Raw genomic sequence first — 144,179 nt, forward strand, 5'->3', positions numbered from 1 at the left:
TTGTGATGTTGAAACTATGACAGAGATATTCTGGCAAAGTATTGGAATGAAAGAAACTGTACTTTATCTGCAGTATCTGTAGATAACCATACCAAGCAAATCAGATATTCATTTTTATTTATTTAATACAACATCTTTTGATAACAAGCCACAGATAGAGAACAACTGGGCAATAGAACAATTTAATATTTTAAAAAAATAGATCAATAAACTATATTCTCTACAGTACATGTTATGTGTTACCTGTTTAACGGATAGAACTTACCAAGATATGCACGAAACTTTCCAAAATACTGTGAATAGACTTTTAAAAACCTCTTTATAACTCTAATTAAACAAGGTATTTAATTAGAATGCCATGGTAACACAACTTGTCATAAGCTAATGAAGAGGCAGCTGCTTCTTAGCTGTTTTATAACTTTTAAATAACTGGATAGCTCTAACATTTTGAATTAAGTGGTAAACATGTTTAACAACTAGCTTTCAGTGTACATTAAATATTCTGCAAGGGTCTATTTTGAGGGGACGATGAAATCTAAATGTGTGCACCTTAGCTAACCGAGATATGACAACATAACAGTGTTGCTCAATTGCTTGTTTATTAAAGCAAAGGTTTAAGGTTCTGCTCAACGGCTTTTACATACAATATACAATGGGCACAATACCACACTGTAATACACAAAACACTGTTACAGAGTATAAATAACAAAAAGCAGCTTCGCAGAACACACATGACACAGTTATTTATATCCTGAATGGGGGTATGGATGGTCAACAGTATGATGTTTACTCAGTATGCAGCTCTTTGAAAGAAGTTTTATTGGTAGCTCAGTAAATTTACTGGAAGTATATTTGCATGTGGTTCAAAAAGTCCCTGAGTAATAGTGTATGTAAATAAACTTGACATGTGCGTTTAACCTAAACCTAGTTGTGAGGTGATCTACTCCAGTCTCTCCTTTGACCTGAAGACCTAGAAATTTATTGTGTGTGATTTTACACATTTTTCAATAGAAAAAAAAAAAAAGTGTGCATCTATTCAACAACTGTCAAGAGATAGCAGAATGGACAGGATAGTGGGTGCCCATGTAACTGGCTCACCCCTCAAACCACAGTGTCTGCACTGACCAATATTTTGTTCAAATCCATCTCCCAGCTGTTTCTGGTATAGAACCGTTTGCATAAAACCACCACCAGAAAACACAATTCCTGTTTCAAGCACTCATAACAAGCAGTGCAACATATTATAATATGCAATAGATGTGCTACAGTGACCCAAAGAGCATCTTCAACACTGGACACTGGCACACTGTTTCAACTTGAAAAATGTGCCAAAGCATGGTGAGTTGTTATGGCCATTCTCTATTTATTTTTTATTTTTATTTTTTTTCTGGCCAATTAGAATTCCAAAATTCAATGTATCTCAATGTATCTTTATGCCTCAAAATAATACTATGTATTTTTTTTCCAGTTTCGTGTGTCTTTAATGACTTGTTTATTAACATGCTATGCAGAGATAGATTGCAGGAATATGGGAAACTGTTGTAAATAAAACATTGTACTATGCACATAACTGTTTAACAAGGCTTACAACACTATATCATGTTTCAAAAACAGTGCTTGAGCATCACCTTGTGGTTTTGTGAGGAATAACAGACTAATGTGTGTGTGTGTGTGTGTGTGTGTGTGTGTGTGTGTGTGTGTGTGTGTGTGTGTATATATATATATATATATATATATATATATATATATATATATATATATATATATATATATCCCCATAGGTAATATTATAAAATCATTACTCTTATTTAAGCTGTATATTTGCCAAATGACTGCTGTTCATTTTACTGTATACTTTATTCAGTGGAGGCAGGTTCTACCTAATGTGTGTTATGCAAATGTTTTGTTATTTGGAACACTTACCACTTATTATCACTAGTTACAAATTTCTTTGGCAAAGCATAACAAGTTTTAAAGCATTCATGCCAGGTCGCTAACTGTATAAACATTTCACTGGGCTCACTGGGAAGTAGCTTCAAATTACAATGTTCCCTTACCTTGTCATGATAATTTCAAATTGTTCTTAGTGGTTTAAGGTGCTTTGACTATGAGTTCAGGAACTGCTTTTGAGTTCTGTGTTACTCATTTTCAAACATTGCTGACGTGCAACTCCTCCAATTAAAGGATGTGCGGTTTTTGTGACCCCCCCCATAAAATAATGAACACTCTTTCAATTTAAAGTCTAGGATAGGGGTCTGTGACGTTTTTGTAAAAAAAATAGAGTGATGCTACACTAAAGAAAGCACTAGAGTAAAAAAAAATATTCACAAACAGAGTTACCCTGCACAATAACTTTGTGATTCAGAGGAACGGTCACTGAGGCATTTTGTGGCCAGCTGGACCACCACATAGTCATACAACTGTGTAATATTACTTCTGCCCAGATAAGAAAACAGTACAGACAACACCGGCCCCACACCATGCTCTTCTTCAAAGCAACTACCCCACCTTTATTGTGCAAGATTATACAGGTCACTTCGAACCTTGCAATTCACAAGCTAATGATGACACACATGGCCTTACCCTTTCGAACAAACCCTTTGAAATTGTAGCAGCAAGTCACAGATCATGTTGCACAGCAGCATCAATAGGCTAAAGGGCAGCTACTGAACTCCACACATCTACTGAATGTTGGAGGGAGGCAATGCAAATCCATCTAACTTCCATAAAAAGGAGGGTGAGGGAGTGCCAAGAGGTAGAGAGTAGCAGCAAATAATGTTTGCTGTGCTTGTTTGTGAAATGGTTAATTCAAAGCTACATACAGATTAGCAGTAGATTAGCAGTAGACTGTTTGCTATTTGCATAACATAAGCAGATTGAGCTCTAGAAATTTGCCCTGATGCTAGTAATCTTCCTGCTGTGTTGGAGACATTGTTAGTCTAAGTAATATTTGTAGTATTGTCTTACTGCTTAGAGTGTGTGGGGATAATTAATTTGAATAATTACAATAGTTCAAATTAATGTGCGTTAATCAACTTGAATGAACATTATCATTATCATATTAGATCACTGACTAAACATAGACAATCTATTAGTTAACTCTAGTGTTCCATGTTTTCGGTTTTAATCTTTAAAAAAAAAATCTGTATATTTTTTGGAATTTATTTTACATATATTATGTATTAAAATAGGAATAAAATCGGTACAAAATAGTTTTTCATTGAAACATCGGGAAAAATCTCAGAAAAAAAAAAAAAAAAAAAAAAAAAAACGCTTTACATGTGGAATATGATGTGTAGCAGTTCTGGTTAGTGATAATGTCCCTGGCATGTATGAGGAAGCAAAATCTGTGCAAGTCAAAGCCACATTTTCCCAAGTTAACTTACTTTGCAAATGTTTGGGCAAATCGCTGTGCTGACAGAAATAGTATCTACAGAAGGTATGAACCACCTCCCCCCACCACCCCCCACCGCCATCGCCACCTCCACTACCCTCTCCACCCTACCTCACAGCCTGCAGTCCTCGTTTCCCCATACACTCAACAGAACCACAGTTTATCACTTGTAGTTACTGTATTTAAAAGGGCTAACAAGTGTACCAACTGATTACAAATTCAGACAATCTGGTATTGAGGTGTTATTGTAAAACAACTAGACTTACAGCTATTTATATCAAAGATAAATAAATAAACAAATACTGTACATATTTTCACAACCAGTTTAATACACACATGATTAAACACAGTGATTATTATTATTAATATTATGCTTAACACTCCCCCAATCCCCCTTCTTATAAATTGAATGGTTTGGTCCAGAATCAGCTTGTCTTACAGCCCTGTTGCAGCCTCTAAGAGTTAATAAGACTGAGGTTTTGAAACAAAAGTGCACCCATTTGAAAAAAAAAAAAAAAAAAAAAAAAAAAAAAAGATGTGTATGGTCACAGCACAGGTACCCTTTATTTCTTTTATCTTTTAAATAAATATTTAGCTTATTTTATCTATATTATTTCTTTATATATGGGTCTAAAAATAAGAACTGTTCCAATTATCACATCTAATTGTAAAATTCTAATTGACACCTCAGCACAGCGTTAATACAGGTTCCCTTCACCTCTCTATATTATTCAAACCTGTTGTTCCAGACAAGAAGCATTGTATATTCAAACTTTTTTTCATTATTTATCTGTCAAGGGTTTCTTACGGTTATTGTATTCTTTGCTTATTTGTAAGGCTTATACACATGTATATCTCCATATATTAAAAGGATCAAAACAGTTCAATATTCTACATGTGAAGTACGGAAGCAGTTCTCTGCCTACCCAAGAGAAGTGGGAGAGCAGTGCTCCCCGCACAACACCCCTGCTATCTGCAATAAACAGTGGCTGTCCAGCAAAGCTGTGCTCTCTGACAAACTCATTAACCCAGTCATTCTGTGCTCTTTTTAGTAAAGCACATGTACAAGCAGGATACATTGATTGCTTGTCTCTCTGTTCACTTTCTTGTTTTAGTTTAATGTGTCGTGTATTTTTCAGTATGTTCTTTTATTGGCAGTGTGAACATGTATCTCAATGCAGCAGTATTGAGATACATGTGCCTCAATACAATACATATTGCCCAGTTGTTCTCTATCTGTGGCTTGTTATCAAAAGATGTTGTATTAAATAAATAAAAATGAATATCTGATTTGCTTGGTATGGTTATCTACAGATACTGCAAATAAAGTACAGTTTCTTTCATTCCTCTACCTCATCTGGCCCACTTCTGCTATTTTTTGCTTTTTGCATACTTCCAAACATTTGTTTTCTTTTGAATATTCTCATCCACTAAAAATAATATATTTTCATGTAAGTATTTCAATTTCATTTTTGATCAAGAAAATAGTTACTACGCCCAGCAATTGCTACAATAGTCAGAGGTGATTGGCCAACATAATCAGGCGATGTGTTTGTGAAGGGATAGCGAACCACATTTGAATATTATTTGATCATCTGTCATCTAAACATCTGCTGTATCCTAGGATATATACAGTGTAGAGCTGCTTATTACAATGTCGGAGTCAAAATAAAACAGCATTTTAATCAAAAAGTTGTGAATTTCCTAGAAAATAGTACCAGTAAGCTGGAAATGTGCAACACTAGTTATCTGTTAAATAATCAGAATATTCTGCAACCGCCCTCCCCTTATTAATTAAATAATTAAGGTGGGTGCAAAACTGGATCAGAATTACAATACCATGTTGCTGCTATGTGAACTAACCAGAGAGGTCCGGTACAAATAGAGACCTTAGATGAGGACACACAAGACAAGGCAAAGACACAGAGGTTCAAAGTCAAACAAAAGGCTAAAAAGAGCATATAAGCACACAAGTTAATAAAGGTATAGCGTCTGAATAAATGTGAGGATGCTGGTCCTAACAAAAACACCCAAATAAATAAAATACACAATAATAACCAAGAGCACAAGTAAAATAATAATGTGTACATACACCACTCAAATAAACTATCCAGTCAGGTCACCCCCACCGGTATTCAGGTACTCTCATGATTGAGCTTTGAATTTCAAAGCGCAATAACACTATTTAAAAATGTACAGAATACAGCATAACATGCAATGATTAAAACAACAAACAACAAAGACCTTTATAAATACACAGATTTGGCCAATCTAATGAAACTAAAAGAGAGAGGGGAGGTCTAGAAATGAGAAGTGGACAGGAGCTTATTTTTGTTTCCTTATTGGAGGGTTGTTCTCAGGAGAAAGTCTCAGGCACACCGACGTCTCGCACAGCCCAGGAGTCCAGTTTAATCCTTGCGTCTACACACCGTCCAAGCTAGTATTCCACAGTCGGCTTTCTCAGCAACTCTATAACTGGCACTCCAGTCTCACGATCTTCTCCAGTCCCCACTGTTCTCAACTTGCATTCAAAACAAGCGATCGCCGTTTGCTTGTTGTTCTGGCTTTCTTTCTCTCCTTTGCAATCATAACCCCCTCTCATTTATACACACCTCCCCAATCAATCAATCAACACAAATTGGTGCGCATTCAGCAGGGTGAATATATTCACAACAATACCCCCCTCTTAAGAAAAGACATGTCCTAATGCCCTACATAAAACAGTTAATAGCGAAAAAAGTCCTGATGCCAATTGGTTGGCCATCGCTCTCGCTGAGCTTGTCTAGGGTTCGCCATGGGGGAGAACTAAGTCCACAGAAGGGGGCGCAATGCTCCCATTGGCCTCCCTCAAGAGAAGGGCGTGGAACTACTGCAGGTCCAGGAATGGCAGGTGCACTTTGGGCTGCTGATATACCCACAAGTCCACAGGATAGGAAGTATCTTGGGGAAGATCCACTGATTGTCGAACTCATGGACGCACTCTCCGATCTGGTCCTGTGGTTACAGCAGGTCCATCGTTCACACCTGGAAAACATTCACTCATACAGGGTTTTAGTCTATTCTAATGGACCACTGTGGTTTGGTCTTGGGCCAACTGCAGTCTCTACATACATCTGAGACTCTCTCCAATACAAGATAGAGGCCTCTAAAGTGTCTCTGCAGATTAGCCGACCACCTCTTCCTCTTAGCAGTGTCCTGAATCCAGACCTTCTCCCACCCATTATAACTCTAGAGATTGGCTTTCAAATTATAAAATTCTGTTTGTTTCTGAGAGGGTTCCCCTTGATGCCTCTGCACTGCTTCATGCACTGAGCTTAAAGTACCTGCAACATCAGAGACATACTCACTTGCAAACCGGTAATCTGCTTCAGATTTCAAATTCAGTAACACATCAACAGGGAGTATAATATCTTGTCCAAACATCACTTTATAGGGTGTGAACTTAGTACTAGCCTGTATACTACTCCTACAGGCTAGCATCACATAAGGCGATAAAGTGTCCCAATTAGTTTGGTTAGCATCAACATAGGAGGCAAGCATGGTGACCAAAATTCATTAAAACTTTCTGTCAAACCATCAGACTGGATAGTTAGGCGATGTCCTAGTTTTATTAATTTCTAGTAGTCTGCAAATTTCTTTATAAGTAAGGACTCAAAATTCCTACTTTATCTGTATGTATTGTCCTAGGTGTTCCAAATCGGCATATAAACTTTTCGACCGCCACCCATGGTGATGGCTTCCTGATTAGGGAGAGGGAAGCCTTCTGCCCATTTAGTAAAACAGTCTATAAAAACTAAAATATAGAGATTACCAGCAGTTTTAAGAGGCAGTGTACCAAGTATATCCACGGCTACTTTTTCCAAAGGCCCACCTACTTGATTGCGGATCATAGGTGCTCTTGGTTGTGACCCAGTTATTCTCTGTGCTGCACATATCTGACATTGGCAACAATAATTCTTAACATCTTTAGCCCAGCCGGGCCAAAAGAACCTCTCTTTAATTTTTCCCCTCAGTTTTTCTTCTCCCAGATGCCCTCCACCGGTATTAAAATGTAACATTTTTAGAACAGGACCACATGAACCACCCCAGTGAAATCATCCTTTCACTCTATGGACCTCACAGAACTTCTTCAGCACTGGGTGTTCATCTAGTTCTTCAGGGATATCCTCAGCATTTCTCTTCCACTGAACCAGTTTTACCACACTGGGGTCCAATTCTGAAACGTACAGGCGCATGCCCAATGGAGCGTTTTATAAGCTATATTACCTGTGTGGTAACACACTAGTCTGTGTGTTACAAACATGGTCCATCTAATTTTCCATAAGGAACTTTTACCAACATGTTTCCTTCGCCTGTTGTATTTTGATGATTAATTTTGTATTCAGTTAAAAAAAAAAAAAATCTGTGCTGTGTACATACAAAGTCTTAGATATAGCGCCAGCTGATTTGGAATGTTTGCAGAATGGACACGTGTCAAATAAACTAGCAAAAGAGAATTGGAAACAATGTTTTGATGATTTGACCTAAAAAAATAAATATTGTATTTTTTCATCCTTCATATTTGGTTTTCATTTGCATTTCCTGACACAACACATGCACAATCGTCTACACAGCATTGAGTAGGAAAGTCGAACTCGGCCACAAATTCCATCTCCCTGTCAGTTTCTGAACAATCTGATGTATGGCATTATTTCAGATGTTCCCTGTTTACAGTCACACTGTGTTGCTGAGGAAGATTTGAATTTAAACTGTTAATGACACAACTTCTATATTTAACAACGAAAGCACATGATGATGCATAATTTACTATCCGGCGTAAGGTTCCATTATAATAACTTTGCTTAGGTTGGTCAAGTAATTGGTAATGACTTGACAGAGGGATGGAGGTTGCATGTTGACCTTCAGTCCTCCTGATCAATATGTGATCAGCAGTGAGGCAATACGAGTCGTGCTGTTACTCATTATAATGATATACTATAAGATAACACACCTAATCCAGAGTGGTAGTAGTGTTGAAACAAATCAATATGAGGTGTTGCTTTATGACAACAGCTAATACATCATGCTTTAAAATCATGCTTGTAATTACTAAATCCACGTTGTTCTCCTTATTGATTATGATACCACTTATTTGCTTTGCACTCGGTTTTATGGATGCTGTTGATATCACCCCAGATCCTGAGCAGATGGTACAATTTTCCCACATGATGTGAACAGCCAAAGCATTTTAATATATACTTTAGTCACAGTGGGTTTTTCAAGTTTCATAGCATAACCCAAAATTAAATAATAATAATAATAATAATAATAATAATAATAATAATAATAATAATAATAATAATAATAAAAGATTAATGATAAAGATTCAACTACTGTAGAAACTTTTTTCTGTCATGTTAAAATTAGATTTGGTTCACATTATTATTCCATGGGTGGTGTGGTCTCCACCACACATTTATGAAGTGTGTGTTATGTATTAATGGTCCAATTACGGGAAATGTGTCTATTGTGATTTTGCATATACTAGACTATTAATCTTGCTTAGGTGTAGCTAGGTACAGTTGGCCACATATGCAAGGGGGGGGGGGGGGGGGGGCACTACAATAAAATGTAAATTGTGTAGGCGATAGGAGAAAAGTAAATTGAAAGTGACAAAAACAGCAGAAGAAAAATAAGGAAATAAAGAAAGAATGAGAGGTGCGTAGATTTGGAGATTTTAAGTCTCGTATAATGGTTATTGTCTAGTATAATGGTTATTTTATGTTAGCCTTGGGGTGTGGTTCTCGGTGCTCAAGATAGGGCTCTACTTAACCTTTCACCCCTTCAATCACTATCCTTTTCCTATTTAAAACACCATGTCACACTCTTGCTCTTGAGTATCCATGTCACACTCTTGCTCTTGAGTATTTTCAGTTTTTTGACCGTAAGAACAAGTGTACATACAGCCATGGCTGAACTATCTCTGTCGTCCGACTCCGGCAGCAACCTCATTTTGTTTCCTTACCTGTCTCGATCAAGATTCAGGCCCTTCTACTGCTCCATTTGCAGTTTATCAGGACTTTCTATGCTCTGCTTATCCATACCGCCTCCAGGAGCTAAGTCAAAACACGGTTTATATTGTGGAATTGTCAGTCAGATACGACGGCACAATGTTTTACGATTATCATAAACAATTTTCTGCCAAAGCATTTTCAATCCTGGCTTCTGATAACTTCATTACAGACAGGTCTCATCCTGACCCTGATCTTTTCAACCAAATCTTCAGCGCCTCCATCACCAATGCCACTCACCTGTGTCCAAGCTGCTTCCAATAGATTTCCTGTAGGTCAGAGCAATATTCCCCCTCTTCTCAGCACCCGCTTTTCAGCGCGAAACTTTATTCACTCATCTGCTCCTCCTGAGCATTCTACTATTCGGGGTAGACATGGTTACTCCATCAGATTCTCTGGTTCCAGGCAGGTTTGCAGCAATTTTAATTCAAACATCTGCTCATCCAAATTTCGCAGGAACCTACATATCTACAGTTTCTCCCACGACGCCCACTCCAAAATCATCTGTCCAGTGGCTTCCAAATGACATTCAATGCTCTCAGTATCTATTCCAATAAACTTACCAGCTCTGGCCCATGCCCTCTAGCATCAGCCCGACCAATACTTCACATCCCATCTCATCGGTCTTTCTAAAATACCTTCATCCTGTTTCATATGCAAAAACCTCCATTCTGCCATCACCGATCCCTAGTTCATCAGCTCTCTAAGCTGAAGTGTCAAAGACTTCATGGTAGGCCCATTTTCAGCACTTCCTTTCAAGGCTTAATTGTATCAATCCGATAGACATCGCAACCCAAACAATTTCAGGCAAGACGTGATTAATTATCAATCTCTGAGCACCTCGCTGATCCTCTACTAGCAGCATTAATTCACTCATGTCTCAAGATCAATACTCTCTTCATTATATCAAACTATCAGATACCATTAAATTCATCAAGATCACCAGCCACGGCTCCTGGCTAGCTAAAGCCGATATTTCTAATGCTTTCAAAGTCATGCCCATTCATACTTCCATCCGTCATCTCTTTGGAATCAGCTGGAAAGGCAACTTCTGCTTTGCCACACAACTCAACTTTGGCTGTCGCAGCAACCCAAAGATATTCGACTCCCTGTCCAAAGCCTTATGCTGGATCCTCCTTAACTGCTATCGCGTTCCATTCCTGCTCACCTCATGGATGACTTCTAATATCTCCTCCTTCGGATCCTCCATCTCAAGCAATTAATACATTTAAATCCCTCTTTTCTTCAGTTGGTGTTCCTCTATCACAAGATAAAACAATCAGCCCATCCAACTCCTTGGAATTCCTAGGAATTACCTTGGATACACTGAAGTTTGAAGCAAGGTCACCTCCCTTCAAACTGGGCTGAATTTGTTCTCTCATTAACAACTTCCAGATTTCCACCTCCATTAAGAAATGTAATTTGCTGTCTCTCCTTGGTCACTTTAATTATGCCATTTGCATTATCTCCCAGTGCACGACTTTAATTTCTCGTCTCCTGGCTCTATCAACTACAGCCAGAAACCTTAATGCTTACATCAATATATCTCCTGAACCCAGGAAAGATATGAAGATGTGGGCCACACTAATCACCCATTGGAACAGTCTTTCCCTATTTTTTGAAAATTTAATCTTGGTTCCCCATGATCTCGTCCTCTTTACAGATGCCTCGCTCGTAGGATAGCTATCCATGACAAGGCTGCTGATGCTCTTTCTCGCCTACAGGTGCCCCAATTCCTCCAAGTTGTTCCTTTAGTCTCGCCAACACCACTTCAGACCCCGCAGCTTCAACACCTTCTCTTTGATTGAATGCAACCCTCTCCAATTTCCTTCAATCAGCTCAGAGCTACATGGCCGTAGCATTAGCCCAATCAACAAAAGCCACCTACTCATCAGGATGGGCTTCAATTCTATCTTTCTGTGCTCAAAACCATATTCAACCTATTCCATGAAGACTGGATTCTAGCATTGATAGTTCAGACCCGGGACTCTTCACCCCAGCCACCATTAAGTCCTACATCTCTGGACTTTAATACCATTACTGCCTCTGGTCAGTGCCTTCACCGACAATAAGCTACACCAGCAGTTCACCTGACACTTCACGGAATCATGAGAATCTCCTCTCCTCCCTCCCCATCTTGGCTAACCATATCAACAGCTCTATTATTTTCATTGATATCAATTCTCTGCAATGGTTGTTTTTCTCCCTTCAATGACCTCATCATGGAAGTATTGTGCCTTACTGCATTTTTCAGTCTTCCTTAGATGCTCCGAGTTTACAGTATCAATTGCCAGCTTTCCCTCCTCAGGCATACGTTCCTGCAACCTCTCCCTCGTCCCCAACTATCATTTATCCGTCCTCCTACGTACCTTCAAAACTGGTCAACTTCATCAAGGACGATTCATCCAACTATCAAAAATCAAATCTCCACTATGCCCCTACTCTTCCATGGTCAAGTACATCTCCGGGAGTAGGTCTGGAGACCAAGTGTTCAGAATCATGTTGTTTAAATCTATTGGCCGCTGATTTGCTAGTTTCACCAAGATATTGAGTTGTATATTTGTTATAATAAATTATATAAACTCAATGAAGGTTGGAAGTCAAACTTACCTGTTGGTTTGTAGTAAAGGCCTGTGTAATTTATGACAGCTATTCATCCATTTGAAGATTTTATTCTTTTTACCAGTGGGTGTGTAATTATATTTATTGCTTTATCTTGAATTTAGGACTGATCGTGGATGTTTGGTGTCTGCACCTGACATTGGTTTCTTTGCTGGTTCTGAGTCATTATCATTTTCTTAGTAGACCCCAAGTTTAGTTTCCAAAGGACCCTGCATTATTGTTTTGGGAAAACGTTGAGGTAATATTTGAATATTTTTATCATGTATTTATTTATTTTCTTTTTTTGTACAAAAAAAAAAGGGAATTTCTACTTAAGATCAAATAACGTAATGAAGAAATTGCCAAAACCACAGGGAGGATCTACAGAGGTCATATTTATTCCACATGGCACACTATAAAAATATTAAAAACAGTTTATCAAATATTGTTGGAGGCTACCTGTGGTCTGCCACCAATATATGCCAAAACATTTCCTTTTCCCATTCCTGGATAAGCTGATGTTTTCCTTTACCTGGACAACCTGCATGTTCCTAATCTTAGAGAAATCTTTCCTATTATGTGGGTAACCTGCAAGTTGCCATTATCTGGATGACCTGCACTTTATCCTTGCCTAGGTAATGTCTTCCATTACTTAGACAACCTGCAAACATTCCCAAAGCATAGAACATATTGCCCTTTATCAAGGTACTGTACAATAAAATTATAGACTAGTCACTAATGAGTATAATGAGTAAACACAAATTTTATTTTCTAATGCCAAATTGTAAAAAAAATGCCAGGTCACACCTTCTTAGCAAACTTGTAAAATCTATAAAAATCTGTTATAAATCCTTAGCATTTACTGTTTAATGTCATACAACAATGTTTAGTAAATAAATGGGGGAAAAAATGAATTATTTTTGTAGATGACATCTAAAAATAATTAATTAATACATCTGTTCTTAAACTCAAATTCTGTTATCTTAACTAAGTTCAGCAATTATGCTAGCTATAGCATTGTTATGGTGATAATTAATTAAACTTAACCTCTTTATATCTAAATAGAAACCCAGACTCTGGAATATATGATTGCACTTTATTTTAACTATTCTGAGGCCATATGTTGCTTTGTTTTTTGTTAGCATTCAGCAGCTTTAGTGTAAACATGTGATGTTTAAATAAATTATTAAAGTACGTTGTGGGAATGATTCAATTTATTTTGGAAGCGGGTGGTAAACTATGTTTGCTAGATAATGAACACATCTGGTGTAGCTTTGGAAAATTCTTAAATGTTAAATGTATAAAAAAAAAAACTAATTGAAAAAATGTGTTATAATGTGCTATTGAATGCCATATTGTTACCACAAGTTTATGTAGAAACAACTTTTTTTTTTTTTTTTACCATCAGAAATCTCTCCATCTTTATTGCTAAAATCCAGTTCTTCATTAAATAACTCCCCATGTGTGCTTAATGGAACATTCACAAAATAATTGGATCACAGAATTTGGAACCCTGGTCAGATTTAAAACTAGTTATAGGTGATTTATAAAAGGTATTGTGACAAGGCCACTTTTATGTTTGAAGATAACGAATTCCAAAGATTAGGTGCCTGATATACAACGAGGAAATGCCTGATATACAAAGAGGGGATTTTAAAAGTAGGCACATTATTTGATCTGTGTATTGGTAGAGCTACATGTCTCTAACAGAGATGTAAAAATAACTTGGAGCATTTCCAGTGTATACCTTATAAACTAAACACAAAAAATGAGAGAGCCTTCTACTATCTAGACTGAGCCCCCTATAGTTTCATAGAGAGTAGTGGTGCTGACTGTTATTAGCATTCAGTATAAATCTAGCAGCACTATTTTGGATGGGAACCAACTTTGTTAGAACTGTATAGGATGTGTTCATTTATACCAGATCAGCATAGTCATAGTAATATTGTCTGAGTTACCAATTGAGAACAACTTTCATGAGAAACATTGTCTGCTACTGTATACGTGCCAGATGTTCAATATTGTTTTAAAACATGTCGTCTTGAATCAAGCTATAAACCATGGTATTTATATTCCTGTGTTACTTTAACATTGCACAATTTAGGTGCAGATCAAATTGCATGTTTTATTAGTAATTAAAACTAACCTGTTATTTACTAGTTCATTTTGTAAGGCATTGTTGTATTTTACTCAGTCAATGTCCACTGACATACAGGCTTGTATCACCCACATATAAATGACGTGTTTTCTGTATCATCACACTTCACACCATGTATAACAAACTATTTTGCGAATTCAATTTTCAGCAGTAAGGATTAGGTTTTTTGTATTCAGTCCTGTTAGTTGAACAACTCGGTTAGTTTGCTATGATTAGTGGACTGGATGTTTACACCATCTGCAATGTTCTGTTTTTTGTCAGCATGTGTTTCAATTGTTTACATTTCTTCTGGATTTTGGTGTCTGTCTAACCACATTTCTAAAAAAGTGTTCTGTGACAAAGTGCTTGTTTGTCAACTTGAAATACACCAGACTGTATGCAATTTCATTGTTAGCCACCAGGTGTGTTTATTATTTAAAGGACCCACAAAAGGTCCGTCATTAGGTTAGACATATGACGTGCCTTGATCAGCAAGGATTTCCCTCGGAATGCCTGCCCGAGTGAACATGGTTATTAACTCTTTGACTATTGATTTGGAAGCTGTAGTATGTAGAGGGAACGCTTCAGGATATCTGGTGGCATAATCTAGTACTATAAGTATATATTCATGCCCCTAGTGAACTTGTTAAAACGACCCACTATGTCCATGGCAATGTGGTCAAAGGGCACCTCAATAATGGGGATGCGGGTCATTGTGACCAATTTTGCACTTCAAATGTTAATTACTCTTCTGTTGTAAGTTGTATGTGTATGTCTGTTTTTGGCTTTTCCTAAATATCCTGACAGTGTTTGATAGCCAGAATCGCAAAAAATGATAAAGTTATAACAATTCTACCTAGAAGCGCCACGTGGGTCAGTGTGACCCATGCATTACAATACATGTCTTTTTTAAAATATAACATGATATTCTTATTTTTGTAAATGCAGGAAACGAGACACAGAAATTTTTAATCTTGAAAGTAGTCATTTGGAATATGACAAGCTGCACTCAGATATATACAGCAAACTGAAATGACAGATAAGATGACAACTTATTTGCCTTATGTGAAATGTATTTTATATATATTTTTTTATATTACTTAAAAAAAAAAAAAAACACATTTCGGTTTTACAGGTTTGTATTTACCAGTTTACATGTTTATACAATAGTGTTCAATGGAACTGCATCTGTGTTTACAACACAGCTCCTGTTTGCAGGCAGTCCTCTGGCAGACGCGTTCGCTCCTCCATAGAGTACAATGCAGCCGTCATACCGGAAGTAGTGCTATATTTTATTTTTATGTAGTATTAGAAACAATGATTTTAGTTTTATAGTTTTGTGTGTACATATACCCGTTTAAACCTGTACACGGGTATATGTACATACCCGTTTCTTTTGAAATGTATATTTTCAGTTTGTAGTTGTGCTGTATATGCGCTCATTATAAAAATAAAGCATTTTATGTTTAATTTTCCATTTAAATACAGTGTTTCTGCTTATGGGCAAATGTTAGATATGATGTTCATGAATACAACTTTTCAGTTGTATTCGATAGTATGTCTTTCATTTTCATAATGAAGCAGTTTAAAAATGTATTTGTCAAAGTGATCCACGTGGCGGTTCTAGGTAGTTCAAAAATTCAGAGGTTCTAGTGTTAAGTGTGGCTGGGCACTAGCATTTTGACAATTTGGACAGGAACTACAAAACTGTTCTACATCTTTACGAGCCCCCACCCAATAGAATCGCCTAAAGAGGTGGTGCTTGGTTTTGTCTCTTCCAAGATGTGCCCCAAACAAATAGTTATGTGCTAGGTGTAATAATGGATTCCTGGACGCTTAAGTGGGACCAAATGCTATGGTATCTGATCCCCATTTTTGTCTATTACTCGATATAATAAATCATTTCACCACAAAGTACTCTCCGGGATTTTTGTAGAGTGCCCTCAATAGCAGTCCCATCTATTTCAACTACAGCTTCCTGAACATGCACAAGGGTGGGGTCATTAGCCTGTTCTCCCCTGAAGGCTGATACAATGCCTGTCTCAAAGATTGGATTTCTCCTGTTTCCTCTCTAATGTTGTGCTCAGTGGGTAATCACAGCCCTGTAAATACCAGAACACACATGTGTGTTAAGGTAGGCTTGCAGCACAATAAAGAAACAAACGTGGTTTTAAAATTAATAATAATAAGCAATCATTTATTTATTGTTCACCCTCAAAACGTGTACATTAGAAAGCATGGACAAAGGATGAAAATTTAACCAGCAACGGATTTTCAATTCAAAACAACCACATGAAATACTATGTTAATACAACAAATAGGTTCATACTGTTGGCCCACAACACACTAAAAATTCTTCAAACTGTTTAAATATTAACAATAATATTAATACAAGTATCAGTTTTATCACAAAATCAAAGCAAAAGTGACTAATTTGTTTTTATAACGTGTACATTGATAAATAAGAACGCTGGAAAGGGAGCAAAATACAAATATTTATTGCAAGACACAAATGCACTACATACTGTTCATACAAAAAAACAACAAACAAATACACTAAAAGGCACTAAGACAACCCTGTTAATATCAGAAAACAAGTTTGTATTTTACTTTCAGCACGCTCAAAAAAACTTGAATAATGAATAACGTCATTAAAAAAAACCTGATACATGTACCTTTTAAAATAAATTACATTCGGTTTTCTTATCATTCATCTTGAGCCTCAGGCTCTCTTTGTCGCTGCTGAAAAACAAATTGGTAAGTTTATAACCACGTGTGTGTGTTGGCTGGAACATTCAGTATGACAAGCATTATATTATTATTCATAACCCTGTGTTTAAAAGAGACTCGGCACCTATTTACCATATTTCCCAACAGCCCCAATGCTTATTAGAGACCCAGAGAGTATTGGAGACCAGGAATTATTTTAAGTTTTGTATATATATATATATATATATATATATATATATATATATATATATATATATATATATATATATATATATATATATATATATATATATCAGGGTTCTCGCCAGCGCAGTTGAGCATACAGGCCGTTATGTTGTTACCTGGAAAAATGCCGCTGTATTCAGGCCTCTACGCTGTTTTTTCAGATTGGGTAACGGCCAACAATAATAATAATCCTGTGAAACATTATTGATTATGCTTTCATGTGAGAAATTGGTTTGCTTAAAATACTTGCTTAAAAAACACACAAAAGTATAGTACTGTAGATGCGAGCCTCTCATGGCACTGCTTCTAAAATGCCTTAAAATCATGTAATAAAATATTGCAGCGTTTGTAAAGAATAGTATTATTAATAAAAAGGCCACCCTCGTATAATCAGATGAATCTTTTTTGTTATTTTGACCAGTTGTCATTTTCTGCAAATAAATGCTCTAAATGACAATATTTTTATTTGGAATTTGGGAGAAATGTTGTCAGTAGTTTATAGAATAAAACAAAAATGTTCATTTTACCCAAACACATACCTATAAATAATAAAACCAGAGAAACTGATAATTTTGCAGTGGTCTCTTAATTTTTTCCAGAGCTGTATGTGTATATATATATATATATATATATAATATATATATATATATATATATATATATATATATATATATATATATATATACACACACACACACACACAATCAAGACCCAGCCATGGCAGGGATGGAATTAACCAAACTTAAATTCAGTAAGCAAAATTCATGTACACAAAACACATGCAGGGCCTCTGTCCTGCCACACTCAGTAAAACATTTTTTAATAGTATTAAAATGTGATGAAATTTAGCGATAGTTGTTTATTTACTTGAGATGACTCACAGTCTCAATTATTCTATTATTAGTAACTGCAAGGTTTAACATCACTGTTGTGGCCTCTTACTTGTCTGTACCATGTCTGTTCCTTGTCACCCTACCAATCCACTTAGCCATATTTTAGATCTTGATGTCTCTGTCAGTGCAGCTTCTCCTGGCAAGTTGACGTTATTGAGATTTAACCTTTCTTCTTATCTACCTTGTGTCTTGCTACAGCTGAAACTCTGAAAGTCCCCCTGATCATTATGTTTAAAAGAGATAACAATTAAACATACATTCCATTGTCTGCATCAGTATAATTATTTAAGGTCATCTCCATGTACTGGTGCTTAAGATCGACACTAAGTATAAATTGCTTTTGATAAAAGGTGAGATATGTCAACAAAATACCTGCTCCTGTTTTACACATATATCGATTTTGTAATATTTATTCATACCATTTTGGAAAGCCCTTTTCGTTTGCTTTCCTGTTAGTGGATTTCATATTAAAGTGAGCTCCTGTCATGAAGTGACACAACCGGTACAAGAAAGAAAAGATCTTGCAGCACAGTAGGTCAGTTTTGTCTTCATAGGAGCAGTAGCCAGAAATCCAATTACTGTCAATCAATGACAGTTTCCTTTGCTTTACATTTCAAGTGAGGAAACATTTGAACAGTTCTGCAGAGCTAAAAAAAATATTTGGTTATTTTGTACTTAATCAATTATTGTGAAACAACAGTTAATGAAAAATTAAAAAATAAAAAAAAAACTGAAATGTCTTGGTTAGATAAGTATACACCCCATGAGTCAATACTTGGTAGAACCACCTTTGGCAGCAATTACAGCTGTGAGTCTTTTAGGGTAAGTCTCTACCAGGTTTGCACATCTGGATCATGCAATATTCATACATTCTTCTTGGCACAATTGTCCAAGCTCTGTCAAGTTGAATGGGGATTGTTGGTCGACAGCAATCTTCAAGTCTTGCCACAGATTCTCAATCGGATTCAAGTCCGGTCTTTGACTAGGCCACTGTAGGACATTCACTTTCTTGTTTATAAGCCACTTTATTTACATAACGCTTTGCATTTAGGTCAAATGTTACATTTTTGTTTCATCGAACCACAGAATCTTTTGCCACATCTTTTCAGAGTCTCCCACATGCTTTTTTGCAAATTCTAAGAGGGATTTTACATGGGCATATTTCAAAAATGGCTTCCTTTTTGTCACTCTTCGATACTGGCCAGATTTGTGGAGTACCTGAGCTATTGTTGACACATAGGCAGTTTCAGCTATGGAACGCTGTAGGTTTTTCAGAGTTGTATTGGCTTCTTGGTGGCTTCTCTGACCCATGCCCTTCTTACCCGGCTGCTCAGTTTGGGAGGAAGGTCTACTCTAAGCTGATTCTGGGGGGTGCCGTATACCTTCCACTTCTTAATGATCAACTTGACTGTGACCCATGGGATATTCAATGCCTTTGAAATCTTTTTATACCCCTTCCCTGATCTGTACCTTTCCACAACTTTATCCTGGAGTTCTTTTGAAAACTTTTTGGTCTTCATGGTAGTATCTTTGCTTTGAATTCACTACCCAACTGTGGGTCAGAGACAGGTATATTTAATCTGAAATCATGTGAACCAATTTTATTGCACAAAGATGGACTCCATTTAGCTTATTGTGTGAATTCTGAAGACAATTGGTTGCACCTGAGCTTGTTTAGGAGCGTCATAGCAAAGGGGCTGAATACTTATATAAAGAAGACTTTTCCTGTTTTTATTTTTAACTGATTTGTTTTTTCACCCCCCCTCCCCCTGCTGGTGGAGGTGGCGGAGGCAGAGGAAGCTCCTGCTGCTCTGCTCCTGGTGGTGGAGGTGGCAGAGGCAGCTCTGCTCTGGGCGGTGGAGGTGGGAGCACCGTGTAGCCTCCTGGCGACGGAGGTGGGAGTGTCGTGTAGTCTCCTGGTGATGGAGGTGGGAACGATATGTAGTATCCCATTGTTACAGGGGACTGGGGCGGCTCGCCCTCACTTGCAGGGGGCTGGGGCGGCTCTCCCTCACTTGCAGGGGGCTGGGGCAGCTCTCCCTCACTTGCAGGGGGCTGGAGTCTCGGTACAACTGCGCGTGAATTAATAAAGTGCAATTCCCCATGCTCTCATATTATTACATTTTACCTACACATGAAGTGCTGTGCAATCCTCATGCCTAAATACAATTATACATTTTAAACAACTCTTGTTCCACAGACCTATTTATATCCTGTGTACCAATGACCAACAGTAACACACAACACGTAACATGCAACACAAAATACACACAGGGGCAACATTGTCACAGGCACATAAATAATGTTACTTACATTTTAAATAGTGAGCAGAGATTGTTTGAGTAGTATTGTTCCTTTGGATAACAAAATACTTAACTCAAGTTTTCATAAAAATGCCAGATGCTCAGTGTTTTTGTATTTGAGTTGAGTTAAAATTGCTAAAACTAGTTGATTTAGCAATCTGTATAAATAGCCATTAAAAAAAAGACTTGACTTTAATTAACACAATGACAGCAAAAGATACTCCCATGCCCTGCTTGAGTAATGAAGATCACATGGTTGCTATTAGCATGACTGAAGATGGCCTGTCTGTGAGAGCAGTTGCCTGGAGAATGAGATGTTCTGCTTCAAGAGAAATTCCAGGAAGAAATAACCTGTGCATCAGCAGAATGACTGTAGCTAACCAACTGCATGAAAATGATTTGCATGCTTGGAGTCATTTCAGGGGTAACATGTTAATGTTTTTAAAATCGCTGTCTTCTGTGGGCCAGAGAACATCTGAGGTGGTGACAGAGAGAGTGGTGGAGTGTTTTACTCACTGATGAATGCCGTTTTGCCCTTGACAGCCCTGATGGAAGACAGAGTGTGTGGAGAAGTCGTGGTGGTTGATTGTTGCATTATTCAAGCCAACCAGCTGTACAGGAAGTGTGGCAGAACATCCCAAAGCAGTCTATCCAGAGGCAGATCAGGTCTATGCGTCAACGCTGCCAGGATTGTGTTAATGCTCAAGGAGGTCATACCGATACTAACTTTGTAATGTTTTCATTTTGACAGTGTGTCATGTTTCATACTTATTTGATTAAATCCATTAGACCTGATTATTGCGTTTCTTTTGTGCATCACTGTATATTTCTTGAGCATGAATATTTAATGAAAAACAAAAGACCTGCTAGATAATTGACCGCTGAATCAGTTTAAGTGTCTACAGACAAATGCACTGAAAAAAACACTGAAGCTTGGAATGTGTGTGACAATCCCCCTCTCCCTGCTGAAAGTTACTAAGAATTTAATTGAATACTGCCAACATTAATCCAGCACTTTATTTTACAAATTAAAAACAAAAAAAACGTTATTTTTCATTTTATGCATGTTATGTAATAATTTGCTGTTTTATTATAAAGGTGAATCTGTACTTTAATTTATATATTTTAATAGAACAATTAGAAATGATAGAAATCACTTTCTTTGTGTTTTTTCAATTTTTTTTTAACTGCCCAAATACTTCTGTGACTGTGTGTGTTTATATATGAGTATATAATATATCACATCCTTGTTTTGATCTCATCACTTTTATCCTCTTCTGCTCTTGCATAAAGAGCTGTTTGCTACAGTTGATAGCAAGCACTAAGCTTTTCTTTTGGTCTGATCTTTTGGAAACACTTGAAAAATATGTTATTAATAGTGTATAAGGCTTCTATAAATGTGTTTTAAATTGGATTTATTTGGGTTAACTTGGGTATTGCTGGATATAGCAGTACAGTGTTACCACACTAAGGTACTATTCTTTGTTAATACAAACATGTTTATAAATATTTAATACATTGATCCCTGTACTAAAGTCTCCAAATTGGCCCGCTTTTAAAAGGTCTTCTCAACTAATATCATAAAGCTGATTTTCCTCAACACGCTCAAAGTTCCCTGTGTGTCTGCTTAAAAAACATTATTACATGCTTAGGGTTATTATCCTATACCCCCATGTTGAAAAACTTGAAGATTTGCCCAGCTAAAAGTAGCAGTAGAAGATCCATTTGTATAACATAGTGGGTTTCAAGAGAGAAACAAGATTGTATCCTGATATCTGAGAAATTAAAACAAAGTCAACCACCAAGACAATATACACATTTTGTTAAACACCCCAGACAGTGCCTAGTTTTTTTCCTTACTGGCAATTTCAAGTTACAATAGCTGTGCAGAAATTCAATTTGAATTTAAATGCCTCGACTCTGAAGCACAAACAGTAATTACCACTGAATCAACCTCTGCAACGTAACATTTGTAGCAGCATATGCCATGCATATGTGGTTTATTTTATGATGGAGATAATGAACTATTTGCTAAATACATAGTGCCTACTACAACATAGTGTTGTCATAACCTGAGGAATCAAATGTTATTGATGTGGGCTACAAAGTAATAGCAATTTTAAGATTTAGGATTTGGGAAACATTTAATGTCAATGCTATGAGACAAAAGGTAAAATATAATGTGCTGATTTCCATTTTTGGTATCAATACTGACCATCTATTAGAAAATATCACCGTTCTCTTAAAAAAGTGCAATGGGAATCAGAGGACTACTGGAGAAAAGGATCATATGATATACTGGCAAAAAGCGTTCCAATACATTTAAAACAAATAGCAAGAATATAGGAATGTGCCTTAGTCCATCTATTTTAATGTTCTGACTAGCTGCTCTAGAGGTGCCACAATGAATCAATTATTTATCTAATTTTATTTTGCCAGTCTCAACTAAACATGTATTGATCTATTAATCATCCACTGTTTTGTGATCAGAAATGACAGACTAATAGAAAATATGATGATTTCTTGCTTTTCATAATGCATTTTCAATGCCTATATTATTCATGTGTATAATAATATGCACATTCATGTTTTCAATTGTATTTGAAGGCTTTTATAAAAGCTTTGTATTGTTGATTATTGCCTGTCCAGTATTCGATTAAGAAACTGTTTGCTGATTGCACCTCTAGAGGGTCTTGTATTGCCAGGTGTTTGATCTGATTATGTGCACATTGAAGGGGTGGTTTCCTTGAATCACATCAAACTGCAGCTTTATACCAACCCTTTAATCCATGTACTTTGAAGCCTCATGTTGGCAAGTACTTGAACAGATGGCTTCAATATACATAATCCTTATGCTGTTTACTAAAATAGAACTTTGAGTTTATCAGCTTCTACCCAGAGAAGCTAATTGTTATAAATGTGTGAGCTATGTCAGCAGTAGAGTTGGTTTTCCTAATGCATTTTTCCTTTGAACATCTTTCTTCATGCTAAAGGCCTTGTTTACCACATTTACTGTATGTAATAACATACTTATATTACAATGTATAATATATTACAAAATATTTATTGTTTAAATTACTGTAAATATGATATAAATTTCTCTTCAACCAAAAAATAGTTCTTATAAATTTGGTCTTATAAGTCTGGGTATTTATTAGAGAGTCAAGCCAAAAACAGTGGTAAGGGAAAATTACATAAACCAATGTTAAATTGCTTATTCAGAATATTCCTGGTAAAGCCTTTATGATGTTCCCTTCACGTGCTCCGCTGAGCTGCAGTTCCAAAATTATGAATTCACTCGACCACTAGATGTCCTCAGAGATCCTTATACCACATATTTTATCACACTCCTTGAATCTACTGTTTGATTTTAATTGGGGAATAGTGGGTTCAATCTAAGCGAATGTGCATGAGAATAAAAGTATGAAAATCACAATTACTTATTTCCTGCCAACTGGGTAAATCACAATTGTGGCATAATTGTAGCAACCACATTTTTAGATCCACCTTCCCTTTAACACAGGGGGAGCTTTATGAGTGCCTTGTAGTTCAATTGCAGTAAATATAACTCTTTAAGGTTGACAATGGTCTGAAATCTATTGCTGGCAATACCTGCTTCAGTTTGCTGATAACATGCTTAAATGGGGGGCTTCAAAATGCTCTAAAAGATATATTATTCATGCCAGTGAGTTAACTTTCTGTAAAAATATTGTCAGAGGCATATACATTTTAAGATGTTATATAATGTTTCAAGATCCCTTTACTGTACAAATAGCTGTAAAGTGTTGAGTTTATCAACATTAGTCATCCCAGCTCAAGCAAAGGTTTTTTGTTTTTTTTTCACCTGAGAATCAGCTTGGGGAGTTCATAGCATAAAGATTCTATTGCAGTGAGGGTTAAATCTGATTTTCCCCTTCACACTGTATGCCTATTTGCTAATTAATGCACTGTACAAATTGTCCATGTTTATGAATTATAAATTAACAATGTGTTAAATGATTAATGAAAGACAACACACTTTGGCTGAATTTAACAAAAAAAAAACAAAAAAAAACATCTATTTAATTAATGCAAATAGTATTTAGGTCTGTCACTGTTTAGTTCAATTGAAAATGTTTGTTGTCAACTGTGTAATCCTTAATTAAACACATTTTATGTTTATTTTAATCCTCCTTTTAAAAATGTGAAAGAAAATATTATTATAGAATGTATCAATCTTAATAACTCTGTGTACATGTAATTAAACCCAGCTCTTTTGCAAATTGCATTCCACTTTATTGTTATTGTCTCTAGTCATGTTAATCTCTGGTGGGGAAAAAAAATCTAAAGGATTAATTCAGTTTAAGTGTCATGTTGATCAGCTGCTGTAAGTCTCCAGCAGATTGAAACTTGAATAAAGATAGATTTGAGGTCCAGGTTATTTATAATATTTAAAGCGGTACGTTGCATAATCTGCCTTCTGCTAATATTTAACTCTTTAAATGCCTAACATCCCAACCTCTGTTATGTGGGCTCCTGAACAATTCATAGTGACATATGAGGTTTGGTAATAATACAGACCGACACAGGTTTATAAACTATTACAAGAAAGATTGCTTTTGAAACGGCTGTTTGTGAGGAAGAGAGGTGGAGAGCATATTAGCACAAGATATCTATCGAATTATTTATTGTTGTTCACTAAACCACATTAAGGTTGACATGTATTTAATATGACATAAGCTACATTGTTGGTTCTGGAAATGGAGTCAAAACACACAAACATTAATAAAGAAGCTCAATGTTGACACAGAGATCAAACATTCAACCTGTAATGTTTAGAACCCCTGGAAACTCCAAGTGCTACAGAGCTTGCATATCAAAGGCTTTTCCTGAGTTATTTTTAAGGATAAAAATCACAGGAACAATATATTCATCTACAGGGTAACCTGCTCTCTTTCACATTTGAATGTAGTTTTTTTTTTTTTTTTGAAGAAAGGAATTAGTGATGTGATAAATTACTGTAATCAGCCCTACACATGAGTATACTACACTGAGCTCCTATACAGATGTGAGAGACAGACTTTCTAGCAACCATTTAATCATGTGGTAATGATAATTATTTAAGTCATAAATCATGTTGTAACTTTATAGGGCAATTACATAGATTTCAAAGACGATGGATGATACAGCAATTTGCAAAAGAACATTGTTTTGCAGGTTTAATAGTTTATTGATCTGATATATTTAAGTTTTTTGTCTCTTTTTAAAAAAACAAAACAATTTAGTATTCTATGTTAATTAAGTGTATTATGGTCTAAACATAATACCAGTGTTGTTGTATTTTATAATTGGCATATTAAAAGTTATACTAGGTAACATTCCAATGGAGATGTATAATTGTGGAGTTTTAAAGCAATGCTCATAGTGCAAAAATTTTTGATTTTAAAGCATTTTGGAAGAAGTAGGAGGACAGTTATTCCAGTATGAAACTCCTCACTATATTACATCAGTATTGTAATCCATTGTAATCCAGTATTGTAATTCAAAATGATAAATGCATTGATGATGCAGTTGGATAACCTTGGAAAAAAAACTAGTGGTAAAATTATTATTACCAATAGGATGTAAGGCTTTTGTTGTCCACATGTTGCTTTCAAATATCTTTTATTTTGTTTTTTTTAAATCCAGGTTTCAAAGCAAATGACACAGCATTATAACACAATTTCATGTTATCACAGTGATTCCATTGAATGGTATTCATATCCATAGTTTTATTTTATTATAGTAAGGTTACATTCTGTAAAAAGAAAAGCCACAAAAAAAAAAAAAAAAAAAATACAATTTGAAAATGGCTTTAAGTACTTCTGACAGTTTAGGTGGGGTATAAACCAATGTAAAATAGGACAACTTGTGCTAATTAAACTAATTAGTGTGAATTTAATAATCTGCCAAGCTATTAGGGCAAGTTTCAGGGTGTAGTGGTAATGGCCAAGTAAAAAATAATGCATGCTGCCCCAAAACAGGCTTGAGACAGGAGAGTACCTCTTTTTTAAACAATTGAACTTAGCTATAATACTTCATAAATTATGTATATTAAAATGTAAGGCAACTTTAAGTAATCTTGTTGCCTCGTTAATGTGCAATATGCCACCTATTTACACAAAAGTACGTGCTACAGATGGAAGGCTTTTGTTTCTATCAAGTATGAAAGCCAACCAGAGAGCCATTTGATGTTTTTCTGCCAAACACCCTCTGACATGTGTGCATTGCTGTCTTTTCTTGACTTCATTAAAGGCTTTCCTTCTTTTTTTGGTACTTTTTTTTTTTAATTTGTCAGCAAAACAATTTTTTGTAGAAAAAAAGAGTATGTCCACACATGACCAATTCTACAGCGGACAACTCGGCAGTTCTTTAAATTGAAAGGATTACAGCAGACTAATAGATTAAAATGGATCCAATGCATCTGTAAAGTGTGGATACTTTGAATAACACCTGGCATGATACATTTGAAATCGTCAGAAATGTCAAATTTTGCACCAGAACTCCAAAAAATGTAAAATGAAATGCATTCGGGAATAGTACCATTTCTCAGTATTTGCTACTTTTAAAATGTATACAGTAACATGTCAAAAAACAAAAAAAACAAAACAAAGTTTGCACAAAAAACTAGAAGCAAACGACAAAAAAATAAAATAAAACATTGATATTCAGCTCACAGTACAGTATTTTATATAGCATGTAAAGTGCACGGTATCTGACAAAGTAGCTGACTGTTATGACTCTGTTTCTGTGTCTGCGCTTGTTGATTGGTTGACGCTGTGATTGTATGCAAATTATCTCGGGACGCAGCCAGCTGGTGAGGTTAGAGCTGGGAGTCATTCAGTGGTGCCTCAGACCCGAGAGAGGTGAGCTTTGCTGTCAAAACTGGAGCTGTCCAGCGAGCTGTTGGTGCTGAAGTTAGGATTGGGACCGACGTTTTGCCTCTAGAAAGATTTCGTTATCTTAAAAGGAATTAACAACCCGATTTACTTCACTCACAGTCACACCGTTTCTATCAGATGTAAAAGACTGGATTGGATCAATCTCACATTGATAAATTGCTGCTTTAAAACTGTGCTTTTCAACTCCCTGGAGAAAGTCTTTTGTTGGAATACTTTGTGACGGACTATCAGGTAATGTTAATGTAGGGTTCACATTATGCACAATGTTATCATCTTTATAAATTTAATTAATGACGGTTAGATTGGTATTGTACAGGAATGAGTAATGTTTCAGCAATAAGACACGGTTTAAACTAAATTAATTATGTGTATAAAAACAGAAAGGGAAAAAAGAACTGACGCAGTATTGTAATTGAAATGTATTTGTGTAAGGGACTAACTTGAGTTTTTACAAAGGTATGGTATTTTACGATTAATTGCGTTAAACATTTATTAGTATATATCCCATCATAGAGATATATATATATAATATTATATATATCTCTAGATATATATATATCTATATCATATATATCTATATATATATATATCAGCCCCATTTATAATGTTATTATAATAAAAATATTGTTTTATTCACAAATAAGACAAATGTATTTTATTTGAGGAAACAGGAACAGGTTTCGTTTTCGACGGCAAAAGTTTTTTTTTTTTTTTTTTTTTTTTTTTTTTTTTTTTTTGTAGTGTTATTCAAATGACACGTGTTGAGCTCCTCCTAGATTTCGAATGGACAGAAATGTTCGGCACAGATTAAATAATGCATCCTTGTAATTACAGTGCTGCAGCTTTGAGTGGGGAATGGCAGTGGGAATTACAAGCCAAAAATGGTAGTTGTTTCAAATTCCTCTTCCAACACGTTGTATAAGTTTGATATATAAAACTAAATATTGAACACAATATGAACACAACGACATGTTTGTGTCATGACTACGAGGGGTATTGCAAATTGTACATTTCAGAACATTTTAATACTCACATATCATATTTAAATATAATTCAACCAACACTACCTCAGTAATTACATTTTTCAGTGGATAACACCTAGTCCAAACTGGGTTATTATTTATAATGTTAGTGCACTGCTTACTGTGAAAGTAATTTAATTCAAAAAACGTCATTTTGATGTCGATCTACTGTGACATCAAAACTAATCCCTAAGTAATCCCGTTGTTATTGCAGAAATCATAATTTCCTAGATATTGTGGCCTTGTTTCATTAGGCTGTTTTTTATGATTTCTACTTTTTAAAAATGTATTAGAAAGGTTACTTAAACATTGAAATCGTGTTAATTATTGTATTGTTTATTTGGGGTTAAAACTAGATCTGATGCAGTTTTGTATTGTCAAACAGACTAAATTAATCTCTTGACTAAAGATAGCATGGGTGGGGCGGTGGTGGAGGTGGTGATGGGTAGGGGGGGGGCGAGGATCAGTATGTGTTAAATGGATTATTAAGTTGGCTCATCAAATGTCACATAAAAACATAAAAAAAACAAGGTAAAGCCTAGTGTGAATCTTTCAATGATTGTCAGACCAGAGTACTGTGATAACCTAAGGGGTGGTGAAAGTATAATGTTATTAGGAGGATAAATAATCACAACAGTCACACACATTTTCAGGTAATTTGTGTATCCCTAACAACAAATCAATGTCTTGATAGTTTTATGTTACAATGACATTCCTTTTAGTTGTTTTAATAGATGACCCAAAGTCTATGTACACATTCTCTGGGATCAGTTAAACACACACAAATGAATTCCAAACCCTATATAAAAACGATTTTCTGATGACTGTCTCGCATATTTTTAAGAAATTTGTTCATGTCTGGAGATAACACTGCTGATAAAGGTTATTGTTTTAATGTGCCTGCCTGTAGCGAGCCATTTACTCTGTTGTCCAACAACCATTTAGAGTAATGTCTTCACTTTCAGTACTTGACATTTTATTGTCTACTGCTAAATAGAGGAATGTTGATTTTGTGCATGTCCTCTTTGTTCAACTGTATTTTTGTAAGTTTCTGTATTCCAAGAACACACATCTTTACATTTGTTTGTTTGTCAACCTACCCTATAATACATATGTTTTTGTATGTATGAATGTATGTGTGTGTGTGTGTGTGTATATGTGTGTATGTGTGTGTGTATGTGTGTATGTGTGTGTGTGTGTGTGTGTGTGTATACACCTAGCCTGTATAAATGGCTGGTCTCACTGTCATGTATTCCGTAATGTATAATGGCTGCATATCCCTATGGATTATTTATGCAAATGTGATGTTATACAAAGAACATTATCAAAACTGGGGGGTCTTTATAGGTCATGCTGTCCTTTTTATTAATCAGTGAGGAATGGCCACATATATCTCCAGAACAATATGAACCGTTAAAGCTTGTGAAGCTAAATAAGGACTATAAATGGGTGGAATATTTGTTTTTCATTTTCCCCACAAAAAATAGTTTCTTCAGTGATGACTGCCAAGACTGGTGTAGTATTCAGTGTCATACCGGTGTTGGCAGTCCCCATTGCAGAAACCCATTTTTGAAGTTAAAGGAAGGATAAACATCATACCCTGCTGTTCTGTAAATAGGTAACACTGAGGGTGCCACTGCAATAGTGTATGGGGCATCTTGCCTGAAGAGAGGATTGTCTATTTAGTAAAACCAAGAATTGCAGTAAGTACTTTAAATGGTGTACATTGAGAGATAAAAAAGAAATCCTTTTGTTTCAATGCTAGTCTCCCAGGAGTATTTTTAGAAGGGCAGTAATATATTTGTCAGTTTGAGATGTTCAAACTAAATTATACAAACTTTAAACAAACCTTTACATCAGTGTAACAGCTGTATCTGAATACAAGGGTTTAATATCATTCAGAGCATATACATTACCTACTTTAAAAAACAAGATGAGGGATGAAGGTCACACTTTAAAAGACCTGAACAATTTTATATCAAGCTTTCCCTGCCTGCCCTAGATACAAAGTCGAGCTCTGAAGTTATACTTTCGCACTGTGTGTTGGACACTACAGCATTGTACATGATTCAAAACTTGCTGTGCCTAGCAAAATAAAAAAAAAGGCTACAAAGAGTTAATACTGTACATAGCAGCAGTTGGAGGCATTGTCATTAATCCCTTGAAGTGGGTTAAAGTTCAGGCTGAATTTGCATTTCAATAAACTAAGACTGGAGTCCAACAGGGCCTTAGAACCAGCCTTCTGAAAAAAAAAAAAAAAAAAAAAAAAACTTTATGCATAATAGGGAATTTTATACTTTAACCTCTTAACTAGAGATATTTTTAAAGACCCATTTTATTTCTCAATCCATTAAAACATTTTAACAACAGGTATGTGCTTCTAGTATTTTGCATAACAGGGATATTTGTTTTGAGCCTCTATTGCACTGATGCTGGTTTACAAGAGACTTTTCCGTTAGTCTGATTGAAAAGTAGATTGCAGATGATGCTTATTACAGTTATTTTCAATTGCTAAAGCACAGTTACTGATACTAGTAGCAGAATTCTCAAAAAGGGCAACACAAATATCAAAACACTTGTGCAATTTGCAAAACATCAAATACAATTGCAAAATGAAGTAAACATGTCAAATGTATTCATACATCTTACAAAACCTAATATTTACATCAATTCAAACTTTTAGGTTCATATTGTTTAATACTTCGACCAAAATAAAATACAACTTTCAATTGTAAATAGATCTAGCAATTCAAAGGATTGTATTATCAAACAGAAAACCAGTATACACATAACTGTTAATGTTTTTTGTCATTTAATGGGCACTATATTTAGTCATTACAGTTTTTCTCGATTGCTTGAGCACATTTGTCCAAAGCAATTAACACACAACAGCAAACTGAAACACGTTGGCTAAAATGACACATTTTATTTGCAAAATGCACTAAGACTCTCAAAACATTAAATAGATGACACAAAATTAACTACCTCCATCAAAACATACAACTTGTTATCTAATGAAAAGTTATTTCAATCAATTGTTACAGAATGGCCCAATAAATACTAACTACAGCTATCAATATACCCTTACATGGTTAACCCTCTTTTATATGTCTGTGCCATTTGTTGATACTATAATTATAGTACGTACAATAAAAGGCAAATAAACATATTATCACAGCATGGGCTGTATTCTTTTTTCTTAAAATGATTTTACCAAAGATGACCAATGCAGAAAGAATGTCACACAAGCGCATGAATATCCAGAAACAAAAAGCTTTATTTTACCTTTTTCCATTTTGTCCTTTACAAATTCAATGATGCTGTATATACAGAGAATAAAATTAAAATACACCAAGCTAACAAATCACTGCAAAAGCAAAGCAATGTCAAAAAAGGCAACACAAATACAGTATACACCACATTCAGTCCATTCATTCTTGTCAATCAGGCCACATGTTTTCATCAACATCACACTGGATGTTTTCACTCGCAATGCAGTGAGGAAAAATTCTCCTTGCATGGCGCATCCACGCTTGGCAGTCCTCTGCAGTGATTGCCAGACAACCGGCATTCATTGTATCTAGGAGGGACATCTGGTCATATGGTCGGTAATCATAAACTTTCCACCTCCAGAAGAATTCCTCGATTGGATTGAGAAAAGGAGAGTATGGAGGGAGAAATTGCATCATCATGCGTGGGTGGGCTGCAAACCATTCAGTAACAAGACAGGAGTGGTGGAAAGCAACACTGTCCCGTGTGATGAGGAAGCGGGACATGTCAGGCCTCACCAGCCCTCTCTTTCCTGGTAGTACCACTCTGTGCTGCAATGCATCAAGAAATGTGAGGAGACGTTCTGTATTGTATGGGCCAATTGTAGGGATGTGACAAAGAACACCATCGCTGGAGATAGCGGCACATATGGTAATGTTTGCACCCTTTTGCCCTGGCACATTTACGGTGGCCCTCTTACCAATGAGGTTCCTCCCTCATCTCCTTACTTTTGAAATGTTGAAGCTGGCTTCATCCACATAAATGAATGTATGGGGTGTTGCATTTGCTTCAAGCTCCATTATTCTCTAAGATGAAAATACAATAGAAACACAGTATTTATGTATACAGAGAATCGTGAGGGTCTGGAATCAACTCCCCAGTAATGTTGTTGAAGCTGACACCCTCGGATCCTTCAAGAAGCTGCTTGATGAGATTCTGGGATCAATAAGCTACTAACAACCAAACGAGCAAGATGGGATGAATGGCCTCCTCTCGTTTGTAAACTTTCTTATGTTCTTATGTTCTTATAAAGTAAATAGATTGTAAAATATTCCCGCTGCATGCAATGCAATATTTTACTGTAAGAAAAGGCATCACAGTGACAAACCATTACCTGTACATACGGGAGTCTAGTCTCCTTCACGCTGTCCTGTTTCTTTGGAATGGGACCTTGTAATGTTGTTTCATTCTCACTTTGTGTCTTTTAAAGACCCAATCAATAGTGTCCAAACTCACACTGTTCACATTTCTGAACATGTTGTGATCTTGAATGACTGCTGTCTGGATCTCTCGTCATCTTATGGAATTGCTGGCAACAACCATATCCACTATGACAGCCTCTTGTGCTCCAGTGAAGACTTTACCTCTGCCGTCAGCGTCTGGTTGTCTTTGAATTCTATAAATATAGTAAATATGTACAAACTGTGACATTTTGGTGGTCACATGAAGGGCAATGACAGAACAACTGTTTTACAGATATATTGTAAAGTATACAGTGCAGTAATACTGAAATACAGTGTGGTATAGCACTGTAACTTACCTAGTCTCATTCTTGAATATTCTTACTATTGATGCCACAGTTGATTGGGCTGGACCCGCTGCTCAGCCTCACTCATGGAAAGGCCATGATTGACAACATAATAATTGTGGCATGAATTTAATCTGAAACATTAGCTCTTTGTATTCCCTTTGAGCTACTCCACCACCACGCATCTGTACCCCTCTATGGGCCCCTCTACCTCTCCTTTGTCCTTGCCCTCGCCCTCGGCCTCTTACTTGGTCCATTCAAACAAACAGCAACTCAGAGGTGACCACTTTTATGCATGAATAAGGACTGATTGCTGATTGAACAATTGTGCAAAGAGGTTTTGCACACATGCAGATGAGGTTCACATTCATGGGAGTAATTTGTATCAGTTGTGACCAAATGTTTTAATTTTGTTTAACATGATTTACTCAACTGTGTTTTGCGTCTTTTGTAGAGAGTTGTGTTTACTGTTTTGTATAAAAGAATACTGTTGTGCTCATTAGGTTATGATGGAGATCAAATGGACCCCAGTTTCATTAGAAGTGTCTTAGCAATCAAGAAAAACTATAATTTATAATTAAAAAATAATAAACTTGAATGATCAATGTTTCATTTTACAATAATATTTTCATTCTGCATCACTAAGCTGTTCTGGCCACATAAGTTCATCTACATCACAGCGGATGATCTCCTTAGATGTCATGGGCAGCTCTCCTTTCAGTCTTAAAAAAAGAATAAATGGAATATTGATATAATAATGTACAATCCAGATACATATTTACTGTATAAAACAAATTAGGGAGCTGCATCAGCATCCAAGCTGCAAACTCTGTACATTCATATAATAGGTTACATAAAATACTGCTGTTCACATTTACTCATTCTCAGTTTGAAATGTACGAATTATAGATACAACTGTTGATCGCCACAAATTTGGTTGCACTGCCAGCCCTGCTTGTCTCATTGTCATACCTCAGTTGATGACATGGTTCACAACCACTGCCTGGATTTAATTTGTTACAGTAATCCACTGTCTCAGTACCACATGTGTTGAATGCCATGACCATGACAATGATCACCCCTCTATTCACGTCCACGTTCACGACCACATCCACCAACTTGCCCACCTTCTCTATGTTTCAGCACAAATTATAACATCAACCTTGTATGAATGAGTGATATTTGATTACAGATTGAAACATTGTGAAATTTGCATTTTCGTGCATGGAATTAGTATTTAAAGTAATGAACATTAATTTTGAGCAACAGCATGGAGATATATGTGTTTTGAAAACAAGACACTTGCATATGAAACTTGTATTAAAGTGATGGAATTGCATTAAGTGAACCTCACAGGTGGTTTAAAGTGTAGCATTGTGTGTGTTAACTAGAGAAATGTGTTAGTAGTTTTGCAAATGAGGAGTCAGTTTTGGTGTTTGTGTTAACTGTTTTTGAAAATCATGATAATAGTTTCAGGAATTTTGCTTTAGCAATTAAGAAAAACTATAATATGTAATAACCATTCTTTGTCTTGGACAACTATTAAAATGTTTTTGTAAGGGGGAGGAACAATTGGGGACACAAAACAAAAGCAATCCAAGTGCAAGTATGTTTTTCAAAGTGATTTTAAAAAGGTAAATTGAAAAACCCCCAGCAATTGTTTTAACAGAAGTCCCAATTTTACATATTGTACAAAATGATGGTGTGTCATTGTCTATATAATTTTGTAATATGGATCAATATGGACTTTTGAGTACTGGTAGCAAACTCCACTCAAAGTAAAGACTGTTCGAGTGCTTTGTATGTTACTTTTGTTGATATTTTTCACTTCAGAATCACTGGAGAGTCGCAGTCTTTAAGATATTGCTGCAAGTTAAGATTCTTCTGCAGCAGATGTTTGCTACTCAGCTGAAAGAGCCATACACTTCTAATATGAGCCATATGCTTCTAATATGAGCTATACCCTTCTAATACGAGCCATACGTTTCTAATATGAGCCATACACTTCTAATACGAGCCATACGTTTCTCATACAAGCCATGTGTTTCTTTGTACACAGAGATGTTAAGGGTGGGCGCTTCTGAATGCAAGCTCAATTGATCAATAGTTGAATTGGGTACTGTGTAGACACAAGAGACGTATTTAAATGCAGCTCATAACTGGATTTAGTTTGGCTAAAGAAGCAAAGAACATGATGAGGCTATCCGTGAAAGAAGCAGGCAGAGATAATTATAATCCGGTTTCGAAATGTTTTATTAACTTTGCAGGTCTGGCGACCAAACAATAATCCCAGTCTAATAATAATGGGTTGCAGTCCCAAATAATAAACACCGTTAGTACATCCACAATATACAAACACGGTCACCAGTCCTGGGTGAGTGCATGAGTGCTCGTATTGGGTGATACAGTTTATATTTGTGACAAAGTTGCAGTTTTGTCCGGTTTCGTACTGGCCCCTGGCAAATACAAACAAACAAAACACAACACTTATAATTTCTGGCAACAATACACTTTTACTGTCCTTCTGGCTTTTACTCACTACAAGCCAAATGCGAAGGAGCAGATTACAATTCTCCATCCCCCTATATGCTGTCACGCATGACCCCTTGGTAAACGAATGCAGCTGCCTTTACAATCTGCAGCCGCTACATTGTTTCCCTTCCAGGTCAATACGTTCTTGCAATGGAGTCTCGCCTTTATCCAGAATGACCAACTTCCCAAGATTTAAAACCAAGGTTCATTGTATTTCTGTCACAGTACTACACAGTAATATGATGTTCAGAAGTCAAAATTAATGTTTTTCTAAAGACAGGTTGAGTGGTGGCACAAAATTGTTTTGGTAAGACCCTCAAGTTAAATATTTACCTAGGATTTGGTGACACAAAAATAAACTGATTTTTAAGTAACTACTTTAGGATCTGCTGGCATGATACATCAATTCTACATGGTTTGTGTTGAATATATATGCATTCACTTCATAGTCATCTGTCAATATTGGTGTGAAATAGAAAAGCTTTCCTTGATTGATGGAATGGTATACTGTTAAAAGACTAAACCGCAGGGTTTTTAAATCCCTGACCTATCCCCTAGAGAGATAAAGGTCAGTGCTTGCTGGTTAAAAGGATGGAAAGGTTAACTTTAATGGTCATAAGTTTAACAACCGACATAATTTTGTGTATGACACCTCCGGAGAAGTGAGAAAGCAGTATATAAAAAAAAAATAATAAAATAAAAACCTTTACCCAGAGAAGAGGGGGGTAGAATGATTTTTTATGGTTTGTAGCTGCATGTGGAAGATCAGCACACTGACATTGACTTTGCTAAATGGTCTAGTGAAGTATAGTGTTTTCATGGTTACAGGTTGTAAATGACAAAAGGAACTCTATAAAACATAACTGCATCAACCAAATGCCAAAACACTTAGTCTGATAGTTCAGATAGATTAAGCAACATTTTACAAGTATCGGTGGATTCAATTTTGGAATTGCCAAATGTGATTACATTTTTCCAATTTACAATTCAGTTAAAATGAAATGGCAACATCTTCAACTGGTTTCACAGACCCTGATTAGCACTAATAACAACCTGCCTCACCAAAGGTAACATTATGTAGTCAAAGATTCATACTTAGCTGTAATTATGATTCATAGCTTTGGATTTCTGTTGACATGTGTCCTAGTTTCAGAGTCTTGTGTTTAAATGTTAGCCTGGTAGTTCAGGGGGCGCGCAGAAAGGGGTTGCCAATTTCCTGTCAATTAGTACCTATTCTCTATTTAAGCCCTGATCACTTGCACCTTCGCTGTGTAGCGTTTCATTTTCCTCCTCCTCCCCTCCTCCACCTTCTCATACATGCCTTTGCATCGGTTGTCTCTGGGGGGCAAGTGAGTCTCACTTCCCTGACCTCAGGGCTAGGCATCAGCCTCCCTTTACCTTCAGGGGAGTTCTCACCATGTGAGTCAGAGCGGACCCCCAGCCACACTCTGTTCTTTCACAGCTCCTGCGCTTATCTTGCCTCACTCAAGGCTCTGTTGCATACTCTGCCTCAATTCAGGATGTGGCTACTCCATGCTCAAGTCCCATACTAACCTCTATGCCTTGTTCTTATTTCAGGTCCCAGGCAGTGTGAAGTCTCGGGTGATTGGGGGTCTAACAAGTGCCCCTTTACGGAAGTCTCAGACGTTGGGTACCTCTCCCTCTCTATCTCCTTTCATGTCCCGGTCTTCAGGGACCATCTTCTTCCCGAGGGGTGGCTCCCCGAATCATAACCATTGTATGTGTTTTCGGTTGCTGGGTCCTTTGCCCCTGGGTTTTGTCAGCATCGCCGCCATTAGTCAGTGACCACTTTCTGTATCCTGTCTTCGGTTGCTGGGTCCTTCACCCCTGCGTTGTGTCGGCATCGCCGCCCTCAGTCAGTGACCCTCTTTCTATCAGGTTTCGGTTGCTGGGTCCTTCGCCCCTGGGTTTTGACGGTATTGCCACCCTTTGTCAGTGACCACCTTCTATACTAGCTTCCATGTCCAGCTTCGCTGGTCTGCTACTAGAGTGGTCTGCTTCTTCTGCCCTATCCTTACACCCCCAGCTCACACCCGGGGAATATATAAAAAAGTGACAGACACACCACCACTGTTTTTGTTAAAAACTCATCAAACAAAAGTCATTGTGTTAAGCAACAATTAACAGCAGAGCTTAGCAGAAACCAACATAACTTGTAACACATTTCAGACAGACACCTGTCAAGGACACTCCACAGAACTGTTGCAAGACCCTTTTTACACAAGCAATTTTCAGTCTTACTGCAATCTATTGAAACTCTTGATTCTCTTCTGTCTGTAGCAACATACTATATATATATATATATATATATATATATATATATATATATATATATATATATATATATATATATATAGTGCCTTGCAAAAGTATTCTGACCCCTGACCAATTCTCTAATATTACCGAATTACAAATGGTACATTGAAATTTCATTCTGTTTGATATTTTGTTTTTAAACACTGAAACTCAAGAATCAATTATTGTAACGTGACATTGGTTTTATGTTGGAAATATTTTTAAGAAAAATAAAAAACCGAAATATCTTGCTTGCATAAGTATTCAACCCCTGTGCTGTGGAAGCTCCCAGTTTGCACTGATGAAAGAAATTGCCCTAACGAGGACACAATTACCTTACCATTGGCCTCCACCTGTGAACCATTAAAGTTGCTGTCACATTTTCTGGATAAAAACCCCACTGTTGAAGGATCATTGGTAAGGCTGTGATTCTGAAGGAAAATGAAGACCAAAGAACATTCTACAGAAGTTAGAGATAAAGTAATACAAATACATATATTAGGGAAAGGCTACAAAATAATATCCAAATGTTTGGATATCCCAGTGAGCACAGTTGGATCAATAATCAGGAAGAGGAAGCTGCATCACACCACCCAGGCACTGCCAAGAAAATGCCATCTCTCAAAACTCAGCGCTCAAACAAGAAGCGGCTTGTGAGAGAAGCCACAGAGAGGCAATCACTTTGAAGGAGCTACAGAGTTCAGTGGCTGGGAGTGGAGTAATGGTGCACCAGTCAACCATATCAAGAGCTCTGCATAACACTGGCCCTTATGGGAGGGTGGCAAGAAAGAAGCCGTTACTCAAAAAGTACCATTTGAAAGCACATCTGGAGTTTGCCAGAAAGCATGAGAGTGACCCAGCTGCAATGAGGGAAAAGGTTTTGTGGTCAGATGAGACCAAGATAGAGCTTTTTGGCCAAAACTCAAAGCGCTATGTGTGGTGCAAACCTAACACTGCCCATGCCTCAAGACACACCATCCCTACAGTGAAGTATGGTGGTGGCAGCATCATGCTGTGGGGATGCTTCTCATCAGCAGGGACTGGGCATCTTGTTACAATTGAAGGAAGAATGGATGGAGCAAAATACAGGAAAATACTGCAAGAGAATCTGCTTCAGTCCGCTAAAAAACTGAAGCTTGGGAGGAAATTTACCTTTCAGCAGGACAATGATCCCAAGCACAAGGCCAAAGCAACATTGGAGTGGCTCAAGAACAAAAAGGTAAATGTCCTACAGTGGCCCAGTCAAAGTCCTGATCTCATTCCCATTGAGAATATGTAGCACTATTTGAAAATTGCGGTCCACAAGCGTTGTCCAACCAACTTGAACAACCTGGAGCAAATCTGCCAAGAAGAATGGGCCAAAATCACTCTGACACTGTGTGCAAAGCTGGTACATACTTACCCCAAAAGACTTAAAGCTGTTATTGCAGCAAAAGGTGGCTCTACCAAATATTAATGTGTGGGGGTTGAATACTTATGCAAGCAAGATATTTCAGTTTTTTATTTTTCTTAAAAATATTTCCCAACATAAAACCAATGTCACCTTACAATAATTGATTTTGAGTTTAAGTGTTTTAAAATAAAATATTGAACAGAACGAAATTTCAATGTACCATTTGTAATTCAGTAATATGAGAGAATTGGTCAGGGGTCTGAATACTTTTGCAAGGCACTATATATATATATATATATATATATATATATATATATATATATATATATATATATATATATATATATGATTTCCAATACATGAGAGTAGATGTTAAACTTCCTGCTGATTTGAACTTGGCTCTCGCCAAGATAAACACCAACTAAGGCGTAGCTTTACAATAAACTAATGTGATCTATCTGCATCTCCATCCATTTGCATTTCTTTCCATCTGATGATGTAGATATCCTTCTCCCTGGTGTTGATGGCTGGAGTGTAATGCTGTCTCCAGGGATCAGCATATTTTGCCTCCCCAGCGCATCAACCCACACAACGGCTGAGATGCTGGCTCCAGGGATCAACCCACAGCTGTCTGGATTGAGCTAAGTAGGGTACATCTCAGTGGGGTCTTCAGATGGGCACCTTCCATCCTCTGTGTTTTGTCGACTAGCCCATGACACCTCAAGAGGGCTCGACAGTGATTCTGGCGCCCCAGCATCATCCCCCTCTGTCCCCCGCTCAACTCTGCCCAGCTTACTTACCTGTACATCAGTGTTGCTTTCTTTCTATTGTGCTTGAGATTCCCAGCCAGAATCTTTCTGTCTCAACCACAGTCAATTGCTGCTCCTTTCTGCTGCTTCAGATATGTTCTTCACTGTGTGACGCAACTCTTGGCCACTGAACCCGACATCTCTGAGAAACCGGGTTGTAGATTGTGCCACAAATTCTGGACAAGCTGCCTCCACTGGGTAAACCCTGACTCTCCATCTTTGCTGTTCCGCTTCAGCAGCTAGTTGAGCATACCAAAGTTTCTTCCTCTCATACGCCTCATCCACAGCATCCTCCCATGGCACTGTGAACTCTACCAGATGAACAAGTCGTGCTGATCCAGACCAGAAGACAATGTCTGGTCGAAGGTTAGTGGTGGTAATCTTAGGTGGAGGAAAATAAGCCATAGACCAACATCTGCAAGCATTGTTCAGTCTCTAGCAGCTTCCAGTTGTCCTGGGTGAGGCTTGGTTTTAATACCTTTTCTTTGTGGTTGCTCTCCTGGACAGAGGAATATTGGAACTGGTGGCAACTTGTTGGTCATGTTACGCTTGTCTTCCAATGCTAAGGCCAAACATCACATCACCTGGTTGTGGCACCAAGGAAACTGTCCTTGGCTAATATTCACCTTACATCCTGTCAAAATGTGCCATAATGTTGCAGGTAATGACCACAAAGGACACAAGGGATCCTCACCCACCCAGAGGTTTAGGTTATGTGGTGATGGGAGAACATCATACGTTGATTTGATGAGGAAATTGATCCTACTCTGTTCCATTGTCCATAGGTTCTGCCAGTCAATCTTGTGTTCTAAACTTTCTCATCTCATCCATTCTCCCAACTTGGCCTGGGAAACAGCCTTTACACACCTCATCCTTTCTTCCTGCTTTTGCACCTCATTGACTACCAGCTTCCTCTCTTGAGCTGGGGTTGCCCTGTGCCATGTAGGAGGAGCTGAACTGAGACCAAGACCCTCTCTTCCATGCTGAACTTGCCCCATAATATCACCAATTCGAAGGGCAGACTTAGCATCTTCCATGACTTTCTTTGCAGCACACTTTCTTCCAGTTTTCAACACAGGTGCTGCCTTCCTTACGCATTTGTCCCATAAATCTACTAATGTCATTTCCAGTCAGACCTTGGCGTACTTAAACTTGTCAGCTAGAGCAGAGACTGGTAGCTGTAGTACTCCTTTACCATAAAGTCCCACTCTGCTGAGGCAGCATGGAACTCCCAACCATTTCCTGACGTATGAACTGATTAAAGCATCTAGCTTCTCAACTGCTGTCAAGGAAACCTCCTACCTCGTCAGTGGCCAAAGCAACCATGGCAGTAGACCAAACTGAAAGCCATAGAGTTTCAGCTTGCCTGGTAACGCACTGATGTCTATGCTCTTCAATTGTTCCACTGCTTGTTGTCTAACTTCACCCACAGGAACTGTGTCCTTTAGATCCCTGTCGTACCATCTCCCTAGACTTTTCAATAGTTTCTTAGACACTGTTGGTATTTCCTCACCATTAATGTAGGACCTTTTATCTATTGCTTTGCCTTTAAATATAGAGAAGCTCCTTGATTTAGTGGGCTTGAATTACATTTGTGCCAATTCGATGTTATTGGTTAATTTGCCCAATAGCCGATTAGTGCAGGCTAATGTTGTAGTCATTGTTGTCATGCCATCTATGTATGCTCGAATTGGTGGTAATTGCATTCAAGAAGTCAAGCGCTCTTCTCCCACTACCCATTTTGATGCCCTAATAATTACTTCCATTGCCATGGTAAAAGCCAGTGGAGAAATGGTGCATCCTGCCATTATTTCAAATTCTAGGCATTGCCATGTAGTGTTGAATTCTGAAGTTGAAAAACTAAATTGCAAATCTCCAAAGCAGGCTTTCACTAAATTTGTTATTGTCATCAGCACACTGAAAAATGCTGCCCAAAGAAGTTAATGTGGCACTGAACCGTATGCATTAGCCAAATCCAGGAATGTCAAATGGAGCTCCTTCCAGTGCTTGTAGAATCTTTTTCTTTTGGTATAAAGACTCCACCTGCTCGACGCCATGCTCTTGGTACAACTTGTTTTTCCCATGCCAATTTCATCAGTTTCCACAGGATTCATAGAACTCCCGAAGAACTCTTGTATACTCTATATGGAACTCAATTAGGCCCTGGAGATGATAACACCCTTGCTTGTGTTGGCTAATGTGAGTGTTCATGACTCAACTATCAGAAAAAAGACTGAACAAGAATTGTGTTCATGGAAGGATAGCCAGGAGGAAACCACTGCTCTCTAGAAAGAACATTGCTGTCCGTCTGAAGTTCGCCAAAGACCACACAGATGATTCACAAGACTTCTGGAAAAATGTTCTCTGGACAGATGAGCCAAAGGTAGAAAATTTTGGCCTTAATGAGAATTGTTATGTTTGGTGAAAACCAAACACTGCGTTTCAACAGAAGAACCACATCCCTACTGTCAAACATGGTGGTGGGATTGTGATGGTTTGGGCTGCTTTGCTGCCTCAGGACCTGGACGGCTTGCCAACATTGACACAACCATGAATTCTGCATTGTATCAGAAGATTCTAGAGGAGATGTCAGGCCATCCGTCCCTGAGCTGAAGCTGAACCGAAAACAACGATCCTAAACATACAAGCAGATCTACAAAAGAATGGCTGCAAAGAAGAAATTCTGCGTTTTAGAATGGCCTCATCAAAGTCCGGACCTAAACCCCATCGAAATGTTGTGGCAGGACCTGAAGCGGACATGTCCATGCAAGGAAGCCCTCAAAAGTCACAGAGCTGAAGAAGTTCTGTAAGAAGGAATGGGCCAAAATTCCTCAAAAGCGATGTGAGAGACTGACCAACAGTTACAGGAAATGCTTAGTTGAAGTCATTGCTGCTGAAGGGGGGGGGGGGGGGGGGTTGGGCACCAGTTACTGAATCTAAGGGTTCACATACCTTTTCACACATGGATATTGAATGTTGAATCATTTGTGGATAAATAAATGTTGAAAAAGTATCATGTTTTTGTGTCATTTGTTTAATCAGGACTGTGAAAGTGTAACATCTAATTTAACAAGACATCCTACAATTTAGAAATACAAAACAGAATTATCATGTTGTTGCAATAACTAAAATTGCTGGGCCTAATCAAAAACATTTCAAAAACATTTTAAGATTTTACATTTGTATCAGCCACCGTAAGTCTTGCTACCAGAGTATAGTGCGACTGTATATCAGAGTGTTTATTATTATGTGCTTGTGAAGCATCATTTTAACTGGAAATAGCATCACATGACCAGTGTGATCTGTGTGAACTCTCTAATGTCATAGGGTACAATGGGATGGTGTACAGAAAATGCAGGTACAGATATACTGTGAGAAATGCAACACTGATGTGTATTTCTCCGAGGACAGCCAGATAGTTTGACATAAATGTGAATACAAATCGTGCTACAATATTCTTAAAGGAAATACATTATTGATATTAATAATATGACTACAGGCACATTTTTTTTTGTTTTCATTTAGTTTTAAATTAACTTTATTATGAAATAAAACATTAATAAGGCAGATTCAATGTTCAAATTATTAATTATGAATAAATTGCTTTTTTTATTCCCTGAGGTAGAAAATAAAAGGTTTCAACAAAATTTAATTTACTTCTATCCCTTAGTGAGTTTATGTGTTGTTTATGTACATTTTCCCAGAAAAGATTACCCTGAATCCGGAATATTACAATCCTAATGATAGAAACCACATATTTGTTCCTCCAAACTGACTATATATATATATATATATATATATATATATATATATATATATATATATATATATACACACACACACACACACACACACACACACACACACACACACATACACACACACACAGTATCTATACAGTATATATACATACCCTGCTTTTATTTCTAGTAAAAACATATTCACTTTTACATTTTGCTTACAGAATATATTTTTGCTTGTTTTTTTTTTGACATTAGTACATTTACGTTATGCATTTTTAAATGCAATGCTATAGGTTAAATGTTTGAGCTACTGCTTCCTGTTTTCTAATCATTTCCAGTGCTATAGTATTGTAATTTAGTTGCAGTCAGACCATTTAACTTCACATAGGAAGTGTTATCAAATACCACATATCATTGTATTTGAACAATTGTGTTAAGAAAAGATAAAACCATGAGCACAACTTTTTGCTAATGGTGAAAAGAGTTAAGAAAATAAGTTTTTAGTCTTGGTTACCACTCTTATCATGTCATTATGTCCTTGGATAACCATGGGTTATAGGAACATTTTAACTCTGTTGTAGCTGTCTAACAGCATTGTAACTTCCACAGGCCCTTAGTACAGAACCAATGTCTTGTCACTGTAATTGTATTGCATTTCCTTTGGAATGAAAGGAAGCCACAAGACACTAATGATAAAACAGCAGACTCAGGTGTGGCTTACACTCAAGTTACACTTCAGAAATAACCAAAACAAAAGTCACAATCAATGTTTCTTTGGAGGTCTAGGAAAAGCTGCCCCGACTACATAATTCAGGGACATGTTCAACTTTATCTAACACACAAAATACATTACATGAGGTCTAGTTAACCTCTTTCTTTTACATTTGAAATAAATAAAGGAAAGAAGCTGTGTGGATAGTATGATAATATATTCCCTTGGAAGTTCAACAAAATAATATTAACTCAATTAACTTGGTGCAAAACCCCAGCACAAAATAATATATGTGAGCGAAATGTTAACGTAATTATCATCCAGCAAGCCACATGCACGTGACCTAGGGCATGTAACTTGATGTTGATGTTTCACCCGACTGTAAAATGAGGCAGAAAAGCAGCAAATGAGATGTTACAATTTATTTCTTCAGCAGATTTACCGCAGTGTGTAAGCAGACACAATACAGTCGACAAAATACGTTTTTCAAAACAAATTTCCATCAAAATGACTTGAAAATTAAAAAGATGAAAGCACTGCTTATGTAAGAAGTTCTCATTAAGATCACCACAAAAAAAAAGTAAACTAAACATCTACAGCATTCTGTACTTTATGTTCGTATTTGGTACAGTACAGTATTTTCAAAAATAGGGCAATAACGGCAGTAATAGTTTATATTTTTTTTTATTTTATAACACAGTTGCCAAAGCTTTTCTCAAATAATAATAATAATAATAATAATAATAATAATAATAATAATAATAATAATAACCTGTTTGTATATACCATCCTTTATTCATAATCAGACTGCTTTTGGAATAGATTTGTAGAGACATTTAATGTGGCTTGCATAGGTATGCTGCAAACATGAAACAGAAAACACACTGTGTGGTGCTTTGTTTTGTTTTATCTTTTTTTTCTTAAGAGGATTCCAAACAGATCGTCTCCTTTCATGCCACGTGAAGCAATTATTGACAATATTAGTTCAAACATTAGTCAGGTCTGAAGTGTTAGGTGTCTGCTTTAATTACACTGGGTTTGATGCATTTGCCCAAGAGAAATGTGATATTGAATTGATAGTGAGGAGTGCTATAATAAGACCAGTCACTGACCATTTACTGTTTTATTTTGACAGGAAATACCAATGAGGACACTTAAGTGGTGGTCAGCAATTTTATTGCTTGGAGTTGCCTTACTGGTAATAGATGGAAGGCCAAGCAAGGATGGATTTGACCCGAAACCCTATCAGCCTCTAGTGAGATTACGACACAAGGTATTGATTTAATTCTGGTTGTATTATCTTCTTAGGCAGCAAGTGTATGAGTCTGCAGATGACACAGGAAAGAAGATCAATGTAACCCATACACAGCTAAATCTTTACTCAAATAGTACAGTTTAAGCTAATACAGCCATTTATTTGTTTATTTGGTATTGATTTTTCCAGGCAGTCCAAAAGAATGTAAACGTTATTTTTGTCATTTGTTATTGACTAAAACCTTTTATGTTTGTACCATGGAGGCCATTCTTATTTAAAAGTGATTGTTTTAAAGTTCCTGTTGTGTTAATATTTAATTGAAAGTGGTTTCCAACTCTGGTACCACAGTATTCTTCATAGACAGTTCTATCTTCTGCTATTGTTATTCTCTTGTTTTCCCATGTTAAATAAACCCACCTGTTTTTTATTTTTATTTTAAATAAATAAATAAACAATTACAAATACTTTAAGTCAAAGTGTCTGTGGGAAGTAACTTGTTTTGTGGAAAGACTGGTGGAGTTCAAAAGTATCAGCAAAAGCTAAGTGGAAACTTAAGAAATAACTTAATTTTTGAATTAATTCAAATACTAAAACCTTGTGGAAGAGAATGACATTGGTCCTCTATGTTCTATAATGGTAATTCACAAATCGTTTCTACAGCACTTAGAAATAAAAATGCGCAGATCATTTTGTATACGCCAGAAATTGAATTTTTATTATTACTATTTCAACAAAACAATTATAATATATATATTCTATATATATATATATATATATATATATATATATATATATATATATATATATATGTATATATATATATAGTATTTGATATTATTTATCGTTAATAATTATTTAAAAGAAATAGAAAACTATAATAAAATAGCAATTGTTTGCAAGTGCAAATGCAAGTCATTCTGCGCACTACTACAGGTGACACCTGCAGAATGCAGCTGAAGACTGCCTGCACAGTTACCCTCAAGTGAAAATAAATTAGTGAAGTTAGGTGCACCTTTTTGCTACCTGAGCAGATGAAAAGATGATAGTAGATTGCAGCCAAGTAAACACAGCCACCAAGCTTGGGGGTAGATCGGCAATTCCATAAAGCTGTTAAAATCTTGAAAAATTATTTTAGGTCAAGACAACAGCAAGGTGTAATACATTTCACAGGTATTGTTTAAGCATTAATGGCCAATGTGGAGATCCTTAATTTGCAAGTAATGACCTGCTGGGGTGACTGGACCCAAAGCCTAAAGGACTGAGGACTCTCAACAACCTGTAGTTCTATCAGCTAGTGATAGTTAACCCCCACAGTCATGTTTTAACATCTTCTATAATTAGTCTGAAACACTCATCAAGTCAGCTGTTTGAAGAAACCATTGCTCAAGTAGCCTTGGCAACTGACTGGTGCTTCATATTGAGGATCATTTTGTATGTTATCCATACAGCCATGACCTTGTTAGTTTATAGCTCACTACTGGATTGTACTACAGTTTCACAAATTGAATGATTTGTAAATTCCACTTCCATATTTATTTTGGCCATCATCATCTTCCCAAAGACATTTCCCCTCAAAGGCCTGTTTTCAAATGACAAGAGTTCAAATATCACGTATCAATCAGATAGGTGTGCAGGAGGGATTTGGGGTTTTAGTTAAAAACAGGCAGAGGCTTTAGGCAATTTATTTTTCTTGGCCTGTAACAGTGCAATCTTGTTACTGGTTTGTAGAAAAATATACCAGTAAATACATTTTAATCTTCAACTGTTGTTAGTTTTCATAAACTCGGAGGCTTGTTTTAATGATTTCAGCAGCAGTGATTTTTAGAATCAGATCTGATGCCTCTTCAGACCCAAGGCCTGAACACAGTGCTGTGATGTTATACTGGAAACTGTATTTGTTATGCTATGCACGTTGTTGTCAATGTAGCTTATGTTCTATTTACAAACTTTTCAGCAGAATTAAACTAGAAACTGCAGCCTTATGCACTAAGTTGTTTAATATATCATTTTAACAGGGAGTGTGATGGGGGTGTGAGTTACAGGCACAGAGGCTGTTTAACACTAGGACCACCGGATTATCAAACTACTGAGAACCGCCATACGGGTCACTTTGACTCATACATTTTTAAACTGCTTCGTTATAAAAATGAAAGACATACTATCGGATAAACTGAAAAGTTTTATCCTATTTAACATTTGCATCACAGAAACACTGTATTTTAATGGAAAATTAAACATAAAATGCTTTATTTTTATAATGAGCTCATGTACAGTAAGACTACAAACAGTGAAAAAATATAATAAACTACACATTTCAAAAGAAACGCTATGTACATATACCTGTGTACAGGTTTAAACGGGTATATGTACACACAAAATTATAAATCCGAAATTATTGTTTCTAATACTACATAAAAATAAAATATAGCACTATTTCCATTATGACAGCTGCATTGTTATACTGGAGGGTATGCTGACTGCTTGCTCTTTGCCTGTATCCAGGAGCTGTGCTGTAAACACCGACGCAGTTCCGTTAAACATGCCTTCTCCTCCTCTAAGCACACATGTTGTTTTTTTTTTTTTTCCAAGCCTTTGTTTGTAGACTGACTATATAAGTAAGATTTTGCTATGATTGTGGATTTGTCAATTGCACCAAGATGCCAACTCATTGAAAGCCTAGTTGCTTGTTTTTCAATGTACCTGGGAGACCCGTTCTGTTCCATAAATGCAACTGGGAATATATCAGAAAGAAATATTTAATACTGCAAGTAGTAATATTGATTGGAATACGGCAAGCTGCACTCTGATGCATACAGCAAACTGAAATGACAGGTATGATAACAACGTATGTGCCTAATATGAAACGTATGTTATATATTCTTTTTTTTATATTACTTTTAGAAAAAAAAATATATTGTGGTCTTACAGGTTTGTATGTACCAATTTACAGAATAATGTTTGTGTCTTATTTGCTACATTTCACCCCCCCCCCCCCAAAAAAAATAGAATATCTTGTAATGCATGAGTCAAATTGACCCACGTGGCAGTTCTAAGTACAACTGTTTATAACTATATAATTTTTGAGATTCTGGCTATCAAACGTCTTCAGGATATTTAATTCACATATTTAGGAAAAGTCAAAAACGAACATACTTACAATTACAATTTTAAATAAAAAATAGGTCAAACTTACTTGAATGGTGTAACAGGGGATGTGGGTTATAGACTCAGAGGTTATTTAATATATAATTGTAACATAATTTATTATGAATTTGTTATGAATTAAGAGTATTTTATAAATGAGTTAAAAGGGAATTGACTAATGTTTATCTTTATGGATTGTGGTAAGTGTATCAAGGAAGTGCTGGTTGCTATACAGAAAACATTCAGTAACAACTTTTTATTGTATCATTATGCAACACCTTCTAATAGCAGAAAAAGTTTAGCATAGTTAGTGTTGAAAACTCCAGTTTCACTGTTTCAGAAATGTCTCTGGAGCCTAATCAAAATAATATGGGTCAGTTTGGAGAATACTGCTGATTGCCCTGAAACCACCTTGCAATAATGTTTTCATTGCAGTGCTACTTAATATGCAATACAACTGTCAGGAGGTTAGTGGTGTGGGTAAGGAAGTGAACGTCCAGACAAAAGTCTCAAATATCAAAAATGTCCATATTTATTTCTCAAACAAAAATAATAAATTCGCAACTCTACCAGCAATTGTATTGGGAGGTATAAAGCAGGTTTCAGTTTCAAACAGAAAACAAACAACAATTATTTACAATCCCCACGGTGCACGGAAATGTGCTCTGTAAAGGGAATGGTGGTGTTCTGTGCAGAGATAGTGGTGTTCTAGGGTTTGCGCTGGCTCTGTGGCTCCGTGGCTGCAGCTCCAGCATGTTAGTAACTCCAGCATGTTAGTAACTTTAGCATAAGGGCCCATACTCATGTAGCTGCGTCCCCTTTGTACTGCTAAACTCCTGCCTGTGATCAGCCCGGCGCCACGGTCTATCCAGTTGTTGCATGCCCCGCAGCTGATCACAATGGATTTATTTGGTAATCTACTGTCGAGTGGATTCGTCTATGGGAAAGCGTACCACCAACCTTACACAGCGCCTTTTCTAGTTGAGAGGGAGACTTGCAGCTCAGATTCCTTCTCTTCCTGTCACAACAACCTAATAAAGGTTGTATAATATAAAATGAATACCATTTATCAGCAAAGTACTCATACAGTAAGACCAGAGGCAGACAGCTTGCAGATAATGTTATTAAAACAATACAAGTACTTTTTATTCAGGGGCCCTTTATCAAATCTATAAAAAAAAAAAAAAAATTGAATTTTAATCATATTAAACAATAAATATCAAAAGGGGATGATTAAACTCAACATCCTTACTTGTATCCTTACTAAGTGATCTGTGATGGCAATGCAGAGGCACTACAATAGCAATGAAGTATGAGGGCAGCTAACTTGTGTGGAATATGCCAGAAATGGCCTTTTCTGTTGTTGCATGTCAGTTTAGCAGAAAAAAGTAACCTGTTGTTGCGTACATTTAGGCTTACATTTCGCTGCAGTTAAAAGTGTGCTTTTTATATTTGTTGGTTGTATGTTAAGAACATAAGATAGTAGAAATTCCAGAATGACAAAAGACCATTCGTTCCACCTATGTTCGCTTGTTTTGGTGCCAGCGTGGTCCGTTAGCACTCAGGAGAGGAAAAACAAAACCCTCCTAACCAGGTTAGTAGGGGAAATGAAACCTTTGGGAATCTCTGGCTAGACTGACCGCGTTTAGAACTCATTAGGTACCAGCCCTGCATCTTTCTGTTTCCCTGCAAGTGTAATGCAAGGGGTGCTTTTACAGTTACAATACATTTTTTTGTCATTTAGCCAAAACAAAGTGTATCATTCAATAAAGGTAAGAACGTGTTTATTTTCACAGTAGTGGCAGTATAAACACAATTGGTTATTATCTGTATCTCAGCAGCAAACAAATATGTGCAAGAAATTCCACTGTTCCAGGTGATGACATCTGGAAATGGCTGTAATAATTAAAACATAAAGAAAATGAATTGAAAATGACAACAGACAGTAATCTAAAATAAAAGCTAACAACAGTTCATGCAAAAGTTTTGGGTCTTAACATCCTACACATTTTATTACAAGAAACTTTGTAAAAAAGCCACACTAGTTTGCCACTCCAGTGCAGTAACGAGCTGCAGTAAATGTAAGAATAGACATGTACAGTAGATTTATACAATGTCTATGGCTGTTAGCAACAAAAAAAGGGGTAGCATGCTATTATAGATGTGCTATTATTCCTGAAATTATTTGGCTGAACAAGTGTTTTCAACAAACATTTAAGTGATGAGCCAGTGGGTGTCACTTTATGGTTATTTAACAGGGGCTATGCTAATATTTTGAATGTCATGCATCACAAGAACCGTACCATCAGTTAAATGCACATTACATTAAAAAGGCTGTTTACATCATCTTTTTAGAATAATATTAGAGCAATGTTCCATCCGGGTTTACAGCAGACTACAGTAACTGGAGCAGGGGTCTCCAGCTCTGGTCCTGGAGAGCTGCTGAGGCTTCTAGTTTTTGTTTGCATCAATCTCTCAGTTAGTTAATTGAACCAATAATTGGCTTAATTAGTCAAGATTAGCATGTGTTCCAGATCCTTAGCCACTGATGATGTAAAGACACCTATAAAATCTGCTGGATAGAGGCTCTTCAGGACCAGGGTTGGCCATCTCTGCTTTTTCTTTAATCTCTGAGAATGGTTAAGTATTTGTTAAATGTTTCCATTAAGATTCCCTCATTGCACAAAATAAATTTGTTGTGTCAATAGGCTATCTCTACTGTTAATTCAATTGAAGTTCTATTTTTTAACTACTTATTATTAATATGCACTTTGTTTAACCTATTGGTGCACAACTCGGTCCTGGAGCGTCGGTGTCCTTACAGGTTTTTATTCCAACTGCAAACTTAAGTACTTTATTGGAGCTTATTAGAAGCTTAATTGGTCCAATTAACTAATTTAAGGTATGGTTAGTACAAAAACCAGGAGGGACACTGACCCTCCCTGACCTGAGTTGTGCACCACTGATTTAATGATTACCCCTCTTTACTCAGCAACGCAACCATCAAAATAGCTACCACATGAATAATGTGCAATATGAACGTCATGCAAGGGAAGACAAAATATGTCTACTAAAAAAAGATACGATTCTATTAAGTCAAAATAAATTTGTTTTCAAAGAAAGCCTATAACTACTACTGTTATAAGACAACTGTTTTGTATTTAAAATACCTTCCAGCTGGATTTGATGTTTTGACCTTACCGACCGCAAGCTTAGGCTTTATTGATGGAGCGGCATGAAAAGTTTGGCTTGCTGCTGATATTTCAGTGGTTTTATCATATCCGTTTGGATGTGTCTATATCTTTATAATGCGTTTGTAATAAATATATATTTTTAAAAAATGTACAGTTAAAGAACATGTTTTATACTAATCAGAGAAATCTGTTGTGAAATTCATAAGCACTGATGTAGCCTTTACCTGTTAATTTATGTTTTATACTGAGTTTCAATGGCCCTGCCTTATTTGTTCTGAAGATGTGTGATAAGCATTTCTTAACACGAGACTTGCAATGGATTACAGGAGATAATGAAATGTACCTCTGTCTCAGTAAGCACATTACGATGATGATTCTTCAATTTGTCCCTTGATCTATGAAAGCACACTTTTCCAAAATCTAGGAAAGTATAGTACGATAATGGTATGATGACATCAAATCTACCAATTCTGGGTGCCAAAAGTCGTTCTACATAGTATTCAAAAAGAATATTACTGAAAGCAGGTATTTTCTTTCTGCACAGAGGATGAATTAAAATGTAAAAACTGGGTTCGTGTCACTTCTCTATAAGGGAAAAAAAAAAATTGATCAAGCCAAAGCAGATCAATAATAGCTGAACCAGGACCCTTCACAACTAAAATGTGTCTCTGCTTTATGAGAACAAGATGAAGATAAATTAGGGTCTGCAGCACACTGCAGTGACTGTGTAGTCAACTACTGCCCAAAAACGTAACACAAAGATATGAATGTTTAAAGCACTGGATACACTGTTAATATTTATTAATTTTATTAAATAGTATTGAATTCCATGTTCATCCAACCAGAATTTTTTTCTGCAGGTTAGCACAAAAAAAAAACGTTGGATGATCCACTCAGTATTCAATGTTCTGTTTTAATCTATTCAAGATTCACTCGTACTTAATCGCATATTAATTCTTATGTTGGCATCATAAAAAAATGTAACCTTATCATCTTGAGATATTTTCTTAAATAAATATATTAGTTCAACAAAACACTGAACAGTTCCATCTTGAGCTGTTTTGTCTTTTAATGTGACAGTCCCACATTCACAGTTAGTTCATTTTGATTGGATTTACATGTAAACAAATTTGTTTGACAAACTGTGTGGTGAATATAGTGGGTCTCCAGAATAAATATTAGGTCAGGAATTGGTACTTTATATGCAAGGGGGAGCGTTAAGCCATTTACTCCAATGTGTGTAAAGTTGTTATGCTGTTTATTATGTGTCATTTATAGGTGTTTTTACCTATTTAGAAAAAAATATACCAATGACTGAAGTAAAAGACTTTGTGAATTCCTCCCATAGAGTTTTAGTCTGTGTTTTGAAAGTAAATACTTTGACTAAACACTGCCAAATCATGCATCTTTTTTTTTGTTTGTTTTTTTTAATGGCTGGCAAAGCTATTTACTCCTAATTGTCATTAGCACAAATTTGTCTGAAAGGAAAAAAAAAAAAACACAGGCTCCCTTGAGAAAGATATGTACAACATATCGAAACGTTGGGCAGCTGGCTCTTTGAGTATATATATATATATATATATATATATATATATATATATATATATATATATATATATATAAAATAAACAGTTAATTTGTCAATATCTGATGAGTGTTGATTTATTGTATTATTTATAGAAAGACGAACTTTAAGAACAACTACACGCACCTATTTCACCGTTTATAGGGTGAATTTCACCACGACATATGTTACAAAGAATTTCACCAGCGACCGTTTATCAAACGTATTTACACATAGGTTGTATCATAGGTTGATCAAGAAATCTCTGCAAGACATGCTTTTAGCCATTCTTTTACCCATGGTTTGGCTGCCATATTAGATTGAAAAAAAAACATTTTGACTAAATGTAAAAAATCATCTTTCGAAAACCACTTATTGCAGAGTGCTGAAAGTTGGTATAGCTGTTGAGGGATAGTCCAACATTAACTGGTGTTCATAAGAAGCTGATAGGTTGTGTGATATGGCAGCCATGCTGCATAATGTATAACTACGTGAAAAGTATTGTCAGTCGGTGCCCCAACTGAGAGCTTGATTTATTTTGTTTCTTTTGTTTGGTGTATTGGCAGTTGTTTCCCCACTGCAATGTAAGAATCTGACCTTCATGTAACATCTGCATATTGGATTGTAGACCTCTGATCCTGGTTTGATATTGGGCCTGCAGTGCTATACTTTTTCCAACATTCAGCTTCCAAATGGCCTTGGAGTAACATTCATTGATGTGTTTAGTAATTCTTATTAATACATATTTAAAACATGTGGATCGAGGGCCGGGGTCATCAGATTTACAATAAATAACCATTTGTTAATGCAATACTTAGAAATATTTACATTAATTAAACAATGTTGGCATATGTGACTGAAGGGTTTTGTTAAATTCATGAACATTCATTGTTTTTATACTCACAGCCTTTGCAATATAGAGCTTATTTAAGATTGACAGTATGGGAAATGTAGCTTTATTAATTAGTGTTGCTGTGAAAAAGAAATAATTATATGAAACATTTAAAAAAAAAAAAACATGGGACTGAACCTCATACTTCATAATATCGGGAAGTAATTTAGTCCAGCATGTTTTAAATTTGAATATGCACTTATTATTTTGCTTTCGGTCTTCTGAATTTCCGTATATATGTTTGTGATGGAAAGAAGAGTTCTGGTGATGAATCTTCCTCCCGACCTGTGAGGGCGCTAAAGAACGGGAGGAGAAGTATCTGGAAGGGCTGGCCTGACAGTTCGTTTCCGGGTCAGGGAAGTGGGTCAGCCTGGAGAGGAGAGCAACTCTGTTGTAAGACCGTATTGATTTGAAAGGTTAACGAGAGGCAGCTGCAAGTAATAAGGCAGCTGCAACCGTTTATCTCGATATCATGCGGGATTACATATAGGGGCCAGGGTAACGCTGATCTTCTCCTTCGTTTGGGTTAACGTTAGAAGAGAAGGACTGAGAGAGGAGCTCTCAGAGTATTTGTGAAGAGTGTTGTAGGTGCTGTGTGTTATTTTCTGTCTGTCTGTAATTGTCTGTCTTTGTCGCACTAATAGACAGTTAACACACACCTCCGGAGCTGTCGAAAGGAGAGCACTATCCGGAGCACCACTGCACTGAGCACCTGCATGTTTTCGATCACCCAGGACTGGTGACCGTACCGTTGTTTGTTCGGGACTGTGCCCTTGTTTTCATTATCCCCGTGCTTTACACATTGTTGTGTATTGCCGGGGATTTATTATTTTTGACAGTCGCCAGACCTGGAAAAGAGCAATAAAGCACTTATTCACTGAATCACTGTTGTCTGTTCATCACTCCTGCACCGCATCACCGCGACATCTGTTCCCCTTACCAACCACTTTGCCACAATGTTTCAAACCCAACATACAAAGAAAAGGTGCACCTAAAAATATAAAATGATCTGGAATAAATTACTAAATTTAGGCTTTATATTACAATTACTTAGTGCTTCTGATTTTCAGTTTAAACTGATAAAACCCGATAAAACACCCCTTATACAAAAAAAATTAAATCGGTATATATCGACTATAAACACTGGAACAACTGTGGAAATGGTTAATCAATTAACGTAGACTTTACCCTTTTTCCATTAAAACCTATTATAAAAATAATAATAAATACATTTCCTAGTGCTGCTGAGCAATGTCCCTTCTTCCTTCCTTCCGACTTGTATCTATCATTGATTTATTTGGAATACTTTAAACCCGTCCCAACTGTTGAGTGACAGCACATTCCTACACTTCTTTTTTTTTTTAAATAAATTTAGTCATCGCCAATTTTTTTACCCCTGTTTTTCTCCCTAATTTAGTGTGCCCAATTATTGCCTATATCCTTCGCTCACCACTTGCAACCCCCCCCCCCCCCCCCCCCCCCCCCCCCCCCCCCCCCCCCCCCCCCCCCCCCCCCCCCCCCCCCCCCCCCCCCCCCCCCTGAGAGAACGGAGGCTAGAGCATGCGTCCTCCAGAAACGTGCTCCTGCCAATCCATCATTTTACACACTGCGGGTCCACAGCGAGGCCTCCAGACCTATAGCGCCGAAGCACAACACAGATCTGAATGGCTCCACTGCAGACCCGCAGGCCACAGGGGTCGCTGGTGTGCGGTGAGCCGCGGATTCCCCTGGTGACCTACGCACTCCCTACCTGGGCAGTACTTGGCCAATTGTGCGCTGCCCCCTAGGAACTACCGGTCACGGTCGCCTGTGACGTAGCCTGGACTCCTGCGATCCCCAGGCTATAGGGCAGATCCGCGTGGAGCACCTTAGCTGGATGCGCCACTCAGGAGCCACAATCCTGCATTTCTATTGGAGATTCTGCCTGTGAGATTTAAAAAGAGATTACAATGAGGATGGAGGCTTGTTAGCGGGATTTAAAACTGTATTACAGTTAAGATACAGAGGATTTAAAACAGAATTGTGGCAAAATGTACAACACACAAAAACCCCAGAAGAATGTGCCATAGGAATTTCTTTGTGGAAAGAAGGTACAACTTAAGTGTGCAAGTATTGTTGAGTTACTTCTGTACATATTTTGACAGAAAAAAAAAAAATATGCTCAAGTATTTTGGAAAGTAACCGAAAACATTAATTTCATACATTATATAAAAAACAATAGCCCCCAAAAAAACGATTTACATAAAATTCAAAAATAGCTAAAAATAAGCACTGAAAAATATAATTAATAAAACCCGAAATACAGAAGCCCTATATATATATATATATATATATATATATATATATATATATATATATATATATATATATATATATATATATATATATATACAGCTCTGGAAAAAATTAAGAGACCACTGCAATTTTTTCTTAAATCAGCATTTCTACATGTATGGCAGCCATTCCATTACAGTGTCTGTTGAATTCCAACACAGGCACATCTGATTCTATTGATTCAGGTACTGATTAGGGGATCACCTGAACCAAATCTTATTTAATGAGGAAAAGTATAAAAAACACTCCTGTGGTCATCACTATCCTCTCGCAATAGGTCCAGCTGGATGGAAAACAGTGCTAGTAGTACCTCAAAAGTAATTGGAATAAAAAAATAACTATTGACCATGCCCAAAGAGTTGAAAAGGAAAGTTTTGAGTGAGGAAAAGAAGGGTTCAATTCTGGCTTTACTGGCAGAGGGATACAGTGAGCGTCGGGTTGCTTCCATCCTTAAAATTTCAAAGACGGCGGTTCATAAGAACAAGGTCAAGCAGCACACTTTGGGGACAACAAAGCTACAGACCGGCAGAGGGCAAAAACGACTCTCCACTGACCGGGATGACCGCCAACTCATTCGAATGTCACTCAGCAACCGTAGGATGACATCGAGTGACCTACAAAAAGAATGGCAAACGGCAGCTGGGGTGAAGTGCACGGCGAGGACAGTTCGAAACAGGCTCCTAGGGGCAGGGCAAAGCTAGAAAAAAGCCCTTCATCAATGAGAAGCAAAGAAGAGCCAGGCTGAGGTTTGCAAAAGACCATAAGGATTGGACTGTAGAGGACTGGAGTAAGGTCATCTTCTCTGATGAGTCCAATTTTCAGCTTTGCCCAACACCTGGTCGTCTAATGGTTACACGGAGACCTGGAGAGGCCTACATGCCACAGTGTCTCGCACCCACTGTGAAATGTGGAGGAGCATCGGTGATGATCTGGGGGTGCTTCAGCAAGGCTGGAATCAGGCAGATTTGTCTTTGTGAAGGACGCATGAATCAAGCCAAGTACAAGGTTGTCCTGGAAGAAAACTTGCTTCCTTCTGCTCTGACAATGTTCCCCAACTCTGAGGATTGGTTTTTCCAGCAGGATAATGCTCCATGCCACACAGCCAGGTCAATCAAGGTGTGGATGGAGGACCACCAGATCAAGACCCTGTCATGGCCAGCCCAATCTCCAGACCTGAACCCCATGGAAAACCTCTGGAATGTGATCAAGAGGAAGATGGATGGTCACAAGCCATCAAACAAAGCCGAGCTGCTTGAATATTTGCGCCAGGAGTGACATAAAGTCACCCAACATCAATGCGAAAGACTGGTGGAGAGCATGCCAAGACGCATGAAAGCTGTGCTTGAAAATCAGGGTTATTCCACCAAATATTGATTTTTGAACTCTTCCTAAGTTAAAACATTAGTATTGTGTTGTTTAAAAATGAATATGAACTTATTTTCTTTGCATTATTCAAGGTCTGACAACACTGCATCTTTTTTGTTATTTTGACCAGTTGTCATTTTCTGCAAATAAATGCTCTGAATGACAATATTTTTATTTGGAATTTGGGAGAAATGCTGTCAGTAGTTCATAAAATAAAACAAAAATGTTCATTTTACCCAAACACATACCTAAAAACCAGAGAAACTGATAATTTTGCAGTGGTCTCTTAATTTTTTCCAGAGCTGTATATATATATATATATATATATATATATATATATATATATATATAGAGATAGAGAGAGAGAGAGAGAGAGAGAGAGAGAGAGAGAGAGAGAGAGAGAGAGAGAGAGAGAGAATGCTTTAATATTTCAGATCAACACTGAAGTTTTTGAAGCCAGTAGCAGGGGTGTAGTAGTAAAATAATGTACTGGAGATGTCCTAAAAAACAATAATGGTACATTATAAACAGGTAACCTTTACAAAATGTTACATCTAATTAAATGAAGTACCAATTGAGTCATAATACACATGCTAAGTAATGTTTACTAGCACACAGAGTATATTAAAAAAAAAAAAAAAAAAAAGTATACTAACTCAGGTAGCACAGTTAAATCAGTTACTTCAATTATAATAATAATACATTTACCATTGTTTTGCACTTTTCCTCATGAGAAATCCAAAAATCCAACGTGTGCCCAAAAGCAAACTGCACCCTCTTTTTGAAGACTTCTTCCCGGTCATATTGTAATATACAAATGCCCTCATTGAAGTGTATCCAGAAAATAAGTGCTTGTGAAAGTCAGTGTTAGCACAGTACCAGTAGATACAATAAATTATGAGCCGCCATCCCTCAAGCTCTGATAAGCTACAGTATAAAGTGAAACTGAAAGGTTAAGGATTTCATATTATTGGATAAAAAAAAAAACCAAACAAACAAGGAGATGTTATGAGTTAAGTCATTTTTCTCAGACTGGGCATTTCTATGTATGGTATTAAAAATAAAACTCTTGCTGTGTTAGTCAGGCATACACAGTGTGAGCTGTAGAATAATGATAGTAGTTCCATCTTTGACAAACTTAAATTGAGACCAGGATTCATGAAAAGTATCTGTATTAATAAAAAACAAATACCAAAATAAATGTTGAATTTGGTAATAAATAAGTTGTGCTCGTCAACGGACTGTCGCGGACACCCCCCCCCCCCCCCCCTCCCACCCAAATAAGTACTGACACTCCAACCCCACTACACTCCTTGTACCCTGTGTTATATAATTATACACAGAGGGTCCAGTGTGTATCCTTACAGACTGAGTCTAAGCAGTCATTTACACTCATTTGGAGGTACTTACAACATTGCTTTTAACATAGCATGCTGGAATGTAAGTTATGTCATCCTGTACAATAGAGCAAATGCACAGAGATATGGGGAAATGAATACATTTGCATAATGTCTTTACTGCATACGTCCCCTTAATTTATTACTCTGAGACACATTCGCCCCCCCTCTGTGCAGTCACTGAAATTGTTCAAAGCTAACATGCAAATGAGGTCTCACCCCATAAGTTATGTTGACCACCGGCACTAATCACAAGCCTCACACAGATCCGCACACTGAAGAAAAGAAAGCGCTCCAACACCAAAATCGAGTGAAAATCAACAGATCACTTCTATTTATATAACAGGCTAAGACAGTTGACAAACTGTGCAGAAAGAATTAAGTGCAGACTGGCACTAACCACACAGAAAAGGGACAGGGCAAAGCATGTCACCAAACACGTTTTGCACCTGATTTTGAGGTTTGCCTATACATTTTGGAAATGTAATTTGTGATTTTTTACTTTGAGAAAAAAAAAATTAAAAAAAAATTAGTTGATGATGATTTGAGGTACAGTAAATATATTTTAGAATCTAACCCATTGACTTTAATGCCAGAAAACAGAACACATTCTACTATGTCTTTGGTTTAAACTTGGTAATACAAATAAATATAGATTAACTTTTTCTATGCACTGAAGACTTTAACAGTCTTGTTATCTTTCCATATGTTTGTCACCTCTCACAGTATTTGTTAATTAAACAATTCCTCTATTACTTGCTATTGCAGGTGAATAAGAAGGTGTGTGTGTGTGTGTGTGTGTGTGTGTGTGTGTGTGTGTGTGTGTGTGTGTGTGTGTGTGTGTAGAAAGACACTAGTTATTGTGGGACTGTGTTTCTGAGGTAAAGCTAGATTAAACAGGGATAAGCAGGTAGAGTGCTTCACAATATCAGCTGAAAGCCAAGGTTTAGTAAAATGAGGTCCCTGGGATGTTTAGATTAGATAAAGATAGAAGCAGCCTGTCAGCTCCTTTCAAGGCAGCTTTACATCAGAGTGCTCCAATCCTGAACAGTTTTGTTTGCGTCCTTCCAGATTATCTGTTCAGTTGTACAGGCAATTGCTCTCCAAATTAACGCGATGGAGATAACCCATTTATGCAATTGTAATCTCTTTAAGTAACTTATATACAGCACCAAAACAAAAACATACAGTATTTGACTATACTACTGTACTATAATATTATATATATATATACTATATGATATATATATATATATATATATATATATATATATATATATATATACACACACACACAGTGCCTTGCAAAAGTATTCAGACCCCTGACCAATTCTCTCATATTACTGAATTACAAATGGTACATTGAAATTTCATTCTGTTTGATATTTTATTTTTAAACACTGAAACTCAGAATCAATTATTGTATGGTGACATTGGTTGTATGTTGGGAAATATTTTTAAGAAAAATAAAAAACTGAAATATCTTGCTTGCATAAGTATTCAACCCCTGTGCTGTGGAAGCTCCCAGTTTACACCGATGAAAGTAATTGCCCAAACGAGGACACAATTACCTTACCATTGGCCTCCACCTGTGAACCATTAAAGTTGCTGTCACATTTTCTGGATAAAAACCCCACTGTTGAAGGATCATTGGTAAGGCTGTGAATCTGAAGGAAAATGAAGACCAAAGAGCATTCTACAGAAGTTAGAGATAAAGCAATACAAATGCAGAGATTAGGGAAAGGGTACAAAATAATATCCAAATGTTTGGATATCCCAGTGAGCACAGTTGGATCAATAATCAGGAAGTGGAAGCTGCATCACACCACCCAGGCACTGCCAAGAAAATGCCATCTCTCAAAACTCAACACTCAAACAAGAAGGAGATTTGTGAGAGAAGCCACAGAAAGGCCAACAGTCACTTTGAAGGAGCTGCAGAGTTCAGTGGCTGGGAGTGGAGTAATGGTGCACCAGTCAACCATATCAAGAGCTCTGCATAACACTGGCCTGTATGGGAGGGTGGCAAGAAAGAAGCCGTTACTCAAAAAGTACTATCTGAAAGCACGTCTGGAGTTTGCCAGAAAGCATGAGAGTGACCCAGCTGCGGTGCGAAAAGGTTTTGTGGTCAGATGAGACCAAGATAGAGCTTTTTGGCCAAAACTCAAAGCACTATGTGTGGCGCAAACCTAACACTGCCCATGCCTCAAGACACACCATCCCTACAGTGAAGTATGGTGGTGGCAGCATCATGCTGTGGGGATGCTTCTCATCAGCAGGGACTGGGCAACTTGTTACAATTGAAGGAAGAATGGATGGAGCAAAATACAGGAAAATACTGCAAGAGAATCTGCTTCAGTCCGCTAAAAAACCAAAGCTTGGAAGGAAATTCACCTTTCAGCAGGACAATGATCCAAAGCACAAGGCCAAAGCAACATTGGAATGGCTCAAGAACAAAAAGGTGACTGTTCTACAGTGACCCAGTCAAAGTCCTGATCTCAATCCCATTGAGAATCTGTGGCACTATTTGAAAATTGCGGTCCACAAGAGTCATCCAACCAACCTGAACAACCTGGAGTAAATCTGCCAAGAAGAATGGGCCAAAATCACTCTGACACTATGTGCAAAGCTGGTACATACTTACCCCAAAACACTTAAAGCTGTTATTGCAGCGAAAGGTGGCTCTACCAAATATTAAAGTGTGGGAGTTGAATACTTATGCAAACAAGATATTTCAGTTTTTTATTTTTCTTAAAAATATTTCCCAACATAAAACCAATGTCACCTTACAATAATTGATTTTGAGTTTAAGTGTTTTAAAATAAAATATCGAACAGAACAAAATTTCAATGTGCCATTTGTAATTCAGTAATATGAGAGAATTGGTCAGGGGTCTGAATACTTTTGCAAGCCACTGTATATATATGTGTGTATATATATATATATATATATATATATATATATATATATATATATATATATATATATATATATATATGTATAAATGTGTGGGCTGGACAGGGAGAATAAATACATAATAAAAAAAAAAACAGTCACATAAAATCACCAAATCAAATTAAGTACAAGGTGAACTCTTGTGATTGGCATCTTCAGCATATAGGTGGATGCACTTGAATAACATTAAGTCACTTACCAAAACCCTGATGCAACCATGCAGTTGGTGGTTGTCTTCTCTTTCAGGGAACCAGGGTTACGTCAAGTAACCTAATGTTCCCTTTCAATTCGAAGACTTCCACCAACAACAGTACATATGGGAAATGTATACCAGAGCTGTTGAAAGGGAGAAGGAACGGCAGCTTCCAAGGATGCATCAGAACCGTATAATCCAAGATTAGCGGTGCGAGTGTGCAACCTCAAGGACCTCGTGCCTATTGAAGGCAAGGAATGATCTACCACTTTCAAATGGTAGAACCTGGAGAATGTTTGTGGCATAGCCCACCTAGCTGCCAGACATATACCGGACAGTGATGTAGCCAACCCTCTAGTAGAGTTCACAGCTACTCTCCCAGGTGGGGGTAAGCCAGCACTGTCATACGCCGCATAGACTGCGTCTGCAATCCAATGCGACTGCTTGGAGAGGGGCTGTCCTAGGGTCCATATACCATAACAGACAAAGAGTTGGTCAGTATGACGCAGAGTTCTTGTCTTATCCACGTAACACCTCAATGCCCACACCGGGCAGAGTAAATTCAATGTCCTATCCTCCGAAGCAAATGGAGGTGGATGGAAAGACACCAATTTCACAGACTTTCATGTGAAAGGCTGTAATCCCCTTGGGAAGGAAAGTAGGGTTTATACACAGTGACACCCTGCTGCCATCGTCCCAAAGATGCATACTGGAGCTGTGCACCTACAGCGCCAGCAGCTCACTGACCCGCTTTGCGGAGGTGATAGCTAAGAGGAAGGCTGTCTGCCCTAGCACTCTGCAGAGTACCCACAACCATGTCTGATAGCCCTAGGGCTGTCCAGAGGTCTCGTTTAGGGGCCAGACCCATAATTGGAACCTGCCTGGTTCCAGATGCCAGCAAGTGTCTCTAGCTTGACTGAGGAGATCCAGGCTAAGCGGGATCTCCCAGGGCTAGCCTTGTATGAGCTGGCATACGGTCGAGAACCAGATTCTCCTGGGCTACCGAGGGGCCACTAGAAAAACTGTCGCTTTCTCTAACCAGGCCTTCTCCAAGAAGGCTGGGAGCAATGGTACTGGCGGGAATGCATAAAGAAGTGTCTTGGGCCACTTGTGGGCTAGGGCATTGACGCTGAGTGGGCTGCCTAAGCTGTAGAGGGAATACCACAGGGGGCAATGGAACCGCACCAAGGTGACCTTCGATCCCTGTTGAAACAGAAAGAGGCAATCCTGAACATCTGCTACTCTGACGTCCAACAGGTATGTGTTCATTGTACTGGAGTTAAGCCGGATTTACAGTTAAAGGAAAGGTTAACCGCTCAGCTTCACGTTTAAAGTTGGTTTGAAACATTTAGCTGATATGGTTGCAAGTATCAAATGAATATCGAACTTCAAACCCACTTTACCACTGGCAACGCCATGTTGCTGGTTTGTTTAGAACCAGTTTCGTGGTTGTTAAGCCTGTTGCTAAGCAAATTATGCATTGACTTTCCTTGCGTATTCAAATGGGGCAGGCATTATTGGATTTTATTTTAATTATCCAGACATACATTCTAAAAGTACTGACAGTGATAGTAAAAGGACACTGCTTATACAGGATAATCGAAACATTTTGGCAATTTTGTATCTCTGAAATTCTCTGATTACTGTCCTGGAAATCGCTAGATTTGTAGCTAATCACTTTTGACAAAACGTGTCACAAAGTCAACCCTTAAAGTAGGTAGATTTAGCGACAAATTCACTAAGTTGGCAACACCGATAGCTTCTTCTAGGCAGTTGTTTCTATTCACATGAGCTGCAACATTTCTCCTCAGGTTTTATTTGTGCATGGTTATTAAAAACCGGAAATTAATGGTGAAAATGTTACTTTCAAGTAAAAGCTGTGAGGTGGGGGGCGATTGTTCAAACCGGGCCGTTGACTTGGCGGAATCAGAGATATAATATATATATATTATAGTGGTAAAGTATGTGTATATATAGTGGTAAAGTATGTGGCACTGTAATAAATAACAAACTTAATGAGCTTTTTAAATTGCCCGCTAGATGTCATTGTTTTAGCCTGCCTTCAACAGATTAAAAAGGTCAGTGTTTCAATCAGGTGTGTTCGGTTGTTTTAATTGAACATGAATGATCTAATTTAACCAGCATATTTAAGAGGCTCTGTGTGTTTACCTCGAAGAAGGCATGTAGGAGTTCAAGGAGCAGGTGTGTGTGTGAGAGAGAGAGAGAGAGAGAGAGAGATACCACTGAAGCCATTGAGAGAGATAAAGAGTAAACAGCAAGCGAAACATCTTCTTGTCCTTGTACCACTCTGTGTGAGTAAAAAACACCATCAGCTCACCATCAGAGTCAGAGCCATTTTAATTCCCCTGTGGAATTACTGTTGTTTATTGTTTATAAGAGTTGTGTTTACATCCTTTTGTTTGTGTTGGATAAATGGCTTAGCCATTCCAACTATTAGGGTCGAATACACCAATGTGGATTAAATAAAACTCAGTTTGTGCTAAACTAGGGTTAGCTCATCTGGGGTTATGCTTTAATTACAGTTACATTGCCCCACAAAAATGTATAAATCTTGGAAGTGTTTACTGGATACCTAGTGTGGCAAATTCTAATACATTTATTGTATTGTCCTTGATCACAATGTTTCAGACAAAAAAGCTACAAAGTTACGGAAAGTATTAATTTATCGGAGACGATAAGCATGAATTTAGCCACTAATGTTTGTTCGTTATCGACACCTGTACATAATGGGGTTTATTTGTAAACAAAAAGGTAGCGATTCTTCTAATTAATGAAGAGATAGCATTTCTTCAACCATATTCCACTGACCCTGATTTACAGTAGCTTCCATATAATGTGCTACAAGTTCTCATCTGCTTGTGGGTTTCATGCCTTATTGCTGACCAACATTTGCCTAGCCCTGTTTTAATACAATCTGGTGTTTTTCGCCGTTTCAGTTGTGAAAAACAAAATACAGTCAGCTGTCACATATCCAACCCTATAAAGTTTTGACTTCAGTGATGGTTAAATGCGTGTAATGTGTCTCTGATTATTTCATTTTGGCCCGTTCCAATCCTTGTCCATTTTTCAGGGAACACACAAAAAATAAAAAAATAAATGCAATATCAAAAATGCATAGCTGAAAGGACTGTGTTTTAAAATATGTATGCTTCCATTTAGATGTACTGTATTAGTATTGTTGGTACAGTACTATATTTGCAACAGAATAAGTATTTTAATTCAGAACGATATGATTCTAAAAATATCCCTTGCCAAAACTAGAGACGACATGTTAACTACAATACAGTACATCATTTTAAATCTGGTACGTACTGTAGCTGTATGTAAAACCTCCTGTTAACGACCAACAGCAAAATAAAATCAAAATGTAAAAAAAAAAAAAAAGCCACTGTTTCCAGAATTAAAACAGTATACAAAGGAACAAATTAAAAATTGCAAAATATTGTGCTCGATAAGGCCCTAAGTCACAGTTCACTTGCTAATGAAAATGCACAAAAACAACTAAAGATCACAGATTAAAAATAATAATAATAATAATAATAATAATAATAATAATAATAATAATAATAATAATAATAATAATAATAATAATAGTATCTATGTCATAGATCTTGACAAATATCAGTTAACAATATAATGGGATCGAATAGAGTTAGGAAAACAAAAACACGTAAAACGGGAGGAAGCGCTGTGTAAACTCACGCGACACATTGACGTGATATGTTGCTTACTTTAAACCGTAATGCGGCTTGACGCCGATATTGCAGATAAATTGTTATAATTGTAACATAGAAGAGATGGGCTTTGTATCAGAACTGGTGATATATATATATATATATATATATATATATATATATATATATATATATATATATATATATATATATATATATAAAGCAGTAAAACGCGACTGACGTGTATCTGGGTAACGGATAACCGAATGCTGACTGTAGTATATTTTCTTACCCATCACATCCTAAAATATAAGGTTTAATTTTTTTTACATGTTATGTACATAGAGGCTTTGCTGCGATCCGGCACAAATGAACCCCTGTGAACATGTATATACGTTTAACATGCAGCATAATATTTTGTATTATTTAAAAACAAACAAACAAAACAACAAAACAAGAAAAAACTTTTGGAATTGTACAATATGATATATAAACACGACACACAACTTTATTTTCGCTTTTACTCAAATATACAATATTCCTCATCGCTGTAAAATTCAAAATCACATTATTAAAATATATTCCTTGATTTAAAATGGGTTAGTGGTTAATCCACGCTGGTGCATTCGACCCTAGTTAGGTAGTCTGTATATAGTTAGGGAGGTAGGTTTTTCTTTAGTTTGTTTTCCTTTGGTTTTGTTAATCATTGTAAATAATAAACATGTCTTTGTTTTGGGAAACAAATATTAAGTCTCCAGTATATTATTACATCCTGCAACATATGCTACAACACTGAACTACTATATATGTGTGTGTGTGAGTGTATATATATATATATATATATATATATATATATATATATATATATATATATATATATATAATTACACACACAGAGAGAGAGAGAGAGAGAGAGAGAGAGAGAGAGAGAGAGAGAGAGAGAGAATTTATACTATGCCAAATGGTGTGATTATTTGATTTTGAAAATCAGTACCAATGCATGAAAGTGTCATAAATCCTAGGGATACTGACACTTAATTTAAAGAAATAGTTCATTTTGCTGGTTTGATAGATAAACAGTTCTTGACAGAAGTAAACAATAATATAAATGTAAAGTAGGAAATAAAACTAGAAAACAGCCATACATCTCACTTAAAACCAGGCACTGATTGTGTCCTTTGGGGCTTGCTGGATGGGATGCAATTATTGCTGGTGGATAATAAGATGTACTTTCTTTCATATCAATCCATATGTGTTTTATAAAGGCATATGTGTTTTAGTGTGGCAATACAAATGCAACAGCATTTTAGTATACATTAGTAGTGGCATTATCCATTCTCTGGAAAGAATAACACATCTTAAACAAAGAGATTACGTTTGTTGTACATGGTTTGAACATATTAGCTATTGCCTCCTTATTGGGATATGTGAAATATTTTAATCAAAATGTCCAGACACAGTTATATGTGATTACTGGTTTTCTCAATTATAGTAAATTATGATTAGGATGTTGTATCAATGAAAATTGCTTGTGCTATAAAAACAAATAGAGAAATCATATAAATAATATAACTAGTATACAAAATGTGTCTGTTAGATGTTTTGTGTATTGAATATACAGTACAAGTGCATCAGTAACTGCTTTTATAGTCACTAGGATTTGTGTATTCATTAACTCTTAACTCTGAAGTAAAATGTGTTGCAGCATTATTCTTGGGAAGAAAAAAAAGAGTAAAATGAGTTAAAATTAATGGATATCTAACATTTCTTCTTTTTTTTTTAATTTTGCAGCAAGATGAAAGTGCAGAAAAATTACGAATTAAAGGTAAGTTTCTGTCATACAGCACCTTATTATTTACTAGATATGTAAACCGATTAGTCTAAATTATGCTAAAAACATACCAGATATAAGACACTGTATCAAAAAGGGTACTGTGGGTTTCATTCAGCAGTTTAACTATATTTAGCAGTGATTACAATTTTAAAGTTGAATGTGTCAGTCTACTGCTTCTCAATTAGAAGTGGATTCAAGTTATAATTTGCAGTGCATTTTTAACTCTACATGGTAATTAACAAGGCTGGATTTTAAATGAAAAAAAAAAAACTAGGAAACTTTCTGTGTGTTGAATTTACAATAGGTACATGGGGAATCCCAGCATTTTTTTTTTTTTTTTTTTTATAGCTGCAAGGTAGATTCCTGTCATTCAGATTGCTCAGTGCTCTACACTGACCCTCTTGTCATTCTGCTCAATGAATTGGCTCATACAGAAAAGCCTGAGGAGCGTCATATCAGGAAATTAATCTTATTTTGATATTGGACTTTTCAGCAGGGTTTTTGGTAAATGAGCAGATGCCTCTTCAAGACGTAGGGCATGTTCATTCAAAACATCCCCTATAGCATACTAAGCAATCGACTTTATTTCTGTCTCCTAATGTTGTTGCCTTGAAGCAATATAACCTTGTGCTGCACTGCATGATTTTATGGAGCATGTTGTTGTGGAAACTCTACTAAATGCCATCCCTTGCTGTAAATCGCTGAGATGCAACATCTTTTTGCAAACACGACCAATCTAAAAGGCTCTTTCATACCCCATATGTTTGTATAATTCTCTTCTGCTGTTTAGGAGTAGACCATTATTTACCAGTATAAGCTATTGTCCCTTTTCAATTATTGTAATGTCTGTCCTCTGTGAAACTGTGATTTCGTAAATATAAAATATGTTAGTGATCATTTTTTCAGAAGCAGACCCAGAAGTTGACAAAAGGACATTTATGTTGTTATAGTTAGTACTGCCTGTAGGCTTGGTCTAGAGATACATGTTTCATAATATTTGGTCTATATGAATGTCTCAGTATCGAGTTTGGGGAATGTCTGCATCAACAAAGCATGCTTGTAATCAGGTGACGTTGTGGGGATCCTGTCCCATTCTTCAGCCAGTGCATCACCAGCCTCCCTGAAGTAATGAGGAGGGTTATAACACTGGCAAACACAATGTCCAATAAGGTCCCAAATGTGTTCTATGGGATAAAGCTCTGGACACCAATCCATAACCTCTGTAGTCTCCTCCACATAATCCATGACAATCCTGGCTGTATGACAACGGACATTATCTTGCATCAGAACAAACTCAGAACATGTTGCAGCAGCAAATGGTCTTACAACTAAAATGTCTTTGTTGGGTACAGCTGTAAATCCACCCCTTGGAAACACAATAAGATCCATGTGACCTTCAATGTAGATGCCTCTCCATGCCATAATTGTCAAAACTTCAAAACTGTCATATTCAACGATGATTTGAGCAAAGCTCTCTGCTCTGGTTCTTCGTACTTGTACATGTCGACCATTAGAGGACAGATGGACTCCTGATTCATCATTAAACAAAACAGGTGCCAATGACAGAACTACTAGTTCTGCTGATCAAGGCAGCCATCAAGGGTCTCTTCAGTCTTGTGGAGTCAATTGAGAGCTGTAGCTGGTCTTTTTGACCTAAAATCAGGGTCATGCTAACAGTTGCTCATAGTTTGCTTGGTTTTGGTGACTCCAGTTGCTGTCCTGAAGTGGACATTAAGCCTATGTGCAATGCACTGGTGATTTTTCAGTGGAGTATTATGCCTATATCGCCCATTGTATGGTGTGCTTGACCTCTCACCACCTATCCAGGGCATCTGGGGTACAAACGTGTGGTTTGATAACATGTCCACACCGAATTGACCAGCCACATTTCTTGTGTATCCCCATATTCTAGCATTTGAACAGCTCTCAGTCTGGACTTCAGTTAATAATCTTTGTCTGACAACACCTGGCATCATTATAAACCATGCTTCCCAAACCAATAACAACAAATGATGTATCACTTGAGCAGCCACTTGATAAAATCTGTGACAAATCTGAAGTCTAAATTGGAGTCCCTGCTTTTAAGGGGGGAAATGCATCTCAGCAGCTGTCACAATTAATTGAAGATCATCTTACATTTTTTGAGAAGTGTATTATGAATGTGTAGATTGTAGAATGTATCCCTTCAATAAATAAATCAATGAGTTAATTAACATTAAGGCAAAATGTATTGAGTTTGCATTACACATTATCTTGTATGGTGCAGATATCTTGCATGTACAGATCTGGAGGGCTGGGGGCTCTTAGCCGCCGACACAGGGTTAGCTGCTTGTTGAATGCTGAAGTGTCGGTGGAAGAGTGCCTGCTGGCAATGGGAGAGGTAGTCAAGTATGGGAACATTGTGTCGGCATCCTGCATGAATAAAATGTTTGTTATCTTTTTAAAAGAGGTATCGCTAGTCAACCAACTTGTGGAGGAAGGTTTTTCTGTGAAAGCAGAATTTATCCGAGTGCCCCCCTTGGTAACCCATTTTACCAAGATAATTATGTCTAACGTGCCATCGTTTTTAAGAAATTAGACCCTGGAGAATGAACTTGTCTGATACGGTAGACTGGTGTCCCCAATTAAAAATATTCCTCTGGGGTGCAGAATGCCAGTGTAAAGCACATCCAGTCTTTTTGGAGACAGGCGTTTTTTTAAAAAAAGAATTTAGAGTGAACAATTATTATTTGTATTTATTTTCACCCAATTTGGAATGTCCAATTATGTTTTTTTTTTCTCCTCACCGCTGTGAGTCCCACACAGCACAGACGTTCTGGGACATGAGCATCCTCACAAGTCTAAAGCCAGAATCCAGAGCACAGGCTGGCGGGTTACCAATCCCAGAGAACAGAGACCAGCCCTACCTCTTATCCACTTTGAATGTGCTCAGTGTCTGGCCAGTAGGTTTCGCTGTTGCATGATTAGGAGATGCAATCCCTGCCAGTTTCCCATCCCCCACCCCTGGAGCGGCAATGCTTTAACTGGATGAGCCACTCGGGAACCCCCGGAGACAGGAGCCTGGAGCTTCAGTATAGAGGGTATAAGGCTGCGTTATATTTGCTAGCTCAGATACAGCTTTAACTGTTTATCTCTGACATCCCCGATAGCCAACCCATTAACAGGTTGAAAAAAGTGTATTCCTTTGAACAAATTAAATAGTTCATGAAGATTACAAAATGGAAAATAGGGGTTGAAATTGAAAAATTCTTCCCAGATTTACGATTATTCTTCCACTCAGCAGACATCGTCACACATGAATTTTTTATTTTATTTTATGATTTTAGATATTGAAGATATTGAAAGGGGGAGATTATCAAATGTGAGGACAAGGTTTGGTGACAAATTATATGCTTTTATTAATATTTATGCACCTAAATAAGGGGAGGCAACGAATCTTAATATTTACCAAAATAAAGCAAGCTCTTTTAAGTATTGATAATGATGATCTGGTGTTTGTGGGGGATTTTAACTGCACCATTGATTTTAACATAGATAAGAACAATGAGGAACCCACTCCCCAGTCCGCCAGTGAATTAGCTGCAGTTTTTCAGTTCAGTGGCCTGGTTGATGTCTGGAGGTATCTGCACCCTAATGCAAGACAATACACCTGGTCTTATTGACGCCCACAACAAATTTGTAGAGCAAGATTAGACCGCTTCTACATGTCACACACTCATCTGAATAAATTAATTAAAGCCAAAATCATCCCCAGTAGCCTCTCTGATCATCACTGCCTGTTAGTTACAGTAATAGTTACCTCTGACTCTCACAGCACCTCCTACTGGCATTTTAATATAACGCTATTACAGGACACACATTTTGCAAAGCAATTGAATCTATTTTGGAACATATGGAAAAAAAAAACACACACTATAAAAATATGAGGCAGCAGTGTGACATTGGCAAAACACAGATTAAACTATTTTGCCAGCAGTAAACACTCAGCTCAACCGGGTCACTGAACGCAGCAGTGAGAGAGCCTGGACACAGATCACCAAGAGCAGACCCTACAAACCCTGAGGGAGCAGAGACATGCTAGGCAGCTTGCTGAAGGAGAGAGTGAAGGGGATGCTGGTACGCTCTCGCTTCGTGGAGCTCAGAGATATGGACATCCCCTCAAGCTTTGTCTTTGGCTTGGAGAGGAGGAGAGTTGACAGCCAGCAGCACTGTGTCCAGATGCCTTGCGGCAGGAAGGTGTACTGCCGGGGGGAGATCAGCAGGGAGGCAGTACAGTTCTATACTGAGTTATATAATAAAGAGCCATGTGACCAGCAGGACATGGACCAGCTGCTCCAGGGTCTGCCCAACCTGAGCAAAGAAGAACAGCATCAAGAAGACAGGCCACTGACATTTCAGGAGCTGACCACTGCTGTTGCACAGCTTTCAAACAGAAAAACTACAGGCATTGATGGACTGCCCGCTGAATTAATTTAAAAAATCAGGACTGTGATTGGAGATGACTTTTTGCAGGTGCTGGAAGAGAGCCTACAAGATAAAGAACTGCCCCTCAGCTGCAGAAGGGCAGTGATCACACTGCTGCCCAAGAAGGGAGACCTGTGTTAACTCAAAAACTGGAGACCTATCTCGCTTTTATGTTCATCTTTTAAAATAATTTATAAAAATGTGTATAGGAGTGTACAGGAGCTGTAAATCACATGGACCAAACTTCTGTACCTAGATGTACCATTTTTGATAATTTGTTTTCTATTCAAGATTGTTTATTGATAGCGAATCTGTGTGATTTGAATGTTGGGCTGGTCTCTCTAGATAAAGAGAAAGCTTTTGACAGGGTCGCCCACACATACCTACTTAAAACCCTGGAAGCCTTTGTGTTTGGCCCTGCTTATATTTCTTACATCCAGCTTTTATACTTAAATGTTTTTAGCATTTTAACCACCCAGCTGCCCATTTATTTTGGCAATTTCCATGTTAAAATTAATTTTGCTTTTGCAGATTTTTTTTTATTTTTAGCCCTCAAATATGCAATTTGGACAGTTTTCAAGACAATTTGTGTTATATTTTTTTAAATACATAGATTTAATGAGCAAGATTAGACCCACTGATGAAGAGGGGTAGGGGCTGGTCAGCATTTCCAGAGGGTAGCAGCCTTCAGACACTCACCTACACCCTCAACACTTTTCACTTTCAAAGAAACACTCCTTTATCCCTTGTATACCATATGGCCAGAGCTGATTGACAATCAATCATCCAATCACCACCTGCTCACATTCCACTCTTTTCCATTCACACACCAATCACTGAAAGTTTTCACTGAAGTTAATCACTGAAACACACATTTAAACATAATTTCCATCACCAGACAACCATGGGCACCTATGTGAAGAGCCTCTCTGCTCTGCAAATAATCTTAATAGCTTAACGAGCAGTGCTTCTTGCGATTATTTCTTTTGTCTGTGTGGGAATTTTAATACAAATCCATGTTAACTGTCATAATTTATCAGGAATTAATTTGCACTTGGAAAAGCAGGGTTTTAATTAATGAAAGACTATAACTCACTTTGAAACAGAAATTTAACAGACCCCGGCTGTGACGCAGACAATACAGAGACTACCTACATAATTCAATATTTGTAATTATGGAAATATTTTAGACTTTTATATACTTGTGGCTATAAATGAGATTTGTTCACTTGTTTTACATACTAAAATGCATACAAAAGTAGATAATCAATATAAGAAAATAAATTCCAACCAATATAGATAGATGGCTTATTCCCCACCACAAAAAATATATTAAAAAGTTGTTTTTTTTTCAAATCTGTGTCATCCGATTTTTACCCACACGCCAGATAATCGTAAGTCAGCATTATATATCTGAAGCTATCTAAATAAATGTACATTCTGTATGACAAAATGCACAATTTTAAGCCTTTGCAGTCCATTTATTCAACAATTGTCAGGCGCATCAGGACCAATTTATTTTCACATGTGTTGTTTATTTTACACACGCTGTTTAACATATATTTTCTTTAGAGTAAAACAGGTTTAAAAGGCATTAAATTGCAAAAGGATACTGCAGTACTGTATCTACAGCCAAGCCCCACCCCTTGTTCGCTTTGTTTTTCACATACCTCTTATGTTCTTTATAGACGTGCGTACTGAAAAATCCTCTCCTGATCACTCGTTTTATCACCAAACTCCTCAATAATGCGATCCAAGTCATTATTTTATTACTATAACATCTGTGGCGGAGTGTCCTGCCCCTTTATGTTTATTAGTGTTTTATGTTGTATGTAGTGTGTTAATGTTGGTGTTTATATATAAAATACACAGGATATAAATATGGGTTATGAGGACAAGTGTTTAAAATGTATATTTGTATTTAGGCACAAGGATTGCACAACACTTCACATGCAGGTAAAATGTAATATGTGAGCACAGGAAATTACACTTAATTAATTCATGTGCAGTTGTACCGAGACTCCAATTGAATGATTGATTAGCAATCGAGTCTCGGTACAGCGGCATAAAAGCAGCATGTTTTCACTCACTTGAGGTTGTGTGTTCGGTGAGTGGAGAACGGGTGTGGAGAAGAGAGAATTAAAAACAAAGAGAAGTAAAAGTAAATACTTGATTTCACTAACCGTGTTTGTCTGTTCGTCCGTTGTGTTAGTGTCTGTTTCGTTTAGTGTTAATTAATTTTGTTTGACTGTTTATTTTGGCCTCAAGTGCCGTGTCCTCTTTTGATGTGCTGTTTTTGTTTAAATCTTTTGTTTATTATTATTTAATAAAACAGTGAGCATCCTTGTGCCTCAGTTTTACCCCCTACTTCTTGAGTCTGTGTTTCTGGTCTGAAGTCACCACTGCAAGCCATCCTGTTAACACATCTCAAAAAGCTTTGCAAATGTCTGTGGTATTCTTTGAGCGCTGGATGCAGAAGCAGCAATGTTTGTTTATGTCCGTGTTATCTCTGTGGTGCATGCGGCTATCAGATACACCCTTTTTTTTTTGGCTCCTTTCTTTTTTGGCTGTTGAAAGGTTTTCTCGGTTTTTTCCAGAGAAAAAATGACTAGAGACCTGTGCTTTACGTCTTTTTGATGATGTCGGGCAGAGTCCGATATCGGACTGGAAAGGGAAAATTGTAATGTCGGACCTGGTCCAACATAGGACCGCAAAGGTTTAAATGACAATTTACAAATTATGCACAAAATAGATATTCCCATTATTTTTTATTTCATTTCCATTTGGCTGCTGCTTGAAGGTAGTTTCGATAACAGCGAACTATGCTTCCATTAATTTTTCTTGATCTTGTTAACATGCATTTTCATTAACGAGTTCCCCTTATTTAGTCATTGAGACAGGAAATTATGTACATGACTGTAACAAAGTGCCCGACCCTGTGTATATTTTCTGTTATATGTTGCGTGTGGTGTGTTAAGTGTTGGTGTATAGGTATTGGTACACGGGATATAAACGGGTCTGTGTTTCACGTGTGTTTAGAAATGTACAATTGTATTTAGGCACAGGATTGTACATCACTTCACATACATTTAAAGTAGTTAATATGTGAGCACGAGGTTGCACATAATTAATTCACGTGCTGGGATTCAAGTGAATAATTAATTAGTAATTGAATCCCAGCACAACAGTATATATAGATGCACGTTTTACTCACTCGGGGTTGGGTGTTCGGTGAGTGGAGAATGGGATTGGAGACGGAGGTATAGATAATTGTAAATAAGAACGTAAAGTTAAATATCTGCTCACCGTGTTTTGTCTGTGTAGTTCGTTTTGTTTATGTCTATTTGTTTTGGCGTAAAGTGCCATGTCCTGCCTTTTTGTCTGTTTATACTGTTTATTTACAATAAGCCTGCGCAAGCAAGCGCCTCATCATTTCAATTCATCTGTTCTGTCATTGTGTTCATTCCTTTCCTGGTTCTGATGTCACCCACTTGGCTGTCTTTGTGACAGTGACCTGCGACAATTAAGCTTTTTAACGAGAAATGCGTTCATTAATAACCTCATCGACTCCTCTCATTTGAAAATCACCTCTCATTTGAAAATCACTTGCTACTAAAGCTCTTATTGCTATACCACGTGTTCAATATAATAACACTGTGTTTTGAGATATTTGAGCCCATACTCTGTTACATTTTATAGAAAATGTACAACCATATTATATGAAAAATGTAAGAACATAGTGGATATGGTTGTTGCCAGCAATTCCATAAGATGACGAGAGATCCAGACAGCAGTCATTCAAGATCACAACATGTTCAGAAATGTGAACAGTGTGAGTTTGGACACTATTGATTGGGTCTAAAAGACACAAAGTGAGAATGAAACAACATTACAAGGTCCCATTCCAAAGAAACAGGACAGCGTGAAGGAGACTAGACTCCCGTATGTACAGGTAATGGTTTGTCACTGTGATGCCTTTTCTTACAGTAAAACATTGCATTGCATGCAGCGGGAATCTTTTACAATCTATTTACTTTATAAGAACATAAGAAAGTTTACAAACGAGAGGAGGCCATTCGGCCCATCTTGCTCATTTGGTTGTTAGTAGCTTATTGATCCCAGAATCTCATCAAGCAGCTTCTTGAAGGATCCGAGGGTGTCAGCTTCAACAACATTACTGGGGAGTTGATTCCAGACCCTCACAATTCTCTGTGTAAAAAGGTGCCTCCTATTTTCTGTTCTGAATGCCCCTTTATCTAATCTCCATTTGTGACCCCTGGTCCTTGTTTCTTTTTTCAGGCTGAAAAAGTCCCTTGGGTCAACACTGTCAATACCTTTTAGAATTTTGAATGCTTGAATTAGGTCGCCACGTAGTCTTCTTTGTTCAAGACTGAACAGATTCAATTCTTTTAGCCTGTCTGCATATGACATGCCTTTTAAGCCCGGAATAATTCTGGTCGCTCTTCTTTGCACTCTTTCTAGAGCAGCAATATCTTTTTTATAGCGAGGTGACCAGAACTGCACACAATATTCAAGATGAGGTCTTACTAGTGCATTGTACAGTTTTAACATTACTACCCTTGATTTAAATTCAACACTTTTCACAATGTATCCGAGCATCTTGTTAGCCTTTTTTATAGCTTCCCCACATTGCCTAGATGAAGATATTTCTGAGTCAACAAAAACTCCTAGGTCTTTTTCATAGATAGGTTTTTCCTCTAATCAGTACTTTCTGTTTTCTACGTGTTATCCACTCCCTAATCCATGTACATGTGTTTCCTTGAATCCCTACTGCGTTCAGTTTGAGAATTAATCTTCTGTGCGGGACTTTGTCAAAAGCTTTTTGGAAATCCAAATAAACCATGTCATATGCTTTGCAATTATCCATTATCGATGTTGCATCCTCAAAAAAATCAAGCAAGTTAGTTAGACACGATCTCCATTTCCTAAAACCATGTTGACTGTCTCCCAGGACCCTGTTACCATAAAGGTAATTTTCCATTTTGGATCTTATTATAGTTTCCATAAGTTTGCATATAATAGAAGTCAGGCTTACTGGTCTGTAGTTACCTGGTTCAGTTTTGTTTCCCTTTTTGTGGATCGGTATTACGTTTGCAATTTTCCAGTCTGTCGGTACCACCACTGTGTCAAGAGACTGCTGCATGATCTTGGTTAGCGGTTTGTAAATTACCTCTTTCATTTCTTTGACTACTGTAATTGGAGTGCAGAAACATGACTAGGTTAGTAATGTTTTGCTGATGAGCTGTAGTGTAATTTATTTTAATTGGAAGTCTCACAATTGTGTAGTTTCATCCATGAGATGACAGCATGAATTTAATTATCTTTTACAGGAGTAGAAAGTAGCTTTTCCTTTTGCCTGTTTTTTTCTGTTTTGTTTTTTTTTGTTTTGTTGTTTTACAAACTTAAAATAAGATGTGTATACTTTGCTGCAAAAATCCAATAAAGTGCTTTGCTTAATGCAAACTGATCTAAAAATGTATGATTCTAATATCATCCTGGGTTTCCACAAAGTTTTTAGCTTGTGTTGGAGAACTGTAAGTGCAGCCTTGAACACCAAGAAAACATAATTTAAATAGCAAGGGAAACAAAAAAGAAGACACTGTGTTACACAAATAAAAAAAAAAAATTAAAAATCATAAGAATGTGCTGTGTACTATCCATGTATTATCTCCTAAACACTTCTGACTGTGTATATATTTATTATAAGCCTATTATACACATACATATATAATAGTTTTCTTACAGAACTGTAGCTTCTGCAATGCAGAATCTTATGGTAGTCTACAAACTGAGATAAAATCCAGTGCTATAGGTGAATGATACAAAAATTATCCAGACAAAATGTTTAGGAGAGTACAGCTTCAAAATACTGGTAGTAAAGCTATAAGTACGCTACCCTACTTACCCACATTTCCGACTATATAATATTCTAGCTGTGCTTGTAGATCAGGGTTTCATGCCTTATTATTGGTGTCGGTAGCTGCATACCAACCTTTGCGTAGCCATGTTAAATTAACATAATATTCAGGTAAAATACCTGTGGAGGGATGACTAATCTGATAAAAAGGAGCTACGACACTGTTGTTGTAAGGTTACTAGTTTTTTTGTTTTGTTTTGCCATTTGGGGTTGTGGCAAAGTGGTTTACAGTGAGCAGATGTAGTGGTGATGTATTATGAAACAGAAGACAGACAACAAAGTCCATGATCCAAATGGATTTTATTTTTATAATCCTGGTCTGACGACCACAAAGAATAATCCCAGGCAATATATAGCAATGTGTATTACACTGCTCCAAAACAACGGGTTGCTGTCCCAAAATAATAAGACACAGTTCGTAAATAATAAACACAGTAGAACACACACAAAGACACGCAAGGTTTATCATTTGAAAACTGTACAATTCTTGCCGTCAGACAAAAAGCTTCTGGATTTGGGATCTTAGGCGATCCGACACAAATTAACACTTGATAAAAAAATACCTGAATCTGAATTCCTCAGGGGCAGTGCAAGGCTTTTACAGTAGAATGTGGTTATATTCTTGTTGTTGTTATTGGGGAGCCAGTATACCAGTAGTCTATTTCTCAGTAGATGCTTATCTGCCAGCATGTTAAGTCCCGTATTTGTCTTTTTGAACAAATTTGTTCTTTTTCATATTTTGTTTCTTCTAAAACAAATCTTGCTCAATGAATTATGTTTAAGAGATTTACTTAAACTCTATAGGAGGTCACCCAAAAATGGTTCTGTCGGTAGCCCGCAGCAATAATACAGGAGACCACTGGCACAAATACCTAGTTGTTCTTGGTCGGTACCAATAATAGATGCTGCTTAAGGCTAGTGTACAATTAATTGCTACGGACAGAGAAGTCCAGGCTTAAAGCAATCAGCTATCTGATCACCCACACAATAATAAAGCAAAGGGCTTTGTTATTTATTTATTGCAAAGGGCTTCATTTTTTTTTTAATTGGTTGTATCTTCAATATTTTTTACAACCTTGCTTATAACACAACAGAACTATAAAGCACTATCATTTTATGGCAAAAAATTTAAATGCTGAATAAGTGGTGTCAGATAAAAAAATAATAATTAAAAATGAATGAAGAATCCCTCGTACTGTATGCTTATGTTTTCCTATTAGGAAAAATAGCTTGCCAGAGCTACTTCCAGCAGAACTCAGTTGTTAATTAAGAATTGCTTGGTACAGCCTTTAGTTATAATAATAAGTTGCGTTAGGTTGTGTCACAAATGGGATGTTGACTGCTTGAACATAAGGTACAACTTTCAGACACCTTTTACTTTAGTTTTTGGTCAATTTACCCATGTTTTTTAGCATGAGCAGACGGTGTACCCACCCTTTTAAGTTGTACAGCAGTGTTTTTGCCACGGACTTCATGTGATATGTGTGTGCTATGTGACATTTTCATGAGAATGGAGAGATACTTGCAGTTTCTAAATTTCACGGAAACCCCAGCAATGAGAACTCAGTACATTATCTACATAAAGCAGTTAAAAGCGTCCTTCTGAATTATATTAAAATAGTCATACAGAAATCTAGTGTACAGAGGTTAAGACATTAGATTATTTGGGCTGCATATGCCATCTATAAGTATTGATATAAAGCCAAGAACATGCCATTGTAAAATAATTATGTATTCCCTAATGTTGTTGCATTGCACCAGTTTTCATTTCAATTAAATAAATACTCACTGTTAAACAAAGGTTTGTTCCATTTCAAATATCATTTAACTTATATAATAAATGTGCTCTGTCTGCAATGCAGACATTGGATCATTCCCAGCAGTGTCTGTTTATGTTAATGCTTACATCATACAACGGCTGGGCCCAAATATCAATGTGTGAGAGAGGAAATTAAAGACCACTAAGATGCCTGCCACTAACCATTACATCAGAGCAATATTACATTCCTCCTTTCTTTTAGAAGGTCAGGTTAATAAAAGTATGTAGCACATTATCATAAAGGGCGGACCTGGCTGTCTGCTTTGATTACACTTAATCTGCAATGCTCCCAAAGAGATTGCATTGTGAGCATTTGTGTTTGATTTGAGCGGGTTTATCACAGTGGATAATGGTGTGCATTCTCCCCACTTATCATTTAAATAGTGTCCAATTAAAGATAAAACTGCTCTTGATCTTAATACAAAATGTTAAGTAAGTTTCTGTTTAAGCAGAAGATATAATTTGAAGTTCCATGGATCTTGCAACTTGATTAAGCACTTGGGCTACATTGAAAAGGCCCCAAAACACCACAAACATGTCAGTAATGGTTGTCCTCTATTTATTTTGATTCAATTACATTCAAAACATATTTTAAAACTATCTCAATGAGTACATTTTGTTTTTTATCGATTTTAAATTAAAAAAAAATACTGGCTAAGAAGAAATTGTTTGAAAAATGTTCCCTGCGTATTTAGTGACGTTTTCATGCTGCTGATGGCTCATATTGAATTTATATACAAAACGTGCTATCAACAGGTGTTAATCATGTGAACTTAATTACATTTTCTACATCTATTTATTGTGCATTATTTAAGGAATTAGGTGTTTTGAATTCGGTATTAGTGGTCAGTTTGATGAATTTATATCACAAACACCCATGGAACACCAGCACCCATCTCTGTTTTATCTTTGAAATTATGCCTGGCTTTCAGTGCCCATTGTTCACCTCCCATGAGGATATGTTAAACTAATTTCCATGATTCTGTGGAATAAGCCTTGTCCTGGACAGGATTTAGCATCGAAAGTGTTCGCAAAATCTATGGGTGAACCAGGGATGAGCATAGCATACAGAAACCTGCATAAATTAAGATCCCAAACAGGATAAGAAGTTGACCTACATGACTGCAATATAAGAATATACAAGTAGTGCAATCGGCATCCTAATTTTGTGTTCGATTATTGTACAGGAATTTATCAATGATAATCAATGCATTGACGTTTTATTTTTCAAAATAATGAACAAACATTTTTTTTTTAACAGAACTGTTCATAAAAAGGCACCACTTGCATTCATATTAGAACACTTATTAAAAAAGAAATACAAAGGAGTGTTTAACAGCTGGAAAGAATATGCATGTGTCCCTTTAACACTAGAAACGTAACGGTTATACTCATACCTAAAACCGCCAGAGGAAGTCATTATGACATTTACATTTTACACAACATCAATATCAAAATGAAAGACAAACTATCGGATACAACTCAAAAGTTTTATTCAGGCGTGTCATATCAAACATCTACACAGCCAAAATGGCATATTTAAATGAACAATTAAACATAAAAGGGTTTATTTTCTAACTTACCACTATAAAGCACTACTTCAAAAAATGAAAAACTATAATAAAATAAACATTTAAAAAAAAACAACTAATGTGTAAACAGGTATGGGTACATACAAAATGTAAAAACAAATGTATTTTTTTAATTTAAAACGAAAGTAACACACGTTTTCTCTGCGTGTGACACCTTAGCTCTGAATCCAGGTTGAGCTGCAGCAGCCTGCTGCTTTGCTGATTGAAATTTTTCTGCTGAAGCGCTGTGGCTAGCTTCAAGACAAATCTCTCCTACTGATATTTTCCTTGGTGCATTCCTTCTAGAAATCGAAGGAATTGGTGATTGCCAGGTCCAGTAGAGATAAAAATAGACTTGTATATTTAAAATAAGAAAAATAGAATATTGTAGGTTGAATTCAAAATAAAAACATGTATTGTAAAGGGCAGTCATTTTGACAGTTTTCACTTTTAAATTTTTAATTGTGTGTGAAAGATGCACATTTGTACATTCTTGACATCACCTAAATACATTTATTAAATACCCTAATGGAGTTTGAAAGGCAGGATCACAGAAATATAAGTTGTGTTTTTTTATTTGGAATATAACCTACAATAGTCTATGTTTCTTTTTTGAAAAATATACAAGCCTCTTGTTATAGCTACTGGACCTGGCAGCCATCAATTCCTTTGTTTTGTACAAGGAGTGCATCAGGGAAATATCAGGAAATGTCATCTTGAACTGCGCTTTGGCAGAACAATTTCAATCAGAAAACTGCAAAAGCAGCAGGCTGCTGCAGCTCAACCTGGATTCAGTGCTGCACAGAGTGACACACGCAGAGAAAACATATGTTACTTTTGTTTTAAATTAAAAAATACAAAAGAAATAAAATATTTTTCCATTCACTAAATTGAAGGGAAAAACTAAACAAATATATATATATATATATATATATATATATATATATATATATATATATATATATATATATATATATATATATATTTATTTATTTATTTATTTATTTGCAGGCGCTTATCCAGGGCGACTTGCAATTGTTACAAAATATCACAGTACAAAATATTTTATTACAAAATATCACATTGTAAAGTGTCACATTACACCACTTTATCGAGACACCTCAGGAGAAGGAAAAATATCCCAAATAAGCAGCTATCCCAATGCAATTCCAAGGCAATTCAGACGACCTTAATTGGAGTCTGAGAGGGGTGAGAAGGAAGGTAGAATAGTAGAGGTTGTAGAGGGTGGTGGTGAGAGAGTGATCAGAGGACAGGGTGGGCTGGGAAGGAGGTGAGCTAGTAAAGAGTTTGTGGATGCCTGTGATTTTGGAGGAGAAGGTGGCAGGCAAAGTCATCAGCTGAAGTAGAGGAAGTTGGAATGGGGAGAGCTAAGGAGGGAGGAGAAGGTAGAAAAAAGTTTACAGGGATTGTCAGTGGACTGAATGAGTGCAAGTTGGAGCGATTGGCCGAGGTGAGTGTAGAAGAGAAGGAAGAGAGGAGTGAGTGATAGAAAAGGAGAGGCAGGGAGATGAGGTTGTCACTTTTGGTGTCACTTGGTATAGTACTAACTAACCTCGTCTAGTTACCAGTAATATCATCTGAAGCTTATCAGCTGCTTACTGTTTTATGTAAGGGAGCAGTCATGAGAGTTAATTTGCTTTTTAGAAAACTCTAGTAATTGTGTTCAATAAAAAAAAAAGCCATTTCACCTTTGTTTTTATAGAAACGCACAATGGTTGCAAGATAATCACTTGATAACCAAGGGGCAGTCAAATTCCTCTTAAGGCTACATTTACATACTGAAATAATCTATTGGAGGCAACAGTACTATGTCTATACTAGATTAAGATAAATCTATATATATATAATTTATATATAGATATCTCTATATATATATATTATAGTGTGGTTTATCTATATATCAGATGTGTGTGTTTTCAAGCAGAACACAATCCTATAAACTATGAAGTGGCATAGACAACAATAAAAAAAATGGTCACAGTAAATACAAGATTGATATCTATGCTATATGTTTATCATTTCAGAAATACTGAGGACTGCATGATTGCTTTTATGCTTGAGGAAAAAAACTGATGTTCTAGGTAGCAGCCCTCCTGGGACACATTAGGCAACATGCAGTCTGTTTATCCTCACTCTCTTGCATCTTTTTGTGCTGACAGGGACTGCCCTTTCCAGATGTCTGTTTTATCCCTCACCTTCTGGCAACTTTAGAGGTTAGAAACATGACATAGCTCAAACTAGGACTCCAAGAGCAGTACAGCTCCACACACAGCAGAATATTAACCCATTACATACTAACACTAATTCTCTTTACATTAGAAAAAGTCGATGTTGGCATTCTGTGGTATAAACTGCATGCTGAGGAAAAAGCTGCTTTTGTATTTAACAGTTTTTTTTAAATTAATTACAGACTAAAGATATACCACTCTGAAAGTCTGCCATATGAAAACAAAGGGTCTCTCTTGATCAGAACTCAAAAATTAGCAAGATTAAGATTTACAATACATTTTATAAAAACGTTGCAAATTGTCATTAAATTTATTTATATTATTCCCACTTGACTTGTTACTTCCCAGTAATATTTATTGTGTTTCAGAATAAAGTATGTGCTTATCAAGTTTGACAGGTAGGGCAACTGCTTCTGGAGGCAAAAAAAAAAAAAAAAAAAAAAAAATTCTATCCTGAAGTGAAAAAAAATACCAAACATTAACTCAAATTGAGAAGCATTTCAAAGTCAGAGATTGATGACAGAATAGATAATGTAGGTGACTGACATTGTCTCAAAAGAACACTTTAAGAATATTGACTCTAAAAGATTTCAATTATTTATTTATTTATTTATTATTTGGGGGTGCTGTTGAAGCCTTTTTTTCTGTGTTTTTAGTAAAAATCTGTGTATTCACAAATAGATAATTAGATTTCCTCTTCAAGATCTGCAAATTAATGTCATGACCAGCCATTTAACAAGCAGCGCTTACCTGCAATGCTCCAGCCATATTCAGTAATGACAAACACTTCGCAGTAGGTGAGACTTTTATAGTGTACTTGACAACCAAAATGGGGTTCTGATTGCAACCTGCATTTTTGCTCAATAATTAAAAAATGAAGCTGTCTGATACAACGCTGCATTGAATCAAACACAATTTGGGGATTTTGAGAAGTTGACGTCTCATAATTACATATTTCTGTTGGTTGTGGTTAAGCATTATCTTTACAAGTAAAATAATTGTCTTATTTCAGATGATCTCTAGTCATGAAGAAATACTGCTTGTTTTCGCAACTAATTGTGTATAGCACTGACAGTAACACAACATGCTTGCTAACTGAAGGTTATAGTTCCCAATCCTGAGCATGCCAGACTTATTTTTTGCAGGCAAATGATCAATTTTAAAACAGAAATAAATCATTTAATATAAATGAGATAGACCTCACAATAACTGCGTTCCCTAGTATATTTCCATGTTGACAAAACAAGTTAATTGTCATCAAACTCGGCTGTCCTATACATACATATGCGTGGATAAAACTCCCCAAACATGAACATGTTGGTTGTGCCGATTTTAATTTTAATCTGATACATTGTTCTTTAGTTATGATATTTGATCTTTTTTTTTATTTTTTTAATAGAAAATAGCAGGTCTGTCATATTTAAAATTCAATCCAATCTAGGATAGTATGCAATTTGTACCTGTGCATAACCTCACTACCCAGAAAGGATCCTCTATTTAATATATATTTACACATTTTGAAACAATACATGGGGGCAAAGGGCACATAAACATATAGCAAAACCAAGAAGTATTTAAACACTAGGATGTATGTTATTGGGTTTATGCTTACAGTTCACAGGGCATTGTAAGTGAATAATAAATAGGCCAAAAAAATGACCTTGTGTTCTGTGTTGATGACATTGAAACTTGTATTCTTTGTTGCTGATCAATACATTTCACACTAAATTAAGTAGAGATATGAATAATACGATACAATGTTGTATTGCTGTAGCTTGTTTTCTAGCAGTGAAGGTGCCAGCCTTAATAAAAGTTATCCTTTTATACCTGTGTATTTTACTTAACTTCTCTTCTGCTCTTTGCAGAACTTTCTAATTGACCATGTAAAAAGCTACTTTTGTTTTTACCGGTTATGTGGGAGCCAAGAGGAATATTTTTTATGTAAACTGAAAGAGAGCGGTTAGGGTATAGCGCTACCCTGGGGGTACCTCCTTCTGTCTCATATAATGATCTTGGGATTTATCATTCTGAATTATGTTACTGTGCGTTAATGTACTCTGAAAAACAGTTTTAAAACTTTAACCTTATAATACATTCACTAATGGTAGCAGAAAATGTAATTTTAAAAATAACAGTAGATCAATTTTCCAACAAAAAGAAACATACAAAGGTTAGATAACATATCAAAGAACCAAAATGTGTGTTTAAAAGAATAAAAAAAAAAAAAAAAAAAAAAAAAGATTAGTAGGCCAGCTACTGTAGCGTGTGTGGCTGCTGTTAGATTCAGTTTTTGAAAAGAGACACTGTCAGATAATTTGTCGTGTAAAAGGCAGTTTTCACTGTAGTCAGGTGTAATGCCACATGAGTACTTTATTGAAGAAAGGACATTTGGGAAGCCTGGCAACCCACAGAAAATGTACTTCAGTCATGTAGTTTTTTTTTTTTTTTCATGTTGCTCCATATTTTATGCAATTCCTTTCCTAATGGAGAAATTCCTCACTGGTGTCAGTTAGTTTCTTGAACGGGGATGGTGGACTGATCTCAATAGTCGCCTGCAGTCATCTGCAAGACTCAAGTGGCGCAAAAATGTAATGCTTGAATTACCAAACCCAGGGATGGTATGACTATCTACTGGTTCTGTTGAAACACATCTTGCAGTATGTCACTGAGGTCTATATCCAGATCAATCCTACAGACTAATCACATCATATTCTACCCATTTAGCACCAACAAAAGCTTTCTGTATCACAGGACAAAAGAACACCAGTTTTAAGGAACTCTCTTTAAAGGACTATCATTTAAAACATGTTTTTTGTAGGTTAAACAGTGCATTGCAAAGGAAAGAAATACACTCCTAAAACTATCTCAAAAAGCTGAGATTTTCATGAACTGAACTTTATTTAATTTAATAAAATAACATTTAAGAAAACCTGAACAACAGATTCCTTAAAAGTCCCTAAAATGACGCAGATAGGGTCATAGTGCTTATAAATTACACACATTATTGATATATTCTAATTATAATCGCTATGTGGTATAACATAATTACAGTACTGTCAGTGGTAGTGCATGGGAATTAACTATGACTACCAAATAATGCTAAAATAATAGAGAAAATAATTCCACTATGGTAATCAAAACAATTTGTTAGTGTTTGCTATGCACTACTGTAATCAAAAGCATTCTCACTACAATTACTATTGTGCTTGACGCAAAACCTTAGACAAATAGAAATCATTCTGGAGACAGAGCCTCATTCAAACACTATGGCTTCTGAGAGACCTTGTGTTACTCTAAAATGCATTAAATAATAAATCCGAGGCTGCTTTTATTGTACCCTCATGAGTGGCATCCATGTGATTAGAGTGGAAAACTGGGAATCAGTTTTTATGCCACTGCAGCTGACATCAGTTACAAAATCCTGTTTTGAAAGCTTTTCTTTGATGTTGTTAATTGATGCATAATTCATAACCCCTTCGCTTTCTTGCCAAACCAAATGGTTTGACAATCGTTTTACAGGAAAAACTTGACACAGAGCCTTGCTTTGCTACCAGTGCCAAGAGAATCATAGTCTTCTCTGTCATATGCTTTAGGCCCTTGTTAACTGAGTGTCACATGAAACTGGCTGACCAATTGGTCACTTTCCAACTCAGTATGTTTTAATGGTATCAGAATGTGTTAGACTCCACATGTATTATAATCTGATTTATTTTAATTTTTATACTAGAGTTAATGTGATTTTTGGCATTCGCTACTGAATGCTAAAAATCCTTTGTTAAAGCCTTTTAATCTACCAATAGCAACCTTCAATGTAACCATGAAGGTCAAAATACAAACACTGAGGATTTGTGACTTTTGGAGGCTAACGGCAGTTTATAGTATAAATAAAATTTCATTTTTGCAGTATTGCTGTTTTTCTAACAGTGGTAGGGCAGACAAATTAGGGCTTCTGATTTTTGGTTTCATTACAGCACATAAACACTTAATCCTTAACAGTAAATGATGTAATATGAAGACAGACCTCCTGCCGTGTTTACTAAGTGTCCAGATGCTTGTTTGTTTATGTATATAGTTCTGTATAAAGTGCTAGCGCCGGTCAGATAAATGTTTTAAAATGTTCAGGATTTTTTTTTGTTTCACACTGTTTCTCAATTTGCCACAAGGCTTGGACAATGTTATGATTATTGCCGCAATCATTGGCAAACTAAGCTTGTTTGCATTATTTCCGGGTGCCAGGACTGCATTCTGTTGACTGTGAAAGGCAGTAACATGCGTTTCACTTTTTAATTCGAAGATGACCACCAACGACATTATGTACAGGATATGCCTTACCATTGTGTAGGTATCGCTGAGCTCTATATATCAGAGCTGCTGATAGGCCCCTTCCTGGAATTAAAATCATCATACTGACGGTATGGTAAGAACCTCTGTGTTCAGCTGAACGTGTTGACAGAAAATAACTTCTCGAGTCTAATCGAGTTGATTGTATTTCCCTTGCATTTGTGCTGAAAACTTGTTCGCCGCTTTCCCAGAATCAACAACTCTGAAACAGATGAGCCCTTTGCCTTTCTGTCTTTCAGCGGCTTCCTCGCTTGGTGGTAGGCCGCTCTTTCTTATCTGTCTGTCATGTGTGAGCGACTGCCTATACAGTCACTCTTGCAAGTGGTTGTCTATTCCTTCTTGGGAGAGCACAGTTCCTCCACGGGGCTAGGCCTTGCCGCATCCCCACTGTCGAGTGACCCTTCCAGCCATGAGTTTCCTCCATGGGGCTAGGCCTTACCGCATCCCCGGTATCAAGTAGATCTCGCTGGCTGCGTAGGCCCGCCCACCTTTGGGTTTTTGCTGTCTGCTTCAAATCACCCGTCGTGGCTTCGGACAACAAAGTAGCAGCTATCCAAGGATCAACAAGGATCACAGGTCACTCTCGTATTGTGTCAGAAACTATTGGGTTGGATGGACGTAGCCATATCATCAATTCAGCTGGGTCTACTTCGCATGAGCCTGCTACAAGCATGGCTCAATGCATTCCACCTTCATTCCAAGCGCGGCAAACACAGTCAGCTGAGAGTGTCTCATAAGTGCTCGGCAGCCCTACACTGGTGGAGGACAACCTCTCACCTGCGCAAGTGTGTGCGGATGGGAGGAGTGTTAAACCACCAAGTGGTGATGACAGACACCTCCAATTTGGGTTGGGGGGCGGTGTGGGAAGCCTGAGGAGTAAGCAGATCCTGGCCGAACCACTGGACGTCCCTCATATAAACATGCTAGAGTTGCAAGTGGTCTCCTTTGCTCTCGACTACTTCCTCCCAGTGTTGCAGGGTATACATTTGTTGATCCAGATCGACAACACGACTGTGGTGCCATATGTCAGCCACTAGGGTGGCCTACAGTCCCCGGAGTTGCATCACAAGCCCCTCTCAAAGCAGTGTCTGTCACATTGGATTGTGGACACTAGGATGGGAGCCGCACACTCCACCAGAAGGTTGGCTACATTTTGGGCCCTCTTCAGGGGGGCCTCGTTGTCCAATGTTTTTTACTGCGGCTAACTGGGCTATCCTGCATACTTTCTCCAGGTTCTACCTCCTTAATGTGGTAGATCCTGCCCTGCCTTCATTAGGCACAAGGGTCCTTGAGGGTGTAAGCTCACACTCAAAAACCCTGGGGTTATGCAGTTCTGATGCGTCCCTCATCTGCTGCCATTCCTTCTCCCTCGCGACGGCTCTGGTATACATTAGCCCATACATAATGTCATTGGTGGTTGTCTTCAAATTGAAAGGGAACATTAGGTTACTCATGTAACCCTGGTTCCCTGAAAGAGAAGACGACCACCAACCACAAGGTTGCATCACGTTTTCGATGGAAAAAGAGAAATGGCTTCCTCACCATGACCGTTTTAATCCCTCGGTGGGCAGGACCGAGTACGTCATCCCAGGTAGGGGTCTGTCGGCAGTTCTGGTATAGAGAGCTCAGCGATACCTACCCAATGGGCAGGCATATCCCATACATAATGTCGTTGGTGGTTGTCTTCTCTTTCAGGGAACCAGGGTTATGCGAGTAACCTAATGTTCTTAAATGTTTACAAAACCCTGAAGAAGAGACTTTGAAAGTGGAACTTAAAGAAACAGGCGTTACTTAAAAATTAGAGGAGTTACAAGTAGACAGTATCGATTTTGTAAGCAAGTTTTCGAAGCTTAGTTCCATTTCTGATGGCAAAATTAAATCTTAATTCACACAGAACGACTATTTTGAAGCAGAAACGTGACACAAATGTCAGCCTTGCTGTTGATTTAAACACTTTTGCCTCTGGGCATAATTTCATTTTGTAATCAGGTTATTTATTTTACAGTTGAAATGTTTGGTTGAAATAAGTGCATTTTATATTAGCTAAAAATTTGTATTTTTATTTATTCCTGAAAACCGTTGTTACCCCCCAAACCCCCTCACCCTCAAATCTTGTGCTCCATCCCACACCCAACCCACACTTTTAGTAAGGCCATTGGTTACATGCATAATGATGGCATATCCATGCTTCTGTTAGCATTCCTATGTAGTATGTACAGTAATTCCATATGATAACGTACTGGGGAGGCGGGGTCATCACAACCTGAAACATTTCCAAATGGGGGCTCAGCAAAACATGTTTGAGAACCCCTGCTCTAGGGTAATTCATCCTTAACTTTAAACAGACCATCATAAAATTCAATATCATAAAATTATTACCAGTAAGGCAGACACTTAGTAAAGTCAAGGTTTGGCTAATGCCCACATCTGTGCTTATAGTTTTGTTCCAATCTGAATCTTCTGTGTTGCAGAATTAAGACTAAACCATTTTTTCATTTTTATTTTATTTCTGACACGAGAGACGGTTCTCATTGGTGGAATGTGGTCATCACAAAGCACAGCAGGGTCTAATGTTTCACACCTGCAACAGCCTCATTGTGCCAGCTGCCCTAGGAGATGCCCCTGCCCTAAAATAAAGTATCTTCAAAATGATCCCTGACAAAACACATGGGACCAAGCACCTGTGGTGTGGCCCTATTATTCTCATACTTCACTGCTGTGGAGTCCTGCAAAATACATCCCTACTAGGATCCTTACTGGACAAAACCTCAGGGTAAAGATTAATTTGTTAAGTGTCAGGAAGGATTTAATTTTGTTCTAGTCATTATTATTTTTTCAAGTACATGTTATGTCATCATATAACTGTTCTATATCAGAAAGTTGTTAGTTTAAACCATTGCTGAAATCCCACTTCTTTATCTGTTTTATGTAATATTTTAAAGTGCAATGTATTCATACACAACATTTTCATTTTCATCTGGAAATATTTTTAGACTTATAAAAGTTGCTATTATTTGCAGCACACTACAGAAATGGGGCTCTATTTAAATTCCCATTCAGGCACAATATTAATAAATTACCCATTGCAATGCATATATGCTTTAAGCATGCATTATTAATATTGTTTCAGTTTCGCAGTGTTTATGTTTGTAATATTTTACATTTAGAGAACATACCAAGATATCTTCCTTTAAGACTGAATTTGCATCTTGTTTGTTTATCTCATTCTATGACTGCAATACCAGATTTTATTTAAAATATTCTGTGTTTGCTTCACCATCCTCTCAGATTTGTGTATTTTCCCCCTGTAACAGGGCGAGGAGCCCTGTACATGTATTTGTTTATTTTTTAGAATGGGATACCCCTCCTCCCCGGTGTAGTTTATTATTTTGTGTTTATTATGATTTATTGTATTTATATATGACAGTGTAGCCATGTGTTTTTGTTTTGTTATTGTTTTTTTTCTGGCAGAGGCGAGATTAGGCAGCTCGTCCTCTGCCAGGGGGCAAATAGAAACCTTGTGCAGAAGGTGGCCATCTCCCCAATTAATTAATTGATTAATTTGTTACTAATCGGGAGATGGTCACCTGCATAAAAGCCTGCAGCTCTCTGTAACTGGGATGGCTGTTCGGAAGTGAAGAACGAGAGCGGCGGAGATGAGAGAGAAACTAAACTAAAATAAATCTAGGAAAAGTGAAGGCAATTTGTCCAACCTGACCTGGAATATTTATTTTCTTATTGTGTTCGTACTTGTTTTTGTTTATCTTTTTTATTTGGCTCTGTGAGCAAGTGTGTTTGTTAAATCTTTTGTTTTATTTTTGCATTTAAATAAACATGGCACCACCAGCCCTTTGCCCCACAGTACGTGCCTGCTTGTTAATGTTCCTGCTTCTGGGCTGATGTCACCACTCAGCCATACCTGTCACACCCCTATATGTAGGTCATATAAGTTGGTGGTACTTGAGTTGGGTTTAGGAACTCTGTAAGACACACAGTAAATTCCTCCTTCTCCCTTAAGAGTTACACTAATAGTAAAAGGAGTGTTAAATACTGCTTTCAAATAAATGTTTCTTCATCGGTATAATCATATCAACACAAAATCCAGACAAGAGAACATTTCCAGCGGTACAGTTGCGGTGTGTACAGGTAGATCAGTACGACAATGGAATGAATGAGTCTGAGGCATGCACACACACTCTCTTAACAGATCAAGGATGCTGCGAGACTGTCAGCCATATAAGAGCTCGAAGGGGTAGAACCCTGTCGAACTCTGCGGCACCTCTCTCACTGCAAAAAGGAGGTAGGAGGGAAGCAATGCCCAGTGCTTTTGTTCTTGGTTCATAAATCGTATCAGCATCTGCTTTAAGGTCTGATTGAAACGTTCCACCAAACCATCTGTCTGTGGATGATAAACAGATGTCCTGATGGGATGTATTTTTTATATTTTGTACACTTGCTGTAACGTCTTACACAGAAAGTTAGTTCCATAGTCAATTGGGATTTCCTTGGGGATCCCTACTCTAGCCATAAGCTGAAATAATTCTTTGGTTATCGCAACTACACTAGCGGACCTCAACAGAACTGCTTCCGTGTATCACATTGCATAATCTACCACCACTAATATATGCATATACCCCCAGAATCAGAAGGTAGCAAAGGGCCCACTATGTCCATTACAATGTGTTCAAAGGGGGTGGAAATAATCAGGGTGGGGCGTTCCCTCATTTTATCAGCTCCGAGGTGCCCCGCAAAAGTGATATCATGCGCCAGACACAGCAGGGAACCATCAATTCTGTTACAGGCTGTCGTGTGCCCAATGCAAGGTTTACCCTATATAATAATTGTCCCTTTAATGAAGTGTGGAAATACTAGCGCCCCAGCGCCTTTAGCATCCTTACCTTCAATAGACCGGACCTGTCCCCAAGTGTGCACTACTGAGGGGTCATTATGTTGGCCCCACACTATGTCTGTGCTTGAGTGCCACATGTCAGGGATTTTGAGAAGGGCTGGAGTAGCATCTTCCTTAGATGGCCCAGTAACCTCGCCCTCTCGGTCACATTGTGTTCCAACCCCCTTTGACTGGTGTTTGTTACCATCAGAGCATTCTCCCACCAGACCCCAGCCTCGTCTCATTAATGCACCCTCTCATGTTCCGATCAGTCTCTCTTTGTTAGTTTTTCTTGGACAAAAAAGGGAGGAAAACATTTTAGCTTGAAAGGGAAAAAAATCACCAATCATTTCCCATTCTATCTTTTCTGCCATGTTTACATCTAGACTGCCATTAATTTCACCAATTCTTTATAGTTTGGCCAATCTCGGCCCAGAATTACTGGGTGTGGTAGCCTTTCCACCACCTCAATGACTAATTGACATTTAATCGGTCCTACCAGTAAGTATGCATTTACTGTGGGGTATGCCACTGTGTCTCCATGAATATAGGAGTATCCATCTGACCTCGTGGCTGCCACGACACACCACCTAAGAGAGCTGCCTTAATTAACGTCACATCACATTAACAATATCACATTATCCCAAAATCACATTAACAATATAAGGCCCATCCCGATCATTTTTCCCCACTTTACCTGCTTCTGATGCCCAATTGCATGTCACCACGTCACACTCTTATTGCAGATGGGCATGACTTGGCCTGGTGTCCCGGCTGGTGGCATCTAAAACAGGCAGGAGGAAAGGAGGAAGCAGAGGTGAAATATCTGTTCCGTTGCTGGTATGGCAATGGGGCAGTGGCAGCAACTCTACCCTAGCTGGGGGTCAACCTTAGCCTCCATGGAGGGGAGGCAAGGTTGCCCATTAGGGTCGGTGGTCTAGGAGGTTTCGGACCCAGTCCCGGTGATGGTGAAGCTTAGAGAGGAGGTGATGCTAGGCTGCTCCGTTGTGCTGGAGCGGTGAGTAGGCTGGCCTGGGCAGGAACCAGGGAGTCCTCGAAGTCCTCTGCAAGTTCCACAGCCTCTTACAGGGTGTTGGAGTTGTGGCGCCTTATTCACACCTGTGTTTCGGTGCCAACCATGTGGCAGAACTGCTCAACTAGAATCACCTTGCCCATCTCCAAGCTTGTTTTCTGGGCAGGGTTGAGCCAGTGTACCATGTGATCACACAACTTTTGTGCGACGGTTCTGGGGCGTGTATCTGGGCACCTCTTGTACTCCCGGAGCCGTACCTTGTGTCTTTCCCCCGTGATGTTCAGGCGGCACAGAATGGCTGGCTTTACCAGGTCGTACTGGGCGGCTTCGGTTAAATGCTTAAATGGCTGGCTTTCTGAAAAAAAAAACAAAAAAAAAAACAATTTGACTACAAAGCACCTTAAACTCTTGCACTGTTTGGTATACACTAGAGCCAATGGGAGTGAATTAACAAGCAACATTGTTACCTAGAACAGGGCTTCTCAGCCGGGGGTCCGCGGCCCCCTAGGGGACCTTGAGGAGGTTTCAAGGGGTCCTCCAAAAATAAATCTATTTGCTTGAGCATGTCATAAGCATGCACAGACATTAAGACGTTACAAGTGGTGTAATACAGCTATTTCAGCGGGAGCACGACAGATTACAAAGCAGAGGAAGAATTGTTGGAAACACACAAAATAAATACCAGATATGGATACATTTTCAATTTGACCATCAGCATCAAAGCAACAAAACCCACAGAATGATGATACAGAATTTCCTTCAACAAGTTCAACCGTAAGGGCTGAAGAACAGTGAGGAGGTGGTGTTGTGAGTAAAAAACATAAAGCCGGTATTAACCCTGCAAAATTAAGGAAACACGAAGGCAGCTACTTGAATTTTGATTTTATTTGTACTAGAAGTGGAGACATACTTCAATCACAGTGTGTAATTGTTGCACTACTGTCCAATGAAGATTACAGACACATTTAATTACCAAGCATAAAAAATATAAAAACACCATTCATTTTTTGAGAGAAAGGCTAAGGAACTGCTTGGTCCCAAGCCATAATTAAATCCAGTATAGTGTCATCGTACATACAGTACCAGTAAAAAGTTTGAATACACTTGCTGGAAACTAGGTTTTTTTCATAATTGACAACGTTTTACCTCATATATGTTTCTGTAAATACTTGAACATGAAAACACACGTTACAGTATACAAAACAAAACATAAGGAGTATCAAAGCAATGTTCAAGAAAATTGAAAATTGTCTCTAAATCTTGGATTCCTCAAAATAACCATCCTTTGCCTTAGTAACATCCTCACAAACTCAAGGCATTCGGTTAAGTTTGAGCAGGAAATCGCCCGACATGTCTTCCCAGCTCAGTTAAACGAGGCAGTCTTCCCAGCGACAGCGAGTGGAAGCGACAGCGAGTGGGAGAAGTACAGCGTGGAAAAGTACAGAGCAGTTTCGAAGCAGAAAGGAGAAATTGCATCTTGAATTGCTTTAATCAGAAAACAGAGGACATTGGGGAAACACAGCCGCGTGTGTTTTTCTGATAACAAACAAGCTGAAACTCGGAGCAGCCGATTCAAATTCAGCGCCGTTTTGAGACACGGGCGAGGGGAGGAGCCGACAGCACAGCAGAACAATGCAGTTAAACGAGGCAGTCTTCCCAGCGACAGCGAGTGGGAGAAGTACAGCGTGGAAAAGTACAGAGCAGTTTCGAAGCAGAAAGGAGAAATTGCATCTTGAATTGCTTTAATCAGAAAACAGAGGACATTGGGGAAACACAGCCGCGTGTGTTTTTCTGATAACAAACAAGCTGAAACTCGGAGCAGCTGATTCAAATTCAGCGCCGTTTTGAGACACGGGCGAGGGGAGGAGCCGACAGCACAGCAGAACAACGCAGTTAAACGAGGCAGTCTTCCCAGCGACAGCGAGTGGGAGAAGTACAGCGTGGAAAAGTACAGAGCAGTTTCGAAGCAGTTTGAAAGCAGGTTGACGGCTGCAGAAGAAACTAAACTTCAAAAAAAAAAAAAAAAAACCCTCAACATGGTCTTCAAGCCAGTAATCTGTGACACCTGCTTGATGTGGGAAATCCGAGAAAACCCAGCGGAGCTAAACCAAGTGTGCGTAAAGTGCCGCGCGATCCAGGATTTGCATAAACTAGTAAGCATGCTAGAAATGGAGCTGGAAGAAGTGAGACAGCAACAGGATCTTGAGGAACTGGCACACCCACAATTCATGGAAGTCTGCATCACCCCTAACAGACTGAAAGCCACCAGGGAGATAGAAGGTCAGAACAGCTGGGTTCAGGTAGGCAGAAGCAGGGAAAAAAAGAAACTTCGTCAAACACAACCACCAGAAATCAAAACAACCAACAGATTTGAGTCACTTCAGAATTTTGATGAGCAGAACCAACAACAAGAGAATGAAAGGAACAACATCCAGGACCCTATTGACAGTGGTGACAAGACAGTAAAAAGAAGGGAGGTCATGATTGTTGGGGACTCCATATTGAGAAACACAGCAAGTTCAGTTCGCAGTTTGGACCCCCTTACTACAACAGTGTGCTGCCTTCCGGGAGCCTCGGTCAAGCACATCACTGAGAACGTGGACAGGCTCCTAGAACGAACAGGAGACGACCCGGTAGTAGTCGTCCACATCGGTACAAACAACATTGGAAGAGACAGACCAAAATCCCTGCAAAACAAATTCAGAGAGCTAGGAAGGAAATTAAAAGAGAAAACCAAAACTGTGGTATTTTCTGGTATACTACCCGCACCTTGCAAAGGACCATATGGACAGCTGGAAATAATTAATCAAAACGCATGGTTGAAGACGTGGTGCACACGGGAAGGCTTCACCTATCTTGATCATTGGACCACTTTCTACAACGAGGACTATCTGTATAGACGGGATGGACTGCATTTAAATAACAAGGGAACTAGTCTACTTGGAGAAAAGATCCTCGAGCAGGTTCGGAAGCATTTAAACTAGAAAGGAAGGGGGGAGAAATGAACAAAAAAACAGAAGGGAGACCGCATCAAAACAAGAACAACAACTCAGGTAAGACAACCATTAAATGTATTTATCTAAATGCTAGAAGTATCAGAAACAAAATTCTAGAACTTGAAGCTACTGCACTAACAGGTAACTATGATGTGATAGGTGTTACAGAAACATGGTTATCTGAGAGTGATGGGGACGAATATAATATTTGTGGGTATACACTGTATAGGAAAGACAGGCAGGACAGAAGAGGAGGAGGGGTAGCGCTATACATAAGAAACAGTCTTGAAGCCCAGGTGTTAAACCTGGACAAAGAAAATAAAACCGAATCAATATGGGTCAGAATAACGGACAAAAATTCAAAAGGCATAATAATAGGAGCATGCTATAGACCGCCAGATTCAGACGGTGAGCAAAATAATCTGTTATACAATGACATTAGAAATGTGTGTAGCAAAGGAGAAGCCATACTAATGGGGGATTTCAACTTCCCCCAAATAAAATGGGAAAACCCGGTGGGTAGCGCGAAGGATGAAATAGAAATGGTGGAAATGACAAATGACTGCTTCCTAACACAATTTGTCAAGGCACCGACTAGAGGGGAGGCATGCCTTGATTTAGTCTTTTCAAATAACGAAGATAGAATAACTAAAACAGAGGTCAGAGAACCACTGGCAAACTCAGACCACAACATGGTCTCATTTGAAGTGTTTTTTAAATCCTCAAAAGTAAAGACTAAAGCTAAGGTTTACAATTTTAGAAAAGCAAACTATGAAGGCATGAAACAGAGACTAACAGAAGTAGATTGGAGTAAAATAGAGAAAACACCCACAGAAGAAGGATGGTTGTTCTTCAAAAACGTAGTACTAGAGGCGCAAAACAATTATATCCCTAAAGTAGACAAATCTAAATGTAAAACTAAATTGCCAAAATGGTTTAATAGATCAATTAAAAAAAAATATTCAGCGAAAAAAGGCACTTTACAGAGCATTAAAAAAGGACCAAAAAGAAAGTACACAGAAAGAGTACACAGAACTGCAAATGCAAGTCAAAAAGGAAGTTAGAAAGGCCAAGAGAGAAATAGAAATGAACATTGCTAAGGGAGCTAAAACCAATTCCAAAATGTTTTTCCAATATTACAACAGCAAGAGAACATTCAAAGAGGAGATTAAATGTTTAAGAGATACAAATGGCAAAATCATAGAGGAAGAAAAAAAAATAGCAAATATGTTAAATGATTACTTTTCACAAGTTTTTACAAAGGAAGATACTGACAACATGCCCCACATGTCATCCAGTTCCTATCCAGTTTTAAATAACTTTAGCATAACTGAGGCAGAAGTGTTAAAGGGACTAGGAGCTCTTAAAATAAACAAATCCCCTGGGCCGGATGAGATCCTCCCAGTAGTACTCAAAGAAATGAAAGAAGTAATTTACAAACCGCTAACCAAGATCATGCAGCAGTCTCTTGACACAGGGGTGGTACCGACAGACTGGAAAATTGCAAACGTAATACCGATCCACAAAAAGGGAAACAAAACTGAACCAGGTAACTACAGACCAGTAAGCCTGACTTCTATTATATGCAAACTTATGGAAACTATAATAAGATCCAAAATGGAAAATTACCTATATGGTAACAGGGTACTGGGAGACAGTCAACATGGTTTTAGGAAAGGGAGATCGTGTCTAACTAACTTGCTTGATTTTTTTTGAGGATGCAACATCGATAATGGATAATTGCAAAGCATATGACATGGTTTATTTAGATTTCCAGAAAGCTTTTGACAAAGTCCCGCACAAAAGATTAATTCTCAAACTGAACGCAGTTGGGATTCAAGGAAACACATGTACATGGATTAGGGAGTGGTTAACATGTAGAAAACAGAAAGTACTGATTAGAGGAAAAACCTCAGAATGGAGTGTGGTAACCAGCGGTGTACCACAGGGATCAGTGTTAGGTCCTCTGCTATTCCTAATCTACATTAATGATTTAGATTCTGGTATAGTAAGCAAACTTGTTAAATTTGCAGACGACACAAAAGTAGGAGGAGTGGCAAACACTGTTGCAGCAGCAAAGGTCATTCAAAATGATCTAGACAAGATTCAGAACTGGGCAGACACATGGCAAATGACATTTAATAGAGAAAAGTGTAAGGTACTGCACGCAGGAAATAAAAATGTACATTATAAATATCATATGGGAGATATTGAAATTGGAGAAGGAATCTATGAAAAAGACCTAGGAGTTTTTGTTGACTCAGAAATGTCTTCATCTAGGCAATGTGGGGAAGCTATAAAAAAGGCTAACAAGATACTCGGATACATTGTGAAAAGTGTTGAATTTAAATCAAGGGAAGTAATGTTAAAACTGTACAATGCACTTGTATGACCTCATCTTGAATATTGTGTGCAGTTCTGGTCACCTCGCTATAAAAAAGATATTGCTGCTCTAGAAAGAGTGCAAAGAAGAGCGACCAGAATTATTCCGGGCTTAAAAGGCATGTCATATGCAGACAAGCTAAAAGAATTGAATCTGTTCAGTCTTGAACAAAGAAGACTACGTGGCGACCTAATTCAAGCATTCAAAATTCTAAAAGGTATTGACAGTGTCGACGCAAGGGACTTTTTCAGCCTGAAAAAGGAAACAAGGACCAGGGGTCACAAATGGAGTTTAGAAAAAGGGGCATTCAGAACAGAAAATAGGAGACACTTTTTTACACAGAGAATTGTGAGGGTCTGGAATCAACTCCCCAGTAATGTTGTTGAAGCTGACACCCTGGGATCCTTCAAGAAGCTGCTTGATGAGATTTTGGGATCAATAAGCTACTAACAACCAAACGAGCAAGATGGGCCGAATGGCCTCCTCTCGTTTGTAAACTTTCTTATGTTCTTATGTTCTTATGTTCTTATGCAGTAATTCCCAGAGATGTAGGGCACTTCTGGGTAGCTTTGCTTTGACTCTTCTGTCCAGTTCATCCCATACAAGTTCTATGGGATTGAGGTCTGGAGCCTGGGCAGGCCAGGTCATTAGATTGAGTTGTCCTTCACTTTCCATTTTCCTAACTTTAAGGTGTGTTTCGGGTCATTATCTTGCTGAAGAATGAAGGTCTGCCCAACTAGCCGTAATCCTGATGGAATGGCATGCCTCTGAAGTATGCCATGATAGCCATGCTGGTTGAGCTTGCCATGGACTTGGTAAACAACACCAACTGTCACCAGTAAAGCAACCCCAGACCATGACACTGCCTCCTCCATGCTTGACAGTGGGAACCACACATGCAGAACTCATGCACTCACCCTCTCTGCGTCTTATTAATACTCAGCGGTTGGACCCAAATATTTCAAATTTTGACTCATCGGTCCATAAGACCGACTTCCACTCCTCAAACATCCAGTTTCTATGTTTTTTGGCCCAGGCAAGTCTCTTCCTCTTATTCTACACTCTTAACAATGGTTTCTTTGCAGCAATTCTTCCAGTTAGGCCAGCTTCACGCAATCTCTTCTGAACAGTCGATGTTGAAACTCTGTACTTCTAGTAGCATTTAGCTGAGCTTGTATTTCAGGGGCAGTTAATCGCCGGTTTCGCAGATTTGTGACTCGAATGAACTTTTCTGATTCTGAGGTCTCCCTTGGCCTGTCTGACCTTGTTTGTCCTCATGAGTGCCAGTTTCTTCAAATCGTTTGATGACCCTCACCTGTTAACAATAATTGGTGACAAAAGATTAATTAGGTAACATGCTACTTAACTCAGAGAACATCTAACAAAGACACGTTTATACTTAGGCCAGTGTTCTAACAACGTGTTATACACATTTCAGCCTTTTAATTGACTTGGGCTTCAGACTGAAATTCCCTTGCATTGGGTGACCATTTCTTTGAAATTGACAAGATTTACATTTTCATTTAAAAATTACATTTCTGAATGCAATTCACTTATGATTATCAGCCTATATAAGTCCACTTATCATATAATGAAATATTATGTGTTTGTAGACAAGTTTATAAAGTTAAAAGCATAGATAATCATGAAAAACCAGGTGTACTTTTGACTGGTACTGTAGTTTGCTGAAGTGACAATAGGCCAATCCCTGCTGTCAATCAGATCCCCGTGTTTAGCTCCTTGTATCACGTGACACATGTCAACAACCGTAGGTTACCCAGCGGCCATTTTCTCGTCACTACAAGGAACACACACATACATTTGTATGGTAACTAATCTTTTTTAAAGGCAAAAAAAAAACCAACGGACAGGAGGTACCCAGATCGTATCCCGGGTGTTCAATTTTTCCTGTTTCCCAAGCCTAAAATGAAGCTGGAACAGTGTTTGCAGTGGGTTACAGCCTGTGGCAGGCCCCATTCGCAACTCAATGTTGACAACATTACAAAAGATATTTACATCTGTTCAAGGGTGAGATAAACGTAACGTGGTGTGATAAACGACTTTGTTTATGAATTATAAATAGGGCTCTGTGTTTTTCATGAGTTGTTTTTTTAACCAGTATTTCCGTCCTCCAGCCCAAAGATGCCAATATCGTGAATGTAATTTGTAAAATAAACATGCAAAGTAATAATAAACAATGTATGTTTTAATGTAATTTATTAAAAAATACATTTGATGTCTTTATCAAATATTTGTCATATGAGTAAATCATATATATATCAGGAGTTGCAAAATATGCATTATTTTCTAATCGTGTACGTTACAAATGACATCCAAGAAATAGTTTATCATAGAAATTATATTTATTTGCAAATTTGGCATGTTCAAGCAATTACATTTATTTACAAATTCGGTATGTTACAAGCAAAAACTAATTTTACAGCATTTTGTGGAAGGTCATCCTGACTCTGGAACTGCTGTTTCCAAAGCAAGAAGACCACTGAAGAGGATCAGCTCTGTCGGTCGCTAGTCTGTGAATAGAGCTCTCTATTGCAGTCGACAAGTCTCCCGCGACCATTCAAGGGGTGATTTAAGATACAGTAACACACAGAGCCCACTTTAAGAAACAGATACAGTGTTAAAATAATAACAATAATAATACTAAACCAACTTTGCAAGTACATGATGTCAGTGTAAAACCACTCTTAGACTTTTCTATTGCAACGTGCAGGCAGTGTGGACTTTTTCACTGGGCTGAAACACTCACATCATTATTCCCTGACACACAAACTGCACTCGATGGATGTATCCATTAATGAAAAAAAAATATCTTCACTCTACAGTGTCGGGAGATGGCAGGATCACGAAAAAAGCCAAAATGCAGATGAGGGGGTGAAACACTGACATCTTTGGTGGTTGTCATGCAGGCATGTTGGTAGCTTGTCTGAGGTCCTGCGGTTGTTAGGGGTAAACTAGGAGGGGGTGGAGCATAACCCCATTCTGGGATCGGAGTATATCCAGCACAACCCATGCTCTCTCGTACTTACATGTATTTAAAACGTATCAGCACACCAACAGCAAATGTGTTATTTTCAAAGACAAATTTACATACCAAAATATCATCAAACAAAAGCTTTGTTTCACTGAGAATGGAATGCCTTTTGTCATGGCATATTTAGTTAAAACAGTTTGCTTGATGAGCATTACATTGCATCTCTGGGAAAGCTCACAGTGGTGAACTAGCTGTGAGCTATTGTTATTTCCGACTCCTTTTTCTTCTGGGAGTTTATGTTCTAATTATGGAAAATCTAAGACAGGTCAAAACTTGCCTGTTTTAAGATATCTAAATAATTAATCTGCTCCAATGGGTTGTTTACTTGCTGTGAAAGCCCAACCTCAACATGTATTCTTATAGTTCTATGGAACTAAAGTCTGCTTTCTGACATTCATTCTTTGTGTGTGTGTGTGTGTGTGTGTGTGTGTGTGTAAGATCACTTGGAATGATAGAAAACTAGTTCCTTTTTTATTATAAGTACTGGTACCAGTAACAGTGTAAAAAAGTGCTTGCCCTACTATTGAAGTACAGAAGGAACTTTCCATTGATAAACTTATTTTATAACATCTTCATAAATTATGCAGAAACTATTTTTGAAACCGTATGGGGTACCATACTCTGGCACAGATTTCGTAGACATTGTATACTAAGTTATTGAGAGTTATAGACTGATTCTGGGGATATACAGAGATGTATGTTCATCAATCTTTGTCACATGTTTGCATATCTCTGGAGAATGAAATTGTGAATTTAAAACCGTGGTGGGAGATGTTATAATGACATAGTTGTTTAGCACCTCTTAAACAAATAGATAGACAGAACGATATTGCAAATGTTACTTTATATAAAATGGAAAACTAAGTCTATGCAAACAAGATACAACCTTTTCAAATTAAGAAATCACATTGCAGAAATGAAATACACATTTATGTTTTGTTACAAACATTAAATATAACTGACATGACAGCAAAGATTTTTGTCCGGATTGGCTGGGAGGCATGACCAGGGAGGCTGCACTCAGCTCAAAAGGCATCTGCGCCACAGCTTGCGGCAACCAGGATGCACAGGCAGAACCAGGTAAAGATCAGCAGCCACTGTAAGTGCTGCTGAAAGAGCTGGAGCCCTGAAAGCCGGAAGGGAAGGAGTTACCGTCCTCAAAGGCTAAAGTAGGATGAGCTACCATCCTCAAAAAGCCAGAGGAGGAGCGTCTGTCTGCCTGTCAAAAGCTAGGGGAGGACCTATGCACCAGAAAAAAGTAGCGGCCATCCTGAGGGCCAAAGGAAGGAGGAGCTACCATTCCAACAGCCTGAGGAGGAGGAACTTCCATCCCTGAGAGCGAGGAAGGAGAGAAGCCTGCACTCCAATCTGGTGCCTATGGTCAGATCCCTTGGCCCGTGTTGCCAGACACCCCACCGTCGTGTCAGGGCCTCCCATCACCTGTTGACCCAGAGTGGATATGTGACAGGGATAACTTTGTCGCTGGTTCTTGCGCGGATGTGTGCAGCTGGAACAAGTAACAGTAGACACTTTGCTAAGCAACCAATTGAGCAGTTAGGTTCACCCGGTGCTGAGCTGATTGGGAGGTGTGGATTGGCTGGGGAGCGTGCCCAGTGAGGCTGTGAGCAGCTCAAAGGGCATCTGCATAGCAGCTCAAAGGGCATCTGCATAGCAGCTCAAAGGGCATCTGCATGACAGCTCAGGGCAACTGCACTGCCATGCTGCACAGATGGGCGTTTTGTTGACATCGAGGAGGAGACCGTCCACTTCTCAGAATTAACTACTTTCAACTGCAAGACGGTGCCTGTGAAGGCTCTGCTCAGCCAGGACCGTCACAACGACCCGAAGTCGCTGGGAGGTCGGGATTTTGGGAGCAACAGCAGTAGATTAGTTTAGGGGATGCTGACCAGAATAGATAGGGTTTCATAGTGTAGTAGGTTCCTGGAGCGGGGTGTCTCTTTTAGTAAGACTAGCACTTACCTTGTGTGGTAAACTTTTATTTTTAGCTTTGCTTTGTTATCTATCTTTGCTTTACTTTATTAAATCTGACACTAGGGCTACCAATGCTGGTACCCCTAATGACAGCTTCTGTTGAATACAATCTGCTCGCCTGTGCGGCGTGTCGACACCGACTGTGTCTGATTCAGTATTACTCTGTGACGACCCACACGTGTAACACCTCGCGCTGTTACAGTGAATAATTTGGTTCTTAGTTCTAATAGAATAGAGATGAATTCAATCAATTCCTGGTAGGTAGTGACCACCAATCAGGCAAATTTTAGTTCCATTGAAATGTTAAACTTATTTGTGTAAACTAAAGGTATAACATATTCATTACATTTTGTTAAATTAGAATAGGCAAAGAAATAATAGTTTAATATATTTACAATGAGCAGTGACCCAAGTCCTAAAAGAAATGCGTGTGTCTGCACCAAATCCTAAAGACATTTTTAGCCCGATTCTTAGCTATTTACTCCAAATAGTCCATTGTGCATTTTTTTTCTCTAAGAAAGTAGGAACTTTAGACTACTCGCAAACCCCCGAATGAAATGTCTCAGTTGTTTAGTTCTGGTTTGGTAACTTTATTGGGTGACTTTGTGACTATTGTCTTACTACTTCAAAGCATGTTTAAATCATTACATTTGACCTTCAATGGTTTGGTAATGCTAAGCCATAAATGAGCCTGACCTCAGGACACATAGAATTTGAACAGCAATAAAATGATGCATGACTGGCCACCTGCTTGTCAATGCTGAGAAGGTTTTAAGAAATACAAACTTAACCTGCTGGTGGGCCAGGACAAAATGGCACACAACAGTATAAAGTACTTATTTATTTTCCTTAGCTTTTATTTGATTGTCAAAATACTCAGCGAGTTATGGCCCCTTAATCTTTAATGCACAGCACGCTGTGATTTCTTGGCATGAAAGCTGTTAGTTGTAAATGCAGTTTTGTTTGTTATTATTAAAGTCATTTTGCATCAACATTTAATGTTTTAAATGACAGTCAAAACTACGCAGACCAACTGAATAGAGAGTACAGAAGATATGTTAACCTTGATTTTCACATTGGAAACCAATTAATAATAAAACTTTCAAACAGCAAACACAACTTAATGTATTATTTGACTCCATATATTATTTTAACACCACATGTATGTGCATGTGTCAAAGGTAACAGAAAAGTAATCGACAAACTGATTGTTTACTGTGTGTCTCTTGCCTGGTTTGAAAGTAATTCTGGTATAATATTTTAGATTAAATACAATCAAACTGTTTTATTTTTGTTTTCTGTATTTTATTTTTTGGACACACTTTAAAAAACAGGTACATTACCTAACCTAACATTTTGTTGGTACCTGGGCATACTCCATGATGCTTTCAAATTAGACTTGAATTTACATAAACTACTCCACATTGATAAAAAAAAAATGTATATAGAATATAAATAAGTAAGATTTACAGAGAAAAACAGATTAATCTCAGTTGCATAAGTATTCAACCCCTTTGCTACTGCAAGCATAAATCAGCTCAGGTGCAAATTTTATGATCTTTTATGTGTTTGAAAGATCATAAAATTAGTGAAATGGTTTCAGTCTGTGTGTACTCAAAATGGTTTAACTTGTAGATAATTTTCATCAGGTATATAAAGACTTTCAAACTGCAACTCACATAGTGATCTAACAAAGCAACCATGAAGGCCAAAGAGCTTTTGAAACAAGTCAGGGATAAAGTGGTAGAGAGGCACAGAGCAGGAGAAGGGTACAAGAAAATTTCAAAGATGCTGATTATCCCTCTCAGCACAGTGAAGTCCATCATTAAGAAATGGAAGATGCATCATACCACCCAGACACTACCCAGATAAGGTCACTCCCAAACTGAGCAGCCAAGCAAGCAGGAAACTGGTTCGGGATGTCACTATGAAGCCAACAATGACCTTGAGAGATCTGCAAAGTGTCTGAGATTGGAGTCAGTCTTCACACATCAACAATAAGCCAGTACCTACACAAAGCTGGCCTGTATGGACAGGTGGCAAGAAAGAACCTATTACTCAAAAAGTCTCATAATAAAGCACGTAAGCAGTTTATGAAAAAGCATGTAGATAATACAGCAAACATGTGGAAAATTGTTATGTGGTCAAGCGAGACAAAAATTCTACTTTTCGATCTAAATTCCAAGCGTTACGTCTGGTGCAAGCCCAACACTGCACATCACCCAGTCAACACCATACCAGATGTCAAGCATGGTGGTGTCATGTTATGGGGATGCTTCTCTTCAGCAGGGACTGGGAAGCTTGTCAGGATAGAGGGGAGAATGGATGGTGCAAAGTACAGGCAAATCCTTGAGGAAAACCTGTTTGAGTCAGCCAAGACTCTGAAACTGGGGAGGATATTCACATTTCAGCAGGACAATGACACGAAGCACAAAGCCAAAGCCGCAATGGAGTGGTTGAACAAGAAGAGCACTAATGTTCTTGACTGGCCCAGTCAAAGTCGTGACTTGAATCCAATCGAAAACTTATGGTGAGACTTGAAGATTGCAGTCCATCGACGATCCCCAACAAACTTATCAGAACTGGAGCAATTTTCCAGTGAAGAATGTGCAAATATTTCACCATCCTACTGTGCAAAGCTAGTAGAGACCTATCCAAAAAGACTCATAGCAGTAATTGCTGGTTGCATGCATTATATATATATAAACATGTCATGCTGCTGCTGTATGTAACAGCACATTCACATCACACTTTTCATGGAGTAAAGTTATGCAGAATACCTGGAATATATAGTAATGGCATACTGTTGTAGACTTTTGTGCTTTGTTACTTTGTCTGATACATGTTCTAGAGATCATATTGAGAGAAAAAAAAAACGGTTACAACTTTACAACTGTCAGATGTGCAAGACGTTGTTGAACAATATGCTTTAGCAAATACATTTTTACATTACTGTAATGTGCAATACAAGTTGAACCATTTAAGAGCTTGCGACAGGCTGGCGAGCAAATAAAGACAGACTGCAGTTCAAAAAACTAATACTTTTATTACAAATAAACACAAAATAAAAGGGCACAAGGGCCAAAACAAAGGGATTTAAACACAAATAGAAAGGCACAAAACAAGACTTACAAAAATCAAGGTTTCCAGGCTGGACAATGCCTTCACTGGATGAGAAAATTAAAAAGCACAAGCACAAGCACAAGCACAAGCACAAGCACAAGCACAAGCACAAGCACAAGCACAAGCACAAGCTTGCTTCCTCAGCTCCCTCCTCTCCCTAATGGGAAGCTGAGGCCTCCTTTTATTTCAGGTGGCTGGGTGCTGATTGATCGTTAATTACTCTAATCAACCCCAGCCACCTGAACACAATAAACCCAGGCAGGTACGGGAATTTAACCCCATCTCTGCCAATTTATAAAGGGCAGAGCTCTGCTCTGCCACAGAGCTGCTGTGTTTTATTGAAATAATTTTGCAACAATTTGATATATGTTACACACACAGTGCATTTAGGATGACCAGATTGCAAGAATGAAAAATCGGGACACTTTCAGTCCTTGCGGGGAGGATAGAAACCTTGTTTAAATGAACTACTGCACAACGCAAGTAACGCAAACTACATGTCTTTCTTCTGCAGGTAGACTTTGTTTATTGCTTTGCCTTACTGTGTGCATTGCAATTAGGCAAAAACTAAAACGTAGAGAAATATATTTTTTAAAAAACCTACAAAGCGGTTAACTTTCTTGTTTACTGTTCAGATGACAGCAATGTTTTAATCAGCCTATCAGTGCGTCTTTACTGGGCTTTTCTGTGACCTGCTGTACTGTGCGTAGCAGGTGGGACAAAGTCAGTGCTGCATTGTTTTGGTTTAGGTTGCTAAAATCTAGTTTTTAGCATTAGACGTAAAATACCAAAAATGGACGACAAAGCAAAACACGCAAAGTATATTTTGGCTGATGATCGTGTCAAGACATTTCCCAAAGAAACTGCATGTGCAGATGGAGGTAATAGTTTTGCACATCTTGTAATGTTACTTAAAGAAAATACGATCAAGCGCTATAACTTCAGAATCACACATTAAACAAAAGGCTACTACAGAGGCTGCTGAACAGAACGTAAAACAAACAACAGCTTTCAGAAAACAAACTGGAAAGTCAGCACAGACAAAAAAGTATTCATGTGTGGGTTGTAGCCAAGTTAAATCAGCTCTACAGGTCCAATCAAGCACAGCTACCTCAGCTCAAACAACCTGCTGTTTACTTTATAAACACAGTTAAAATTTTAGACCCGAATAGGCACATTTTCTTTGTTTTAACTCTGTACTGATATAAATTCCTCAAAGGGACAAATAACATGACAATGAACGTGCTGCATATATTGTCTTTATTAAAGAATGCCAGATACCTATGGGTAACCAAGTTTTTAATTGATGTCCACATCTGTATAAATTGGCAAAGCTTTGCCTTACACTGCCAACCAATTCAGTGGATGCAGATGTGCAGTCTCAACGTATGGGCAAATCACACCAAACAGAGAATATAGGTAGCAAATGTTTGGAGATGTTACATGCTTGCCTTTTAACAAATGACAGCACTCTGTTTTAGTAAGCAAGCAAGTACCACTATTTTTAGGCTTTTATAGTGCTCTGAAAAATAATATGTGTATTTAATGTTTAAACAGGTCCATGAAATGTCTGTGAAATCCTAATCAGATGACTTGACCATGGGCATATGATTGAATCAATTTTTTTCCCACTGTGTTAGTGACAGGCTCATCAACAACATCAACCATCATGACACTTCACCAGTAAAACTGGACGCGCCAGGCGCACACACCAAGAAAAAACACTTGACACATACCGCATCATATGACAGCAGGTTAACGTGATTGGATAGCCGCATAGATGCAATGCAAACAACTCACTCAAACAACACGCCCTAAACCAGCAGAGTATGCTGTTGCACCACGAGACAGTACAGCAGCCACATAAACAAAAGTTCCTAACGAGAAAATAAAAATTTCACATTTTACGTATGGGTTTTCAAAGTTTACTCTAAAAATCGTGAGAAATGGCAACGAGAAGTACCTCGATCGGGACGCGGGAGAAAGCCCCTAATATCAGGATGATCCTGATTTTATCAGGACATCTGCTCACCCTAGGTGCATTTAAATCAATGTGGGTTTTATTTCACAGGGAGATTCAGGTCACTCATCATGGTAATTTTTTCCTCATAGCTGTCTGTCTGTCAACAGGCTCCAGAATCTCGGGACACCTTAAGGATATATATATATATATATATATATATATATATATATATATATATATATATATATATATATGAACATTTATTTTACAAATCAAAACAAGAAAATGTAAATAAATAAACATATGAGCAGACATCGGTTTACAACATACATATTTATAAAACTGAAACGATTTCTTTTTTAACTTTTCAACAGCAATCGGTTTATTATGAGATGAGCAAAAGCAACTGAACGTGGATAAATAAACATTAAACATTTTGCTGAAGCACACTGCACAAGCCTATTTTTTTTTTCGACAAAAGTGTATTCCTTCATCTTGAGTCTAAGGCTGTTCACAGTCAACACAGATAATGCGCTTCTCCTTGTCGCCTTCCTGCACAGGCACAGCTGTCTGAAGTTTTATTTTTATTGCACTTGCCAACCTGGCATTGGTGTCTCTTGCGGCTCTCAATGGATTTGCCAGCTTCAGGTGTGCATACACGCTTGGCAGTCTCCCTCTGTTCCAAATGCTTCTTGCAAAGTTCCTGTGCTAACTGTAAAATATATTCTCTCTTTGGTAAATTCTTCTCTGTGCATTCTTTTTAAAGTACTCAGGAGTTGATGGCTGCTAGGTCCAATACATTCAAAAACACCTGAACAGACCACCATCGGGAGCCAGCTTTCACGGAATACTTTCGTGCCATCTGATCCAAAACATCAACTCTATATTTTCTTGCGTAGTAAAAACTCCATGGTCTCTGGTATTTATTTTACCTGACCCAAGCAGCGCAGCTGGCAAGCAGGTGCCAGTCTTCAAGACTGATTGAAAACAACAGACTGTCTATGGCAAGCCGTTTTAACATTTAATCCCCAATTGTTGATATCAAGAATGGCATTTTTGATATCAGTATTGTAATAGTATTTTTGATATCAAAATTATAATTCTTGATATCAAAAATACCTTTCTTGATAACAGAAATGCCATTCCTGATAATAAAAAAATAAATACAAATGAACTTCTGGTTTGAATTCTTGATCTCAAAAATGCATACTAATGAGCTTCCGGTTTGAATTCTAGATATCAGAAATGCATACTAACGAGCTTCCGGTTTGAATTCTAGATATCAGAAATGCATACTAACGAGCTTCCGGTTTGAGTTCTAGATATCAGAAATGCATACTAACGAGCTTCCGGTTTGAATTCTAGATATCAGAAATGCATACTAACGAGCTTCCGGTTTGAATTCTAGATATCAGAAATGCATACTAACGAGCTTCCGGTTTGAATTCTAGATATCAGAAATGCATACTAATGAGCTTCCGGTTTGAATTCTAGATATCAGAAATGCATACTAATGAGCTTCCGGTTTGAATTCTAGATATCAGAAACGCATACTAATGAGCATCCAGTTGGCATTCGTGATATCAGAAATGCATACTAATTAGGTGATGAATTGTACCCGGTCTGTTTTGTGTTTGACAAAATATCTGAGAATTCTTGTGACATGGACAATGTTTTACGAGCTGTTCATAGAAAATGCACTTCCAGGCAGGACTGGAACTCGCAAGGCTTATATAGTTTCAAATAATTAAGACAGAAGTAGTAATGTTCAGCTAAAGATCCTGAATATTCTGAATGCAGAACTTTTTTTTTTTTTTTAATATATAGGTTATAAATTTGTTAAATCTCTTTTTCTTTTTTATTTATTTATTTATTTAAATTTAGTCATCTCCAATTTTTTACCCCAGTTTTCTCCCCCAATTTAATGTGCCCAATTATTATCTCTATCCTTTGCCATTCTTGATATCAAAAATAGAATTGTTGATTTCGGAAATACAATTGTTGATATCAAAATAAAAGGTACTGTTTTTGATATCAACAATTCTATTTTGGATACCAACAAGTGTGTTTCCGATATCAACAATACTATTTTTGATATCAACAATTAAATTTTGATATCCACAATTTTGTTTCCGATATCAACAATTCTATTTTTGATATAAAAAAATAACATTGAGAATTGTTGATATCAAAAATAGAATTGTTGATATCAGCAATACATTACTGATATCAGTATTAAAATTGCTGATATCAGCAATTGAGGATTAACTGTTAAAACGGCTTGCTATAACTGTCAGTCATTCACTCAGTCAAAGAGTAGAGACTAATTTCATTGCAGCTAAACACATTGAGGACTGGTAAATAAAAATAATAAAGTGGAATACCGTTCTGTATAATCAAAATAGAATTGTTTTCTTTGTAGCCGTCAATGTGACTGCTCCTGGGTCTTTTAAATATAATGTAATAAATCTCCTTTATTTCTGCACTTTCGTGTTTCATGCTTTGTGAGAATATTTAATTCATATGGATTGAAAAGTACATGAATGCGCAGCCCCATATGTGTTACGCGACTGGAGAAAATTATATTTTAAAACTAAAAACCGCCAAAATGACCACCACGGGACTTCTGGTGTTAAGAATAAAGTGGGATATCAGCTGAACATTGTCAGCTGACATACAGTACAAATGCTTAAGTGCAGTGGTGCTGGATTATTACACTCATGCAACAGTTATGGTGGTGACCAAACGTGTGAGTACTTTTTTGTAAAACAAATAGATGTGCATTATCATAATTCCCTGCAAACTTAACATAAAGAAAACAATTTAAATGATAAGCTCAATAATTAAGCTAATAAGGAAGTGAAAAGGTTACCGGGTTGTTTTTTTTTGTTTGTTTTTGTTTTGTGAACTCCAATAACCTTCCGTTATCTTTCCCCAGTCAAATCGTAGAGTGCCTAAATAAGCACAGTAATTTACCAGAATAAAAAACAGAAATGAAAACGAAAATGTAGAACATAAAAAAGCACAACCGGATATAGTCAATGAAAGACAACACATTATTCAAATGCTTTGTTGTATTATATATTTAAGGTAAGGGAAGTTTGTTTTCCTGTTAAAAGTTCTCCCGGCTATAATGTTCTGCCACCCGGCTGCACAGCATTCTTGGGGAGAACCCTGAGACCTATTAGCTTACTTCCTATAATCTTTTTTTTTTTTTTTTTTTACCAAGATACTTACCAACAGACTTCAAGATACATTTGACTAGGCACAATCAAATGAGCAAGCAGGATTCAGGTGTGGATTTAGCACAATGGATCATCTTCAAGTTGTACTGCAAGTGATTCAAACCAGCAACGAATACAAACTACCATTTTGATTGGGATTCATTGACTAAAAAGAAGCCTTTGACTCTGTTTACACAAGATCTGTATTAAGCTCTCTGAAAAAACAAGGAATTGAAAGAATGTACAGAGACTTGATCAGCACATTATACAGGAATGCAACATCCACAGCAAGACTCTTCCCGGCCACCCTAGAAGACATTTTCAAAACACTGGATTGGGAAAATAAGGGGCTGAAGATCAATGCAGCCTACTTGAATCACCTATGATTTTCTGACGAAATCCTAAAATTTTACAACGGGCCCAGAAGAATTAGAAACAAGAGAATGCAATAACTACACACGGCTAGCACCAAAGTGGGTTAGAAAATGAACGTGAAATATACCAATAAATATATTCAATAAATATACCACTCCACAGACAATTGAAGTCAATGGGATAAAGCTTGAAAAAGTCAATAACTATGTATACTTAGGACAGTTAGTTTCAGCAATGGAGAACCAAATGTGTAAATTCAACAGAAGAGCAAAAATGGGCTGGGGTGCCTTTGGAAGATTAATCATGGTTCTGAAAGGGAAACTACCCTTATGCCTCAAAAGAAAAGTCTTCGACCAATGAGGGCTGCCAGTGATAACTTATGGATATGAAACATGGACCCTCAATGCAAAAATGACTCAAAAATGACACATGACTCAATGGAGTATGGAAAGGTGCATGCTGGGAATAATAAGAAGAGACAGAAAAAGGAAGGAATGGATAAGAGCACAAACAAAAGTATGCAATGTTATTATAAGAGTGAAAAAACTGAAATGGCAGTGGACCAGACATGTAGCAAGAAGAATAGACCATCGCTGGACCAAGGAGATACTAGACTGGATCCCAAGAGATATAAAGTGACCAAGAAGAAGATCTTCAGGAAGATGATAAAATTAGGTTGACGAATACAAGCTAGTGTCAAAACGCGTTGTTTGTTTGTTTTACAACCATGTTTTTAAAGAAATAAAGAGATTTTTGTTGAAGAATACAAATGAGGAGGAGTGAAGTATTTAATCCTTTTGAAGCAAAGTGTCGAGATTGTGACCTTGAATGTCCCTACGTAAGCTCTTTCAGTATGTGTGATAGAAATACAGTGATTCTTGGTGGTAAATCTCCCTCCCAACCTGTGAGGGAGCTAAGTAGCGAGAACAGAGTTCCCTGGACTAGCTGACCTGATAGTTCTTTCCTAGGATTCAAGGGAAGTCGGCCAGCTAGAAAGGGGGCGAGACTCCATTGCAGTAACACATTGACCCGGAAGGGAAACAACGTGGCAGCCACAGATTGGAGAGGCAGTTGCACTCGTTTACCAAGAGGTCATGTGTGACAGCATAAAAGGGGACAGAGAATCGCAATCTGTTCCTTCGCATTGGTCTTGTGTTTATGAACTGAGAAGGACTGTGAGAGACCCCATTAATTACAGAAAAGTACCATAAGTGTTTTGGTTGTTTGTCTTGTAATTGTCTTGTCTTGTCTTGTGCATTACTAGATGGCTAACACAGTTCCGGAGCTGTCACCAAGGGCCAGCACTAAACCGGACAGCACTTCACCATTGTCACAAACTGGTATCACCCACCACGAGCACTACTGCACACACCCAGGAGTGGTGACCATGTCTGTATTATTGTGGTGCAGATATTGTTTATTATTTGGGACTGCATTTCATGTTATTTACCCCGTGCAGTACACATTGGTGTGTATTGCCGGGGGATTGTTGTTTGGTCACCAGACCCGGATTAAAAGAAAATCAAGTTCCTTTCCAAACAGGATTACAAGGCTCTGTCTGTTTAATTACCACACTGCATCACTCCTGCACCTATTCCCACTCAGCCACCTTGCCACAGTAAGCCATCAATAACTGAAAGTTTGGCTGAAAGAATTCTGAACTTTTCTATTGCCGTAAAGAGACTATCTTCACTGTATATATACTGTCATGTATTATGCACTTTCCACTGTATTTAATGCAGTATTTCATGTATTATGCTACTGTCATGTATTATTCACTTTCTGCTGTATTTAATGTATTATGCATTTTTTTTTTTTTTTTTTTTTTTTTACTGTATAGCATGTATTATGCATTTGCCTGTATTTAATGTATTATTGATTTTCTTGTTGTTACTGTGTCTTGTAGAGCACTTTGTAAAAGGTTATCATTAAAATAAACAAATAGTTTTTTTATTATTATTATTATTATTATTATTATTATTATTATTATTATTATTATTATTATTATTATTATTATTTGTGTTATAAATTAAAGCATTTAGAATTGATTTTGAGTTTATATGTGTAATTATGTTGTATTGGGTTGTATATTTAATAAACAGGGTCAGAACTCACTTCTGTGCATTGTACATTATGTTGTGTTTTTCAGAAATATTTAACAATACATTCCTGAATTGAATAACAATTCTGATAAGTCATTGCTAGGAAGTGGAATTAAAAAAAGAAGAAAAAAAAAGAAAAAAAAATCCCTTCAATCCTAAACATGTCTACAGCACTGGTTCCATCTGTCTATGTAAATATCCCATTGCCAAGGTTGCTGTGTAAGTTGACATAATGACATTTAGCACTAGAAAAGCAAATACTTTTTTCAGACCATGTCAGCCACAATTGCAAATTCAGGATTGTCACCTTTGTCACATCAATTTACCCTAGCTACACTTGAATAAGATGTTTGGGAAACAGCCTGCAGGAAATCACAAATCCTAAACATTTTCCAGATTATGCATGGTTTACAGTGGATTCAGACTGACACCACTGACTAGCTGGCCAATTAAGCATACTATAGATACATTGTCTACAGTAAGGTTTTCAAGAGTAAGGTTATATTGGTAAACTGATTTGAGGAGTTAACTGGTCTATAGTGCCACTCTGTACAGTATAATTTTGACAACCATCACAAACATGTTTTAGGTTGGTTTCACATTGCTTCGAAACTTAGTTTTTGACATTAACCGGCAGATGTTATTCATTATATATTATTATGAATAAATGTATACAGTGACACAACATTTCTGTTCTTTATTTTAACTTATATGTATTTTCATGGTTCCTTTTTACAATCAGTAATTCAGTAATTGATGGATTTTTATTTTCCTGATCTCAGGGTACTTCGGTCAGGATGGCCATTTTGGAGGCTGTGAGAATAAGTACTGTGGTTTGGGGCGACACTGTATTGTTAACATGGAGACTGGACTGGGCGAGTGTGCCTGCATGGAACGCTGCAAACCCCATTATAAACCAGTCTGTGGTTCAGATGGGGAACTCTATGAAAACCACTGCGAGCTTCATCGTGCTGCCTGTCTAAAGAAGCAAAAGATCACTGTTATTCACAGCGAAGACTGCTTCTACAAAGGTAAGAACATTTTGGTCGTGGCTGTAATTGCTGTGGTGTGAACATAAGCATCAGAGAAACTTTATAAAGACATGTGATATTATTATTGATCCTATTAAATAAAGTGGTGCTATTAAATTGCAGAAAGGATATGTAATGCCTTCTCATGGTATTGTATAATTAAATATTCATTTAAATATTAATTCTTCTTGGCTATGTTTGAAGAGCATAAGAAATAATTGCCTACCTGGAGGAACATAATTTGATCAAATTAACATAATTGAGACAGCAGTACATGAATGTTCATCAGTTTCTGTAGAGCATTTTACTGATGCTTTTGCTCGGGATTGCAAAACAATGACATAAATAACTGTGTTATATTAGGAGAAGACTAACTTGCAACAGTGTTTCTCCCCAGTTGCTGGTCTCTAATCTGTCTCTAACCTTGCTGATCTCCTTCTATATGCGTTCTGTCCAACATTTCACAATGCTGATTCAGAAACCTGTTCTCTAGGGCAACATCCTTGTATTCCCTTGTACTTAGCCTAGGTTTGAAATAAAGTTTATAAAGTGTATACTTTATCAGCTGTAAGATTACATTTTAACTAGTTATTACATGTTTTAAAAAGCACTAAACAAATATTAAAAAATGTTTATGAAGATAATTGTGGGGTTTTTTGGGGCATTTTATTCAGTGTTAGCATTAATGGTACACGTAGTTTGTCATAGTTTTAGTTTTGAAAAAGAGGATTGTTAGGGTTAGTAATTGTTATTAATTGAGGTAGCATTCGCTCTCTTTCTCTTTATATCTTCGTCTTTTATATTTTGTGTCTTTAATATTTTGTGGCTGGAGCCTTAATTACCGATTAACAATTACCTTACCACATTCTCACAGGTTTTATCAGGATGGGGATTTAACCCCATTCACTCCAGCTACTCAAATAATATATAATACTGACAGACATCCTTCGTCCACCTGCACACAAACACAATATAATATAATAATAATACTACCGTGAAAACATAATCATAAATAAATATACACAAGGGATGGACACCCTGTCACAGGCCCATATTAGCCTTGTATTTTACAAGATTCACAATCATTTCTGTATCGGTAGATGAGAGGAAGGAGGACAGCTACCTATTGAGTCCTGCAAATTAAATCGACTTAGTTTTAACTATGCAAAGTTGGTCTTGAAAGCTCTCAGAAATATTAGTAAAACAAAGGTTTGCAGGATATATTTTTAGGGGTTTGTATGAGTCATCTGGTCAACCTGTTATTGAACTAGCCTCAAAGCAAATGCAGTTCTACCCCATTATAATGCGGTTGTCAGGGTCCATAATTAGGAGACAGCGTTATTTGTGTTTCGCCTTATAACAAATATTGGCATTTTTGTTCCCAAAAAATGATTTATAATGTCCACAAGCCAAATTAATATTGTAGTGCATGGTGGGAAATGAAAGGAGACACACACAATTTGCAGGTACTCAAATCCACAGCTTATTGGGACGATTATTCCTGGCCCCTGTTAGTCTGGGCTGCACCAAAAACAACAATCTTGCACTCCCACAGCAGCACAAGCAGCTTGTCTCGCTCGGCTCTGCCAGCGCTGATCTGAACACCCTCCCTATATGCTTTCATGTCCCTGCCTCCCTGTTGACGTTCCTGCAGAAACCAAGTGAATAAAGAGTCTAATTCATTGTCTTTAGCGCAGGACATCTTTTTCCTAGAGCAGCCCTCTTTGAGTGAATCTTATCAAGAAAACCTCTTAATTTTTCTTCATCTTTTAGGCATCCACACAATGTAGATTCTGCAACATTTATATCTTTTGACTGCTGTTTAAGTTTCACCTTTTCTTACTCTGTGCATTGCATTGAGTTTCATTTTAACAGAGAAAGATTTTCATTTTTTGTGGTCTGCCATGTTTCATACTGTATATCTGGAACTTTTACCCAATGTTTGCGAGTCAAACTGCATTATGGGGGAAATGGGAGCCATGACCTTGCCATGTTATAACTGATTCCGCACTATAACAGGTTGCATTGTAACGGGATAGCACTGTAGTTATTGGAAATCCTGCAGATAATATGGGGTCTATTCATTTGATATAAGTGTTGCCAGAAAAGATGATATCCATGGCTTTAAATCAATCGGTATTAATACTTCTTATTAGCACAAACAAAAAATTGCTTCCTATGCAGACCATTGGACAGAAATTGACAGATGGAACAGGAAATGAATACATACTATCGTGGCCGGATTAACCCATCATGGGGCCCCGTGACAGGGTTTTTCTCGTGTCACGCGTGTGGGTCACCGCTGTTCAAGCATACAGAGAGACAGATGTGGTGTTGATGTTGAAAGGCCGGCACAGGTGCGCAGCTTTTATTCACAAACAAACAGAAAATGAAAGTAAAATAAAGGTGGTCATGTGACGTTACCAGCGATGGTAACGTACAGAGGACTAATACAGCAAACTGTACAAAAAGTGCAAAATAAAACACAGTACAACAAACTATAAATCAAAACGTGCCCCGATCACAGCGATCACCATGCTTTTATACTGACGCTCCGCTGAGACACGCCCACCCACCTGCTGGAACAGCTGATTGCTTTCAGCTGCTGCTCCACGCAGATGGGTAATCGTCTCTGGCGAAGAGCCACAGCAGCTAAACAATTAATTAAATCAACATGTTAACAATTAACACAAAAACATACAATAAACTACATATTTCCCCATGTGCAGGGCTTATGCTTTGCCACAGGCCCTCATAAAATAGTCTATATTTGTGTACTTACATTTCTTTAAGTCTTATTTACTTCTTACGGTTCATACATGGACACATTTGCATTTGGTAACTGATTATATCCAAGATATATCCAAGTTCACGTTGAGCAGCATAAAATAACCAGTTAAACCCAATTTGCAAGAGTCATAGACATTGCTTAAACATCCTTGCGGAAATCAATACACACAACAAATCATGTTCCTCCTTGTGAAATACACAGGAGAATTAGGTGAACAACATGACTAACCTGCAATTCAGTCCTAAACCTCAAGATGTCTGTGTAGCCACTCCAGCTAAACTGATCTAAAGAATAATTAAGTAATCAACCTATTAAATTCTGGCTAAGTAGAAAACCTGAGGGACAATTCTGGCCATTCTAGAAATGGATGCATTTAAAGAAAAAGCTTCCCTCGAGACTTGTTATTTTAGAAAAAATGGAATCACCAACAAAATCAAAAAACATTTCTTTGAGAGATTGTACACAGCAATATCCACCTGGGGTGCTTCACACTGACAGTAACCGATAGACTTATTTTGCACAATCTGCAATTTATCTTTGGACCACACTAGAAAGGGAACAATAGACCGACATCTCAAAAACACAGAAATTGACAGCAGTGCGGCATCATCTTTCATTAAAAAAAACAGAAGGGACAGAAAATCATGAATGTCGAAATCCTGTAATTTTCAATTTGACAGAAGTATTTGCCTATGCTAATATCCCCCTGGAAAAAACTAGATTACTCCCAGCTACATAAATTTCTTAATATGCATGTAGTAAATGTGGGGAGGCAATTCCTTCAGTAAATCACCTGAGACAGGAATATTTACCCAAAGTTGCTGATCTGCACAAGGAGAAAATCCAAAAACTGCTAAAAGATTCTGATCGTTTATCCATCGTTACCGAGTAATCCACAGATGCTAGATCAGTATGTTTTGCATTGTGTTTGTTTTGCAAGGGCTAGCCAGTGAAGGTACCTCTGAAGAAGAACTTTAAGTTATTTTAGCAGATATACTGTTAATTATTCATCAGTTGCACAGAGCATTGCAAAATGTTTAAATGCATTTGAGGTGGATTTTAGCAGTGTCACTGAATTTGTATCTGATAATGCCAGTTACATGATCGAGGCATAACATGACATTCTTTGAGGTTTGTTGTCAAATTCAGTGCATAGTGCCCATATATTAGCCTTTGTAAATAATATCTGGGCAAATAATTTTGATCGCAACCATGAAAACGTTTTTTAAGCATTGTCCAAGCAGCAAACTATCATTCCAAATACAATACTTTTTACCCAGTTCTTGTGAAAAAGGAAATATAAATTTCATCAAATTCTGCGGTGTTAAAGGAGAATCTGATTGCAATGCATGATAAAGGACGAGTGGATCTGATACAGTGGTTTGAAAGCCATAACTTTCAAAAAATATATATACAGTAGTAAAGCTGTAGAATCAATAAATACACACTGTGCACTGACACAAGAGTTGCACAGCACAGGTGACAATTAACAAACAGTGTGTTAAAAGTTTCAGTAGAGTTTTTAGAAAATTGACAAGTTACTACAATCCTGATCAATGCAGAATAAAAACAAATTTCATTCAACCAGCTTGGATAAGAAACCCTCCTGTTAGATTATTTTTCAGGTTTTGATGTTTACTGTGAATCAGAAATGGAGGGATATCAGCTATATGCAAAAGAAAACGGTAATTTAATTGAAATAACACTTGGTCACATTTGAGCTACACATTTAAAAATAGTAGTAAACACAGCATATAATATGTAAAAATAATATGCACAGAACAAAACATTAGATAGTTGAACAGAACTAACTTGCACTTATTAATCAGAGTCTGAACTCCCCTTCTCCTGCTTATCTGCTAACATGTACTTTGTAGTAATGGGATGAGCAATTCAAATGGTTAAAGAGCATAATGGGATGATTGTCTGTAGGACTAAATTACAGGTAAAAAAACAAGTTTTGTAAAACACAGGTCCCTACTCGTGATTCCTATACTGTCTTAGATTACTGGGGTTAAAGATAACAGCTATTGTATTTCTTCATCCATATCACCAATTAACTTTTTACACCCAATATGCTTGCATAGTTTAATTGTATATTATATGTTGTGTGAGTGGTGGATACATTGATCTTTAAATGGAAATTGTTTACCTTAATGAAGCAATAAGTCCAAACATTAAGGACTGTATTAATATTTATAGGAAAGAAGAGGAACACACTATTTTTTCCAAATGTTGTTTTGTGACTCTGAAGGGAAGCTATTTAACCAAAAGTACAATTGGAGAGGCTTTGCAATGTTATTTGTGATGCATGTTGTTTGTTTTGTTTTATAATTTTGCTGTAAACATTCTATGGTCTATACAAGGGATGAGGACCAGCTTCCAAAACATTTGAGTGCAGGATATTTTTTATCAACATATACATTTTAAATTGATTTGGACTACTTTATTTTTAAAGATACTTACTGCATAATCAGATAGCTTATAGAGTGAAAATAATTTGAATCGTAATTGTTAGCCTCGCATTTCTTTCTTTGGCATTACTATCTATGTATTATTACTGAGGCACAGTCTGAATCTGTCCGCACCAAGCAACCCCTCTCCCACAAACCTTCTATATGGTGGTGGTGGTGACAGAGAGGTTGAACCATACTCTGGTAAGCAATACATTAAGAAGCAAATTAGACAAAAGCAAAACTAAATTAGAGAGAATGGAAAGCCTACAGAAACAAGCATACACTGAGCCAAGAACTTTGATAAAGTGCCTGATACAGTGCCCATGTCTATTGTGACATATGTGTTGTTATTGGGGAGACTTTGTCACTATTACAAGATCTTTTCCATGTTTTATAAATAAGAATTCCATACAACCAAATTAAGTTTAAACAGAATGGCGTCTGTATTTTTATTTTCCGTTGAGTCCCTTCGCAGAACCTAGCCATCTTCAATCAAAATAACAAACCAAACCAAACAAAAGCTTCCCTTCGTAAAGGATTGTGACTAAACTTCACCTCTGTCTATTCGTCGGACGGCTACAACACACAGTACCTTAAACGGGTTGTCACTTCTGGTCTTTGTTTCAGGTCTCAGCCTTAATACAGAAAACCAGTACACAGTACTTGTGCTCGTTATATACCAGGCAGGTGTCCCTCATTATCGACAGCAGGTGATTACTACCATTTCCCATATCATCACCGCTACAATGGACAGACACTACGCTGTATTCTTGGGCCAATGTACCTCTTTGCTGGGGTGCCCTACCCCTGTGTATTTTTGTGTTTTATGTGGGGTGTTATTGTTGATGTGTATGTGTTAGAGCATGGGTATAATGTGGGCTATGTAGCACGAGTGATTTAAAATATATAGTTATATTAGGCATGTGGATTGCACAATCACTTCACAAGCAGATAAAATGTGTATTAATATGTGGACACGGGGATTGCACAAATTTGTTCACATGTTGGGATTTAAGTGTTTCTAGGGTTGCCACTTGTCTGGGTTTGACCTGGACAGTCCGGGAATTGGCATCTGTGTGTGGGTAGCAGGAATTAACAAGCCCAGACACCCTGATGTCCGGTTTTAAGTGAAATGCATAAGAAACATCAACCTTCCTTTAATATTTTCTTTGACATGCATTAGCTGCTAAAACAATTTCCACTTTTTTATTAGAAATGTAGTACAGAGCTGTACATTTTACTTTGTCCCCAGCATTTGAATAGTGCTGGGGACAATGAACATCCATGTATTGCAAATAATCACAAACATCCATGTATTGCAAATAATCACGAACATCCCCGTATTGCAAATAATCACGAACATCCCCGTATTGCAAATAATCACGAACATCTACGTATTGCAAATAATCCAAGTGATTGATTGCAATCACATGACCCCAGCAGGCTATGCCGACATCCTGGCGGTAAAAGCAACCATCACGGCTAATAATGCAAAAACAGTATCTTTTTAGTTTTCAAGGAGCCTAAAATTACAGGTAGATGAATACAGTTAGCATTATTGTGCATTTAAATATGATATAAATGGTTCTGTGATTTCATATTAGTTCAGTAAAATAATTAATGTAGCATAGTGCATTCTGTTAACGGTAAAGTAATATTTTATGTAAGGACTGGGAATCACCAACCAGCTTAACCCTTTGAAGACAGCTCATTGTAATTTCAGACGAATTCGTCTGGTCACGTAAATGCACACAACACTGTGACAAGAATGTGATTTTTTTTTTTTAAAATTACCATAAAAACCTTCATCAGACTTCGGACAAACAACCAACAGCAGTTAGTCTGATTTACAGTTCAAGATCCATATTTATATTGAATTTTTAGCAACATTTTTTTTTTCTGCTGAGTGACTCTGCATTTGCAATGCATTCAACAGGTACAAATAATTACCTGACAACATACTAAACCACCCAGAATGTTTATAAACAAACAAAACATTTACTGTAGTCAAATATCTGTGTGGCAAACTTCAAGGTTTACTCGAGATTACTGTTGACCATGGCATCAAAGCGTAATACTTTACCGGAGAAGTTTCTAAAAAAAGACCCAGAACGCTTACTGATCCAAAAAGAAATACACGGAAATCTTTTTTTTATTTTTTTATAGAAGACGTTGATGGAATGAATGCCAGAAGGAGAAGAATATCTCCTTGATTACGAACTTCTTCACACTGATAGTGAAGATTCAGAAGTAGATGAGACCTGGAACATTCCAGTTTTGCTTGTTTAGTTTTCAATAGATGTTAGTTATGTGAAAACAGCCCTGGTTATAAATATACTAATGTGTATATAGATAGTACATTGTACAAGTGCTTAGTGTAGTCCAGTGTGTTACACTTAAAGCAATGCACCAGTTAACTTTGCTGTTGTTAGTGTACCCATTTTGTTTTGTACATTATTGGTTCCTTTTCCATTTTGCCATTTATGAATTTGGTCCAGTGTAGTATATTACTTGTATAGCTATTCATGAATTATTATGATAAAAACATTTAGTATTTATTTATTTATAGTGGGAAGGTAAAGAAAGTGCATGTTTTTTCTACTTTTGTTTTCTACTTGGGTGTTTCTTTTTAACTGTTGGTATTTTTTGTGGTGAGAGCAGCCTTGTACAATGGCAACATAACATGAATTTCTTCGATTATATATCTACCCTCTAATCATTCAAAATGAAAAAAAGTAGAAAGGAGATAGAGGAGAAAGAAAGATTGCTACAAATATCAAGACCACAATACAGTACTGTGTATACTGCACGATTATTGATTTGTACCGAGATCTGGGTGGTATTGTGTTAAACTGTATTATAGTATACTGCAGTTTTGATAGCCCAAGGGTGATTGAGAAATGTATCTGGGTTAGGTTTGTGGAAAAGGTGGGAACCCTAAGTGTTTCCAAATCAAACAAGTGCTTTTCAAATTACGAAATAACAATAAAGAACACATATCTGTGAGCTGAAGATTGAAAGATTGCGGTCTAGTCTGACCGTCCCTCTCTCCATCCTCATATCAAGGAGTCAAGACTAATATCCTAACACACACTCTGTATAACAGGAATAGGCAATGCGAACAATATGGTCAATGACTTGAGCGCGGCTTCATTTCTGTTAGAAACAACAGCATTTTCCATCACTTCAAGCTGGCTTTTTTCCTTTTTTATGAAGAGTTTATGTTCATCGCAACTTTGTGTGAAGTATAATAACTTCCTAGTTTTCATCCTACAAAACCATTATATCCAGATGTTTTGCTTTGAAAGGGATGTGTAGTTCTAATAAGCGGTTCTAAGTGACCACTTTACTGATGCTGTCTAAGACCCCGTTCACAATACTGGGCCGGCCCTTAGTTCAACTCAGAGTTTTCGTAATCCGGATTGGCTATTGTAAAATAGAGCTGCAGGATTCTCCAGCCAGATTGTTGAGAGACGCTGTCATTCAGCACAGAAAATAATCCCAAGTTTGCTGCTGTTTACATTTCATTTCATTCAATTTATGTTTAGTGCTTCCCATTATACAATCATCTGCCTACGAGTGTAATCTATAGCTTTGCTGCATGAAGTACAAAAAAACACATTACCATCGATATGAAATTCATTCTTGCCAAACTCATTGATCCAATCTTTAGGGGTGATTGTTATTGTTTTCGTCATTTTTGAAGAGCTCTGGACACTGACTGAAGTAAATGGAAGCCTCATTCAACACTGAAGCAGTTTTATTATACAGATAACAGATGTTTACGTAAATTTAAAGCAAAGTTGTCTGTGTTAATGTTTGTATATGGTACATGTATTGATTTGGTTATTCTCAAACAAACAAAAAAAGCCCGTTTTGCCCCTCAAATGTAAAACAAAAAAAATCTCTGACATCAGAAAATCTGTGTTTTTCTGTGTTACCACAGAAAATGTAATTGGTAATGTGATATGAGAAGGCGGCCTAAGTCTGCCTTGCTTTCATACATATGGAAAGGCCGGCCCTGGTCCCGGATTGGATTCTAGTGTTCACATTTGGAAAAGACAGCCCTGAAATGACCTTAAATCACAAGTGTGAATGGGGTCTAACAATATATTGATTGACTACATCTCTTAAATGTATCCCTGCTGATTGGTGGAACTGACTTTTGGAATAAATATATAGTGTGTAGGTATATGTTTTTATAAACAAATGTATAGTCACCAGTATTTATGGAATATATTGCTTTTTTGTTAAAGTACAGTTCGAAACTTTTTTAATTGCTCAGCAATGAAAAAAAAGATTAAAATAGTCATGAACTTCACATCATTACTCCATCTAGGTCAGTTAAGACTAAGTTACGCTTGCCCTGCTGCAAACCTGATGATGAAAAAAACATCACTTTCCTTCTGTAGCCAATACAATTTAATGTCAGACACTGTGATAGACAATATAAAAGCTATAATGCTTTGGAAAGACTTCCTTATCACTGATGTTGGACGGCTAAAAATGCAATTCCCAAAATGTTATAGCAGATTTTTTACTAACATGAAATAACATAATAACATTATTGCCTATGCAACCCAAGATACATAGAAAGCTAAATAGCTGTTTCAGCTCCAGGGTGTTGCAGATTAAACTAGTAACACTTTTTTTTAAAGAAGCATTTTCACATTAATTACAGTGTAATTAGGCTACTCTTGTTGGAAATGTAATTATATTGAAAAACTGTTCAACCGTTTGTGTAGTTTGATTGTAATTAAAGCTAGATCAAATACGATGTTAGGATTTGATAGGCCTGGATGGTGTTATAGTCATTTGGATATGAACGTGGATATAAAACAATTCTACAAAGAACATGCTCAGAGTAGTAATGCATTTATTAAAAATATTACCTTTTTAATTAATTTGGCTAAACAAAAGGTTAGAATGGTGAATAATTTATGTTACAATTGTTTTCAAAACGGTTATATAACATTGTTAAATTTATGCTTCAGGTTTCATAATTGGGGGTAAAGAGTCTGAAGAGAATCCCATATACAGTATGTCAACAACACACAATCAACACAACTCTTTACAAACCTGTCGCCAGCATGGGCTACAGCACTCCATTATGGAGACAATGACCATCACGTGTTATACTTGCACTGCATATGAATTCAAAGTAATGAACACTTTACAATAACACCCTTAAAGTGTCACAAAACTTACAGTTGCTGCCCACTGTTTTGCACATATTTCCACAATATATGTTTTTCATGGTTTAGATTTTTTTACTTACATATCCTTTATCTTAAATCAGTGTTGATCATTGCTTTTTATTATCAGATCTTCGCTTTAGACCCTTCTTTTCATATAGGGTTTACATCCAAATAAAGCATCATACTGGGCAGGCCTCACAATATCTGTTGAGTGCTTAAACATTGCAGTCTTGCTAGCGAGTAGAGTTCACGTTTAAGGTAACTGGTTTTTATCTCAAAATCCATTGTGATTATGTTGAAATGCATATTGTAGAAATATTTACAACACAGCAGGTAGAAAGGATAAGGCATGTGTTTAGTTTTAAACTTTTTTTTCAATAACAGTTTGATATTCAAAGACAAAATTATAAGAATTAATTATTAACAAAATCAATTAATTCTGAATTTGTAGTTTGTTATTTATGTGTGTGGCAGGGAGGAAAGCCCTGCACATGATTAATTAGAGGGGCAGGGCAAAGCTTGTAAATGTATTGTAAATACTGTACTGTTTTGTTTATTTTAAACAGGTGTCTGTATTTTTTTCTTTATTTAAAAATGATATATTACAAATTAAAAGGAAATGTATTTATTGTTTTGTGTTCATTTAAAACAAGTATGTTTTGTTATTGTTTGGCTTAAATTCAGCGGAGCTAAACCAAGTGTGCGTAAAGTGCCGTGCGATCCAGGATTTGCATAAACTAGTAAGTATGTCAGAAATGGAGCTGGAAGAAGTGAGACAGCAACAGGATCTTGAGGAACTGGCACACCCACAATTCATGGAAGTCTGCATCACCCCTAACAGACTGAAAGCCACCAGGGAGATAGAAGGTCAGAACAGCTGGGTTCAGGTAGGCAGAAGCAGGGAAAAAAAGAAACTTCGTCAAACACAACCACCAGAAATCAAAACAACCAACAAATTTGAGTCACTTCAGAATTTTAATGAGCAGAACCAACAACAAGAGAATGAAAGGAACAACATACAGGATCCCATTGACAGTGGTGACCAGACAGCAAAAAGAAGGGAGGTCATGATTGTTGGGGACTCCATATTGAGGAACCTGTTATACAATGACATCAGAAATGCATGTAGCAAAGGAGAAGCCATACTAATGGGGGATTCCAACTTCCCCCAAATAAAATGGGAAAACCCGGTGGGTAACGCGAAGGATGAAATAGAAATGGTGGAAATGACAAATTACTGCTTCCTAACACAATTTGTCAAGGCACCGACTAGAGGGGAGGCATGCCTTGATTTAGTCTTTTCAAATAACGAAGGTAGAATAATTAAAACAGAGGTCAGAGAACCACTGGCAAACTCAGACCACAACATGGTCTCATTTGAAGTGTTTTTTAAAACCCCAAAAGTAATGACTAAAGCTAAGGTTTACAATTTTAGAAAAGCAAACTATGAATGTATGAAACAGAGACTAACAGAAGTAGATTGGAGTAAAATAGAGAAAACACCCACAGAAGAAGGATGGTTGTTCTTCAAAAATGTAGTACTAGAGGCGCAAAACAATTACATCCCTAAAGTAGACAAATCTAAATGTAAAACTAAATTGCCAAAATGGTTTAATAGATCAATTAAAAAAATATTCAGCGAAAAAAGGCACTTTACAGAGCATTTTAGAAAGAGTACACAGAACTGCAAACTCAAGTCAAAAAGGAAGTTAGAAAGGCCAAGAGAGAAATAGAAATGAACATTGCTAAGGGAGCTAAAACCAATTCCAAAATGTTTTTCCAATATTACAACAGCAAGCGAACATTCAAAGAGGAAAATGTTTAAGAGATACAAATGGCAAAATCATAGATGAAGAAAAAAAATAGCAAATATATTAAATGATTACTTTTCACAAGTTTTTACAAAGGAAGATACTGACAACATGCCCCACATGTCAGATCCAGTTTTAAATAACTTTAGCATAACTGAGGCAGAAGTGTTAAGGGACTAGGAGCTCTTAAAATAAACAAATCCCCTGGGCCGGAAAAGTAGTACTCAAAGAAATGAAAGAAGTTATTTACAAACCGCTAACCAAGATCAAGTCTACACAGGGGTGGTACCGAAGACTGGAAAATTGCAAACGTAATACCGATCCACAAAAAGGTAAAACTGAACCAGGTAACTACAGACCAATAAGCCTGATTGCATTAAAAAACTTATGGGTTTAAAAGAACAGGGTCCTGGGAGACAGTCAACATGGTTTTAAAAGATCGTGTTCTAACTTGCAACATCGATAATGGAAATTGCAAAGCATATGACATGGTTTATTTAGATTTCCAGAAAGCTTAAAATCCCGCAAATTCTCAAACTGAACCAGTTGGGATTCAAGGAAACACATGTACATGGATTAGGGAGTGGTTAACATGTAGAAAACAAAAAGTACTTATTAGAGAAAAAACCTCAGAATGGAGTGTTGTAACCAGTGGTGTACCACAGGGATCAGTATTAGGTCCTCTGCTATTCCTAATCTACATTAATGATTTAGATTCTGGTATAGTAAGCAAACTTGTTAAATTTGCAAAACTGTACAATGCACTCAAAAAGTTCTTGTCACCTTACAAAAAGGATATTGCTGCTCTATAAAGAGTGCAAAGAAGAGTGACCAGAATTATTCCGGGCTTAAAAGGCATGTCATATGCAGACAGGCTAAAAGAATTGAATCTGTTCAGTCTTGAACAAAGAAGACTACGTGGCGACCTAATTCAAGCATTCAAAATTCTAAAAGGTATTGACAGTGTCGACCCAAGGGACTTTTTCAGCCTGAAAAAAGAAACAAGGACCAAGGGTCACAAATGGAGATAAGACAAAGGGGCATTCAGAACAGAAAATAGGAGGCACTTTTTTACACAGAGAATTGTGAGGGTCTGGAATCAACTCCCCAGTAATGTTGTTGAAGCTGACACCCTGGGATCCTTCAAGAAGCTGCTTGATGAGATTTTGGGATCAATAAGCTACTAACAACCAAACGAGCAAGATGGGCCGAATGGCCTCCTCTCGTTTGTAAACTTTCTTATGTTCTAAATGTGGTCTGGCAGAGGCAGTGTTAGCAGTTCGTCTCTGCCAGACAGCTTGTGCAAATGCATGGTCGACAGTCAGTGATTATTAACTGTCGGCCATGCAAACTAAAACTTGTGCAGAATGTGACCATCTCCTAATTAACATTAAATTACTGAATACGTAGCTGGCCTCCCTAGGCGTTGGCAAGCTGGCCTCCCCAGGTGATGGCGAGCTGGCCCCTGCAGGTTGTGCAGGCTTGGCAGCCCTATGCGGTGCAGGTTTTGCAGCTCCAAGTGATGCAGGATTTGCAGCCTAAGGCACCACAAGACAGAGCAGGAGCAGTTCATCAGCAGGGGACAGCAGGTGTGGACACTTGGGAGGTAGCTCCAGCTTCTTTGGTGGGGGAAGTGGAAGCAGGTGATCAAAGGTAGTCTCCCTCTGTCTCTGGTGACTGCGACGGCTCTCCCTTGGTCACTGGAAACAAGTGCAGCTCTCCACCTGTCACTGGAGACTGGTTCATCTTTCCCTTGGTCACTAGAGACACTGGTGTGGCTCTCCCTTAGTCACTTGAGACTGCTGCAGCTCTCCCTCGGTCACTGGAGACTGGTTCAGCTCTCCCTTGGTCACTGGAGACTTGGGCTTCCCCTTTTTGGGCTGTGGATGCTCGGCCTCCCCCCTCTTGGGCTGCGGATGCTTGGCCTCTCCCCTCTTGGGCTGTGGATGCACCAACTCCCCCCTCTTGGGCTGTGGATGCACCCACTCCCCTCTTGGTCTGTGGATGCTCCGGCTTCATTGCTTCCATGAGCCCTGCATACCTCTCTGCTAATCCCCTTCAGCGGGATTTCAGGTTTCAGCCTGATGAAATCCAGGAGGATATCCAGGTGGTTGTCCCCCAGCAGATGTCTCCCTTCCATTCGCAGCCACAGGAGGGTGCTGGGATCCCTCAGTCAGCCCTCATACCTCTGCTTTCTTCTCTGCAGCGGTGGCCCTTCCTTTCCCCTCGGGACATGACCTTCTCTTCGGTAACGTGCAGGCACCACAAACTTCTGTCTATCCTCTTCATTCACAAAAAAAAATTCCTTTCTTTCAAAAAAATTAAAGTGTAGTACCTGCTCTTGCGTGGGTCCATGGAAATGCTGGATACCATGTGTGACAGGGTAGCCACAGTGATGATGTTCCCAGACCAGGAAGCTGACAGAGACATACAGACAGGTACTGTGTGTGAAAAGCGCTCTTGTGCACTGTTTTTATTGAAACAAAAATAAAATAAATATTTTAACAAAAACACTGCTCACAGAGCCAAAATAAAAGGTTTAAACAAAAACAGGTCACAAACACCTAAATATTCTCAAAACAAACAGTGCTTCCTGCACGCATAGCAATTGTCTTGCGTATGATCCTCCTCCTGATCACCCACCAGGAACAACAAAAGCTGTAGACTTTCATACCTGTGACCATCTCCAAATTAACACTAAATTATTGAATACAGAGATGGTCACATTCTGCACAACTTTTAGTTTGCGTAGCCGACAGTTAGTAATCACCGACTGCCGACCATGCATTTGCACAAGCTGTCTGGCAGAGACGAGCTGCTAACACCGTCTCTGCCAGACCTCATTCAAACCAAACAATGCACAACATACTCATTTTAAATAAACACAAAACATTTCTTTTTAAATCATAACACATTATATTATTTTAAATATATACAAAATTGTCACAAAGATGGCCGGAGTGGGGGCAGTCAGACTTGAAACAGGAACCAGGAAATAAACAGAGAGGTGGAGTTTGGTGGAGCTGAGTGAATGGTCTTGCTCAGCATTTAAGTATTTACAATATATGTACAAACAGGGCTTTGCCCTGCCCCCTCTAATTATGTGCATGGCTTTCCTCCCTGCCACAATGTGCATAAAATAATGTAACGACCCAGGCAATGACATCATTGCTGGACTCTTTGTCTGTCTTGTTTGTTTGTCTTGGGGTTGCTGAGAGACTGTGAGAGACTGAGAGAAAAGGGCCTGAGCTTTGAAACAGCTGAAAGAATCCAGAAGCAAGTCTGGAGAGTGAAAAAGAGACTGATCGAGTGGGTGCTTGAGAAAAGAAGGCAGCAGTGTGCGAGGGAAAATGAGTTAGACAACAGTTAAGTGAGAGAGGAGGGTGTTTTATTATTTTGGCATGAACTCTGGCCCAAACAGGGATTCATTGTTTGCTCAAAAATGAACTGGTAATATTTGCAATCCCATCTGGTCTCCTGAGTCCTACTTCGCTCGAACCTGACAAATGTTACAATACATTAGGTAGGTTGGCAGGTTAGCAATTTTCATTAATTTCATGTAACTTTCAAAAATAACTGTTTTATTTTTAAAAAGATACATCCCAGACGGGAGGCGATGTGGCAATCACGGATTGGAGAAAAAGCAATTGCACTCATTAACCAAGGGGACATGGCTGAAGGTACAAAAGGGGATGTGGCCGAGCGAACTGCTCCTTTGTTATGGTTGCGAGGGAACTGCTGAAGGACTGTAGAGTAAACTTGAGTGTTTCGTGTTTGTTTGTCGTTCAAATTGTACTCGTTTGTCACATTCCGGGAGCTGTCGCTTAAGGCCAGCACCAACCCGAACAGCATTGCACTACTGTTCACTATAAATTATATTTCACCACTTGCACGTTAGCACTCACTCTGGACTTGTGATCGTGTGTGTGTTCTGTGTGTGTTTATACTGTGTTTATTATTTCGGGACTGAAGCTCGTGGTTTCATTGTGCAGTACACATTGCAGTGTATTGCCGGGGATTATTATTTATGGTCGCCAAAAGACCCGGATTATAAAACCAATAAAGGATTGTTTGGACCGTGAACTTTGTTGTCTGTCATCTGTTTAAGTATTGCATCACATCTATACTTTGCCAGAGATGGTTACAAGGTTTTTACAGAGACATCAATTATAGACACCCAGGATACAAAATGGTTAAGGAAATGGAAGTAACTAGTCAGCAGAGAATACTGACATACAAATTAGCTTTACTCGTGGTTTTTCATGCTACCCATTAGTAAACGGGTCATTTGACCTGAGGCACACAAGCCTGTGTCCCCTCTTTACAAGATTAGTATGCAGGGAATACAGTGGTAGGAATAACAACATGGAAGGTTAAATGATTTTGCCTTGTACATAATGGATGAAAAAAGTCTTGCTTTGCTTTGGGTGACTGAATAGTATTGGAACTAATCCAATGGCTCATGTTTCTGAATGTAAATGAAAAACAACAACAGCAAAAGTAATTTTAACTATATTGAGAAAGAAGGAATACTTGCTCTTCATACAGTATAAATACAGTAGTAAGTGTGTATAATACCATATATATATATATATATATATATATATATATATATATATATATATATATATATATATATATATATATATTATATAAATATTATTTTATTATACATTTACTTCTCATTCAGTTTGTCTTCAATACTTTTCTTTCAGAGATGGTACTTTACTCCTCCGAAGGGAGCTGTAAAATATGGATAATGTTACTCTAATGATGAAAATTATTCATAACAAATTCTAGACATAAAGTATATGAACATTCAGTTGTATTGACAGTAAAACAAAGTTGAATTTCAAAATACACTCTACTTTAAATTCAACAGCTACCTTCAAGTTGAGAGTTTATGTCTCACACACTCTTTATTTTATTAAGTCTGTCAATATAAAGTACACTCTCAACTTGATTGCCAACGAAGATATATAAACATATTAGAAGTCCTTAAATCTAAATAAAAAGACGAAAACCTGATATGAACATACTTAATCAGCTTTTATAGAAGCTGCTATCATTTAAACTTTTAGAATGCTTTGTCATTGAATGCCAGATATACACTCTCAGCAAAATTACTAGTGTAGTTACCTGCTAATAGGTTCCAATGGGGATGTGACTTTTATGGATGAACTATGTAACTCGTAGCTCTTCTGAATATACATCAATTTCATAAGCGTTTGTGTTAATGAAAATGTCCTTGAAAACAAGATGTTAACAGCCCAAGGACCTTTAATGAACTAAGAATATACATACATAAATACATTGCATTGGATGTCATTTCCTTTATTAAAACCCCATCTAACACACACAGTAATACTTGACCGTCTAACCTTAGCTGCATGAATGCACCTCACCAGAAGAGTGGCTAAAATAATGATTTACAGCTAAATTCTGCACCTTAATAATAATAATAATAATAATAATAATAATAATAATAATAATAATAACTGTCCATTGTGATGGTTAATCCGATTTAGATTCAGTCAAGTAACAGTCAAAATTCAGGACAGGGTGTAGAATAAAACATTGCATTATTTGACTGATGGACTAGAGAGGGCTTATCCATTGTCTGGTTATTCTGGTGGAAGACCTCAGATGAATTTATAATAGTGCAGGATCATTTGTTTTAGTTTGATAGTTATCAGCATCAAATGGATGGGTGTCTGATAAGAGGAGGAAGTAGTCTGAATCTGAATACCTTCTAAGCATTCATTTAAAGTCAGGTTCATGCTTTTGACTACAGGTATTTGCTTTTCATGAAGGCAGAAAACAATGCAATAAAGCTCAGAAGAAAACTGCATTTTGGTAGAAATATGAAAATAAAATAATATATATATATATATATATATATATATATATATATATATATATATATATATATATATATATATATATATATATATATATAGATAGATAGATAGATATATACAGTGGTTTGCAGAAGTATTCACCCCCCTGCAAAGTTTTCACATTTTGCTGGCACCTGAGCGTACTCCACAACGCTTTCAAATTAGACTTTACATGTAGAATCTACACAAACTACTCCAAATTGATAAAGTAACAAAAAAATGCATATAAAATATAAATAAGTAAGATTTACAGAGAAAAACAGATTAATCTCAGTTGCATAAGTATTCAACCCCATTGCTACTGCAGCCCTAAATCAGCTCAGGTGCAAATGATTTGTTTGAAAAGGTCACAAAATTAGTAAAATAGTTTCAGCCTGTGTGATTCAAAGTGGTTTAACTTGTAGATAATTTCCCTCAGGTATATAAAGACTTTCAAGCTGCAACTCACATAGTGATCCAACAAAGCAACCATGACGACAAAGAGCAATAGAAGGGTAGAAGAAAATTTCAAAGGTGCTGATTATCCCTCTCAGCACAGTGAAGTCCATCATTAAGAAGTGGAAGATCATACCACCCAGACACTACCCAGATCAGGTCGTCCTCCCAAACTGAGCAGCTGGGCAAGCAGGAAACTGGTTCGGGATGTCACTCTGGAGCCAACAATGACCTTGAGAGATCTGCAAAATTCTGTGTCTGAGATGGGAGTCGGTGTTCACACATCAACAATTAGCTGGTCCCTACACAAAGCTAGCCTGTATGGACAGGTGGCAAGAAAGAAGCTATTACTCAAAAAGCCTCATCTTAAAACATGTATGTAGTTTGCAAAAAAGCATGTAGATGATACTGCAGACATGTGGAATAAAAGTTGTGGTCAGACGAGACAACAATGTAACTTTTCTGTCTCAATTCCAAGCGTTATGTTTGGCGCAAGCCCAACACTGCACATCACTCAGTCAGCACCATCCCAGCTGTCAAGCATGGTGGTGGCAGCATCATGTTAAGAGGATGATGATGCTTCTCTTCAGCAGGGACTGGGAAGCTTGTCAGGATAGAGCGGAGAATGGATGGTGCAAAGTACAGGCGAATCCTTGAGGAAAACTTGTTTGAGTCAACCAAGACTCTGAAACTGGGGAGGAAATTTACATTTCAGCAGGACAATGACCAGAAGCACAAAGCCAAAGCCACACTGCAGTGGTTGAACAAGAAGAGAATTAATGTTCTTGAGTGGCCTAGTCAAAGCCCTGACTTGATTCCAATCGAAAATTTATGGCGAGATTTGAATACTGTGTCAATCCCCAACAATTTTCCTGTGAAGAATGGGCAAAAATGTCACCGTCCTACTGTGCAAAGCTAGTAGAGACCTATACAAAAAGATTCCTAGCAATAATTGCTGCAAAAGTTGCTTCTACCAAGTACTAACTTAAGAGGCTGAATACTTATGAAACCCCTACATTTCATTTTGTACATTTTCTTTGCAAGTTTTGCTGACATGTAACCTCCTCTTCATATAACAGTGTTCAGTTTAACCACTACAGCTTTGAATAATAAAAAAAAAAGTTTGTTTGAAAAAGTGTGCATAAATTATTTGTAATTCAACAAAATGTGACATTATTGGTAGGGGGTGAATACTATATATTTATAAGTTGCACAAATGCATTGCATACAAATGAAAAATTAGTTAATATACATAAAAGTAAAACAAATGTGTAATGCAAGTGATAATCATCTGTGGTGGGAAAGCAAAGTTTCAAAATGATCCAACACCCTTTTGAAAATGTCAAGTGTTATACAGTACTTTAAGAGTTGTTTTTAATGAAGAAAAAAAAAAAAAGTTTAACCTGTTGTCATGACAGCCCTGAGGAAGAAATATGATTGGGTTAATATGCTTAGCAAACACCACTGAATAGATTACACTATGTAACACAAGTTTTGTTCCTGGGTAGTAAGTGTTATTTCCTAATTGCTTATGCCTCAAAAGTATAGAAAATGGCTATTATTCACCACAAACTTTGCTTTTGTGACCAGGACAGGTAAATTTCAAAATATCACTATTTCCAATGAGAAAATGGGCAAATTTGTGTCTTTTCGTTCACATAAAGTCAGAAAAAAACAACATATGAATCCAAATTAACATGTATTTATACTAAAGTAATACAAAAATGACTACAAAAGATTTAGAAGTGAGTAGTTTTTCGAGATTTACTATTATACTGTAAATTTATTAATGGCTATTATTCCCCACAAAGTTTGTGGGGAATAATAGCCATTTTCTATACTTTTGAGGCATAAGCAATTAGGAAATAACACTTACTACCCAGGAACAAAAAAAAAAAAAATACATTGTTACACAGTGTTATCTCATTCAATTAGAGAATTGGTCAGACCATAAATGTTAACATTTTTCTTGAAAGGCTAAAACTGCAAATTGCTATTGTGATGGGATGCAGCGAGGAGTAAAAAAATTAAATAAAAATATAGTTGAAGGAATATGAATGTGACATTTCATACCTTGTAAGTTGTTTTGATGTTGCTGCTGTAGTTATCTACCTGGTGTTTTGGCCTGTGCTTGTGTAGGGCTATCCCTCCCTGGATGTATATGGTACACTTCTCTCTTTTCTTGTACTTTGTTATTTGAAGGTATGTCTTTTTTATAACACTTTTTAATCACACTTTTGAATTGAAACTTATTCAATAATTTGTACCGTTGCCTTTTATCCTTGTCACATGCAACTACACAAAAGCAGTGACCGGCAAGGTTTCAGCTGCGTGATTTAGCAGTGCCAAGCATTTCAGTACTTGATTGTTTTATGACTGGTAATTCCCACTCTGTTGAGCCAGATCATCACTGGGTATGTACTCCTAATATCCACATCAATGTAAGCATGGTAAAGGACACAGATGGGTCACAGGGCCCTCCAGCACAGTGGAAGCTGGTAAAAATACAGATATTTGTAGGTAGAAGGAGAGCATTCATGGAGAAAATAGAGGCACTTAACCTTTCATTTCTGAATGCCCGATTTGCCTCAGAAATTAAAGGGTAAGTAGCTATTCACAGCACTTTCAAGTAAATTGTCAATGAAATGAACTTACCAGGCAGTGACAAAAATAGATTCCTAACAGTCAACAGCATATAAGACAGCTTAACCCACTGTGATGTTATTTTTTTTGTGTTTGCTGCAGGAGTCTAGTTCATCAACCTTTCATTTCTTTCTCCAGTGGTCTAATTCAGGAGCCCCAAGCTTTTTTGGCTCAAGACCTCCCATGACATTAGGGATCCTGACTAACAACCCTCCTCACTAACAACCCTCAATTCGATAGAAATAGAGTAACTTACATCTTACAGGCGTGAAGAAGCTGACATCAGTGTTACATTCGGAATAACACAAGCACCTAACATTGATCCTCCAGTCTGTGGAACATTGCTTTGTCGGGGTAACAGTAGACAATAAATATTTCACAACACAAAATCATCACAAATGTTGTCATAATCGACAGTCTTTGACCAGGACTTAGTGGCAGGGAGTGTCAAGGTCAGGACTGAGGCATTCATAGTACCTGTCAGCATGTATTTTCACAAACACTAATTTAACAGAATCTGATATTATGGAATGATAGACTGCTGATATGTCAGTCAATCAGAGCATTACAGTTCATGACACCAGCTGTACCATATTGATTTTCTACTAGGCATGTGCCCAAGTACATGTACAAACAAGTATTCATAACAAGTATGGTCATTGGGTAATAGATAAGTCATTTTGCTATTGATGTCAATCTCAAATCTAGAGGTATTAAGCCAATCCAGGGGGGAAAGAGGAGGGAGCAGTGTGATATAGTCTCTGATACAGAGGCGTGAAGCATCATTCAGGTCAGGTCAGGCAGACAGAATGTTCGGCTTAGAATCAAACTCTTTTCAGAGATTTTGAAAAAGGGATTCCTAGCAATGTTTCTAAAAGAATATAATTTATTAAAATATACTTAAGTTTCTATCATTCTCAATATCAGTATGGCTGATGTGACCTGCTTAAAACAATTATACCTTAGGCATCTCTCGGAATCAATTCAAAACAATTACATCACATTATCTCAGCCACTTAATGGTTTTCTGTTCGTCAGCCATTTCCATCTTTTCAATGACTAAAAGATTAAAAAGAATTATAGGTGTATTTTTTTTTTTTTTTTTTTACTTAGAATAGTCAAAGAACTCTATAGCATCTGCTTACGGGTCTGTTCACTTCTATTCATACTGATATTCCTCCATGCACAGGCATTTCATCATATAACCCTATATTACAGATACAGTGTTTATTATGTATTTATTTTTTATGGCAACACTAGAAAATAATTAAATCTGAGAAACATACAAATCATGGCACCTACATTGTTTTGGGGAATGCAGAGAATGTTGGCAGGTTTGCATGAATAGTCTTTGAAAAGCTTGTTAATTCTCCTACACCAAGACTTTATTTAAGATATTTGTGTTAGAAAATATAAGAATACTAGTGTGACAGGGTACACCCTGCCCCTGTGCGTATAGGTATTATTTTGTATTTGTTTTGTGCTATTATTATTTAAATGTATGGTTTCTTGTTAAAAACACAATGTTTTTTATTGTTTTGTTAAACGTGTGCATCAGCACTTCCATACCCCAGTATTGTTCTCCATGCATTTCCTGGTCTAACGTCACCCACAAGACTATCCATGACAACTAATCATTTTTCTTGTAGTTTACATTTTTTGAAAATTGTATGTATATGATGTGTATTCTTTCCAATACAAATATGGTAAAAATTAACTGAAATATTATCACATTGCAAGTTATATAACTGATAGACTAGTCTTAATTGAGGACTAAAACTCTTACACTGTTTGTTTTAAAAAAAAAAAAAAGGCAAGCTTGTGTTTTCTCTTCCAACTGATACAAAAACTGCTCATTTGTATTGCTGTTTTATCTGGTTTTATTATTTTGATCACACTCTGCAGAACTATTTTTGAGACCCAAACTAGTTAGCAGCTGTCCGAAGTCTATTAACAAGAGCTAAAATGTTCATGTTCATTTTGGAATGAGAAGTGTTATGAATAGAGGCAGCTTGTGCATTTCTGAGGTATTTACAAAGTCAAACACAAGACCTGTCCTGTTCCATTTCCATGCATCATTGTAGAATAGTACATTGCTGTCATTGTGTCTATAACAGGGATTAGTCTAACATTGACGGTTGCTAAGGAGATCTACTTTTCCCATGAAAAACAAGGCACTCTTTCTTCTTTGTGAAGCACAAACTACCACATGCTAGATTTTTATAAAACAAAGCCAGTAGAATATGAAATAATGTAATGATATATTCAGATAAGAAACTCAAACAAACTTTTTTTTTTTTCCTGCTTGTGCACGATAATACTTGAGAGTGTTTATCATTATGTGTTGTTTCAACTACCAATAACAGTTATGGAAATTAACCTAATTATGCCAGATTATACATCAAAATAAGTGTATTCTCTCTTCGTGACTCTTCCTGGGATCTTTGATGCTGTCTTCATGTAACCAGCACTCTGGACAACAGCAAGTAGGTTTAACCCTTTGCGGCCCTATCTACGACCAGGTCTGACATTACAATTTTTCCTTTCCAGTCCGATGCCAAGCACAGGTCCCTAATCGTTTTTTCTCTTGAAAAAGAAGAGAAAAGCTTTCAATGGCCAAGTAAGGCCAATAGAAGCCGAGGGAAGCCGAAAAAAAACAAAAAAAGGAGGTGGATCTGAGCAATATGCATAGTCCCTTCACCACAGACACAACACGGACATAAACAAACAAGACAGCTGCTTCCGCATCCAGCACTCAAAGAATATTTCAGACATTTGCCAAGCTTTTTGAGATGTTATAGCAATAAAATAATGACTTTGATATCATTATTGAGGAGTTTGGTGATGAAACGAGTGATCAGGAGATGATTTATCAGTATGCACTACTATGAAGATGTATGTGATAAATACAGCGAACAAGGAGTGGGGCAGGGCTGGAGATGCAGTACTGAGTGTCCTGTTGATATGCAGTGCCTTTTAAACCTGTTTTACTTTGAATAAAATTACTTTTAAACAGCGTGTGTAAAATAAACACCTTGTGTTAAAACAAATTGGACCTGACGCACCTGACAGGTGCTGAATAAATGGACCGTAAAGGGTTAAACAGGACGGTACCTGTATGTTTATTTTTTAGCAGCATCCCTTTGCAGAGGTTTAGCCATATTCAAAATAAAACAAAACAAAATAAAACAAAATCTTTTCCCCACATTTTATCATAATATATTTAACCACTTCAACTTCAGATGTAAAAATTAAACCCCTTCCCAGGTACCCAGATTTTTGAAAATAATAATAATAATAATAATAATAATAATAATAATAATAATAATAATAATAATAATAATAATAATAATAATGTTTTCAAACCTGTAATTGCTATAAAATGTTAACATATGATGAATAAAACACAAATAAAATGACCTAAACTCTGTTTTTCATTAAGCCTTTATGCTAGTGTGTACTACATACCCATTGTTCAATATAGAAAGAAAAACACGCTTTTATATTTTATTTTTTATTTGAACAATGAAACCAAAAACCTTGCTAATAACGCTAATAACAATAATATTCAGTGAACAGTAATGATCAAATAAAAATCAAACAACATCAAAACGTGTATCATTATCGACTTGATCTGTGCCATTTATTGAAATGTTCAACACAACAGAACCCGGAGTTGCCTTCGCAACTACTGCACATTTTTCTTGTGTCCTTTTTTTTGTTTTCATTTTTGTAGCAGACCCCACCTTTTTTATAGTTTCTGCTTCCCTTGTGTTGGAGGGATAGTCACTAATGCATGTACAGGGCTAGTTCGCGCAAACATTGTGATGGATCTTGCTGCCGCAGATGCCTGCTTTATTGCCTTGTACCCAGTGCTGTGTTTTAATAGTATTTTGTCACAGCACTGCCATTTCAAACCAAACACCTTCCCGTTTGCAGCTGGCTTACTGGTAAAGTAGCTGCATGCTCTTTTGTTTGTACAGTCACCAAGGTAAGTGATTAGCTTTTCGGTAACAAAAGCCTAAAAGCACACCAATGGAGAACACAAATGGTCAAGTTCCACGGCGGGGTGCACATCTGTGTAAACAGGTGCAAAGTCAAATGATAGAGGACTGGCATCATGGTAGGAATCAGTAATAGACACCCAGTCCCCTGCTGTTTTTGGCTCCACATCCTCTTCACCATCATAGCTGAGTGATAAGTCAGCATCACTGTCACTGGTATCGAAATTCTCCGAACCAACTTCAAAATCTTCTTCACTCCGGTTGTCACTCTCCACGTACATTGCCATGTTTAACTTTGGGTAAAAACTATATAAACTACAACTAAATAAGTAAAACTAATAATAAATTTAAACGCTATATATATAGCTCTGGAAAAGATTAAGAGACCACTGCAAAAGTATCAGTTTCTTTGGTTTTACTATTTATAGGTATGTGTTTGGGTAAAATGAACATATTTGTTTTATTCTATAAACTACTGACAACATTTCTCCCAAATTCCAAATAAAAATATTGTCATTTAGAACATTTATTTGCAGAAAATGACAACTGGTCAAAATAACAAAAAAGATGCAGTGTTGTCAGATCATGCAAAGATAATGCAAAGGAAATAAGTTCATATTCATTTTTAAACAACACAATACTAATGTTTTAACATAGGAAGAGTTCAGAAATCAATATTTGGTGGAATAACCCTGATTTTCAGTCACAGCTTTCGTGTGTCTTGGCATGCTCTCCACCAGTCTTTCACATTGATGTTGGGTGACTTTATGCCACTCCTGGTGCAAATATTCAAGCAGCTCGGCTTTGTTTGATGGCTTGTGACCATCCATCTTCCTCTTGATCACATTCCAGAGGTTTTCCATGGGGTTCAGGTCTGGAGATTGGGCTGGCCATGACAGGGTCTTGATCTGGTGGTCCTCCATCCACACCTTGATTGACCTGGCTGTGTGGCATGGAGCATTGTCCTGCTGGAAAAACCAATCCTCAGAGTTAGGGAACATAGTCAGAGCAGAAGGAAGCAAGTTTTCTTCCAGGACAATCTTGTACTTGGCTTGATTCATGCGTCCTTCACAAAGACAAATCTGCCCGATTCCAGCCTTGCTGAAGCACCCCCAGATCATCACCGATCCTCTACCACATTTCACAGTAGGTGCGAGACATTGTGGCTTGTAGGCCTCTCCAGGTCTCCGTCTAACCATTAGACGACCAGGTGTTGGGCAAAGTTGAAAATTGGACTAATCAGAGAAGATGACCTTACTCCAGTCCACTACGGCCCAATCCGTATGGTCTTTTGCAAACCTCAGCCTGGCTCTTCTTTGCTTCACATTGATGAAGGGCTTTTTTCTAGCTTTGCATGACTTTAGCCCTGCCCCTAGGAGCCTGTTTCGAACCGTCCTCGCCGTGTACTTCACCCCAACTGCCGTTTGCCATTCTTTTTGTAGGTCACTTGATGTCATCCTACGTTTGCTGAGTGACATTCGAATGAGTTGGCGGTCGTCCGGAAGTCAGTGGAGAGTCGTTTTCGCCCTCTGCCAGTCTGTAGCTTTGTTGTCCCCAATGTGTGCTGCTTGACCTTGTTCTTATGAACCGCCGTCTTTGAAATTTTAAGGATGGAAGCAAACCGACGCTCACTGTATCCCTCTGCCAGCAAAGCCAGAATTGAACCCTTCTTTTCCTCACTCAAAACTTTCCTTTTCAACTCTTTGGGCATGGTCAATAGTTATTTTTTGATTCCAATTACTTTTGAGGTAGCATTGTTTTGCCATCCAGCTGGTCCTATTGCAAGAGGATAGTGATGACCACAGGAGTGGTTTTTATACTTTTCCTCATTAAATAAGATTTGGTTCAGGTGATCCCCTAATCAGTACCTCATTCAGTAGAATGAGATGTACCTGTGTTGGAATTCAACAGACACTGGAATGGAATGGCTGCCACACATGTAGAGATGCTGATTTAAGAAAAATTTGCAGTGGTCTCTTAATTTTTTCCAGATCTGTATA

General features: G+C 37.4%; 1 protein-coding gene across 1 annotated transcript; it reads left to right on the forward strand.

Annotated features, from left to right (window-relative positions):
- Positions 1-27,207: 27,207 nt before the first annotated feature.
- Positions 27,208-116,982, forward strand: LOC121324750 (follistatin-related protein 5-like). The gene is made up of 4 exons (XM_041266946.1): positions 27,208-27,484; positions 45,714-45,851; positions 68,355-68,388; positions 116,693-116,982. Exons 2-4 carry the CDS (start codon positions 45,723-45,725, stop codon positions 116,980-116,982), a joined length of 453 nt encoding a protein of 150 aa, XP_041122880.1. The 5' UTR covers positions 27,208-27,484; positions 45,714-45,722.
- Positions 116,983-144,179: the final 27,197 nt, after the last annotated feature.

This window comes from Polyodon spathula, chromosome 1, assembly GCF_017654505.1.
Source record: "Polyodon spathula isolate WHYD16114869_AA chromosome 1, ASM1765450v1, whole genome shotgun sequence".
In the NCBI taxonomy this organism is placed as follows: domain Eukaryota; kingdom Metazoa; phylum Chordata; class Actinopteri; order Acipenseriformes; family Polyodontidae; genus Polyodon; species Polyodon spathula.

Coding starts and splice junctions, on each gene's coding strand:
- LOC121324750 (XM_041266946.1), top strand. CDS start 45,723: ATGAGGACACTTAAGTGGTGGTCAGCAATTTTATTGCTTGGAGTTGCC. Junction 45,852..68,354: donor TAGTGAGATTACGACACAAG/GTATTGATTTAA, acceptor TTAATTTTGCAG/CAAGATGAAAGTGCAGAAAA. Junction 68,389..116,692: donor AGAAAAATTACGAATTAAAG/GTAAGTTTCTGT, acceptor TCCTGATCTCAG/GGTACTTCGGTCAGGATGGC.